This window comes from Hibiscus syriacus, unplaced genomic scaffold, assembly GCF_006381635.1.
Source record: "Hibiscus syriacus cultivar Baekdansim isolate YM2019G1 unplaced genomic scaffold, ASM638163v2 tig00110303_pilon, whole genome shotgun sequence".
NCBI lineage: Eukaryota > Viridiplantae > Streptophyta > Magnoliopsida > Malvales > Malvaceae > Hibiscus > Hibiscus syriacus.
The window spans coordinates 1,165,304-1,309,482 of record NW_024062672.1 but is presented as its reverse complement, the minus strand read 5'-3'; the positions used below and the strand labels follow the sequence as shown (position 1 = coordinate 1,309,482).

At 33.4% G+C, this 144,179-nt stretch overlaps 9 protein-coding genes, 1 non-coding gene and 1 pseudogene across 11 annotated transcripts in view; 5 read left to right on the top strand and 6 right to left on the bottom strand.

Moving 5' to 3' along the window:
* LOC120116819 (centromere protein V-like) overlaps nucleotides 1-824 on the bottom strand; it is a 1,639-nt gene extending 815 nt beyond the window's left edge. Inside the window, exon 1 of the mRNA XM_039137236.1 lies at nucleotides 697-824. The gene's annotated coding sequence lies outside the window, so the exon portion shown is untranslated. The remainder of the gene's footprint in view (nucleotides 1-696) is intronic.
* A 6,848-nt stretch (nucleotides 825-7,672) lies between these two features.
* On the bottom strand, nucleotides 7,673-9,737 carry LOC120116818 (probable signal peptidase complex subunit 2). Of its 2 annotated transcripts, XM_039137234.1 has the most exons (5): nucleotides 9,577-9,737; nucleotides 9,307-9,458; nucleotides 8,684-8,765; nucleotides 8,092-8,234; nucleotides 7,673-7,900 (listed from the first exon to the last, which is right to left on the bottom strand). In XM_039137234.1, the coding sequence occupies exons 1-5, from the start codon at nucleotides 9,676-9,678 to the stop codon at nucleotides 7,804-7,806; spliced, it is 576 nt and encodes a 191-aa protein (XP_038993165.1). In that variant the 5' UTR covers nucleotides 9,679-9,737; the 3' UTR covers nucleotides 7,673-7,803. The 2 variants fall into 2 exon arrangements, with proteins under 2 accessions (XP_038993165.1, XP_038993166.1); XM_039137235.1 differs by lacking the exon at nucleotides 8,684-8,765 and having other exon boundaries at nucleotides 9,312-9,458.
* A 10,421-nt stretch (nucleotides 9,738-20,158) lies between these two features.
* LOC120116869 lies at nucleotides 20,159-21,723 on the bottom strand. Its single transcript, XM_039137263.1, has 3 exons — nucleotides 21,718-21,723; nucleotides 20,556-20,648; nucleotides 20,159-20,506 (listed from the first exon to the last, which is right to left on the bottom strand). The coding sequence occupies exons 1-3, from the start codon at nucleotides 21,721-21,723 to the stop codon at nucleotides 20,159-20,161; spliced, it is 447 nt and encodes a 148-aa protein (XP_038993194.1).
* LOC120116868 (leucine-rich repeat extensin-like protein 1) lies at nucleotides 21,722-22,606 on the top strand. The gene has a single exon (XM_039137262.1). The coding sequence runs from the start codon at nucleotides 21,722-21,724 to the stop codon at nucleotides 22,604-22,606; it is 885 nt and encodes a 294-aa protein (XP_038993193.1).
* Nucleotides 22,607-25,352: 2,746 nt separating this feature from the next.
* Nucleotides 25,353-28,066, bottom strand: LOC120116763 (eukaryotic translation initiation factor 3 subunit F-like). Its single transcript, XM_039137178.1, has 6 exons — nucleotides 27,749-28,066; nucleotides 27,018-27,097; nucleotides 26,209-26,438; nucleotides 25,848-25,969; nucleotides 25,653-25,766; nucleotides 25,353-25,511 (listed from the first exon to the last, which is right to left on the bottom strand). The coding sequence occupies exons 1-6, from the start codon at nucleotides 27,971-27,973 to the stop codon at nucleotides 25,422-25,424; spliced, it is 861 nt and encodes a 286-aa protein (XP_038993109.1). The 5' UTR covers nucleotides 27,974-28,066; the 3' UTR covers nucleotides 25,353-25,421.
* An 8,091-nt stretch (nucleotides 28,067-36,157) lies between these two features.
* LOC120116762 (SEC12-like protein 1) lies at nucleotides 36,158-40,089 on the top strand. The gene is made up of 11 exons (XM_039137177.1): nucleotides 36,158-36,418; nucleotides 36,858-36,958; nucleotides 37,600-37,732; nucleotides 37,827-37,918; nucleotides 38,229-38,328; nucleotides 38,417-38,489; nucleotides 38,575-38,695; nucleotides 39,259-39,378; nucleotides 39,465-39,541; nucleotides 39,715-39,910; nucleotides 40,052-40,089. Exons 1-10 carry the CDS (start codon nucleotides 36,245-36,247, stop codon nucleotides 39,906-39,908), a joined length of 1,185 nt encoding a protein of 394 aa, XP_038993108.1. The 5' UTR covers nucleotides 36,158-36,244; the 3' UTR covers nucleotides 39,909-39,910; nucleotides 40,052-40,089.
* A 99-nt stretch (nucleotides 40,090-40,188) lies between these two features.
* Nucleotides 40,189-40,734, top strand: LOC120116867. Its single transcript, XM_039137261.1, has one exon. It carries the CDS (start codon nucleotides 40,189-40,191, stop codon nucleotides 40,732-40,734), a length of 546 nt encoding a protein of 181 aa, XP_038993192.1.
* Nucleotides 40,735-88,906: 48,172 nt separating this feature from the next.
* On the top strand, nucleotides 88,907-89,600 carry LOC120116823 (cyclin-dependent protein kinase inhibitor SMR1-like). Its single transcript, XM_039137239.1, has one exon. The coding sequence runs from the start codon at nucleotides 89,115-89,117 to the stop codon at nucleotides 89,436-89,438; it is 324 nt and encodes a 107-aa protein (XP_038993170.1). The 5' UTR covers nucleotides 88,907-89,114; the 3' UTR covers nucleotides 89,439-89,600.
* Nucleotides 89,601-92,701: 3,101 nt separating this feature from the next.
* LOC120116810 (non-symbiotic hemoglobin 2-like) lies at nucleotides 92,702-93,445 on the top strand. Its single transcript, XM_039137229.1, has 4 exons — nucleotides 92,702-92,831; nucleotides 92,904-93,018; nucleotides 93,101-93,217; nucleotides 93,281-93,445. The coding sequence occupies exons 1-4, from the start codon at nucleotides 92,737-92,739 to the stop codon at nucleotides 93,428-93,430; spliced, it is 477 nt and encodes a 158-aa protein (XP_038993160.1). The 5' UTR covers nucleotides 92,702-92,736; the 3' UTR covers nucleotides 93,431-93,445.
* Nucleotides 93,446-98,785: 5,340 nt separating this feature from the next.
* On the bottom strand, nucleotides 98,786-135,209 carry LOC120116866 (annotated as a pseudogene).
* On the bottom strand, nucleotides 129,305-129,395 carry TRNAY-GUA. Its single transcript is given in 2 exon segments — nucleotides 129,305-129,340; nucleotides 129,359-129,395. It is a non-coding gene; the product is annotated as a tRNA-Tyr (tRNA).
* Nucleotides 135,210-144,179: the final 8,970 nt, after the last annotated feature.

Sequence of the window (144,179 nt, the reverse complement as noted above, 5' to 3'; positions counted from 1 at the left end):
ATTTCTCAAGTGCTAAAAATGGGTAAAAACTAAAAACTATCATTTGGACAGCAAAGAAAGGAGAATTTTTTATTGCCAAGTGTTTAGCAGCATCCATATTCAAGATGGAATCCCCAAATTTCATTTGCCAATGTTAATCGCTCAAACATGATCCAAACAACTAAAACGCACAATTCAGAATCAAATTCAATGAAATTAGCTCTGACATTTTGGAACTTTGATACACTAATCTTCTTTATCTAATTCTAGGGCTGAGCTCGAATTCAATTTCCTCACTTAGATTTTCTAATATTAACTGCTCAAAGATGTTAAAACAAATGACCAAAAAACACAATTTCTAATAAAATCATTCCAGATTCAACGAACAGCTCTAAAATTTTGGGGATTTGAAACAGTTTATATTCATCATTAATGGCGGTCTATGGAAAACATAAATCCAATCAACTGAACAACTATTGGCTAGCTAAACTATGAGAAAAATTGAACATTTAATTAACCATAAAACCAACATAAGCATTAAGCAAAACCCCTGAATCTGAGACTTCAGGACGAATCATGAACAAAAAAAAAATCACATGCAAAACTCAGTTAGCTGATCTAATCTGAAGAACATATAACAAAAAAAGACAATACAGAATGATCAAACAATAGGTAATAACAACTTTAACCCAATACAGAGGAGGTGGAATCGAGTACTTTTTGCCGCGAGCAGATGCTGTGGTAGTGGATGAAGATAATAATTGATTGCTGCAGCAGAAATACTAAAAAATATTTGGATATAATTTTTAAAGAAAGGAGGAAAAAATATTTGTTCTCGCTCAAAAAAAAAGGGTTGGCTTGTTGCTTTAGTTTTATTTTACTACTTGTGATCTTTTTAAGTTTTTTTTAATACGACACGTGTTAAATATGCCTTCGTTAATAAAATCTTACTTTTCATCGGAAAAAAGGGCTGCCTTTATTATGTGCCTTTTGTTTAATTAATGGAATTGTCCATCCAACTTAATTGGTAAAACGTAAGTTTTTTTAATTTTGTGATCGTGGGATTTGAGTCTAATGGTGGATAATTTATAATTTTGACTGTCGGAGGTCTCTCACGAAAGTTATTTTCAATTTAGTGTTGGGGCAGCCTACTATCCTACTTCTCTCTTACCACATTACATATGAGAATATGATCAGTTAATTTTTTTTGGTTTCAACTAATGCGATGGCGGCTTTTGCTATTGAGTATATTAGGCTTCTCATCACTAAACGTTTATCATTTTCCTAGTTCAGTTATTCAGCTTAAATATTTTTCATTTTATCATTAAATTTTTTAATTATTTATGCTTTAATCATTGATTTTAAATTAAAAATATGATAATATGAGATACATTAATTGGTCAGTGATGCTCATATCGTCTTATTCAATGTGAATTCTAATTTTGATTTTTTCCTTAATATGTAAATACCTCTCTACTTAATAAAAAACATGGTAACATGAACTATTTAAGTTAATCGTATTATATGTCCTCAAATTATAACCCTCATTTCAAATTTATCTTTAGATTTTTGAATATTCCAATTTCATCATTCTTATTTTAAATTAATCCTTAAACTTTTTAATATTTTAATTTCATCCTTAAATTATAATCTTTTTTCTAAATTGGTCCTCAAACTTTTAAATATTCTAAATTCATCCCCAAACTCATCCAAATATATAATTAGTTTCAATCATAGCTTAACCTAATTTCCGTTTTTTGAAACATGTAATAGTATAACTTGGTCTAACAATTTATTAACAACGGATATGCTTAGTACATACTTATAGTTTTGGATGAAATTAGAATGTTCAAAAAGCTTGGAGACCAATTGAGAATGCAAGTCATAGTTTCGGGATGGAATTGAAATGTTCAAAGGTTTGAGGATTAATTTAGAATAATAGTCATAGTTTAGGGAACATTTAAAAGTTTAGAGATTAATTTAAAATAAGAGTTATACTTTGAGGACATGGGATGCAATTAACTTGATTTTTTTAATAAGAAAGACTTAATGACATAATCCAAAGAATTAGGTTCTAAAGGCCTTATAATAAGGCGGACCTAAAGCATCATGATCAAAATTTGGTTGAAGAGACTGCGTTGGCCTAATAAGGATTAATTTTGAATAATAATATTTTGATTCATATAAAAATAAGTAATTTAATTTAAAAAATATAAAAATATATTAAATATTTAATCATGTAGATGTCAAACTAAAGAATGATAATCTGATGTTCTCAATTTTTTTTCCTAATAACAATTTAGATTATTGTAAGTTAAATTAGATTAAACAAATAAGGCATAAGTGCCAACCTAAGGGAGTACCTTGGGTCCATAAGATCTTACCCTAGCTGAAGCGTAGGTGCCCACCTGAAGAGTGTGCCCTCAGGCCCATAAGGACTTACCCAATGCTCATAGTAGAGGTGTCACCCCAAGGAAGTAACTTAGGGTCCATAAGGTCTTACCACTAGGCCCATTAGGCCCAAAATCCCACCCAAGAGTCTAGAGTACCCCGAAGAAAAACATTTTCCAGACAATAACCAGTGGTAACAGGAAATCAGAGTTCATACATACTTATTTATTAGTAAAAACAGTAACCAGAGAACATGTGTTAAACAAGCATGATTTAAAATACAGTAAATCCAAAATCATACTTAAATCAGATAAGTCATACGATAGTCAAATCAGAGCAAACAATTCATTTTAAATCAAAGAAAATAATCATGTGCACGTGGTATTTTAAACAGATATTTAAAATAGTTATATGGCACACAAGGAACACACATCGAAAAAAGAAACAGTCTGAAATATCTACCGAGCACCCATTTCACTACGTTCTTCGACTATACGAGAACTTAAGGCATATCAGAACAGGGTTATAATCGGAGGAATAATCTAAACTGAATATTTAACAAGGTTACAAAACTATATAGGTAATCACGAGCTCGCGCTAACGAACAGATCGGGAGAAATCGGGACGAGCAAACGAATGATCAAGAGATCCATGAGTACCTTAAATATAGGACAACTCAGTTAAATTTGATACGCTGAAATAAATACTTAAATTACATATATGTGTTCGGGTTTAACGGCCAATTCAGAGGCTTTCAGGTTCGAATTTGGTAAAATATACTTCGGATTCGAACTTAGGACGTTGAAAAATATAAAATATAACTTTTTAGAAAATTTGACTTTTTGGTCAACGGTCAACAGGTAAGTCAAAGTCAACGGTTGGGGGTCAAGGTCAATGGGTCGGACCAGTTCAGGTTGACTTGGGTCAATTTGGGTTGACTGGGATCGGTTCAAACTAGTTTAGATCGGTTCGGTCCACTTGCCTTAAGGCAACCTTAAGGACTTACCCTAGGCCCAAAGGGCATAAGTGCCAACCTAAGGGAGCACCTTGGGTCCATAAGGTCTTACCCTAGCCAAAGCGTAGGTGCCCACCTGAGGGGTGTGCCCTCAGGCTCACAAGGACTTACCCAATGCACATAGCAGAGGTGTCACTCTAAGGGAGTAACTTAGGGTCTATAAGGTCTTACCACTAGGCCCATTGGGCCCAAGAGCCCACCTAAGGGTCATCTTAGGTCCATAAGGAATTACCAGCTAATCGGAGCTGAACCTATATAAGAAATTACTAGCTTGATCAGAATTGAACTTGTAGAGACCTCATACCAGATCCCAGAGTACCCCGAAGAAAAACATTTTTCAGACAGTAACCAGTGGGTAAAAATAGTAACTAGAGAACATACGTTAAGCAAGCATGATTTAAAATATAGTAAATCAGGAATCATACTTAAATCAGATAAGTTATACGGTAGTCAAATCAGAGCATACAATTCATTTCAAATCAAAGAAAATAAGCATGTGCACATGGTATTTCAAAAAGATATTTAAAACAGTTATATAGCACACAAGGAACACACATCACAAAAAGAAATAGTCTGAAATATCTATCGAGCACCAACTTCACTACGTTCTTCGACTGTACGAGAACCTAAGTCATATCAGAACAGGGTTATAATCGGAGGAATAATCTAAACTGAATATTTAACAAGGTTACAGAACTATACAGGTAATCACGGGCTCGCGCTAACGGAAAGATCGGGAGGAATAGGGACGAGCAGACGAATGGTTAGGAGATCCACGAGTACCTTAAATATACGACAACTCAGTTATATTTGATGCACTGAAATAAATACTTAAATTACATATGCATGCTTGGGTTTAACGACTAATTTAGAGTCTTTCATGTTCGAATTTGGCAAAACGGACTTCGGATTCTAAGTTAGGACGTCGAAAAACATAAAATATGACTTTTTAGAAAATCTGACTTTTTGGTCAAAGTCAACAATCAACAATCAACGGGAAAGTCAACGGTCAGATAAAAGTCAACGGTTGGGTCAAAGTCAGTGGATCAGACCGGTTCAAACCAGTTCGGGTCAGGTCGGTTCGGTCCACTTGGATCGTTTCTAGAAGGGTCATGGTTGTGGAGGACGAGCCTCACGCGCACGCGGCGGTACGTGACGGCAGCGACGGGGTCGGGGTGATGATAGCTCCACGATAAACCAAACATCAAATCCAAGCAACATCAATGCTCAAAACCAACTAAATCAATCGAAAAAAAATGAGTAAGGTTAAAACGCTTACCCACGTAGACGATAGGGAAAACGACGGCGACAGAGTGACCCAATGGTTGGGTTTTGAGCTGACGAGAATGGGGAGTTCAGCAGTGGAGGCGGTGAAGCAAGCCGATGAGCGAGACAACTAGATTCGAAGCAAAATCGACTTGTGACCTAGGTTTCTTCGACGATCTTCGAACGGTTCTCTACGGCTAACGATGACGAATAGACAGAGATGTTTTTGCTCGACATGCGACGACATCTTCACTGTAATGAGCGCTGACATGTACCGCCGACCAGAGGAGGGTGTATCGACATAGGAAAGGTGATGCACGGTGGGGGGTTTTGGGCACTTGGTTCACAAACCGGGGCTTTTTTTAACAAAATGGGTTAACACCTAATACATATATTATAAATTAAAAATTTATTATTTATTATAAAAAATAGTTTCCTAGCCAGGTTAGTAGGGGCATGACCGTCCATTCCTGGGGTCAGGGTTCAACACTCCTCAACCACCCATCTAAAAAAATGGGATAATTCAAGGTTAGGTCCTTGAACTTCCCAAAAATTTGAAATTAACCCAAAAAGTTTCAAATGTTTACTTAATGATCTTTATGTTAAAATTTTTACTTACTCTCTATTATTGTTTTTGAACTTAAATGTTTGAATTATTTTTTATATAATAAAAAGGGGGAGAAGTATATGTTTGAAAAAATCAATTTCAAGAATGAAAATAGGGAGCTTTAATATCTTTCCAACATATTACTCTTTTTCATTAAATGTTTTATTAAGGTGGAGTTTTGCCAAAACCATTTTTTCCAAATGTTTTGTTATATAAAAAGGGGAGATTATTGAACCTATTTTGATATAACAATTTTGAGGGCGAAAATGTTTTGGACTAAATTGAATTTATTCAAAGTTTTCAAAAATAATTCAAAGCTCATAAAATTTGAATTTGAACACAAAAATGATTTTCTGGAAAAGAAATATCAATATTGTACCACATGAACAATATCAATAATGTTCTTGTAGTACTGATAACCAAGGTAAGGGAAGTATTGATACTCTCATAACAGTATCGATATTTCCTATTTGTTTTAAATGTGTTCAGATTCTAGTAGACATTTTTGGTATCAATACCCAAAGGAGTATCGATACTATTTTGTATAGTAGTATCGATATTGTGATCTCAGTAACGATACTCCCATCCCAACGGTCGAAAAATGACTAGTTTTTATTAGTGTAGTGTCGATACTCCAAGCCTGAGTACCAATACTCTTTGGTTTGGACAGTTTTATTTTGCAGCAATTAAGTTCTCAACGGCTCTAAAACATCCCCAACGACTACAAACACATTCCATCATATAAAAACAAGTTGAGAATGCTTGAAGAAGTTTACAACACCTATCCAAGCAATCCATACCAAGAAAAAAACTCTTTCAATCTTATTTTTCCTTTTCTCTTGTACATAGAGTACTTTAGTGAGCTAAATTGTGTAAACACCTTCATTTAAGAATTTTTCTTGTTTACAATCTTTTATCATTGGTAAAAATGGATTTTGGTTCTATCTTAGCCATTTTAAAAGATAGGGAATTTGTAAAAGTTACTATTGAGCCTAAAAAAAGATAGAATACATTAGTGAATTTGTTAGAAATCCTTAGCGATGAGCTAAGGTACTGGATGTAGACTTTATTGAGGAAGTTGAACAACTATAAATCATTAAGCCAATTTGCCTATCCTTTCTCCTTTATTCCTAAAAAATTAAAATGGTTAATTCACCCCCTCTTGGCAATTCGGTTGATCGATAGAGCATCATAAATCTCAACACAAACCAACCGCAAAAACTTGAATTTGTAACTTTTTCATTTTCAACTTTGTGTTTGGGTGCAAATTATAATTTTACCCTTATTAATGCATGTGTTCCGCTCAATTATGTATTTATATTTTATTTTAATACTTTAATATTAACATCCTTAAAAAATAATTTATTACTTAATAATTTATTTTAATTATTTAAAAGTAAATAAAATTCATGGTTTATATATCAAAATATTAATAAAATATTTTATATCCACATGTTAAAAAATATTGATAATATATTTTTTTAATAAAATATTCTATTTATAAAAATATTATTAATAAGATATCTTAAAACATTTTTTATATTTTTATTATAGTCTAAGTGATATATTTTATATATCATATTATTAATAAGAGTAAAATATAATTTAAATTATATATTTTTATTTTACAACGTGATGTCTATAATGGACATTTTATCTTTTAAACTCATTTTTTAACTATAATCCCAAACAGTTAAATTTTAAACTACACTCCTAAACAACACTTTTAAAAGTTCTTTTCTATCACATTTTTAAAAGTCATTTTCCAAAAGTATGCAAATGCTCACTTGCATAGCGTTAATAAAATTGATGGTCAAATTTTGGATTTGAGACTGAGGAATGTGTTTATATAGAAGAAAACAATTTAAAATTTAATTACAAAGTTTGTTGATGGGAGAAAGGATTATAATGGCTTTTTTATGATTTATCTCTTTTAATTCAAATAAAGAATTGTAAATCACGGTTAATAAAGAAGAAATGAGTTGTAGAAGACGATAGGAGAGAGTCCAAGAGCTCATTTTCCCTAACTTTACAGAGTGATTTATAAACTTATCTTTAGTGTCAGTGTCATATCTAAAGTGGTGATGATTATTTATAAGTTGATAGAGTAAATAGATTTGGCTTGAAGTAGACTTAATTGATAGAACACATAGACCTGTCAACGGTTATATTAAGTAGGGTAATTAACTTAAGGATATAAAATTTTAAAAGATTGTAAAATTTCGAATACTCAAAGAATTCTAGAGATTTGACATTATAGGGGTGACTTATAAGGAAGGGACCATTCTAGATTTTTATCTATCAATGTGAAGTTTTAATAGGCCGTCAACATAACTCGTAGTGTAGTGGTTGAATTAATTCCAAGCGAACACCTTTTCTCCTTTAAGGACTAAGCATGTAAATCGCGGGCCTAATCTTTCAGGCAAAGTTACCAAAATATTGAAAAGAACAATAATTATAATGAAAATCTATATCAAACCCACAACAGTGCCAGAATTCACAGTTTTAACGAAGTGGCCTAGCAACGTAAACCATTCTGCTTCGATCACTTCTTTTTCTTCGGTTCTCCTAGATAATCATCAATTAGTGCTTCAACATCTTTCCAGAATAGGCCCTCCACCAGTACTCCATCCTTGGTGAACCTGCAATATCTCAACAGGTTATAAATGTCAAAAAGGATTGCATATTTTACTTGTCTTGAGTGCGCCAGAAACTGGCAGAGTTTTTGCATATATGGGTCCGACATTGATACTTGAAAAATATGAAAAGTCCGAGTAACATGGCTAAAAAACCCAGATGGTAAAGAGCAATGTAAAGGAGAAGGGAGAGATACCACTGGGTAACACTTTTAGAAAACTCTACTGGTTTGCCTGCAGATATTGACCTGGGATCTCCACTCTTTATATTAAGCGTATAAAGATCAGAGAATCTCGGTAACTTCGAAGAGACCACCAATCCGGTGCTGGTGACAGATCCCTGCAAACATGAAATCAGAGCTTAGATGTAGAAAATAACACATGCGAGGCTTTTACACCAGCACACTCAAAGGGCAATGATGGGTGTTTGTTTATGTTTAGTTTGTACAAGAAATACAAGTTATAACTACCTTGAGCAACGCTAAGAATCCATGTATCTATTGGATGCTAGTTATTATTACATTTTCTTATAAAGCATTGGCAGTACACCAAAAATTGGTAACATTGTGCAAATATAAAGATGAGGTATAAAAGCATCAGATCTGAGCTCATCATAGACGCAACGCAATCCTTTAATTTCATTTATGTAGCGAATACTTTACAACTTCCCATTATAATCTTGGACCCATAGTAGATGACAATGTTTCTCATCAAGTTGTAAACCCAAGAATACACCATCATGCCAGTAAGATATAAGAAAATGTTCAATTAGAAAGCAAAGGAACTTACAGCGGGAGGATAAGTCGATATAATTGCATTTTTTTCGTTTGTGTAGCTGATCAGCTGAAGTATTACATTGAAAACTATATACTTGCCAGTGTCAAGGATCAAACAAACATGAAAGTAACGTAAAAGATTACACACTATCAGGTTGCCAAGAAAAGCAAGATGAAATCTAAGAAACCAAAAGAATATATTTGGCGAACTAAGACTACGTCTAGTTGTTGCTTTACACCTGGAAACATGAAATAAAAAGTTCATTTGGTTAGAAAAGCTAATCTAGTTTCACATAACTAAATTAAAATTTATTTTTTAACAACAATATTTCTAGTTTCACTTTCATACGGATCAAATATGGATAGATATGCATTACGTTTACTCATTTCAGTAAGTAAATTTCTGTGTTACTATCTGCTTCTATTAAATAACAACATTAACTACCAAACACAACCTAAATTAGATTATATCTCCTTTATCATCACAAATCTTCAATTAAAAATTATTCCAATAAATTAAATTCAAATTTATCCTAAATATTCTTAAAAAATACTCTTTGTTGCCATTAAAATAAAAGAAAATAACAAGTTTTAGAATAAAAATCAATCATAAATCAGTGACAAGAAAAAGGATATAATACAATGCAACCGATGAGGAAATCACGGTTTCCAGGAAACTTCTTTTTGTAAAATTCAGCAAATAGAGCGATTACAATTATAACCGTTCCAATGAATAATCTGACATTGCTCATCCTCGCATCTTCCACATATCCACGGCTCGTAACAATCTATTCAGATTCCAAAATAAAAACAGGACTAAATATTCAAAATCGAGCAGTAAATTGTGAAAATTAATGGATCAAAGTGTTATTTTGATCGATTTTTCTTTTCTTTTTCTTTTTTTACCTCCGAGACCGATTCGTCGAGCATGTGTTTGAGGGAATTGTGATCGAAAAGATTGACCTTCTTTGCATTTTTGGTTCCCTCCTCCGCCTTCTTTCCCTGCATTTTGTGGAGATTTCAGTGGAAATGTTTTGGAACGGCGTTGCTGATAATTACAGAATGGAGGGAAGATGACGGTGTTGCTCCAAGTAAAGGTTTATAAGTGAAGTAAAGGTTTATAAGTGATCTTCTGCTAACATACAAAAACGTATACGTTTCATCACGTGATCACTAGCGTTTTTTTTATTTATGTATTTATTATGGATATTTAATTTATTAACGGTGTAAATTGAATTAAATGTATATTTTTTTACAAAGAATTAAATGTATATTCAAATCAAAATTTATATTTTCTAATATTCTCTACTTCTCATCGTTAGAGTTGTGACTTAATTTCTTCTTGAATCATGTCATGAAGCTATGGTGGTACAGAGCAGTATAATTTGTTTCATAATTTGATTCTTCTTTCGCTTTTATGTTGATTAAGAAAGCAAATTCAGTTAGAATAATATTTTTCTTATGTAAGTTTTTTTTTAGGTATGTAAATGAATAGAGTGTTCGATATATTGTTCGTGTACTACAGGGGCGGATGCACAAAGCCCCATAGGGGTCAAGTGCATCCCCATTATTTAGGGGGGAAAATAAAATTTAGTATAATATGTTAAAGAAAAATGGAAAACATAAAAAAAATTTGCACCCCCATTATTTTTAAGTAAAGAAAATTAAAATTTTGGACCCCCATTTATAAATTTCTGGATCCGCCACTGGTGTACTATCCTTATAACGTTCATTTGTGAAGCTAAATAAACGAGTATGAACAAAAAAAATTATGTTCATTTAATAAACGAACGAACACGAACAAAGGTGCATTCGGTTCGTTTATGTTCACGAATAAACTCATTTATGAGCTTGTTCATCAACTCATTTACTTATATTCATGAACAAGCTCGTTTACCTGGTTATTCTTTTCCTTTAGTGACCAAAAATCACATATAATATACGATTTTTAACCAACTTTTTCCGGATTTGCCAAAATGACCAACAAAATCGCAATGCGATCGCTAATTCGCAACGCGATCTCCATTATCGCAAATCAGTTTCAAGATTCGCAACGCGATTATGACTATCGCAATGTGATTTTCCAATTTCGCGTTGCGATTTTCCCAATTCGCAATGCGAATAAGTAAATCGCAACGCGAATTGGGAAAATCGCAATGCGATACTGACTATCGCAACGCGATAATACAAAATCGCAACGCGATACTGACTTTCGCAACGCGATACTTACTTTCGCAACGCGATACTGACTTTCGCAACGAGATAATACATAATCGCAATGCGATTTTCAAAGCGCCATTAGTATCGCAACGCGTATTTTATTTTCAAATTTCAAACACGAATATTAATATATTAGAACACTGAACCGTCCACAGTATATCCCGTAATCGTAACTCATAACCTAAAACCTAAAATCACAACTCAGTCCCATCTCCATCTCTCACTCTCTCACCCATCTCCGACGAAATCCGTCCCCATCTCCGGCGAAATCCGTCTATCTCCATCTCTCAGAGCCACCCTCACAATCAGAAATGGAAAATCAACCAAATCAACCACCGATGGTTAGTTTTTTTAATTATTTTCTTTTTGAAATTTTTTGCATTATTATTAGGTTTTTCATATTGAAATTGATGATAAGTTTACTGGTAATTTCAATAATAGATTAACCATTTCACTTAGATTGCTTATTAAATCAACCGAGAATCGCAACACGAAATGAAAATCGCAACGACAAAATCGCAACGCGATTTTAGTTTCGCGTTGCGATTCTCTCGTTGCGATAGTCATTTTCGTGTTGCGATTTTCATTTTCAGAAACTATTCTTCTTCTGCAAATTGAAACTTGAATGAATTGCATTACTTCAACCAAAAAAATAAAGACAAATACGAAATTCACAGTGTTGCAAATTTAAGTTTGAAGAATAAACTACTACTCTTTATGTTTATTATTGTTTTTGGTATATCTAACTTAGTATGTTTATTGTTTTTGTAGAACTTTTATTCGGCTCAATTGACCTTAAGAAATAAAGTCAGCCTTGCCAAAACAATTGCGTCGAAGCTTTCACCTGCACAAAGAAAAATGTTTGAGGATACTTGCTTCGGGCCATGGCTGAAAGTACAACATCCCGGTGGAGATGCGATGTTGACACACCTGTTTCTTCAAACCATGACTAGCGATCTACCAGATACTATACAACGTTGTGATGAAGAGATATGGTTTGATTTTCCACCGGCGTATATTTGTTTTGGGCGGGAGGAGTTTTGCTTAATCACCGGTCTACGCTTCGGACACGATGATGTAGGTCGGTACACTAGACACATTACCCGCCCATCATGGTTATCCCGGGTTTTTCCTGAGCTGGAGAGGCCGAATCTACATGTGGAAGACCTGATAAGATTATTGAATAAGAAAGATGGTTTTACTCGGATGGATGACGTCGATGTTGTCCGAGTATGCCTTCTAATACTTTTGCATGCCGGCTTTTTAGGCAGAGAGGCCAGACAACCTATTCCGAATGATCTAATCAAATTGGTAGAAGACCTAAATGCGTGGAACCTGTTTCCGTGGGGCTCGTATTTATGGAAAGCTACATGGAATAAGTTATCGTCTGCCTTGGATGATCAAAAAAGTTTGCATGGCGATGGTTCCAAATACACTTTGACAGGCTTTATTTGGGCCTTTAAGGTAAGAATTTTTATATAATGTTTCCAAAATTATAAGTAATTATTAACAATTACTAATGTTTGTTATTATATTGTTTGTAGATTTGGATATTTGAGGCCTTTCCCGCCATGAAGACATATGCAATAAAAACTTCAAATGATATTCCTAGGGCTATTTCCTGAAAGAGGAAACGAACCTTGCAATGGGAAGATTTACTACGGTATACGACAATAAATAATGTAAGTTAACATAAATACTACCATATGTTTATAAACAAGTTATTACTAGTACACGTTTAACTTTGTTTGAGCTTTTATATTGTTAGGAGGCCAACACTCCATTACAGAGGCTGACACCCACGGAAGCTGAGCTTGCCACTGATTGGTGGCAAGCTAGTAAGCGTTTTTTTGATGGCACGGATGATGAGCAGCCTCCACTTCGGGAGCCATCACCTCACCCAGAGCTATCACCTCACCCAGAGCCATCACCTGATCGACCCGACTATACACCTCCACAACGACAGTCATCACCTATTCTGTCACATCATCGAGCCTCTTCTCCACCATCACCGCAAGATAGGCGACCGTCAAAGATGCCACGACGTTTATCTCCCTGTTCTCCACCTCCAAGGGATGAGTTAGGGGAGTTACGTGATGAGGTCAATGTCTTGCGTGAGGAGGTCGGTACTTTACGCAAAGACGATGGTGCATGGCGTGTTGATGTGTCTACTTTACGCAGTGAGGTAGCCGCTCTACGTGAGATGGTAGCATCATTGTAGAATGAGGTTCATACTCTACGCAACGAGGTAAGTTTAAGATTTTTCATATTTAACTTGATGATAAATTTACTCGTAATTTCACTTAGATTAACCATTTCACTTAGATTGCTTAATAAATTCATTCGGTTGCTGCCAATACTGCTAAACTATTTTTGTTAGTATTTGTTTTTGGTTTTTTTTTGTCTTTTGGTTGAAGTAATGCAATCCATTCAAGTTTCAATTTGCAGAAGAAGAATAGTTTACTTTCGCAACACAAAAATGACTATCGCAACGCGGAAATGGCTATCGTAGTGCGAAATGAAAATCGCAACGACAAAATCGCAATGCGAAATGAAAATCGCAACGCGAAATGAAAATCGCAATGCGATTTGTGTTTCGCGTTGCGATTTTCATTTCGCATTGCGATTTTGTCGTTGCGATTTTCATTTCGCGTTGCGATAGCCATTTCCGCGTTGCGATAGTCATTTTCGTGTTGCGAAAGTAAGTTTCGTGTTGCGAAAGTAAACTATTCTTCTTCTGGAATGTTTATATATGTTATCCTTTTTAATGTTTATATAAGTGCTTACTTCTGGAATGTTATATGATGCATTTTGTGAACTATGATAGAATAATGACTTGGGTGAATACAATTCAAGTTTGAAACATATTTGTCTTTGTTTAATATCATGTCTGTTTATTTACTGATTTATGTATTAATTTTTTTTAGCGGCCCGATAAGGTGGATGCTTTATGTCAGGTTTTCCTTGCACGACGGAGTTCACGCATCAGACAGCGTGCACGTGCTATTACATCTCCGTTCACCCCAATGGTGCGAAGACTCCGCAAGAAGAAGCCCGACTCACCTGTCATCCCTCAAGAATCCCCTCCAATCGTTCAAGAGGCCCCTATCATCCCTCAAGAGTCCCCCCACCACCGTTCAAGAGGCTACTGTCATCGTTGAAGAGGTCCCTCCCACCATTCCAGAGCCCGATTCACATGGGGTAATATATCGAATTATTGAGAAACCCCAACCGTTGTCGGACATGATGGATGAGAGTTGGCTCTCATATGAGTTACCGGCTAGTACCCTTCCAGTATCTGAAGTGGAGAGGAGACAACTACCGGAAACAATTCTGGATAATACCCTTTGGGCTAAGACCGCAGTTGATTTTTATCTACATGAGCGGAGCCAAGGGTGTTACACTGACATAAGCAAACTTAACGATGAGATGTATTTGTTGCTTAATCAGTCTTGGTGGGGTGTGTTATTAGGGGTTGAAGACAGTGGCTATTTCGATGGGGAGGTAAGTCTTATATTTGTCTTATATATGATTTTGATTAATTTTTTTAAAAATTAATGTAATTCACTAATATATGTCTTTTTTTGTATAACAACATATCGATGCGTGGGTGTCACGTCTTCTAATAATAAGGAAGCTTAGGAAAAATAAAAAAAATTCGCGATATACAATAATGCCGGTGGCTTTTCACGCAGTTCACTTGAAGAATCAACGAGATGAATCATTTTCGTTGGGCAATGGACAAGCTAAACTTTATCCTGCATGGTAGGAGGTCGATAAGGTTAGTGTTTATTTTTTAAATTTTTTAAAGGTGTTCATAAATAAGTGCGCAAATAAATGAATTATTACTTATGATTGTATGTGTTTATCCCTGTTTTGGAACGTCGTCATTGGCTTCTCGTCCAACTTCAGCTCCCATCCCTGAAGATAATAGTATATGACAGCATGATAAATTACATATCACTGTCTGATTTGAGAGATATTATCAAGGGATGGATCTCTCATTTGGCTAAGTTCTTGGATGGGATTAATTATTGGACTCATTCTGGACACAAGAAGCCAAAGAAGTTCAATGTCACAGTTTTCAGAGACGAGACCGCGCCACAACAATCGCCGGGAGCCAGAGGGGATTGTGGTCCTCTCGTATGCATGTGCTTGGCGCGTTTGACAACGGGAAGCACAGAGTTTCTACCTCCCACCGATAGAGATAGAGCTGCAGTAGGCTTGTGGTTTCGGCATTATATGGCTAGAGTGATATATTCGAGACGCTGCCTACTTGCATCCGCGTTATGAAAGTATCCATTGTTAATTGGTAAGTCAAATGCAAGTTTTGTTAACATATATACTCTTTTTGGTTTGAAAATGTTTGGTTAAGTACCTAGAATTCAATAATTTGCTATTTGTAGGTTTTAGATGTGTAGGAAGTCTTGTTTGAGCAAATGTTTGGTTTCTGCAGGTTAATCCTTAAGTGAGCTGCGTGAAATGGATGTACGGGTGCGAAAGTTGATTCATTGATTCAATAATTGATGAAGAAATAAGAATTATTATTATTTTTAGATTGTTTAATTGATTTGTAAAAAATAATTTGTAAATGTTGATTTGTTTAATTGATGTGTACATAATTCTTATTTGTGCTTGTTTAATTGATTGAAATGTAATAGTTGATTTGTTGATTTTCAATCTGCATTATGTTGAAGGCAAAACAGACTATCGCAACACGAAACTGACTATCGCAACGAGAGAATCGCAATGCGAAATGAAAATCGCAACGAGAAAATCGCAATGCGATTTTCATTTCGCATTGCGATTTTCTCGTTGCGATAGCCATTTTCGCGTTGCGATAGCCATTTTCGCGTTGCGATAGTCATTTTCGCGTTGCGATTTCCCCGTTGTGATAGTCAAATGAATGTCTAATAAGTGATAACAACTGAACAGATCATAGCAATGTTCAAACTCAAGTTACTAATACATGCCTAACTGAAAATGTTAAACGTGCACACATAAAATACACATAATACAACGTTTGCATTTAAAAATCACCTAAGTTAACAGTCCCAAAAGGTGAAACCGGTTGTGATTGGGATTTTGAAGATGATTGCGATTTTGATTGCCTTTTGCTTGACACCATATGAGCTTTGGATTTTGATGAGGATCCATATTTTGGTAGAGGAAAAGATGATTATGATGGCACTGGTGAACCACATGTCAACCTTGTATGACCACTTTCCTTGCACCGACTACATGTCGATCTCTTCTTCTCTTCACCCTTAGACGGTATACGATCGTGACTTTTTGGTCGGCCATGTAGCCTTCTGTCCATGGCTGGTGGCAAAACTGTTTGTAAGTCATCTGGTATGTCCCACTCAGAAGGATGTGGAATATGGTAGACAATCTCGGCATAAGTCTGTCGATATACTTCTGTAGTGTAGCAATCCATAGCGTATGTGCTTGAATCATCTTGGTTTAGATGAAGAGCAACTTTTATAACATGGCCACACTGATAACCAGATGTTTGCCATTTCATACAACTACACGTCCTTGCATTTAGATCGACAAGCCCATTTAAGTTATTATCCAGTACTTCAAACAAAGTGTTTGAACATGGTTCAACTCTCCATGACGTTGACTTCACAACACGTTTCGTTATCTTTTTTTCAGTCCATGGTGTAACACGATGTTCCAATGTTCCTGTAAATTTAAATAAATAATACTTAGTAAAATATATGATAAGTTACGAATTCAAAGAAATAATACCTGCATGGTTTCTTTTCTTGTAGTACCACTGTTGAATAGAGGCTCGAAAAAACTCCATTAACATAGTAATGGGTAATTTTCGGGAATGACGACTTAGAGCGTTGATTGATTCTGCACTATTAGACGTCATGAAACCATATCTTGCTCCAAGTTGATGTACTCTTGACCATCTTTCAAACCCGACATCTTCTAGTGTTTGAGAACACTGAGGCAAAACACGTCTTAAACAGTTTATATGCTTATTGAAATCCACTTCCCGATAAGCTTTTACAGTCTTCCAGTATGTCCATTTGTGCTTTTTTATACCAGCATACCTTGATTTTAGATTTCTATACAAATGAACACCACAAAGTCCATAAAAAGCATCTGGGAAACACCTTCTAACAGCGTTGTCAATTGAGTTTGCCCTATCGGATATGATTGTCAGATTGCTAATAGGACCTATGCAATCCCTAAGATGCCCCATAAACCATGTCTATGAATCAGAGGTTTCAGATTTGCCAACCCCGTAAGCTATTGGCAATATCCCATTGTTAGCATCCATGGCTACTGCTAATAAGTTTACTCCAAGGTATCGACCTTTCAAATGTGCTCCGTCAACTGTAATAACTGGGCGCATGCAAGTAATAAACGAACGAATCTACAAAATAATACACACAAGAAATATAATCATTTAAATGTGAAATGCATGTAACTAACAAAAATGAGTCAACAGAATTATATTGATTTACTAACCGCAGCACCAATGGCGATAAACAGCAACTCAAAGCGTCCATCTCTATCTGTTTTGATATGAGTTACCGACCCAGGATTTTTCAGCTTTAAATTGTGACAATAAGCCGGCAGTTGGGCAAACGATGCTTCTGGCGACCCCCTCAACAATTCCAAGGCATAACATTTGGCTCTCCAAGCTTGAGAATATGATATACTAATCTTGAACCGAGCATTCATGTCAGTCATAATTTCATGTCCCTGATATACCCTGCCATTCAAAAACATTAACTCAGCCAGAAAACCACCCAACACCTTTTTGTTTGTCTGTCTATGGTGAGGAAAAACTTGGGTTCTTGAACATGTATGTTTATCAATAAAATTCCTAACTTGAAACATTTCGCAATCTTTTATCCTCTTTGCAATCATACGCCACGTACAGTTTTTGTCAATCATACACCTTGTTTCGAAATGATCTTTGCTTGATTTGTTAACTTTTAGTTTATAGCCATCTTCCACACATTTCGTATACAAAGCTATCTTCAAGTATTCCTTTGTATCAAAACAATCATCTTTCTTGGTACGAATAACTTTTGTGTAACAATCAACTGTTTTCTTTACCAACTCTTCTTCCGGTATCTGAAGTAATTCTGGCATATTCCAGTTATACTCCCGTGGCATTTTCTTTTCTTCGGGGACTTTTTCTTCTTCTTTTTCTTCTTCAGGATTATATGAATTACAGAATGGATGTTCAACATGTTCATTCACAGTCGTAACTTCCTCCTCATTATCATCAACAACATCTTCCTCAGCAACGGCTGTTTCATCATCAAAATTCGGGTATTGACCAATATCAAAATCATTACACACAGGGTCTGTTTCTTCTTCTGAAACATCATCAAAATCCGAGTATTGACTAATATCAAAGTCCAGGTATTGACCAAGATCAAATTTCGAATACTGACTAGTACTCACAATTTTTTCTGTTGGCTCATCATCGTCTAATTGGTCAATACGAAAACCGGAATTTGGTGCTGAAAGTTGATTGGGATTTAGATTAGAGAAAGGTTGTGGATTTTGAGAAAAACTTAGTTGATTACTACCCGCTACTGACCCAACAATACTACTTCTAGGTTCAACAACATACAATGTAACATCATCACTTGAAACACTAATGTAAGCAATGAATCATTCAACATCTTCATTATCGGTTAACAAATAAACTTTACCATTTCTCTGATAAGATAGCCTAAATCCACTTAGGGGCTCTAAATTCAATTTCTTTGAAACACATAACATTAGAGTTTCATAAGTTAACTTTTTTAATGACAGTTTTAGTTGAAGATTCATGGGTAAAGGCATATATTGTAAAACACCATGAACATTCTCCCATGACCCTCCAAAACACAAATCTATCCAAACATGATCAACATTAGATGATTTTATGGTTGTAAATTAATTTACTAAGCAAACGAGCTGCGAAACTAAGACCTGTTGCCGGATGGGGAAGGATGTAGGAACGGATATAGGAACGGATGTCGCCGGAGAGAGTGATAGATGGAGATGGAATGAGTTGCGATTTAGGGATTTAGGTTATGAGTTGTTGCTGCTGCGTAGATATATACCCAAAAAATTTGTGTTGCGAAACTAAAACCTGTTGCGAACTTTGAAAATCGCATTGCGATTCTGTATTATCTCGTTGCGATAGTCAGAATCTCGTTGCGAAAGTCAGAATCGCGTTGCGAAAGTCAGAATCACGTTGCGAAAGTCAGTATCGCGTTGCGAAAGTTAGTATCGCGTTGCGAAAGTCAGTATCGCGTTGCGATTTTGTATTATCGCGTTGCGATAGTCAGTATCGCATTGCGATTTTCCAAATTCGCGTTGCGATTTACTTATTCGCATTGCGAATTGGGAAAATCGCAACGTGAAATTGGAAAATCGCATTGCGATAGTCATAATCGCGTTGCGAATCTGGAAACTGATTTGCGATAATGGAGATCGCGTTGCGAATTAGCGATCGCATTGCGATTTTGTTGGTCATTTTGGCAAATTCGGAAAAAGTTGGTTAAAATCGTATATTATATGAGATTTTTGGTCACTGAGGTTATTTTCTCTTTTAAATATTGGTGAAGGTAGTGACTAAATTGAACACATGATAAAATTTAAATTTAAACTGTGAATTTTAAAGAGTTTAAGTACTAGTGGAGTAAATTTACCATTTTTCTTTGGCTCACTAATGAAATGATAAAACTAAAAATTAAAGATATAAAAAGACACTAAACGAATGTTAAACGAATACTAAATGAACACGTTCATGAACTCATGAACATTAAACGAACATATTTGTGAACAATAAATAAACGAACATGATTACCTTCAAAAATAAAAAAAAATGAACACGAACATGATACTAAAAATTTAAGGGAACACGAACCAACCATGAACATCTTCAAAAATGAACAAACAAACTCCAACATAATCTTGTTCATTCAAGCTTAGTTTATTTACACCCTTACTTTTGTTTCCTATCCCTATAAATATAAAGCGGAGAATAAGATTTTATGATAAGAGTTGTAACTGTTGTAACAAATCTTGTAATTCTTCAACTTTTCTTCTCCTTTATGCGTGATTTTTTATTTTTGAGTTTTTTTACGTAAAATTTTATTTATTTGTTTGTTTTTAATCATATTCGTTTGTCATTAATCGTTCTGATAATCATAATAATCATATAAATGTTTTAAATAAATTATATTCAATATAATATATTACTTTTTTTTTGCTAAAAATAGAACATTCAAATGAACTAGGTGTGGATTCCAAGACGTCCACGAGTCAAACCTACAAGCATATCAGTCACCAAATTCGTCTCCCTTCTTATAAACGTAATTCGAACCTCCCACTCTTGTTTAATGAGAGCTCCAATATGATGAACAAGGACAGTTCCTCGAGCAGCTATATTCAACGATGATAACATGTGAAATGTCAAAGTGTTATCAGTTCCTACAATCACCTTATGAAAGTCCAACCTCCATGCATGTTTTAGTGCCTCATGTATCGCCCAAAGCTCTACTGACAAAACAAAGCAATTTCCAAGACTCTTAACAAATCTAAATATCCACCTTCCTTGCTCGCATCGTAAAGCCCTTGGCCCCTGCAACAGTCGTCAAGTCTTGACAACGAACGGAATCAACTGCATTTACCTTGATCCATCCTTCCGATGACAGCTTCCATTTAGAGAGTTTCAATGATGAGTTCATAGTTGGTTGTATGATTTCACGAGAAACTATAGTTCCCTGCAGCAATCTCAAGCTTCGACTAATTATATCATCAAGTTTAAAATAATTTCCGTCAAAAATAAGAAACTTACGTTGTTTCCAAAAATTCCAACATATAATGGGAAATAAAATCATACGATTCTTGCACCATAAAGCTTCTTTGCTTCCGCAAGTTGTTCGGCAACCAATCCATCAATGGTACCGACAATACACAAATTCCAAGAGTTTATCCCTTTTAATCAGCCAAGATCGAACCTTTGGGCAATGTCGAAGTACATGATCAATGTCTTCTTCCCCCAAATTATAAATGTGGACGACCAACACACTCTTTATTAATTAATAAACTTACGCGCAAACTAGTCAAAGTCTAATGCGCGGAGGGATTTCGAGTTTGCAGATCAATTTCCAACAGGATTCTCGACCCCTAACTTCTACTATGATTTCGAAGTGAACACAACGTCAGACTAGGGTGTCGTTTCCAAGAGTTGCTTGTGACAGTTGCATGAAGCAATTTTTTCTTACAATATAAGATATCAATTTAATTAGAAAAGAACTAGAATATTTTTCTTTTCTTTTTTTATAAAAAAAAAGTATCATGTTTCGGACATTTAAACATTTTATTTATCATCTTTTATTTAATATTTTTTATAAATATAAATTTTTTTGTATTAGTATATAATAAAATTAAATTCTTAAAATTATGCCCCCACTGTCGTTTTGATTATGGAAAATGGATCAGATATGATATTGGGCTGTTGGGATCTTCAAAAAACACAAATTTTGGTTGCCCCACAGAGTTTATGCTTTCCGGGTCAGACCAATCCAAAAGAAAAGATATATAAAGCAATTGACTTTTGACCTTAATGAACCAATCATATTTCGCCAATTTAAAATCCCAGAGCCAGACACACACGTCACGGAGGCTAAAGCCGTCATTTCATTTTCCTTGCTTTTCTCCACCTCCCTTGCCAAGCAAATCATCTCCACTCAGTTCCCCACTCTCAAAGTTCTAAAAAAAGAAATTAAAGGAAAATCCCTTTTTATCCGGCGAATGTTAGCATATTATCAACCGCGAACTGTCGCAAACCTCCATGGCCGCTTCCTATCGACCGCCTCCAGCGTCAGCACTAGATCTCAATCTCACCGTTGTCTCCGCCAAGCATCTAAAAAACGTCAACTGGCGAAACGGCGATCTCAAACCCTACGCTGTCTTTTGGGTCGATCCAGACCGCCGTCTGTCTACCCGCTCGGATGATTCCGGATCAACCCAACCGGTATGGAACGAGCGGTTCACCCTTCCTCTTACCGTCTCTCTCCAAGACACCGTTTTAACCCTCGAGATTTTCCACTCCGAGCCATCGGAAACCCCGAAGCCGTTAGTCGGCACTCTCCGGCTCGAACTCAAAGAATTATCCAAACCGGATGACCGTTTGAAGATTCGGACCTTTTCTCTCCTCCGACCCTCGGGTCGTCCGCAAGGCAAGATTCGGGTGAAACTCGGGATCCGCGAACGTCCCCTTCCTCCACCGCCTGATTACCATTATGCCCCTTCCAGCTATTATTACACAAATACCCCTCCACCACCCCATCCGCCAAGATACCCTGCTTCGCCCTACGTGTCTCTTCCGCAAACGCCGCCGTACTCCTCCATCGCGGATGCTTATCCTCCTAATTTCTCCAGCCACTACTATCCATCTCCGCTGCCGCCTATGCCTCCGCGTCCTTTCTTGGAGCGATCTTACAGCTACGGCGGTCCATCAGCTCCGTTAGATTACTCTCCGAATGATTATAGACCTAGAGGAGTCTCTAGGCTCGGGACTGGATTAGCTGTTGGAGCGGCTGCGGCGTCTTTAGGTGGCCTGACGTTAGAAGGAGGAGTGAGATTCGAAGAAGAAAAGATTGGTCAAAGAGTGGAGCACGACGTGTCATCAAGGGGGAGGGATGATTATAGTGATTATCGTCATCCGGATTATTGATTGGTTTTGAATTGCGATGAATATGATAACGATGACGATGATTTATATAATATATATATATTATGTAAATAATCTGTGATCTTCTGATGATCGGTTTGTGTTTTTCATGTCTGGGTCGTTTAAAATGATCCGATAAGGAGTGGGTTAGGAATAACTCTTGATGTTTGTTATGTGCTAGTGTCTTCTGCTACGATAATAAATTGCTAGTTTTTCATTCAGTTTTTTCCCTTTCTGTTTTCACTGAATGCTTTCTTCTGTTTTGCTGAATGTGATGGAAGGTAATTGAACTTTGGATTAACACTGGTTTAAATCATTTTCAGCTAGGGTGGTTCGGAAATGCTTGCTTTATCTAACTTGTATGCCTTTGATGCTCTAAGATTACCGTAGAACGTGACTTTGATTTTGTGATTTTGATGCTCAAGATTACCGTAGAAATAGAATGCTTGCTTTATCTAATCCTAGTATACTGAATGCTTTGTGAAGGTTTTTTTCCCCTTTGGCTGCTATATATGGCCTATATATAACTTGCTGTGTGTGCTCTTCCAGATTCTATTGTTTGTTTATTAAAGCATTATTTATCCTTGTGTGTGCTGCGTAGAATTTGCAAGCCGAATCCAGAGTGTGCAAGCCCTTTTGCTCCAAGTATTTAACGCCTAGTAATGGTATTTGAGATTCCTTTTGCTGTTCAGCGATGTAGTGAAGAAGTTCTTGTAGTAGGGATGATAGTTATGTGTGGTGTCCTGCTGTCCTGTGGATCCTCCATGAAACTAAGTTTAGCATGCAGGAAGAGAAAAAAGGGTGAACTTTTTGTGTTTTATGATATACTATCTTGTTGAAGAAGATTACAGGTGTAAGTTTTGGGGGAAAATCATTCGGGATTAATTCCGGGATGTTAAGGATGGCACGATATTTCCATGCTTGTTAAAATCTTTGAATGATTGGTGGTCGCAGTATGGTGCCCTAGAGAAACGAGTTGTTGACTATTAGGGAGTGTTTAATGAGTTGAGCAGCTCGTGAGTTGTTCAAACTTGACTCGATCAAAACTCGATTAACGCATGACTCGAGCTTGACTTGAGACTTTAATGAGTTAAGTAATGTCTGATTCGACTCGATAAGTTTGCGAGCAGTTCGTTGATTTTTTTTTATATAAATTTTTAGAAGTTTGGTGAATGCAAGCAACAATGGATGAAGTGAAGAGATGTTGATTTTCTTATTTTTAGGGTTGATTATGTATCGTTGAATCTTTTTTTCTTTTTCGAAGAATTTTTTAATATGTTAGTTTGATGTATTTGTGGATTGTTATTTTAGTTTTAATATATTAGTTTAGTGTATTTGTGGATTGTTATTTTAGAGAGTAAATTTTGAAATTACTTCATTCATTGTTTTGATAATTTTTTTGTTTAAAATGTTTATAATAAGTTCTATATAGTATTATTAGATTTTACCTATAGTTAAAAAGATAAAATTTCTAGTGAATTTAACAATCAACGAGTTAAGTTGAGCAACAAGTTTTTTTATTGAGCATGAGTTGAGTAAAATTTAATAAGTTTAATGATCAATGAGTTGAGCAGTAAAAATTTTGAACGAGTACGAGTCAAGCACTTAACAACTTGATTGGCTTCTCGATGAGCACCTTTATTGACTATGTCATCCAAACTTGTTTGTCACCTTCAACTTATTGATAGTGTATGTATACATATAAACTACTACGAGACCTGTTATGCTTATCCCTTCTTTCCTTCCTTGCCAGGCTTATCTTTAATGCCTCTCTTTTCCTAATGCTTTACTTATCATAAACTTGGGATGTTAATAGCAGGAATGTTGATTTCTGGTTCCTACTGAAGACAGTACTAACAAAGGGTGTTTGGGGATGGTTTTCTTACCCCATATTTATGTTATAACTTATTCAAGTTTGATTCAAATAACATTTGAATTTATAACTATTGAATCGAGCATGAGGAACAATTTGAACCATTGATCAAATCAAAATTAAGCATCGGTTATTATGTCGGAAAATTCAAACCATTAACTAAATCAAATATGATTTGAACCCTTTTTTTTCCTTTAGAAATATATATTTTTACATCTTTTAATTGTTTCAAATGAGATTTTAATGTAATTGGATGATTATGTAAAAAAGTATATGCATGAAACACGTAGATCGCGCGAGTCCTTAAACTTCGGGGAGTGAATCCAACTTAACCTCGATCAATTCAATTATATTTAAAGTTAAACGTAATGTTTAGTTAGTACGAGGTTTAACAAATTTGTAAATTTCATGAAGAAATCATAATCCTTTGAAATTTTACAGGGAATTCCATCTCTTGAATTTAAGGAAAGAATAAGTTCTCAAGTTAATTGAAATGATTTTTTTCTCATAGAAAATCAACTAATATTCCATCATTTCGTACATATTCTTACACTTCTTTCAATGAAATGACGAAAGATTGAAAATGTTTGCACTCAGAATTTGACTCATCAAGCCAGTGGCCAAAAAAAAAAAAACCTTTGATTGAACCAGTTTCTGAAACGCTTCCATGCTTTCAGTTTTCAAATTGAACCCGTCTGATTGTCATATCATGTAATATATATATATATATATATATATACGGCAAGATTAAACAGAAAAGAAAAATTAATAATTCTGAAAGGAAAATAAATAAAAAAACATATTAAAGAGATTTCATTCAAGAGTAAATAGTTACTTCAAGAGTAAATAGTTACACGAGAAGAACTAAATATGCTGTGAAGAATTGTGGCAATCAACACAGTACAGTTAACCTACAAAAGGGGAATGTATCGGATCAGACCAAAATCAGAGGATCTGAGCAGCTGTGTTCAACTTTTCTGCAAGTGCAAGTTGTGTCCTAGTAATGCTCGACAAATATAATAACAGCAACTGATCCTGCACGACACAATCCTCGAGAGTTAGTTCCATAAATGATATCACCAAACGTTTCAATAATAGGATCCCAGCTAAAACCATAAAAGTTGGGAGATTTAACCAAGCCACAGTTGTTATGATATTTAGAAATTAATCATATACCTGAAGACTATCATTAACAAGCTTATCAAAAGCTGGAGGCGATAGTTTAGGTAAAGCTGCTACCGTATCTGATATAAATCTGCCGATGCTATTATCTGCTGCAACACGCCCTTCCTGAGAATGGAAATCAAAATTATTAAAGGCAGCAGTTGGGACTTGTGACCAAAATAAATATAATGGAGCTAACTTACGTACCACAACATCATCAACATATTTGTAGATATCATCTATTAAAGCCAAAAGTCTCTGCATTGTGACTTCCATTCCTTCCAAATCAGTTGGCAGTTTATCAACCGATGTTGTCTTCAGGATGTCAACTGATTTTACAACAAAGTTATTCAATTAAATTAAGTAACATCAAGGTTTCACATGCAGTCGAGGATAAAGAAAGAACAAAAACTCATGCAGGATATATCTGCAAAGTAACAAACAATAAACATTCCTATTCTTTGACATTTGTTTATGCACACAAACAGAGGTACAGAGAGCGTAGACAATTTCATAAATTCATAGCAGAAACAAGTTAGCATCGAAAGACAGTTCAAATGACACATACATCCAAGTAGCTCAGCCTCAACCATGCGTAGATTAAGAGGAATTTCTTGAAATTGAGAAGCAAGTTGTCTGTCTCCAAGAGCTAAATTGACAGAAACATAGGCCTTTATAGTACCCTCTCCATTCCTAAATCCTGTATCCACTGTCAGATGAACAGGGTTAGGAACTTCCCTAGAATAAAAATCATGGATCAACGCACTACGGCCTGTAACTCCAAGACCAGTAGAATACCTGGAAAAAGTTGGACAAATTAATGGCCTAGTTGGAATTATTAGAGATATATACAAACTCGCATTCGGTGGGCAATTGGCAATGAGGGAAAACATATTGAAGATACAGCAAAAATGCCCAGATAGGGCACTGGCGAAAAAATATTCAGTGTTGCCATCAATTTTTTATTCTCTTTATTCTCTCAACTAGAGAAAAATCTACCGTGTTTCTGGAAGATGGCCGGACAACATGGCGTCTTCTCGAAAGGCCCGGCCAACACGGCATCTTTCAATCTCAAGCAGTGTAGAAGACACCCTGTAATTCGGGCATCTTCCTTGGAGAGGCCCTGTGATTCTGGCGTCTTCTCCGGCGTATTGTAGAAAGGACCCTACTTGAGAAAATAATTTCCAGCAACCACTATTTCGGGAATCTTTTTCCACATCTTCAGTTGGTTGATTTTGCCTTGAAAAGATACTTTTAATACGAATGGTTTCATTTTTTCATGACACCTAAAACTACTTGGACATAAACAATTACCTCATTTATCTTTCCTTAGCAAAATAACAAAAATAGGTAGGACCGTAGGGGGTTGAGAATCACCATCCAACAATGACTTCTTTTGGGTTCACTTTTTGGTGGGAGACTAACAAATTATGATGGTATTCAATATCTAACGCAACCTGCAGCAATAAACAAAAAATATAAAATCAATTTAAAAAACCTAAAAAATATTTCATAAAATCGTGAATAGGAACAAAACATCAAAGCAGTGACTGTAAAATATTTCACCTACATCAGTCAAAATATTAAGACTAATTACTAATTCAATATTACAATTTGTGTTCTTATTTGGAATCTAGTATAATAATCAGCAATTACAAACAAAAATAAACAGAACAGATAATCTCCAACAACTCCAAAACAAAACAATGCAATATAAGTTATATTTATGAAATTATTTGAATAAAACGAAATAATTGTTTTATTGCAATATAAGTTATATTCATGAAATTATTTGAATGCAACCTAATTTATATTTTCGTGCAAAGTCCATCATCAATCTTTATACAGCCAACATTATAAAGTACTAAGAATTTGAAAAGGAAAAAACAAAAGAAAAGAAAAAACCAGCTCAATTCATTTAGAAAACCCTGATATGGGTACCATAAATCTATTTTTAATCAATTATTTCAACACATTGCTCTAAAAATTTTAGCTAATAAACAGAAAAGGAGTCCAAATTTAACTATAACCTAGACAGATCTCAATAAAAACAAACAAATCTGAAAAAAATTTAAAATACAGAATTTTTAACATAAAAAATAGGGCACCTGGTCGGCGGATTCAGTGTGAGGAACGGCATAGGAGTTACGTATATCGACGGTGCCATCAGAAAGGACGGAGCCAAGGAGCGTACCGATTACGCGCTCGGCTTGGTCGGGACGCCTGACGTAGCAGTCGCAGATGTTAAAGATGACGAGAGGGTGAACTTCCGCCGAAAAGTTCGCCGTCGACTGCGTGCTGAATTGCAAAACGGTACGATCGCCGTTCGCCATAATGTCTCGCCGATCTTATTGTTTTGGGTTCCAGAGAGAGCAGAAAGACGGGAGAGATAGTTTAGGGTTTTGGAGAAACGTATCTACTTTTTAGCTTTACTTTATAATAAATTTTGCAGATCGATGTTTGCCCAATTATCCACGTACTGGACGCAATTCCGGCCTGTTTTTATTGGGCTGCATATTATCCATTTATCCTTTCTTCTACTCAAGCGTACAAGTTTTTTGAAATATTACATATTAGTCACTAAATTTTAGGCGGTCTCTCGTTTGGATAACTAAACTTCAGTTATGTCATTAACTTTTTCGATTTTTTTTTATTTTAAATAATTGGATCCTTAAAAATAAAACTGCTAGATGACATGGCATTTTTATGCTAATGTGTGTAGATATATAAAACCAAAAAAAATGTATCTCTTTTTTCAATGCATTTTTATTTATATGTTTTTTTGTTATATTTCATCTTCTTCATTAAAGATTTTTTCCTCATTTTCAAACCCCATTGAAAATTACTATTCTCTGGCTATCGATACAACTATCATATACACCAATAAATTTATCTCATCATCTTTTATCGTTCTATTTATTTATATTTCTATAAAATTTTATTAAAATTCGATATAAAAATTTATTGTGAGGATTTGAGATTTTATCAATTTTAAGAAATTTATGATATTTGTATAAAAATTTGAACGAGAGGAGTACTATACGAGAAGATTGATAATATCTTGAAATTAATCTTATATGACGACCATTAGTGGAGTTTGAGCATTAAAGATCAACTTTTTAATGTATTTTTATTGATTTTAAGTGAAAATAAAAGAAAATCAATCTAAGAGAAAAAAAGAGAAGTATAAATATTTTGGAAATATTTTTTTATGAACAGTGATCAGTGGTCGAAGAATGATGATGGTTGAAATAGATTAGTTTTTTCTACGAAAATGAAGAAGATAACATCATGTCACAATGATATTAAAAGTTTAATGATAGAGTGATTAAAAAGCAATTCAAGAATTAAATACTATAATTAAATATTTTACAATGCAATAGCCAAATCAAAAAGATAATAAAAGTCTAATGACTAATGATGTAGTTTGTCTTTTAAAAATTAAAGACAAAATTGTAGTTAGAAGTGAAGTAGATATTAAGCATCGTTCTAGCAACTTTAAATCCAAAACTGCGCATAAAATTTTAAAAAATATTTTTTTCAAAGATAAGTAATTTTCATTCCAAATCCAAAAAGGATGCAACTACAGCTGCAACAATACACCAGACTGCAATAGTACAACAAAACCAAAAGCTCAAGCAATAAACAAAAAATAACAAAGCCTAAGCACAACGTCAAACCAAAACAAAACAACCACCCAAGGCCATTTACACTAATCCCCAATTCGCACAAAGTTACAGGTTCACCCTATCCTCCATATTGTTGTAGCATCCTTGCAGCCTAGAGCCCACAACATCTTTAATCTTTCCATATACCACTTTTGTAACACCCCAACTCGTATCCGACCCGGATCTGAGTCTGAGGTGTCACGTCAACTTTTAAACCTTTACTTGTTCAAAATAATGAAAAATTCCCGTTAAATAAAACTTCCTATTATTTCAAAATAAAAGTTTTCACACTTATCAGAGCATATACAATTCAAATTGTTTAATGACATGCCAACTACATCTAAAAGAATAAAATACATATTAAACATTTCTTTTCTGATCTGAACTTTGTAAGAAAGATGTTGACCTGTCTTGCTCTTCTCAGCTTCTATATTCACTTTCTGTAACCTGCGTGTGAAACACTCACATGCTAAGTCGATGACTTAGTGAGGCATAAAAAAACATATCTAATGAAATTCATATCCACTAATCATGCATGATTGTTTTATACTATTAAATCATACAACTCATATACTTTTTCCATATAACAATTACATACTTGTACACATACATATCATCATTTATATTTTTATCATACTCTTATACTATTATACTTCATATCTCTTATTTCTTGTTCATATGATTTATTACGTTCATATTCTATATCTTATAACAAATTCTGATATCATCATATAAGTCATTTATACTTATTCACATATACATCAACATATATTCATGTATATCATATAACAGATGCAATAACCCATATCACACATATATCATGTCATACAATTCATATCACACATCATATACATATATTACATACATTGTTTTCACAAATATCCATGTACACATGTGAGAACTATAAATATGTGAGTCTGTAGAAATTGTGCACTAATGATGTCACCACAACTCGTATAAATGCACCGAAGTGCCACGTAGAATTACACCATAATACCGCGTAGAAATGCACCAAAGTGCCATATAAGGTTGTCCCTAAGGACCACGAAGAAAATTCCTTAAGAATCATATACATATGCCAAGGATCAAGTATGTGTCTCAAAAGACCTCACACATCTTCCAAAGAATACATATATGTCCCGAAGGACTGCGTAGACCCTCGACTCTTGGCATGCCAACTATACCTCTAGCTCTCATGTCACATAACATGGGCATTAATATTTATGTTAGCATACATTCACATATACACATAGTCACATAGTTCTTTTACATAGCTCATTTTCATATAAGTCACATATCACATATACATATAAATACATGGTTCACTTACGCGTAGAACATTTTCATATGATTCACATATCACAGAGCTTATCACGTGTAATTGTATTCTTTTTCATATAATCACATAGTCATATAATAATTCATATGACATGCTTTCTCTTTCACATATCTCATGTCATGTATCATATCTTGTGATCATGTAATCATGTTACTTATAATCACATAACTTCTACTCATAGGGTTCAACATCATTAAACTTAGTTCACTTTCCATATTATCATACATTTATATAATATTATATGTCCTATCATTAACCTATAAACTTACTTATATACTCATATATACTCTTTAATATAATTGTATAGTAATTCTCTATAATTGTATCATATACTGAGTTTACCTAAGTCTTCCTTTATAAAGTTTATACTACAAGTTCAAATAGTCTCATTCTATCCTATACATAGTTTCTACTTATCTTATCTCACTTCTCCTTTCACTCACATAATTCATCTATATACTAGTTTTATCTATTTATTTAGTTTAATTTCCATGACTTCTATAATACTTTTTCATAAAGTTTTGTAATTCTCCACTTTATAACTCATAAACCGTAGTTTCCTTTAAGTACATAATTATTCCCTATATAACTTATGTATCATTACTTATGTTTATGCTCTCAAATTTATACTATCCTCATAGAGTCTCTTAATCTTTCTCGTGTAATCACTTATACCATATAATATGACTTATACTTAGTTATCTTATATTCACATATAAATATATATCAATGATTCATTAACTTGTAGCTTATGTCACGTGTTCATTTTATTCTTTATGTCTTTATCATATAACTTATTTCATGTTCTTCCATTATTACATAATAATGTTTTACACAAATCATATAGCATATACAAAGCATATCAATATCTTTAATCATGCATACATACAATTAATGTAATACATATAATCACCTATAGCACATATAATCATAACAAACACATAATCATGTTCATGACTTCATGCATATTACTTTAGGAAATAGACTCATTGCAAGTCTCATTTCCATTAAACACTACAGATCACTAGTATGCACTCACCTTGGCCTCACTAAGTTCCGATCCCCTTTTTATGATTTCATTTCTTTCGATCGAATCTTAACTTGATAATCGTTCCGGAACTTGTTCATATTCAATATCTACATAATCATACGTTGATACATATCAGTATCCCATTGATATACTCTAATCTATCATTTCTTAGACCAAAAGAAATGTCTATTTCTATTTCCCCTTGAAGTGCATCGATACATTTTACACTGTATCGATGCATCCCTTAACATGTGCATCGATGCACTACCCCGTGCATCGATACATTACCCCGTGCATCGATACACAAATTACATTCGATATTTCCATTTTGAGGGGTGTATCGATGCACTCCCTATGCACCAATGCACTCATTGCATTCGATGTTCATTTATTTGAGAGTGCATCGGTACACATTAAATGTGCATCGATGCACATAACCCAGAAATTCCAGTTAGAGCACGAAATTCACTTTCTTTTTAGCTCAACTCTTCATATTTCATCCCCTTTTATATTCTTAACTCACATACACATATTCAAACTCATTTCTATTCATTAATCACCTCTTTAACATCAAAATCGTATTTTCCATATGTAATTCAAGAATTACACTAAATTTTCATCATGTTTCAAATTCAATTCTATTGCTTCTAACTTCTTAATTAGACCCTTGATAAGTCAAATTCATCCTTAGAATTTCAAAAACCTTTCTATAATAAAAGTTCATTTATAAACTCTTAATATAAATTCCTTTCTAATTCTCTCTTCTTGGTGTTTTAAACTTATATAAGCTTTCCTTAAGCTTATATAACCCCCAAAGACTCAAATCAACTTAAAAATTCAAGAAATCAACAGCTAAATCAAACTTACCTTTGCTCTTGGCTTCCACGTGAAGAAGAAGAAAGGAGAAGAAGAGAACTCTGGAGAAATCTCTCCCTTTCCACGTGGTTCCCTTTTCTTATAAAGGAAAAATAAAAATCTTACTTGTCAATTAGCCATTTTACCCTTTAATTCATTCCATAATTACTAAATAACCTTCATCATATATTCCAATAAATCATTGAATTATTCAATTATCCTAATTTAATTACCAATTTCTGAAATTTTTCAATCTAGTCACTAACCCGATATTGAGGATGTTACAACTTTTGAGGGCCTCTCAACTCCCCTAAAAAAAATTCAATTACACTCTTCCCATATACAATACAATAAGTTTGTCTAAGAAATCTTCAAGATGCATACAAATAGAGAATGACCTTTCAAGTTACAAATCACCCAGTTCAAGCTCTCATCCCAACCCCTCAGCCTACAAGGTTGAATTACAACATTCCACACACGAAAAGAACAAGGGCAAATACCAAAAATATGATCCATATATTCCTCATCCAAGCCACACATTGCACAGTCTCTGTCCACCATAATGCCCATATGAGTAAGCTTATCTTTCGCAGGCATCCTATAAAAAATGACCATCTAGGACACAATTGAAAATTTATGTACATGCCAGGCAAACCAGATTTTCTTCTGTCAATTAATTTTCTCCTTCTTGTCCCTTATACTCTCCCAAATCCACCTGCAACTCATCTTCATCCAGTCCACTCTTCCAGCAAACAAAACCACAGTCTCCCCTCTTAATTTGATCAGCTTCTTCAAAACTGATCTGTGGCTCGATTTACAATCAGCAGACCAATAATCTTGGCCTTTCAAAGCATAATCCTTAATCCAAGCCATCCATAGAGAGCCCTCGTCCGCAAGGATATTTTTAATGAGTATCAAATCGTATGATTTATTCAAGCAAGATAAATCATTTAATCTCAGGCCCTCATTAGACTTCAATCTGTAAATCTGCCCCTAGCTAACCCTTGCTCCCTTAGCAGGAGTATCACTTCCTTTCCTAAAGAACCTCGTGCACAATTGTTCAATTCTTCTGATCATAGCTTTAGGAAGAACCTACTGTCTGCACCAATAGTTGGAAATGTTAAACATCACAGCTTTGATAAGCTGCAACCTCCCACCATAACTCAACTTCTTATGAGACCAGACTGCAAGCTTACCCCTAACTTTCTCCAACAGAGGCATACAATCTTTTTATGTGAGCTTCCTAGTCACTAAAGGTATACCAAGGTACCTAACATGAAGTTTACCCTCATTGAACCTAGTAGCATTTTTAATATTGCTTAGGACCTCATAATCTATACCACACATAACGATTTCAATTTTATCAACATTCAACTTCAATCTAGATATCCTATAGAACACCTTCAAGAGATTCTTCACTCTCACCACTGAATCCACTAAGCCCTTGCAAAAGATGATCAAGTCTCCAACAAAACATAAATGGGTTAAAGAGATTCTCTTGCACTTGGGATGATATTTAAATATCCACTTCTTAGTAGCAGTATCCAACAACCTAGATAACACATTCATCACAATGATAAACAAATAGGGTGACAGTGGGTCCCCTTACCTCATACCTCTCTTCCTACTAAAATACCCCACTAAGTTTCCATTAAACACCACTGAGAACCTTTAAGCTTTAACATAAGCCTCTATCCATATTCTAAACCCATCAGGCAATCTCAAAGCAGCCAAAACATTACTCAAAAACTCTTCATTCACTAAGTCAAAGGCCTCTTGCAAATCAACCTTGATGGCACGCCTAGGGGAAAAGTTCTTCTTTGAGTAGCCCTTCACCAACTCCTGAGCTAACAAAGTATTGTCCACAATACTCATTCATTTGATAAAGGCTGACTAACTTGAGGAAATCATCCCTGGGAAATACCTAGCCAGTCTCTTCACCAGGAACTTTGTTGTTGTCTTTATAAAAGATTGAACAATAAGAAATAGGCCTAAAATCCCTACAAGCATTGGGGGATTTGGGAACTAGGAAAATAGCAGTTGCATTGAAAGCATGCATGAGGTCAGTCCCAGTAAGAATTGTCTAACAGCAGTAAAAAATCACAACCAACTACCTCCCAATAATATTTAAAAAACCAAGCAATATACCCATCTGGCTCATGACTCTTTTCATTGCCCTATTTAAAGAGGGTTTTCTTAATCTCCTTATCAATAACCTCTCTCATCAACTCTCCTTCAACATCAGAATCCAACTTGAATCAAAAAGGTATGCAATTTTCTCAACCTGAAACACCTTAACATCAGCTGACATATTATCAAAATCCTCCAGCCTATTTTTATCTTTATCATATAACATCCTAATTGTATTCTTCTTCTTCTTTCCCATAACAGTGGAATGAAAGAACCTAGTACTATTATCCCCTCCTTAAGCCAGTGAACCTTGTCTTTTTGCTTATGAAAGGAAGCCTCAGCAGCCTCTAATTCCCTAAGCTCAACCTAAAGCAACTTCTCCTCCTCAATATTCCTATCTACATGAGTAAGATTATAAAGTTGCAGCTACTCTAACTGCACTCTCTTATTAGACAATCTACCAGAAATATCATCAAAGTGATTCCTATTAAGTTCTTTCAACTTGACCTTCAACTTTTTCAATTTACCAAAAAGCCTCTCTATGGAATCACCCCTCATCTCCTCATGCCAAGAGCCTCTAACAATCTCCATAAACTCAACATGAGAGGTCCAACGGTTGAAGAACTTAAAAAGCTTAGGCCTATTAGCCCGATTCACCCTGTGAGTCTATACAACCCTAAAATAATGATCTGAGACTCTTTGAGCAAAAAATTCAACAAAAGACTCAGGATTAGCAACCAACCATTGAGCATTAACCATAAACCTATCAAGCTTCCTAGCTAAGAATGTCTCCTCATGCTTATTAGACCAAGTGTAAAGAGGACCAAAGTAAGGATGATCCATGGGCTCAACCTCGGCCAGACACTCCTTAAACTCAACCATATCAACAGATTCGTAAGGGCTAACTTCCTTTAGGTCTAAGCTTTCCTCAGCACAAGTGAAGATTTTGAAATCTCCACCTACCAACCATGGAGAGTCCCCAACATACTCTTTTAAATCCCTTATTTACCTCTAAAGACTATTCCTAACCACCCTAATATTACTTCCATAAACTGCAGTGATGACCACTATGCAACTCCCGTTATCCCCACTAATAGACATGGATAAATCATCTTCCTACACCACCCTAAAACTAAGATCCTTTATGCAAAAGAGTCATATTCTCCCATTATCAACAACATTATGATTAAAACAACAACTCCAATCCATAACAAACTTAGAAATACACCCATTTATATTCACTCTCCTAATTCTAGATTTCATAAGACAAACCACATCAACCTTTATCATAACCATTTTTATTTGAATATATTTAATAGTGATATTAACTAAATTAAAATTGGATTTAAAAAAAAACATTGTTCACCGTTTCCGCGGAATCATATTGGATGATGCGAATATCCAAAACCGGAGTTGACTTTGTTTTTCCCCAAAAGAAACCAGACACGCTTTGTTAACATTGTAATTCCTCTATTTTAATAAGACTCCTTGTTTCATTATAATTCCTCTAGTTTCATAAAGAAGAAGAAGAAGAAGATCTCATTGTTGAATTAATTCTTAGCTTTTTCTTCTCTTTTCACCAATGGAAGGAGAAGCCGGTGGGTCCGTCACGTGCGGGTCATGGATTCGGCGGCCCGAAAATCTCAATTTGGTCGTGTTGGGTCGGACAACGACCTGTCATTCTTCTTCTTCTTCTTCAGCTATTGAGATTTTCTCTTTTGATCCCAAGGCCACGTCTCTCTCTTCATCTCCATTGGTAAGCTTGTTTTTCGTTATAACAGATTCTCTGGGTTTGTACAAAAAACTAAAGTTTCTTCTTTTAAATTATGAATTGGGGTTTCCGCTTTTGGTTTTGGTACATGGTAAAGTAGGGTTTTAGGGTTTTTCATTGGTTTTTTTATTAGCTAAAGAAACAATTTTATGGTTTCTTCTTCTTGTTTTGTTCATTAAATCTACTTGAATGTCTTGATTGTTGTATAATTTTATTTTACTTGAGTAAGCCTATACTTTTATTGCACCAAAAATAAGTGCTTGGCCTTTAATTTTATCCCTTGAACCTAAATTATTTTAGTATAATAAAACAGGCTTACTTAAGAAAAGAGGAACACTACAGGGAGATATTATTTTTTCTATAACTACAACATAGATTATTCATTTTGGACTTGATCTCTATATATTTATATTTGTTATATCAGGCTAGGCACGACCTCGAGGAAAATGCTGGTGATCCAATAACCATTGCTGTGCACCCAAGTGGAGATTGTTTTGTTTGCTCTACCTCTAATGGAGGCTGCAAGTAAGTTCTCTCTCTCTCTCTTATTTTTTTATCTGTTTAATTCAATAGATTGGAATCTTTTGAATAATCCATTTTGTTTTTATATTGATTATTATTGAATGCTTCTAATGACATTAGGGTGTCACTGTTGTTGAGTTTTAAGAAATTTGTTTAATCTGTTTATGATATTGGAACCAAATCTGAGGTTGACAAGTTGTGTGATTTGCAATATCATTACAGGAATTTTCTGATTAAATCTATGACATCTTGTATGTTTCGAGTAACTTCTGCTTTGCATTTCTTTACTTTGATTTTAGTAGTTTAAGTAAGAGCATGGAGAGACATGAGTGAGCTTGGAATTTTTCGATCTTGAGGATAGTCAAGATGTGGCTTGCAAAAGGTTTCTTTTTTGCTTTGGAGCAGTTTGGATTAGAAAAGTGTGATGTTTTCTCTGTTTTAACTTGAGAGTGTCATTTAGAAGAGGGGTTGAATAATTGCTCTTCTTCTAGTGGTGGCTATCGTCTATTTATTTATATAGTTATACATGATTTCATACATTGTGACCTGAGAAGCAATGAGCTAACATTTACTTAGCTTAGCCACTATCCTATAATTCTCGGGCATAATGTTCTTATAGAATGGGGCATCTCTTATATACGCAGGTTGTTTGAGTTGCATGGTCAAGAAACACATTTACAGCTGTCCACCAAAGAGTTACCTCCTCTCCTAGATGCTGGTCCTCAAAAATGCCTTGCTTTCAGTGTTGATGGTTCTAGATTTGCCACTGGTGGGGTGGTAAGCAGTTCTCTGGAATTTAATCAAGATTTTGTCAGTTTTTATTTTTTATTTTTTGTGTCCATTTTGGTAACTCTTATCTTATGTACAATAGGATGGACATCTTAGAATCTTGGAATGGCCAACCCTACGCATCATTGTAGATGAAGTAAGAGCTCATAAATCCTTTCGGGACATGGATTTTAGGTAGGAATTGAGCCTATTTGTATGTAATTGTGCAGAAAGTCTTTTTTTTGGCCTTTTATTATTATTTTTATTCAAAGTTATATCTTACCCCCTTTTAAAAATGCAAATAATTGTATGCAATCTAGAAATGTTATTGACAAGATGGGCTGTTATAAGACTTCTTTGCTTATCAATTATCTTATAATCATTAAAAAATGGACTGAATATCTTTATGTGCATCTACGGTATTGGGTATAAACATGAATTATATCGTATCTTTTTTTTCCAACCTTACTTTGGTATTTGATCTGATTTGTTTGTCACATTCTAGCCTTGATTCGGAGTTCTTAGCTTCAACATCAACTGATGGTTCTGCAAGAATATGGAAGACAGAAGATGGTGTTCCTTTAATGACTTTAACTCGCAACTCGGTACCATTTCTTTAACCAATCAGTTTCATTGAATGCTGCAAGTTTTAGTCTTTCTGACTTCTTTTTTTTTGGTATGCTTCATCTGTAGGATGAAAAGATCGAATTATGCCGGTTTTCCAAGGATGGCACAAAACCATTTTTGTTTTGCACTGTTCAAAGAGGTATGCATGTTCCAGTTTTGTAGTAAACAATTTATCTTCTGTTATTATTTCATTTTTATGAAACTTTTATGCTTTCTTATGACAGGAATTAAAGCACTTACTGCAGTTTATGACATAAGCACCTGGAATAAAATTGGGCATAAAAGATTACTCGGAAAACCTGCTTCTGTAATGTCTGTTAGCCTGGATGGAAAATATCTTGCTCTGTAAGCATTCAGATTTGCCTTTCGAATATGGTTCATGTTTGAGATCATTTAATGCACATCTTTTCTTCTGGTTTGGTTTAATTTGATTTATTTTCAAATCTATTCCCAATTCATGTTTTTGTCGCTGTAGAATTCTGTGCTGGAAACAGCTTTGTGTATTTAAGAGCTCTATTTCTATGGTTATATTTATAGCTGAAAGTGTGTGGTGTGTATGTGTGGGTGTACACCTACATATGTGTGTCGATGCTCAATATACAGGTTATCCATGTTAACTTGTCAAGGTTCACATAAAGAGAACCGAGTAGGTTCTTCATTGTTCTTAAAGTACTTGTGTTTGACATGGGTACGGAGATATACCCCTTTAAGGATCCTCCAAGTACACGAGAAAACTTAGAACATACCTGACACCGACATCCGAGTCTGAGTATCATAAGCCTGGATGTATGCACATTCCAAGCACTGGTTTATTATGTTTGGGAAAGTTTTGTAGAATTAATTACATTTATAATACTCGTCAACGTATATGTTGTTTTAATGAATACTCTCAACTGTCTTTATCCTAGTGGAAGCAAAGATGGAGACATTTGTGTAGTTGAAGTAAAGAAAATGGAGATCAGCCATTGGAGCAAGAGGCTTCACCTGGGTACACCCATTACATCGCTAGAGTTCTGTCCTAATCGAAAGTAAGTTTAAGGGAAACAAGTACTAGTTTGGCAGATGGTTCCCCGGAATTTTATAACCCGGGTTTGATTTCCCATTGTTGTTGCAGTTGTAGGGTTGTTCTTACAACTTCTAATCAGTGGGGAGCAATGGTGACAAAACTAAACGTTCCTGCAGACTGGAAAGGTATTCCTCTCTTCCTTTCCCTCTCAAACTATGATACTCCAACTCGGGTGCATATATCATATGATGGTACTGAAAAGAAACATGAAAAGTCGAAGTAACATAATCCCGGAATAAACGTGAACAATATAAATGAATACGAGGATGACAATCTTATTTTTGTCTTTCGTGTGCAGAGTGGCAGATCTATTTACTGCTTTTAGGACTATTTTTAGCATCAGCGGTTGTGTTCTACATATTCTTCGAGAAATCCGATTCGTTTTGGAACTTCCCGATAACCAGAGAGCAGCAAACAAGAGGAAATATGGAGTCGTTTTTAGGGGATGCACAGTCAGATGATCCAAATGTGTTCGGGCCTCTTGATATGTAAGCATTTGAAAAATAGTACAACAAATAAGGTGAACTGTATATATATTAAACTGGTCGTGTAAGAGTGCCAAATAACTAGCTTGTTTCCATTATATTTGTTTTCTTTCAATCAAATGTTCCATTAAAATTAACTTTGTTTGAAACAGCTAGACGGTTTCTTTATTTAAAGTTTCCAATTGCTAGATTAATCTTCTCAAAATATCATTATCGTGTTAATTAAATCTTTTAGTTAAATGTTAGTTTCAACAGTATGTGGAGTATATTTAAATACTTGAATGTTGATGGTGGTGTTTCACCCTCCACTGGAATTGCTTCCAACTGACACTCCCACGAGGCTAATTCAATGGTCGCCTCCAACTTTGCATGACTTTTGCTTGAATGTTGATGGCGGTGTTTCACCCTCCACTGGAATTGCTTACATCGCTTATCTTCTTCGGGATAATAGAGGTAACTGGGTTATGGGGTTTAAAAAAACTGTTGGCTTTGTTCAACCTCTTTGTGCCGAGCTCTGGGCGCTCCACACAAGTCTTCAATTTGCTTTGCAGATTCAATCTAACGGCATGGAGGCTCTTAAACTCATTCAAGTCCCCCTTGCGTCTTCAAGCTCGATTCCCCTTGTTCGTTCTATCAGCAATATGATAGGAAAGCATTGGTTGATCAGCTTTAATTGGGTGCTGCGGGATGCTAACAAACCTACTGATATGCTTGCTAAACTTGCTGACCACTCTCAGATTGCTATTGCTGTTCTTCATATCGCTCCTACTGTCATGCTTCCTTTGTTGAAAAGAGGTATCCTTGGACCTCCATATCTCAAGTCTAAACATTAGTTAGATTGTTTTCTCTTTTACCATTAAAAAAATACTTGAATTATTCTATTTTGGGTAAACTACAACTGAATTTTACTCTCTTTTTTATTTTACTTGTTGTATTTTTAATTTACTCACTATTTTATAGATTGATTTTTTTGTCACTCCGTCTGATATAGTCGTATTTTAATCAAAACGATGTCGTTTTAACCTAAATTTTATTTTTTTAAGAATTCAAAATAACATTTTGATGTAAGTTGTCATGTTATAATGTCGTTTAATTATTTAATGATAAATATTTTTCCTGTGTTTGATAGTTGTAATTGATTTTACGGAAAACATTTTTTTGTGTTTGATAGTTGTAATTAATTTTCCTAATATAATTAATTTTTATAGTTCCTTTGTATTTTATGTAATATATTTTTCATCCGATTTCCGTAAAACATTTTCTTAACTTTTCAAAAGTATAAGCACTAAAAAAATATTATTTTATTTATTTAATATTAGTTTAACATTTTTATATCATTTTAATAGAAATAATAATTATTAAAATATTCAATACTCATATAATATAATTTTAATAATATTATATTTTTAATATTATATTAATATATACTCATATATTTTATAATAATATATGATATTATATTTTTAGTTTAGTAATATATAATAAATTATTAATATAATTAATATTATCTACTATTTTTAAAAATATAATATTATTAAATTATTAATAATGAGTAATATTAATTTATATATTTAATATTAACATAATAATTTAGTATTATGTTAATAAAATACTAATAATTAAAATTAAGCGTGTTCAAACATTTGGTTCAGCCACTATCAAATTGAATTATCATTAATTGAATTAACCAAACTTTTTTTCTTTAATCTTTAATCAAATCGATCTTTTCAAATACTAATTGAACCGAACTTTATTCATTTTCTTTAAATCAATTTCTATAAAATTAATCATAGTGAATCAAATAATTAGTGAAAATGGTTTACACAATATCATCGAAACACCGTAAAATAGTTTCTGAAAACTGTTTTTCAGAAAACGTAAAACAGTTTTAGGTAATTCATTTTACGTAAAATAATTTTCAGGTAATCTATTTTACAAAAATTATTTTCTAAAAAACCAATTATAGTCTATCAAACAGACCCTTAAAGTAATTCTTATTGGTGGGTGTCGATCCAACAAAAAATAATAGGGTAAATTAAAAATTTCATCACTGAACTTAATAAATTAGGGTTTTTTGTCATTGAACTTTACTCTCTCTCCTATTTTGTTCACTTCGTCATTAAATAGTTAACGGTATTAAAAACGATACCCTTTTAAAAAAACAAAAATTTCACCAAAATGATGTTTTGCATCTATATAAGAGCTCTTTTTAACGTCGTGAATTATTTAACGGCCAAGTGACAAAAAAACCCCCAATGTATTAAGTTCAATGAGGAAATTGAAAAGATTTAAAGTACAATGAGTGAAATAGGAGAGAGTAAGATTTAGATATCAATATAATAATTTACCCAAAATAATATTATATAGATAGCAGTGAGTAGTGTTGTATTCACAATGATTAAGAATAATTGTGTTTTATAAGCACAAGCCAAATTACTTCAGCGATTAAAGGAATTATTATTATTTCTAAAAGTTTCGAGTTCGATCACTAGTAATTATAGTAGGGGTGTGATTGAGTGTTCATTATCAAATAATTAAAAGTATTTATAACATATATTACATTGTAATTAATTTAATAAAAATATTTTATAAGCAATCAGAGTTAACATGATTGCGGGGTTTTAGATTTGAAAACGAAATTGAAATTGAAATTGCAAAAGAAAGATTGTAAGTAGAGCATTAGAAATTTAATATGATGAGAGTTTAGCTAAAAGTGATATTTTCCGTTTTAATTTTTATTTTTTCTTTAAACAATAATTATCTAGAAAAGATAAAAAGAAAATTTACTCCTAATGACTAATTCATAACCTAAAAAAATAAGGAGGTGTTAACTAAGAAATTTTAACTATAAATTCTAAAGATTGTTGATCTCTTATTTTTTTTGAATTTGATCATTAATGTAAAGATATTTTTAATATTTTATGATAAATTAACTATAATTATTGACAAAACTTCAAACAACTAATTTATTTTCACCTTTATAATAATGAAAAATGTTCGTTGAAGCAAAACATAAACGTAAAGTAAAATATCTAAAATCCGATTTTCTTGATAGCATTAACATCGAGAGAGACTCAAGTCAAGTCAATAAAAAGACACAAGTTGGGTTCATCCAAACAGGACAATGTATACACATAACATTAGAATTATCAAACAATTATGAATTCAACAATTCTAATAGAAAAGATTAATATTTCAAGTACTGAAATAGTAGTCATACGTTCAAGAAACTTGAATTTCGTAATTGAACACATAATATATGAATACTAAAGAATAAAAAAATTGGAGAGTAGTTGGATTGGATCTAATAAGTTTATAGATTTGATACACATAACAAAGGTTATATATAAATGTCTTATAAGACCTTGTAGGATTAGAACACGAATCAATATGAGAGGAAACTAAAATATACTTGTTTAGGTTTCCTAGTATTTTTTTTATAATATCATGTGTTTATAAGGTAGTATCTATTCAATTTTTTTTTATAATATTAGGGGTGTTCAAAACAGGTATCCATATCTTCAGCTACTTGGAATCTTTCGGGTACCAAAATGTCATCTCGTGTCCCAACCCATTACACTCGTAAAACCCTGGTACCCGTATTTTCAGGTCACGTGTACTCAGTTCATAATTTTTTTTAATTTTTTAAAATAATATTATTTTTAAAAAAAACTATATAAAAGTTCTAAATTTTAAAATTTAGAAGTCTATAATATATAATTCACACTGTCATGATGACTTTTTCCGCTCGGCGAGGATTTGAGAGTTGTGTGTTTGACGGAAATTAATAATGTTTTGAAAATGTTAGTCATCATCAACCTTTAGGATTAGGCAGGCTAAAACCCAAGAAATCGTCCTTTTAAATAATTTTAATAATAAAAAATTAAAAAAGACGTGAGTGGTTTGCGTTTTAAGAGATTTTGGGTCCGAGAGTCAATTACGCTCGGGGAAGGATTAGCACCCAACATCGCCCGAAATCGGTACCGTCAATTGTACTATTGTCCCTATTATTAGAAATTTAGGAATGTGAATTTATAATTCCTTAATCCTCAAAATATTTTTAAAAGATTTTTAGAGAAAATATTATTATTATTTAATTTTAATTAAGGAAGAAAGCAACTCTCTAGTTGTGTTTAGAGAATTATTTCTTATGTTTTAATATTAGAGAGCCTAATCTTAAGGTCTTCAATCTAATCTAATTAATTTAATCTAATGATCTAATTAATAAAGTTCTAAACCTAAAGTTTAATTCTAAACTTAAATTAAAATTAATAACTAAATTAAAAAAATCTAAAATCTAAAGGACCTAAAAGTCAAGTTCTTAAGAGTGACTATATCTAAATGTCTAAAAGTTTAAGGGTTTCATTAGCTAATTTTAATTAGTAACTAATCTAAAAGAAATTAAAATCTAAAGTATCTGTTTAAAGATTTAATTGATGACTAAAAATAAAGAATTTAAAAATTATCAGCCATATATAATAATTAAACACGTTTAATAAAAATTACAACAAATGGAATTCAAAACAGAACTGAATTGCATTAATTGAAAATTTAGAGAAACAATCAATATACATGTAGTGACCAAATTGAAATAAAAAAATAAGATCCAAAGATACAAATACGTTATTCTTTGATGACCCGTGTATTAATTATTCCAAAAAACCCACCAAACACTAAAACCCTAGTGTTTTACGTGTGACCTTCATTCACCCTATTTGTAACATGCCTCCTCCATCTCCTGTCTCCGACTATGATGGCCACGCGCTGATATTGTGAGGGTAGAGATGCTTCTAGAATTTTATTCTCAATCCTTAAATCAAATCTCAATCGACGGTCTAGATGTGCTCTTATCTCATGCCATAGATTGCTGACGTGGCCATATCGATGGTCTCCTAAAATATAGCACCTTCATTAAATGCCTTGTTTGTATTCAAAATTCAGAGTCTTAAAATTTTCATTCCATTCCAACATGAGTGGCGGTAGCAAACTTACATAGGGGTGAGTAAAATTCTACTCGAAAAATTCATTTTTTTGTTTTATCTTCTCAGACTCATCATGTTGCCTCATCACATAACCCATTGAATTCTCAAATACTGACAATTAGAGAATCAATGGTGTACTCGAAACTGGCGCCACTAGGATTGGAGCATTTGACAAATATTTCTTGATTACTTCTAAAATTTCTTAGCACTCATGATTCCAAAACCCATGATTATTCTTCTGAAGCAACTTGAAAACTGGATTGTACTTATTAGTCAATTGAGATATAAATCGAGAAATATAGTTTAACCTTCCTAAGAAATCTCACTTTTTTTTAGTACGAGGAGACGGGAGATTTTGAATTGCTTTTATTTTATTTGGGTCGATTTCAATCCCCTTTTTACTGACCACGAAGCCTAAAAACTTGTATGACGTTACTCCAAAAGTACATTTTGTAGGGTTGAGCCTCAATTGATAATTTCTCAACCTCTGAAATAATTTCCTCAAATTTTGAATTTGTTCTTCTTCTGTTTGAGATTTAACGATCATATCATCCACGTACACCTCAATATTTTGGTCATCATATCGTGGAAAAGGGTCACAATAGCCCTCCGATATTGCACCGGCATTTTTGAGCTCAAATGGCATTACCTTGTAACAAAACGTTCCCCACATGGTAACGAATGTTGTTTTCTCCATATCTTCTGGATTTATCTTGATTTGATTGTACCCCAAGAAACCATCCATGAATGAGAATCATGAATGTCCCGCAGTATTGTCCACCAACGTATCAATATGCGACAAAAGAAAATTATATTTGGGACTCACTTTTTTCAGATCTCTATAATCCATACACATGTGCACTTTCCCATCTTTCTTCGATACATGGACTATATTAGCTACCCACATGGGATATTTGGCTACCTGGAGGAATTCAACGTCAATTTGTTTTCTCACTTCTTCCTTAAACTTCTATAACATATTTTGCCTCGTTCTTCTAAGTTTTTGCTGAACTGGCTTGCACTCGGGCTTTATCGGACGTCGATGCATCACCATATTTGTATTCAACCCTGGCATATCTTGATAAGACCAGGCGAATATGTCCCTAAATTTTTGTAGCAACTCTATCGAATCTTGTTTCATTTTTTATGACATAGTAGTGCCAATCTTTACTTCTCTATTATCTTCATCAGTCCCTAAATTAGCAGTCTCAATTTCTTCTTTATGAGACATGATTTATTATCTTTATTTTCCACCAGTCTTACTAATTCGGTAGGTGCTTCACATTCTACCTCATTTTCACACTAGTTAATCTCTTCTAAACATAAAAGCCGTGTTGAGTTAATCGATCGATGGAATCGGCCAAGAGGGGGTGAATTGACAATTAAAATTTTGGTGGAAGCTTTTGCAGAAAATTGAAAAGATTTTCACAGCGATTTAGAGTGGTTCGACTTTATCAACCAAAGTTTACGTCCACTACCTTAACAATCCACACTAAGGATTTTCCAAAAAATTCACTAATTTGTTCTTTCTTTTGAGGCCAAAGAGATAACCTTACAACACCCTCAAGAATATACCCCAATTCTTAAGAACACTATTTTCTCAAAGAGAAGATTACAAATTTGCAACCTTACAAGAAAAACCTCCACAAGGCAAATATGTTTGCACAATTCTAGAACAAAGAAAGAACACTCAAGAATAAATACAATTGAGCACAATAAGTGTTCTTGAAAGCAAAATGAATATTGAATGAAAATAGGCTTGAAATGCTCAAACTTGAGGTTTGATGCTTTCTCTTTGATTCTCTCTTGATTCTAGTTGCTTGATGTTTCTTGTTCTTGATCAGTGGCTTCTAAGCTTGTTTAAATACATCTTGAATCACTTCTAAACGTTGGGGATGATTAGTGGAGTCAATATAGCCGTTTAAGTGTGAAAACAATTAATAAATTCAGTTAGGAGCGTCAATGCATCGATGCATACCCATGGTGCATCGGTGCATCAGTGTAAAATTCAAATATTTTGACCGTTGGACCCTTAATGCATCGGTGCACTAAGAGTGCATCGATGCATCAAGTGCATTCGATGTTTCAAAATAGCCAGAGTGCATCGATGCATGGCTGGTGCATCGATGCATCAAATGCATTCGATGTTTCAAAATAATTCATGGTGCATCGATGCATGGATTGGTGCATCGGTGCATCACTCTGAAAAATTAATTTTAGGCTTGATTTTGGTTCAAAATACTTTGTAAAAATTTGTTTAAAAATAGTTTAAGTATAAAACACGATTTTACACATTTAGTAAGGTTTGAAATTGATCTTAAAAGACTTGGAGTAATAATTTGATATTCGATTAATTGAATCGAATATACTTTAGAAAATCATTTGTAAAATCTTAAAATTCATTTAACTTAATTTGTTATATAGAAATATCAAAATGTTTTCAACAATCTCCCCCTTTTTGATATAACAAAACTCTTGAGTAATTTTAAGATTTTCTTTGAAAAATAAGTTTTGAAATCAATTTTGAAATTACTCCAAATTACTCCCCCTTACTATAACATTTATCCCTTTTTAAAAACTTTTAACACTTAACACTTCTCCCCCTTTTTGTTAAATCAAAAAGACTAAAAAACTTAAGGCTTTGAAAAACATAGCCAATTGATTAAACATTAGAATTGAATAACGCTTAAGCTGCTAAGATCAAAGATCAAAAGAGAGGTTAGCCATTAGTGTTCATAATCAATATTCATAATAAAATGTGAAATGGTAAATTGGTCATATTTCAACTAAAAAATAAATGATGCATATATTGAAACAAACCAAAATATATATGAAATAAAAGTTTAAATATCCATCAAACAAACATCCAACAATCAAAGAAAGACAATCCAAAATGTTTTAACAATTTAAATTCTAGTTTAAACCCAAAAACAATCAAGATAAGTCTATTCATCCATCGAAGGATCGGGAGGAGGTGGAGGGTAACGAGCTCTCATCTCAAGCGTGAGTGCATCCAAACGATCATTCATGTCTTGTTGTCGAGCTCCCAAGGTAGAGAGCTGAGACTCAATGAATGTGAAACGCGAATCCATGGACGCATACCGTAAATCAAATGTCTCCAAAAACGAACGAAAATATGGAGGCATTTGATCTTCTTGTGGAGCTGGTTCTGGTGCAGGCTCGTCATCAGGTACGTGATCATCGATGTATTGCATAAGTTGTTGAAATTCAGGATCATCGTCAGAAGCCAGAGCCGGAGGAGGAGGAAGAACACGAGAGGAGCTAGGAGCAGCTCGTGAGGAACTAGCTCCCAGAGTTTGTTTTCCAGGTCTAAAAACCCATTGACCGGTTACCTCGTCTTGTTTCCAATCCGCTTTCTTCAAGGATGTAAGATTGATTTGATTTTGGAGTGGGATAGGATTGTCGAGAGAGACTTCTAGACCAAGTTTGATAAAGACATCCATAAATCAATGTTTCAACATGTTTTGAAGGAACAATGTTTACGATGTCCACTAGTTGACTGAAAATAATGTGGGGCATATTTATTTTGATTTTGTTTTTAATACAATACATCCACCATAAATCCCTAGCACGAAGTGTGGAGTACCTACCTCCGGATGGTCTAAACCACTAAGAGATCATCAAATGGAGAAAATGATCATGATGAGATCGTAGGGTACTAACACTGGAGTTTAGAACATAGGGATATTCCACATTTTCATTCTCATTATATACACCACTATCATCTAACACAAATCGGAAAGCTATAGTCTCGGGGTCAATATTAATATATTGGCCTAAAAGATAGGATCTAATGGCTATAGTTCTACATTGAGTTTCATTTTGAATACACACCGCATTGGAATAGAAAATGCGGACCAATTGTTGATAGACGATAGGTTTAAGCTAAAATAATTTATCAAACTTCCAAGCTTTAAGAGTCGAAAGGTATTCGAAGTCAATGTCAACCTTGGTTTGAAGCGAAGAAATACGCTCTTCGCGAATTCTATAAGTTTGGAAAGAATTTCTGTACCTAGAGTACAATTCGTCTATACGATGCTCAGTCATGTTAAAAAAAGATCCTAATAGAGTTGAAGGTGGAAGAGGAACGAGATTAGGAGGTTGGTTTAAACGAGAACGACTTGATGAAGTCCTAGGGCGTTTGGGATTAGACATTGTTTAGGAATCGAAAAACGGAATATAACTTGCAAATTGAAACACATGTATGCACAATAATTAATCCCAAAACTCAATTGAGTCCTCAATAATTCAAGGTTCTCTAAACTGAATCCTAATAGGAAAGGTTTTGAAAAATATAAAATAATATTTGTAAAATCATAATATGTATAGTTTTTATAAAAACAATATCATTAAATAAAAAAATTTATTTCAGATTTTTGATTTTTTTATTATTTCAAAAATTTACAAATTTATTTAAAATTTATGAGTTTTTGATGAAATTAGTTGTAAAAACTAGTTTGTAATCATCAAACTATCAATGCCCGATATAATGTTCATCCTAGAACTAATTAAAACTAGTCCTAAGATCAAAAATCAATAAAATAGGGTTTTTGAAATATTACCTTGAAAATTTTGGATTTGAGAGGAATTGATGTTGTTTTGCACGATTTGATGATAAATGCAGGATTGGGAGTTGAAAAACTCGAGGATTCCAACAATATTTTGTTGATTTTAAGCAAAAGGAGATTTTAGAGAGAGAAAGAGGTGAACGTCGTGAGTGTTTTAGAGTTAGGTTTTGAGAAGATTAAGAAAAATAGGGGTTTTATCTAAAAACCCGACATATGCATCGATGCATAACCCCGTGCATCGATGCACATTCAAGACGTGCATCGGTGCATCATCATGATGAATCGATGCACATTCAAAGGGATGCATCGATGCACTGTTAAGTGTATCGATGCATGAAGCACAAAAATGTCAAAAATCCGTTTTAAACACTTAAAATGCTAAATTAATTAGCTCTAGTGGTATTGGCAACTCATATATTGAAAATTAATCATGTTCAATCAATCAAATTAATCTTTAAACAATATTTGAACATAAAATTAATTTTCACCAAATAACATAAACTCCCCCTAACTAATAGCAAAGAATGCAATAACAAATTACCATTATAAGCATTTTTTATTTATTCTTAAAAGTGCTAAAATTATTTTAAATACTAAGTGAAGATAGATCAGTTAAACCTAATTCTCTCCTAAGTGTCCAAAATCTTTCCTTGTCTAAAGGTTTTGTAAAGATATCCGGTAATTGATGCAAAGTATCAATAAATTCTAGAACTACATCTTCCTTAGTGACATGGTCTCTAATGAAGTGATGTCTTATTTCAATGTGCTTAGTTCTAGAGTGTTGGATGGGATTTTTAGTGAGACAAATAGCACTAGTATTGTCACACTTGATAGGAATGGTACCTACTTCAATTCCATAATCAAAAAGTTGTTGTTTCATCCATAAAACTTGTGTGCAACAAATAACGACTGAAATGTATTCCGCTTCAGTGGTAGATAATGCAACACAATTTTGTTTCTTTGAAAACCAAGAAATCAACATATTTCCAAGGAATTGGTAAGTACCAAAGGTGCTTTTCCTATCTAATTTGCATCCTCCATAATCCGCATCAGAAAAGGCATGCAAGCTAAAGCTAGAATCTCTAGGATACCAAAGTCCTAAACTAGGAGTGTCCTTAAGGTATCTAAAGATTCTCTTAACAGCTAGTAAATGTGATTCATTAGGACATGATTGAAATCTAGCACATAAGCAAACACTAAACATAATGTCCGGTCTACTTGTAGTTAGATAAAGCAAAGAGCCAATCATTGACCTATATAATTTAACATCTACACATTTACCTACTTCATCTAAGTCAAGCTTTGTTGAAGAGCTCATTGGAGTGTCATGAGGTTCGCCATTTTCCAGTCCAAACTTCTTGAGCATATCTTTGACGTACTTAGCTTGATTGATGAAGATACCATCTTTTCTTTGCTTGATTTGGAGTCCCAAGAAAAATTAGAGCTCCCCCATCATGCTCATCTCAAACTCACTTTGCATTAGCATAGAAAATTCTTGGCAAAGAACATCATTAGTAGAACCAAATATTATATCATCAACATAAATTTGAACTACTAATAAATCTTTACCTTTATGCTTTAAAAGCAATGTAGTGTCAACCTTCCCTTTTGAAAAACCTTTTCAATTAAAAAGTTTGACAATCTTTCATACCAAGCTCTAGGAGCTTGTTTTAAACCATAAAGTGATTTTGTCAATTTAAGAACATGATCCGGAAATTTTGAATCTTAAAAAGCTGGAGGTTGTTCCACATACACTTCTTCTTTTATAAAACCATTTAAAAATGCACTTTTAACATCCATTTGATATAATTTAAATTCATGAAAACATGCAAATGCTAATAACATTCTAATTGCTTCTATCCTAGCTACGGGAGCGTATGTTTCATCATAGTCTATGCCCTCTTCTTGAGTATACCCTTGAGCAACAAGTCTAGCCTTGTTTCTCACTATATTACCACTCTCATCAAGCTTATTCCTAAATACCCATCTAGTACCTACAGTAGATTTATTACTAGGCCTTTCAACTAATGTCCATACTTTACTTCTCTCAAATTGATTTAATTCTTCTTGCATAGTCATAATCCAATTTTCATCATTTAATGCTTCTTTAATATTCTTAAGCTCTATGCATGAAATAAATGCAACAAAATTAAAATATTTCTAAGAGAAGATCGAGTTGTTACCCCTTTTGATGGATGACCTATAATCTCACCATTCTTGACATAGTTGTACTCTCTTGGATAAGATACTTCCCTTTCTTCAATGGTTGGATTCTCAAGAGGATCATGAGTTTCCTCATCTTTCGTTTCTTCCTTTGATGATGATTCTCCAACGTCGTATCTAACGTCATTTATATTTATAATACCTACATCATCATTCACACAAGAATCCTTCCTCGAAAGGGGATTATCATCGAAAACAACATGTATAGACTCTTCTACAACTAAAGTTCTTTTATTAAATACTCGATAAGCTTTAGAATTTATGGAATAACCCAGAAAAATTCATTCATCACTTTTAGCATCAAATTTGCCAAGGTTTTCTTTACCGTTGTTCAAAACAAAACATTTACATCCAAAAGGATGAAAATAGCTAATGTTAGGCTTTTTATTTTTGAAAATTTCATATGGAGTTTTTTTTTTAAAATTGGCCTAATCATTACTCGATTTATAACATAACAAGCGGTATTTGTGGCTTCTGTCCAAAAATATTTTGGCAAATTATTTTCACAAAGCATGGTTCTAGCCATTTCTTCTAAAGTTCGATTTTTCCTCTCAACAACTCCATTTTGTTGAGGGGTTCTAGGTGCTGAAAAATTATGGCTGATACCATTAGAATTACAAAACTCAATAAATCCAAGATTTTCAAATTCAGTGCCATGATCACTCCTAACACTAGTTATAGAGTAACCTCTTTCATTTTGGATTATTTTTGAAAATGTGATGAAATGTTCTAATGCTTCATCTTTAGTACTTAAAAATAGAACCAAGTATATCTAGAATAATCATCTACCAAGACAAATGCATATTGTTTTCCACCCAAGCTAGTAGTTCTAGTTGGCCCAAAAAGATCTATATGGATCAATTGTAATACTCTACTAGTTGATACATCATTAATGGATTTAAAAGAAACTCGCTTTTGTTTTCCTTTAGCACAAGCATCACAGATTTTATCATTATCAAATTTTAGTTTAGGCAGCCCTCGAACCAATTCTCCTTGAACTAACCGTTGCAAAACACTCATGCTAGCATGTCCTAGTCTCCTATGCCATAACCAACTATCATGCTCATCCTTAGCAACTAGGCAAAAATTAGTCATATTAATAGAATCTAAATGCACCATGTATATGTTTCCTATTCTATGACCAACAAGCATAACCCGATTAGATGCAATGTCAATGACTTTACAACCATTAATATCAAACATGACATTGAATCCCTTATCACAAAATTGACTAATACTCAATAGATTATGCTTTAATCCATTCACATATAAAACATTCTTAATTTGTATGGAAGAGGTATTACCAATAGTACCAATACCTTCAATGTGACCTTTTGAATCATCACCAAAAGTCACTTCTCCTCTATTTTTGGCGTTAAGCTCAATAAACCGGCTTTTGTCTCCGGTCATGTGTCTTGAGCATCCACTATCAAGGTACCATGAATTTGGATTTGTTTCCCGTGCCTTGTATCAATGCTCCTTTTCCTACAAACATAGATTAATTTCTAATTTTTTGGTACCCAAATTCTTTTGGGTCCATATTCATTAGTTTCCAAAATCCTAGTCCCCTTAGGTATCCATTTGTGTAGGATATCTTTATCTTTAGTAGTAATGAGCTCTTTAGGAACCCATATACTTCTAATGATTTTTCCATTAGAGGTTCTTTGGGGACCTCTATGATTGTAGTTTTTAAATTTTTTTCTAACAAAGTTGAATTTTGAATTTTCTCCATTTTCAAAACGTTTTGTTCCAACTTTATCAAAAGAAGCTTTAAGATCATCAATTTTCTTTTGATGATCATCATTGACCTTTGAAAGTAAATTTTGTAAATCCAAAATTTTCTTTTCAAACTCTTCTAGTTTGATTTGCAAATATTTGATTTTACTTTCAAGATCGTTGTTGGTTTTGGATATGAGTTTATTTTCATTTTTCAATTTTGAAACATCATTTTTATATTTTAAAAACAATTTATCATAATCCAAAGCCAACCCATTATATTCCTCTAATAACTCATCATAGGATAAATCATCAAAATCAGATGAGTTAGATATTACCTTAGAATCTTCCCCAAATGCCATCAAGCACAAGTTTGCTACTTCTTGTTCCTCTTCATCGGAACCTTCTTCATCGCTCCATGTAGCCACATGAGCCTTGTGCTTATTCTTTGATTGACCCTTTCTCTTCAATTGTGGGTAATCATATTTGACATGCCCCGGTTTTTTGCATTCATAGAAAATGATCGAGTCCTTTTCTTTTGGTTCAATTTTTAGGCCTTCACTTCGTTTGAATTTTCTTCCTTGGTAAGGTCTCATCATTTTTCTGAATCGTTTGGCAAACAATGCCATTTCCTCATCATCGTTATCTTCATTAGGATCACTCTCATCTTTTGTGGATTTGAGAGCAACTCCAATATTTTTCTTCTTCTCCTTCTCCTTTGGTGTCTCGTCAATCTTATCAAGGTCCACCTCATCTTCAAGCATCATTTCATGAGTGAGGAGGGAACCGATTAGTTCTTCAAGAGTTAAAGACGTTAGGTCCTTAGACTCGATGATTGCCGTATTCTTTGATTGCAATGATTTTGGAAGGGAGTAAACTATCTTCCTCATAAGCTTTTCATTTGAAATGATCTCTCCATATGATTTGAGACCATTGACAATCGTTGAGAATCTATCCATCATAGCTTTGATATCTTCATTTGGTTTCATCCTGAAATTTTCATAGTTATGCGTTAGAATACTAATTTTAGATTTCTTTACCTCATCGGTACCTTCATGAGTGACTTGAAGTTTGTCCCATATTTCTTTGGCGGTTGTACAAGATGAAACTCTTCCGTATTCATCTGGTCCAAGAGCACAAAATATGATATGGATGGCTTTGGAGTTGAGCTGGAACATTTTTGTCTCTCCTTCACTCCACAATCTTGGATGAGTGAGAGGCTAGATGTATCCTTCTTCTACGACATTCCATGCTCCCATGTCACTTGCTTGAATGAAGTACATCATACTATTTTTCCAATAGGCATAGTTAGCCCCATTGAAGAAAGGAGACTTGTTGACGGGCATCGAATCAAGACCGGAGTAGAAGTTTGAAGCGGAGGCCATTGATGACTTTGATTATCGATATAACTCTTCCCGAATCGACCCAAGAGGTGATTAAACCTTCAAATAAGTTAGGCTCTGATACCGATTATTGAGTTAATCGATCGATGGAATCGACCAAGAGAGGGGTGAATTGGCAATTAAAATTTTGGTGGAAGCTTTTGCAGAAAATTGAAAAGATTTACACAACGATTTAGAGTGATTCGACTTTATTAACCAAAGTCTACGTCCACTACCTTAGCTATCCACACTAAGGATTTTCCAACAAATTCACTAATTTGTTCTTTCTTTTGAGGCTAAAGAGATAACCTTACAATACCCTCAAGAATATACCCCAATTCTTGAGAACACTCTTTTCTCAAAGAGAATATTACAAATTTGCAAACTTACAAGAAAAATCTCACAAGGCAAATATGTTTGCACAATTCTAGAACAAAGAAAGAACACTCAAGAATAAATATAATTGAGCACAATAAGTGTCCTTGAAAGAAAAATGAATATTGAATGAAAAATAGGCTTGAAATGCTCAAACTTGAGGTTTGATGCTTTCTCTTTGATTCTCTCTTGATTCTAGTTGCTTGATGTTTCTTGTTCTTGATCAGTGGCTTCTAAGCTTGTTTAAATACAAATTGAATCACTTCTGAACATTGGGGATGATTAGTGGAGTCAATATAGTCGTTTAAGTGTGAAAACAATTAATAAATTCAGTTGGGAGCATCAGTGCATCGATGCATACCCATGGTGCATCGATGCATCAGTGTAAAATTCAAATATTTTGACCGTTGGACCCTTCGTGCATCGGTGCACTAAGAGTGCATCGATGCATCAAGTGCATTCAATGTTTCAAAATATCCAGAGTGCATCGATGAATGGCTGGTGCATCGATGCATCAAATGCATTCGATGTTTCAAAATATTTTATGGTGCATCGATGCATGGATTGGTGCATCGGTGCATCACTCTGAAAAATTAATTTTAGGCTTGATTTTGGTTCAAAATACTTTGTGAAAATTTGTTTAAAAATAGTTTAAGTATAAAACACAATTAGTAAGGTTTGAAATTGATCTTAAAAGACTTGGAGTAATAATTTGATATTCGATTAATTGAATCGAATATACTTTAGAAAATCATTTGTAAAATCTTAAAATTCATTTAACTTAATTTGTTATATCGAAATATCAAAATGTTTTCAACAAGCCGCTTTAGATCAATCTTAAGATTAGCTTCAAAAAAATTAGTTCTATTAATATTGGGACAGATGGAAGGAAATATGGAACAAATATATACTTTGGAAGAGAAACGAAACAAGCAAAATAAATAAAATGAAATGATTGAAAATACAAGAAAAAACTAATTTCCATTTGAGAAATTGAATGAAAACATCTTTTATTAGAAAAGAAATGAGTGAAATCAACATAGTTTCCCATACAAAATACCCCTTAATGCTAATATGCACAAGCACAAAGGTTAGTTTCGAACATTACTCTGGGTTAATCCTAGAAACTACAGAGAGGTCTTATGCAGTCTAGTTGTTGAGCTTCTCGCCTGGGAAACATGGGAGAATTCCATCTAGAAATCTTCCAGGCTTGATATTTTCTCCAATCATGTTGATAAACAACCCTTCGATGGACTCTTCAAACATTTCTTGATCTTTCAAATGTTCCCCCTCCCGAATTGTACTAACCAGTTGCTTTTCAGTATCATACATTCCTCCAGAGACGAAAATATATTTTTTGTCAGGGTAAAATATGTGCTCCCAAGGAATATCTTCTCCTCTCAGTCGAGCTATTTTTGCATATGATTTTCTTTTCATTTCCTTTAGACGTTGCTGAAAAATTAGGTTTAAATCCAAGCCCGAAATAGTCAATCTTCATGACAATAGATTTGGGACGCAAAATTCCTTATAGGTTCTTTCAAAAAAAAAAATCTGTAACACCCCAACCCATATCCGACTCGAATACGAGTTTGAGATGTCACATTGACTTTAAAAACCTTTATTATTGCAAAATAACAAAACATTTGAACTTATATTAAGAAATTACGATAATATATTGTTGAATCATGTTTGTTATAACCTATTTAAGAAAATATACATTTTATGAACAGTAAAATATGGTATGAATAGTGAACAATACCGTATGAACAGTAATAAACAGTACTATGAACAATACCGTAAACAATACCGTATGTTAAAATTTTTCCAGATTGCTTAAGGGGAACTGATTCACCTGCTACAGTACTACTATAGTACTGCTATAGTACTTTCGTAAAAATACGTATAAATTCATAAAAAAATCTAAGTTTTTATCTGTATAAAATTTCCATTTACATATATACATTTGAAACATTACAAAACTTAATCATATGATTTTACTAACCATTTAGAATATATCATATTCAAAACTTTATTTATATGCCAACCACTATAATTATTACAAAATGCATACTATTAATTTCTTTTCTGATCTGATCTTTGGAAAGAAGGAACCGACCTGTCTTGCATAACTTTTATCAATCTTTCTCTTCTTAAAACCTACGCGTGAAACAATCACACGCTAAGTCGATGACTTAGTGAGGCATAAAAACATGTAATAAAAACCATAAAACATTTTATATATCAAAATGCATACATGCACATATACCATCATATTTCTATTCATATATCAAATCCACACATGCATATATGATTATCTTCTTCCTTATCATTATCCTATTATTATCATTAATACCTTTTATTATATCATCATATACTTATCATTTATACCTATCATATATCATTTCATAAAGAAATACACTTAACATCATATAATTCATGTAATACAATTCATATAACTAAAAACATATATCCTTTCATATAACCAATACATGAATCCTGTAATTTATTCCATATAACAAATAACATATAATAACATATACCTATTTTCATGTACTCATGCACATATAAGAATTTCATCAACTATATAACATTTTAGGAGTCACTTCTTACCATAGAAACTCCGCCACTGGCTCATCGCAAGCCAATGTATGTTCAATAACATACGTACAATTAAATTGCACTCACCTTAGCCTTGCTTTGATTCGATCATAATTCTTTGATTGTTCCGGAACTCGTTTAGGCTCTATATCTACATAAATATAATTTTCAAAACAATTATCAGAAGCCTAAACCTTAAACTTGATGTTAATAACTTAAGCTAGTTTATTGAACCAAAATTCCATTTTTCCATTAGGGGGAATCGATACCCCCAGAGGGTATCTGTTCCTTTTGCACAATCTGGAATTTTCCTTCAAGCCCATAAATCATTGTTCATTGCACGAAAATTCACTATTTCCACTTCAATTCTTCATGTTTCATCCACTTTTCTATTCTTAACCTAAATATACATACTTAAACTAATTTATATCTATTTAAACCATCTTTATCTTCCATATCTCATTATGATTCTTAAAATTAAGAATCATACCAAATTTTCAACATGTTCTAATTTCAATTCTATCACTTCATATCTCTTAATTAAGCTGATGACAAGTCAAATTTAACTTCAAATTCAACTTATCAACTCTATTTCAAGATTTCACTCAAAAACTCTAAATCTTTAATCTTCTCTAACTCCTTTATCTTTTGATTTTAAGATAACTTAAGCTTTCCTTAAGCGTAGTTATCATCTAATGATCAAAACCCAACCTTTAATTCAACAAATAATTAACAAAATAGAAATCTCACATTTTCCTAGCTTCCACGGTTGGAGAAGAAGAAGATGAAATGTTTTCATCTTACTCTCCCCAATTTTTATCTCCTATTAAAGGAGAAAAATATATTTCCTTGTCAATTGACCATTTTGTTCTTTAATTCTTTGGATAATTACCAACAACTTTCAGGAAATATTCCCAAATAAATCATTAAATTATTTAACTATTCTGCTTCAATCACCAAAATTTGAAATTTTACAATTTAATCATTAACCCGTAATTTGGGATGTTACATTTTCAATCTTTGCTCTCCTGCCCAGAGTCTCGTGTACAGACATCTTTACGCAATTAAGCAATCGAGGACAAGGAAAATTGGCCCCTTCAGTGATGAATGTCACATTCATAAATTTCAAGGCCCTTAATGAACATTCTAAAGCATTATCGTTTGTCTCAATATAAGGTACGTTAGTGGTTACTAAAGAGACAATGTCTTGCTCAGCTCCAATACTGATAACTTCCCATCAATGACAAATTTTAATCTTTGATGTAACAATGAAGGAACTGCCTAGCGGAATAAATCCAAGGTCTGCTTAACAAATAATTATATGTCGAATTTATATCCATCACGACAAACTTCACATTATATATTGCAGGCCCAATCATAATGAAACATCAATCTTCTCTGAGTTCCATCAAAGGCCCGAATGACATTTTGATAAGCCTTTATATGAGAATCATCTATTGATATTCTCTGCAAAGTTGCCAGAGGCATAACGTTAATTGTCGTTCCGTTATCAATCAATACTCCAAGTAAAACATGCCTATTACAGTAGTAGTAATATGTAAAGCCTTCACGGATCCCATTCCTCATTCCAAAATCTCATCATCAGTAAAAGTGATGTAATTATCTGCAGTGATGTGCCCCACTATACGATCAAGCTTGTTCACAGATATATCATTTGGCACAAAAGTTTGATTGAGCATTTTTAATAAAGCGTCTTGGTGCACCTTTGAATTCATTATCAAGTCTAATATGGAGTTTTTTTTTCTTGTTGTTTGTGAAATTGCTCGACGATAGTGTACTCACTATGTTTTAGAAATTTTAAGAACTATTGAGCTTGTGCCTCAGTCACTGGTTCATTAATCTTTGGAGGAAGTTCTTCCTCAAAAATCTTTTGAGGTAGTGGTGCCTTGGGCCTACTTTTTAGCCTCCTTCGACGTTTCGGGGGGAGAATAATATATTTAGGAGTTACTGTAGGAGTATTGCTTATTACTTTAGGAGTTACTAAGACTGGACTCACTGTCTTTGTCCTCACATTGATCAACACAGGTTTCCTTATTCTATACTCGGATGTACATACATCTATTTATTTCATCTTCTCAACCTTCTCAAATATCTCAATCTCCTTGTTATACATCATTAAGTGGATCAAACTTCTAAACTCAGGAAAAAGTTGAATCTCATACCCTGCCTCCTAGTGGAACTCATAAAAAATTCATTTTCAATGTGATTACACATTAAACCCTGATTGATCAACCCAACCTCTGTCAACTTATTGAAAACCCAACTCAATGGGGATTTAATTTCATACACACATTTTTTCAGTCTCTTACCATTCTCCTCATGGATGGCATTCTCTCCTCGACCCCTATGATTTGGCAATGGGTTTTTACCATATCTAGGGTAGAGTTGAATTCTATCATCTTCATATCGATCAAATTCTACACAATCTTCTTGAAGGAAAAATAATTTTTGATCGAATGCCCCATAACATCAGTGTGGTACTTGCAACGAGAGTTCGCATCATACCATTAGGGATAAGGTGGCTGAAGTGGTTTGATATGATAAAGGAGCACCAAGTCTGCCTTTAGAAGCGTGACGTAAATCTCAGAATATGGTGTTGGTATCAGTGTGAATGTCACTCTTTCGAATTCTCTTATTTTTCCTCAATACTCATTCTTATTAGAATTGAACTATATTATAGTAACCATTGGTTGATTAATCATCACATTCTTAACATAACCCGTATTGTAAGTACTCGTAGTGTTCACTTCATTCTCTTTCTTTTTGAATTTTCTTTTCTCACCCTCGTCTATTTTGCCACTTTTGATGACGACCTCTATTAATTCTCTAAAAATTACCATGTTAGCAAAACTTTTGGAAGCACTCCCTAACATACGATCCAAGAATGGGCCTTTTAGAGTGTGAAGGAATATAATTATAGTTTCCTTATCAATCAAAGGTGGTTGGACTTGGGCAGCCATATCACTCCACCTATGGGCCTACTGGCGAAAAGTCTTGTTAGGCTTCTTTTTCATGTTCATTAGAGCCACTTGATCAAGAATCATATCGTTAACATGTTTTTATTACTCGAGAAACACTCTGGATAAATCTTTCCACGATATAATGTTGATACGACTCAGCTAAGTGTATCATCTGGCTGCAGAATCAGTGATACTATCTTGGAAACAGTAGATAAGCAACTTTTCATCCTTTAGAAACCCAACAATTTTCTTATAATACATGGTCAGATGAGAAAGTGGACAACTAGTACAATCATACTTTTCAAACTCAAGGGCCTTAAACTTATAGGGCAAAATCAAATCTGTCACAAGACTCAATTCTCGAGCATACATGCCATTTACTTCAGTCGATTCTATTGCCTTCACTTTTTCCTCCAGTTTCTTGTAAAACTCCTCGTATTGCTTGGCTAACTAAATCTTGGCCTTATCAACTTCATTTAGCATGTTAAAATCAGGAATTTCATATTCATTGAATTCAGAGCTTTCATTCAATTGAGCAGGATGTTTTGCAGATACTCTAGCAGGATTTATTTGAATTCCCCCACCGTTTAACACTTTTTCGAGTTATTCCTTCATATGAGATGAAGACATTCTGTGCTCAGCCATGTTCGATGCCCTTTCGGGTTGTGTGCTGGGGCAACATGATGAGTCTGGGAAGATAAGACACCATAATTCTCCTCATACTAAAAAATAATCATTCACTATGAAATAAATAAAATCATAATAAAATATCAATTCAAAATATTATTTGAAAACCTTTTTTATTTCAAATCAATAAAGGTTGACTCATCGCAAGTTTTCCTCGTATTATTTTAATAAAAAGTTAGTTGTACTCACTTGTTGCCTCACTATGTTTTATTACTACGATCACTTCACTCTCGGGCTTTATCTTCTTTTTTCTCTTTGAGCTTATTTTGATTGCGATCTACACGTCAATCGATTTTCCGACATATATAATTTCAAACATATATTAGTACCAAAGTTTTCCATACTTCAAAAAATATATATTTTCACATAATTGATTTTTAAAAAATCGGGAAAAAGCATATAAATTTAGCAATTTTGATGAGTTAGAAAAAATGTATAAGAGAATTAAAATCATACCTAATGTCCTCATGACAGTTGAATTTATATTCACAATCAAAGCCATCTAAAGACTTTGATAACCAATTAAAACTCTTTCAATGTATGTCTTCTACACTAGCATGGATTCATGCTTGTCAAATTCCATCATAAAAGATTTTAAACATTTTTTATAAAATAATATATGAAAATTATATTGATTTCTCTAAAAATCGTATAATCATACCAATAAAAATTTTATATTCATCAAATTTCCTTTAATTTATTCCAAATTTATTGTATATAAATTATATATTACGGTGAGTTGACACCTTAAACATATATATATATATATATTATTTTTTTTTTTAAAAGAAAAATCTCTAAGTTTCATCGATTATATTTTAAAACTTTTTTTTTTCAAAAGAATTGAGGCCTTGTTTGAAGAATCGAATTGAAGATTAATAGATGAATATTTTTTTAATTACAAATTCTTAGACAAATATTTTTAGCAATATCAAAAAGAGAAAAGACAATTCAAAATTTATTATTTTAATAGTTTTTGTAATAATATTACATTTTGCCATACGTATACATCGGCATATTGACTGCTAATTATACATTATTTTATACGATTTTTACCATTTTTTTTATAAATTCAACGCCATCAACTTATCAAGTGACTTTAATGGTAAAAGAGAATATTATTTTTTATAAAACACTTAGATTCAAGCAATTGTATATTCGATATATACATACATTTTTTATAAATTAAGAAAATCCTAAAGACATTGTATTATAATCATTTCTTACCATATACGTTTTCAACCATATTTTCCACATCCCTGCATATATCTTTTTCCTTTTTCTACTCTCCCATAATTTATTTATTATTTTTATATTCTAATTAAAAACAAAGATTACAAAAGAAGGAACCTTAAAGCCAGGCTTCTTGTGAAATCTTCTTATCCGATATCTGATATAATACTGTATTGTGGAAGAAAGAAAAAGCTTATTATATAAAACAACCACCTTTGACACAAGGAATAAAGCTGGAAGATTTGGAACATTGTTGTCTGGTTTTATCATTGACTTTCGCATCATATTCATTAGGGTTCCACGTAAAATATTTTCCCCAGAAGTCTGGGTACGTAAAACAGATTTATTGCACAAATTACAAAAACAAACATAAATTATTAAAAAGAGGAGTTGGTAAGCAGCTTTAAAAGCGGGTTATGATTGGATTAATCAAGGGTTTAATTCGCCTTTTTAGAAAGACAAAAAGCAAAGGAATTTAAGTGATGAAAAACATGCAGATGAGAGAGAGAGGGGGAAGAAACAGACAGATTTTCACGTGGAAAGATTCATTATCTTTGGTGAAAATGAGTTGGTATTTGGTGAAACCAAATCCTATTAATGTTCCCATTAAAATAGTGAACGGAAGAGATCTGGTTGATCTAAAATGGTATCCTATGCTAAACACATAGACAAGAGAGAGAGTGGGAAAATGGTGAAAATTAAGGGCAAATTATCACTACTTGTTTTAGATCTATCTGTTTCCTATGTTCTCTTTTACGGATGATTAAGAGTTTTAAAGGAGTAAGGTGGATTAATCAATACTGTTACTGTTATCATTTCTTTCAAGGGTTTAGATTTCCACCTTTCAAATTTGCAGAAAGCCAGCCTGCAAAATTAAATCGGAACGTCAATATATATCTTCTTTTATAATAATTCAAGCAAGAAGAAGCTCGCTATATATACCTAAATCAATTTTGTTTAAACCCATGGTAAAAGGGAGTATTGTTATTCTTAGAAATCTCATAATCGAATAATTGTATTTGTAGGATATATATTTCTAACGACTAAAAAAGATTTTAAACGAATATTATCTTATAATTATTTCAGACTATTAAAAAATTATAATTTATGTACCTTTCTCATAATTTATAATAAATCTTTAGTTGATATTATTTTTAAGTTTCATCCCTATATAATTTATACTTAGTCTTCTTATAAAGAAAATGAAATTTTAGGATTTTAGAGATAATATTTAAGTGGCCCCAATAATAAAAAGGAGAATTGTTCTTTCTATAGATTTTTGGATTCAAGTAGCTATATTTGCATATATGTGTGCCTTATTGCGACACCCCCAACCCGTACCCAACCCGGATATGAATATGAGGTGTCACATTGACTTTTCAAAACATTTACTCTTACAAAATTGTTGAAAATTTAAATTTTCATTAAAATAAAAGTGAAATAATTTACATAGATATAATAAAAAATATTTACAAAATCAATCAGAGATATGTGATTGAAACTTTCATTGCATGCCAACATAATTCATATAACAAAATGACATACTGTTTGAATCACTTCTGATTTGATCTTTTGTAAAAGATATGTTTCCTTGATAGATCTTAACTCTGATCTTCCTGCTTCTTGGTACCTACGTGTGAAACACTCACACGCTAAGTCACGGACTTAATGAGGCATATAATACAATAATGCAATACTTATGTCATGAACATGCAATCCAATCATTTCAACATGTAATAACAATCATCATATAACTACTCAACAATAACATATATGATCATGCATTTAATAAATAATAACATGTCATCTTATAAGAAGGTTAATTCTTTTTATATCTTTTATGTGCCCATGTATATTACTGAGAACTTAAGGTATGTGAGTGCATTGAGGTTGTGCACAAATGATGTCACCACAGCTCGTATAAATTTGCACTGAGTGCCATATAAAATTGTCCTGAAGGACCTCGTAGAATTGTTTCGAAGGACCACATATATGTCCTGAATGACCTTGTAGAACCCTCGACTCTTGACATGCCAATTATACCCACAACTATCATATCACATAACATGAGATTTAACATTTATATGTTTCATATAGCTTATAACTACTTATATTATATCATATAGCTTATGTTTTGTTCTCTTATGTTCACATAGATCACATAACATATGTATCATACCATATAAACATATATCACTTATGCATGTACTCATAATAATCATTACATCAACATGCTTATAACTATATACTCATGAAATCAACATAGGAAATAGACTTATCGCAAGTCTTATTTCCATAAAAAACTATTTATAATATAGTATGCACTCACCTTAGCCTCACTTAGTCCAATCAATTCCTATAACTCATTTTCTCGCGATCGATCGATCTTAACTCTTCGATTGTTCCAGAACTTGCTTATGTTCGATATCTACACAATTATACATTTGATATGAATATCATAATTCTAAGCATTATAATTCGATCTTTAATAATATAAGCCAAAAGAAGCACTTAGTTCACATTTTTACTTTGAGTAGTATCGCTACTCAAGGTACAGTACCGATACTTCCTTTATTGTGGTATCGATATTGTGCTTTGGTATTGATACCCTTTCCTGGTTCAGGAATTCCGTTCCAAAAATGATATCGGTACTTGCATAATGGTATCAGTACTATTGATATAGATACTACCCCTTCGGTATCGATACCCCTTGAATAAATTATCGACTTTTAGCTTATGGTGTCGATACTGTTCATACAGTATCAATACCCTTACCCCAAATATCATCCATTTCTCTTTGAAGTATCAATACTGGATGAAAAGTAATGATACCCCTTACCCAGAATTCACTCATTTAACCCAACAATTTACCAATATCTACTTAAACCTTCCATTTTGAACTCCTTTCATGCCATTAAACTTGACACACATACTCAAATCATCTTATATCCATATAACACCTCATCCTCTTCAAAATCTCATCATATATCTTGACACCAAGAATCTTACTAAATTTCCAACATGTTCTAATTCATTTTTAACACTTTATACTTCTTATTCTAACTGATGATAAGTCAAAATTAATCTCAAAACTCATTTACTGACTCATTTCCACAATTTCACTTAACAACCTCTTATATTAAATCCTCCATAACTTCCTCATCTTTTAGTTTTAAGAGAACTTAAGTTTTCTTTAAGCTTAAGTATTACCTAAAGAACCTAAACCAAGCTTAATTTCAATAAATAAACAACTGATATGAAACTCACTTTGTGAAATGAGGAAGAATGGTAAAGAGTTCTCTAGAATTCTTTGTTTTTCCCTCCCACAAGCTCCACGTGGTTATAAAATAACCATAATCAATTTTTAATTCACTTACTTGTCAAATGATTATTTTACCCTTCCATTCATCCTTCTTTGCAATTCAGCACTACACAAAGATATTTTACTTAAGTCCCTAAACTTTTCAATTTATCTAATTTGGTCACTAAATTCTAAAATTTTACAATTTGGTCACTAACTCGGTGTTTGGGATATTACAAATCTTTCCCCTTAAGAAAATTTGTCCACGAACTTTCACTACACAAAGAGATGGGTGTACTGATTACGCATATCCTCTTCATGTTCCCACGTTGACTCCTCTACTTTGTGATTCCTCCATAACACCTTGACCGACGGAATCATTTTATTTCTTAATTGCTTCACTTCTTGTGCCAAAATTTGCACTTGTTCCTCCTCATAGGTCAGATCAGTTTGAACTTCTATTTTTTCTGGTGTAACGATATGAGAGGGATCATATATATATCTCCGAAGTATGGAAACAAGAAAAACAATATGAATCTCTTCCATTTCCGGTGCCAAGGCTAACTGATACGCTACTGGTCTCACTCTTTTAATAATCTCATATGGTCTAATAAACCGAAGACTAACTTTTCCTTTTCGTCCAAACCTTAACACCTTCTTCCAATGAGACACTTTTATGAATACTTTATCTCCAACTTGAAATTCAATCTATTTTCTCTTAAGATCAGCATACGACTTCTGTCTATTGGATGCCACTTTGAGATTATTCTGAATTACTTGAATTTTCTCCTCTACTTCCTTGATCAATTCTGGACCAAGAACTTCCCAATCTTTAAGTTTGTACCAATTCAAGGGAGTACGACACTTTCTCCCATATAAAGCCTCATAGGGAGTCATCTTGATACTTGATTGGTAGCTATTGTTGTAAGCAAATTCAGCAAGTGGAAAATACTTCTCCCAAGATCCTTTGAACTCTATTACACAAGATCATAACATGTATTCTAGAATTTGGATAGTCTGCTCGGACTGTCCATCCGTTTGAGGGTGAAAGGTTGTGCTAAAGTTTAGTCGAGTTCCCAACGCTCCATGTAAAGATTTCCAAAATCTCGATGTGAATCGAGGATCTTATTCAGAAAATAACGAAATAGGCACGCCATACAATCGAATAATCTCTCTAATGTACAACTCAACATTCTTTTCCATAGAGAAATCAGATCGAACCGGAATGAAATGTGCTGACTTGGTTAATCGATCAACTATTATCCAAATCTAATATCTTTTATTTAGAGTCATCTGAAACCCTGTTACAAAATCCATTGTCACATTCTCCTACTTCCACTGAGGAATGGAGAGTGGTTGCAACAATCCTAAAGGAACTTGATGCTCGACTTTGACTTGTTGGCATGTCAAACATTTAGACACAAATTATGTTATTAGGGGTGTAAACGAGTCGAGTCGAGCTCGAGTATTGATGAGTTCGACTCGACTCAAAAACTTTGAAATGGAGCTTGACTTGACTCGAAAACTCGCGAGCTTAAAATTTTCAAGCTCGACTCGAACTCGAAATCCTGAACTGAAGCTCGTGAGCAGCTCGAAAAGGCTCGAAATGAAAAACAAATCTTAAACTTAACTCGATTGAAGCCTCAAACTCAAACTCGAACATGAACCTTAAATACATGAAATCTTACAGTATTTTAAAAAAATCAATACATAAATATTAATATTATTAATAATTTATTTTTTAAAAAAATAAAATCTTAATATATTATATTTTCGAGCTGTTCACGAGCTTTTCGAGTCGAATATTGAGTAGCTCATTTCGGCTCGTTAAGTACTCGAGCTCGAGTATAATCCATTCGATTTGAGTATTTATTGAGCCTTGATTGAGTTGATCTCAAATATCTCGTGATTTGTCTCGTTTCATTTACAGCCCTATATGTGATACTTCTTTTCATTCCCGACCACCAATACCAACTCTTGAGATCCATATACATCTTGTTTCCACCAGGGTGCATTGTCAACGGACTACAGTGAACTTCTGTCAACAAATCATTCTTCAATTCCTCATCATCTGGAATTACTAGTCTCCCTCGATAATATAAATTCCCATCAGGTTTAATCTCAAAATCTTTATTTTCTTCATTCTTTACTTGCTCCAATATCTTCAAACACTTTTCATCTTTGTTTTGCAATTCTTTGATTCGATCTAATCATCTTAGTCGAAGCTTCAGTTCTGCAGCCAAATCTAACCCATCTTCTCTACCTCAAATTTAATTCTTTCTGAGTCATTAGATATTTTAAGCTCTTATAATACGTATAGAGATAACAACGTTTCCCATATAAATAGTGATGCCAAATCTTGAGAGCGAACACTACTGCAGCCAATTCCAAATCATGTGTCAGATAGTTCTTCTCATGTGGTTTCAATTGTCTAGAGGCATAAGCTACCACTCTCCCTTCTTGTATCAATATACATCCCAAGCCATTATGGGATGCATCACTGTAAACCACATAGTTCTTACCAGATTTGGGTTAGACCAACACTGGAGCTTCTGTCAAAATTCTCTTTAATGCTTCAAAACTCTTTTGACACTCAAGAGTCCAAGAAAACGTTACATTTTTCCTCATCAACTTGGTTAAAGGCAAAGTTATCACCGAAAAGTTCTTAACGAACCTTCGATAATAACCTACAAGCTCTAGAAATCTCTGAACTTCAGACACATTCTTTGGAACTTCCCATTTTACAATAGCTTTTATCTTTTGAGGATCAACCCGAATTCCCTCTGCAGAAATCACAAGTTCTAGAAATGTCACTTTATTTAACAAAACTTTCACTTAGACAGTTTGGCATATAATTTCTTATCATGTAGAGTTTGCAAAACTATCCTCAGATGTGCACTATGCTCTTTATTAGACTTCGAATACACCAATATGTCATCAATGAAAACAACTACAAACTGGTCCAGATAAGGTTAAAACATTCTATTCATAAGATTCATAAAAGTAGTAGGTGTATTTGTTACCCCCAAACGGCATAACAATGAACTCATAGTGACCATATATCATTCTAAAAGCTGTTTTCAGAATATCTTTCTCCTGAATCTTCAACTGATGATATCAAGACCGCAAATCAATCTTAGAGAAAACTGAAGCCCTTATCAACTGATCAAACAAATCATCGATTCTAGGGAGAGGATACTTGTTCTTTATAATCTATTCAGAGACGCATTGAACCATCATTCTTCTTTACAAATAATATCGGAGCTCCCCAATGTGACAGACTTGGTCTGATAAATCTTTTGTCCAATAATTCTTGTAACTGAAACTTTAATTCACTCAACTCTTTTGGTGTCATTCGGTAATGTGCCATTGCAATCGGTGCTATTCCAGGCATTACTTCAATTTGAAATTCCACTTCTCTATCTAGAGGTAATCCTGGCAACTCCGCAGGAAATACATCGAGGAACTCTCTTACTATGGGGATCTCTTCAATCACTTTCTCCTTGGCTCTGGTATCTATCACATTAGCAATAAAAACTTGACATCCTTGTAACAATAACTTCTTTGCTGGCATTATTGATATTACGTTTGCTAACGGATCTTATCTTTCACTAATCACAATCACTTCTACTCCATCAGAACTAATCAGACTTACTCTTTTCAATCTACAATCAACATTGGCATGATAATGATATAACCAGTTCATTCCCAATATCACTTCAAATTCCTCAAATGGTAATTACATCATATTAGCAGTTAATTCAATTCCCTAAATCCTTATGGGACACCCTCGATACACTCGATTTACCCGAGCATTGTGCCCTAATGGGTTTGTCACTATCACATCACTACTGGTTGCTTCTAGTTGAATTCTCAACTCTCTCACCAATTTACTACTAACGTATGAATAAGTGGAACCCGGATCAATCAGTACTAACATACATTTATCATACAATTGGAAAGTACATGCAATTATCTCCAGATCATCATGTTTTTCGCTCGTCTTTATGTTAAATACTCGAGCAGTTGAGCGTACTTCCTGTTGAGTAAAGGACTCAGATCGATTCATTCCTCTACCTTTACCTCATCCTCTCTGGGATGTTGAAACAGATCGCTCTGACTATGCAGGCTCTCCAGCCATCATTAGACAATCCCGAATAAAATGTCTGGTGTCCCCGTAACGAAAACAAGCTCCGGAGATTATTCGATATACTCCGGTATGGCTTTTTCCACAAAGCTAGCACTATCTGACTTGACCTTGATTAGATCTCCCAATTTCAAACCCTACAGATTGAGTCTGTCTGGCTCTCATCTGATTTGATCCACTAGCAGATAATTCAACTGAATCAAACCTCGCCTGAGATCGAAAACCAGAATCTATGCCCCTATTTGATGGTTCAGAACTCGAGGAAGCACCTGTTCTCTTGGACATTTGAGCTTTTTGTTCTCCAAACCTCTCATTCATAGCTGTCTCTAGATCTTTAGCATGATTAACCACTTCCTAGAATGATGATAGATTCAATACAATGAATATTTCTTTCAATCTCAGACGTAAGCCCTCAACAAACCATTCGCATGCATCCTTCTCAGTCGGAACAAGTTCAGCAGCAAAACGAGTTAACTTATTAAACTTACACTCGTATTCATAGACAATGTGATTCAACTGCTTCAGACTCAAAAACTCTTACTTCATCTACTTTACAAACTGTTTTCCAATATACTTGTGTTTGAATTCTTCAAAAAACAAGGATCATGTCACTTGGTCACTTATCATTCTCATGGCGACATTCGTCCACCATATTCTAGCTTGCCCACGGAGCAATGAGACCACTCCATCCAGCTTCTCCATCTCAGAACAGTGGAGTCCATCTAGCATTTTCTTTGCATCATTCAACCAGAGGTCCGCCGCAATAGGACATTCCTCTACTTCACCTTTAAATTCAAGAGCTCCTAATCCTTTCAACTCCTTCGCAATATTCATTCTATGAGTTGAGGGAGCATGAGGTTGGAAACGCGTCAGGATAGCGTCCAACGTCCTGAAGAATACATCTTGATCTTGTACAGACACTCCCGAAGGTGTATGTTCTTCACCTTGCCTGGCCAGGGCAGGTGAATTACTACTTCCTTCTAGTCTATCATCTCCCACTTCACTTCGGGAGCTCTCGTGTTTAAAAATCTAATAAGAGATAACCATATAACTCTATTAGCAAAATAACATAGTCATTACTCTATCATATTAGAAGTTCTCACTATTTTATTGGCATGTATACTTTTAAAGAACTCTGGAATTCGGTTTATGTCTAGAATCGGCTAAACCATAGCTCTGATACCATTAAATGTAACACCTACAACCTGTACCCGACCCGGATACAAATCTGAGGTATCACATTGACTTTTTAAAATGTTTACTTTTACAAAATTGTTGAAATTTTAAACTTTCATTAAAATAAAAGTGAAATAATTTACATAGATATAATAAAAAAATATTTACAAAATCGATCAGAGCATATGTGATTGAAATTTTCATTACATGCCAACATAATTCATATAACAAAATGGCATACTGTTTGAATCACTTATGATCTGATCTTCTGTAAAAGATATGTTGCCTTGATAGATCCTAACTGTGATCTTCCTGCTTCTTGGTATCTACGTGTGAAACACTCACACGCTAAGTAACAGGCATAGTGAGGCATATAGTAGAATAATGCAATACTTAAGTCATGAACATGCAATCCAATCATTTCAACATGTAATCACAATCATCATATAACTACTCAACAATAACATATATGATCATGCATTTAATAAATAATAACATGTTATATTATAAGAAGGTTAATTCTTTTTATATGTTTTATGTGCCCTTGTACATTACTGAGAACTTAAGGTATGTGAGTGCATTGAGGTTGTGCACAAATGTTGTCACCACAACTCGTATAAATTTGCACTGAGTGCCATATAAAATTGTCTTGAAAGACCTCGTAGAATTATCCCGAAGGACCACATATATGTCCCGAAGGACATCGTAGAACCCTTGATATGCCAATTATACTCAATACTCTCATATCACATAACATGGGCTTTAATATTTATATATTTCATATGTTCCCATAGTCAACCAAATCATCATATATACATATACTCATATAACTCATATCATTTATCATGTAATCACATAGGTTTTGTCTCATATCATATATCATATGGGCATATAACTACTTATATTATATCATATAGCTTGTTTTTTGTTCTCTTATGTTCACATAGATCATGTAACATATATATCATACCATATAAACATATATCACTTATTCATGTACTCATAATATCATGATATCAACATGCTTATAACTATATACTCATGAAATCAACATAGGAAATAGACTTATCACAAGTCTTATTTCCATAAAATACTATATATAATATAGTATGCACTCACCTTAGCCTCACTTAGTCCAATCAACTCCTATAAGTCGTTTTCTCTCGATCGATCGATCGATCTTAACTCTTTGACTTTTCCGAAACTTACTTATATTCGATATCTACACAATTATACATTTGATATGATTATCAGAATTCTAAGCATTATAATTTGATCCTTAATAATCTAAGCTAAAAGAAGCACTTAGTTCACATTTTTACTTTGAGTAGTATCGGTACCCAAGGTATAGTACCAATACTTCCTTTACTGTGGTATCGATAATGTGCTTTGGTATCGATACCCTTTCTCGGTTCTGGAATTCCCTTCTAAAAATGGTATCGGTACTTGCATAATGGTATCGATACTATTGGTATCAATATTATCCCTTCGATATCGATACCCCTTGAATAAATTATCAACTTTTAGCTTATGGTATCGATATTGTTCAAACAGTATCGATACCCTTACCCCAAATATCATTCATTTCTCTTTGAAGTATCTGTACTGGATGAACAATACCGATACCCCTTACCCATAATTCACTCTTTTAACCCGAATATTTACCAATACCTACTTAAACTTTCCAATTTGAACTCCTTTCATGCCATTAAACTTGACTACACTTGCTCAAATCATCTTATATCCATATAACACATCATCCTCTTCAAAATCTCATTATATATCTTGAGACCAAGAATCTTACTAAATTTCCAACATGTTCTAATTCATTTCTAACACTTTATACTTCTTATTCTAACTGATGACAAGTTAAATTTAATCTCAAAACTCATTTACTAACTCTTTTCCATAATTTCACTTAACAACCTCTTATATTAAATCCTCCATAACTTCCTTATCTTTTAGGTTTAAGAGAACTTAAGTTTTCCTTAAGCTTAAGTATTACCTAAAGAACCTAAACCAAGCTTAATTTCAATAAATAAACAACTTGTAACACCCCAACCCGTACCCGACCCGGATACGAGTCCGAGGTGTCACATTGACTTTTCAAAACGTTTACTTGTATAAAATAGTGAGTAATTTAAAACTTTTATACATATAACTTGCTCAAAAGATTTCTAGAACTATTCAGAGCTTAAATGTTTTTGCAAAACCAATCAGAGTATATACAATTCAAAATATTAATTACATGCCAACTATTTTCAATATATAAAATACATCTAATTCAAGACATCTTTTCTGATCTTCGGTAAGAAGTAACTGACCGGTCTTGCTCCTCTTCACTTTTCTTCTAGCTTTCCGAAACCTACGTGTGAAACACTCACACGCTAAGTCGATGACTTAGTGAGGCATAAAGAAAACACATCTAATGGAATTCATACCCACTAATCATGCATGACTGTTTTATGCTATCAAATTATACAACTCATTTACATATATATCAACATATATTCATGTATATTATGTAACAGATACCATAACCCTTATCACACACATATATCATATCATGCAATTCATATCACACATCATATACATATATCACATACATTGTTCTCATATCACCAACCTGTTTATCCTTACTAATTCCCTTGTCATTACTTCAATTCCGTCATATGAGCATATAATGAATATAAATATATTTATATATATTTTAATATGCCACAATACGTTACTAATTTCTATAATCATATAATACATAAACGCATAGCATCTCATATCACCATGACATATATGCACTTCTACCATGTCAAGAGAAATACACATATCATTATATCAAATTATGTTCTCTTTTCAAAGCCCATGTACACATGTGAGAACTATAGATATGTGAGTCTATAGAGGTTGTGTACTATGCTGTCACCACAGCTCGTATAATTGCACCGAAGTGCCACGTAGAATTGCACCGAAGTGCCACGTAGAATTGCACCAGAGTGCCGCGTAGAATTGCACCGTAGTGCCATATAATAATGTCTATAAGGACCACATATCATTCCTTAAGAATCATATACATATACTAGGGATCAAGTATGTGTCTCACCAGACTTCACACATGTTCCAAAGAATACATATATGTCCCGAAGGACCACATATCATTCCTTAAGAATCATATACATATGCCAAGGATCAAGACACATAACATGGGCATTTTCTTTTATACTTATCATTTCACATAACACATAGTTCAATTACTCATAGAACATTTTCATATGAGTCACATTTACATGTCACATAGCTTATATACTTTCTCACGTAGTTACATAGATCCATATCATATAACATATATCCCAAAGTGCATATAATCACATATATCATATCATATAGCTTAGATCATTTCTCAGATATTCATATAAACATACATATCATATCTTGTTCACATATGATCATATATGCTTCATAGAACACATAGAAACACCTAGAACACTTTCATATAGCTTATATCAATTTTCAGAGTCCTTTCATATTACCTGATGACATATATCATATAGATATATAATAACTGATATCATATTATCTACCTTATGCTCCATTTCTTTGTATTCCCTTAGATTATAAATTATGTCGTATTTCTAAACATATATCATTTAATAGTATTTTTATTTAGGTACTAATTTAATCTCTTTACTTAATTCAATTTCATATATTCATTATAATCTTTTCATATTGCTCCATTATACTAATTCTCATAATAAATCATACCACTATGTACTTGTCCAACTCATGTTTCCATTATGCATATATTGTTACCCATGTTTACCTAGTTCATATCACTTCTCATAAACTCACTTTCATCATATTTTCCTATTATTATATATTTTATCTCATAACCATGTATTCACATAGTCCTATATTTCATTATCATATTACTTATATTTGTTCTCCTATGACTCTTTATAAACATATATTTCTATTTCCCTACATCTATTTCTATTTCCCTACATCTCTCGACTTATCTTCTATATTCCTATAATTTCATAACCTATTTTATATTCTCTTAATAACACTTAATCGTGTTTTTACATAAACCACATGGCACATACAAAACATATCAATTCAGATAATCAAACATACATACACTCATATTCAACTCATGCCTTTAATCATGAATTCATATGTAACACTTCAGGAAATAGACTCATCGCAAGTCTTATTCCCATCACACACCATATACTATTGAATATGCACTCTTCTGGTCTCATTAGTCAATCTCGATCTCTAATCTTTCCCCTGATCGATCTTACTTGCCAAATGTTCCAGAATTGCCTTATGCTCAGAATCTACATAAATGTACATTTTAAGGCAATTATTAGATACCTACACCTTGTAATTGGATACTAGCAACTTAAACGAACTTATTAAACCCATATTCACAATTTTCCTTTAGGGGGAATCGGTTCCCTCCTGTGGGGGAATCGGTTCCCCTATGAGATTCTAGAATTTCTGGTTCATTTGAGGGGGGTATCGATTCCCCATTGAATGGGTACCGATTCCCTTGAATGGGTACCGATTCCCCTTGCCCAGAAATCATATTCTCAGCACGAAATTTACTTCATTTCATCTTAAACACTTCATATTTCAACCTCTTCTATATACTAAACTCAAACACACATACTTAAGCCCATTTGTACTCATTTAATCCATCTTAATTCTCAAAATCCTCTCCTCTTAATGAAATTCAAGAATTCTACTCAAATTTCAACATGTTCTAAATTCCTTTCTATCACTCCAAATCTCTTAATTCAACTATTGACAAGTCAAATTCAACTTAAAATTCAACTTATTAACTTTATTTCAAGATTTCATTCAAAAACTCAAAATCTTTAATCTCTCCTAATTCCACCATCCTTTGTTTTTAAGATGATTTAAGCTTTCCTTAAGCTTAATTATCATCCAATAATCATAACCAAACCTTTAGTTGAACAAATAATCAACAAATGAAGAAACTTACCTTTGCTTATGGCTTCACGGTGGAAAAGAAGAGAATGAAGAAGAGAAGTCTGGAACTCTCTCATATTTCCCACGTTTATAATACTCAAAAAGGGAAGATAAAAATCTTTCCCATGAAAAGACCATTTTTCCCCTTTAGTTCATCCATCTTTGTTATTTAATCCAATATTAAAATTCTTTACTTAAATCCCAAGCTTTTAAATTTCATTTCTAAATTGAATACGAAACTTTCAAAATTTGCAATTTAGTCACTGACCATGATTTGGGATGTTACACAACTGATATGAAACTCACTTTGTCAAATGTGGTTCACGGTTGAAGGAGGAAGAGAGATAGAGAGTTCTTCGGAATTCTTTGTTTTTTCCTCCCACAAGCTCCGCGTGGTTATAAAATAACCACAATCAATTTTTAATTCACTTACTAGTCAAATGATCATTTTACCCTTCCATTCATCCTTCTTTGCAATTCAGCCCTACACAAAGATATTCTACTTAAGTCCCTAAACTTTTCAATTTATCTAATTTGGTCACTAAATTCTAAAATTTTACAATTTGGTCACTAACCCGGTGTTTGGGATGTTACACTTATCAATAATTAAGAAAAATCTAAACATATATTATCATATAATCTACATATTTTATTTAAAAGATAAAAGAAATGATGAGTTTATCACGCTCGACGACCACCGATGAGCACCATTAACAATGAACACCATTAATTTAATTTATAAAATTTAAAATTCTAAAGTACTCAATGTATAATTATAAATTAGTTAAAAATTTAAATGTAGATTATTTAAAATAAGGAGTAAAATATTCTAATGACCACCTAACGATTGTCCATTTTCATTTTGACTACCATTTTTGAAATTTTGTCAATCAGGTCACTCAACTATTTAAATGCATTCAATTAACCCACTTGCCGTTAATATTTAACGGAGAATCTGATATGACAGTTAAAATATTTGGTATAATTACACAATTGATCAATGTTACTTATATATTCTAACAATTTTGTCCGATTTTTAATAAATTAAAATAAACTTAACTCTCAAATCAAATGGTGCCATGTGTCTGCCAAGTGTAATGACATGTGTTACCATCCAATTAGATGATTCAATTTATTTTAAAATATTTTTAATTTAATATATTTTCTCACCAATCAGATGGTAATTGGTTCAACCATATAGAACCTGAGTCCTCAAAAAATAGTAATAATTTCTTTACCACAGAGACTACTTAGTTTGTACTGAAAGTTAAATATTCATTTAGAAGTGAAGTGGTTTATTGTTTCGAAACTTTATCATTGGACATCCTCAGAATGAATATTATCATATCGAATGAATTCAATGATAAACTTAGACTAATATTCCAACTTTTCTTCTTGGTTGTGAATATCTAAATTGGACAAACCGTCAAGTGGACATTATTGCTTCATAACAAAACATTTAGAATTAAACTAAGTTGATCAGAATGTGTATTGTCTATATATCATTCATATAAAAGATTATCTTATTGAGAAGAATCACCAATCTAAGATAGAAAAAAAGTATCTATTTTCTATAATAATTTAATGATTTAAGAGTATTATTACTTATCTTTGTGACATAAAATATGTTTAAAACTCTATTACTTTTTTTTAGTAATAGACTTAAATTTAAATTATTCATAATTTTTAGAATAAGTTATTAAAAAAATTCATGGTTTATTTTAATTAAAAATAAATTAAAATAAATTTAATCATCCAATCGAATGGTGACACATGTCATTACACTTGGCAGACACATGGCACCATTTGATTTGAAGGTTAAGTTTATTTTAATTTATTAAAATTAGGACCAAATTGATAGAATATATAAGCATCAGTGACCAAATGTGTAATTATATCAAATATTTTAATTGTCACATCAGCTTCTCCGTTAAATATTAATGGAGTGTGGCTTAATTGAATGCATTTAAATAGTTAAGTGACATGATTGATAAAATTTAAAAAAATGATGGTCAAAATGAAAAGGAATAATAGTTAGGTACTCACTGGTATAATTTATTCTTTATTTCAAATAAATTACCATTAATTTTTTAACTAATTTATAATTATATATTGAACACTTTAGAATTTATACGTTGAACACTTTAAAATTTTAAATTTTTATAAATTAAACTAATAATATTCATCGTTAATGATATATTCGTCTAATTGATGCTAGAATTTTCCTAAAAGGAAATAATGTAAGATTAAAAAGAAGAAGAAGAAGAAAGTTGGAGAGTGTGATTTACACGATCCGTGACAGGGCGTGGGTGAGACAGAATATTTACAACCTTTTGTCTTGGACGTAAGTTTTACGTTCCTCAGGTTAGAATTGGAATCCCCTAAAGCAAAACAAAGTATATTAATACAAGAATAATTACAAAACTAACAAATTTTTTTTATAAATTTAACCAAATGACTTCGGTGGTTAATATATTATTGTTATCTTTTGAGATCTCGAGTTTAAACACGACGTCTGCATGAATGTATAAACTTTCAATTATCAAATGATACGAACATATACTATTTTATACTCACCCCGAACAAATAAAAAAAATAATGAATAATTTTATAAATATAGAACATGTTTATGTCTAACCCATAAAATTTTGGTGAAAAACATAATTTATTCATCCAAAACTTTTCTTATAGAAATAAATTGAAACTTGATTAGGTTTTTAATTATTTTTCTTTAGAAAAATCAGAACGCTAACATAAAATAGGTTTTTAATTACTGAGGTCTGATTCTATTTTCTTTTTGAAAAGAGAAAATCGCCTCAGTGACCAAAAATACCTTATAATATACGATTTTAACCAATTTTTTTTGGATTTGCCAAAATGACCAACAAAATCGCAACGCGAAATAAAAATCGCAACGCGATCCCCAGAATCGCAAATCAGTTTCCAAAATCGCAACGCGATTCTTGAAAATCGCAATGCGATAGTACAAATTCGCATTGCGATTTTCAAGAATCGCAACGCGAATATGAAAATCGCAACGCGAACACATAAATCGCAACGCGTATCCGTAAACCGCAACGTGTATCCGTAAATAGCAACGCGTATCCGTAAATCGCAATGCGTATCCGTATATCGCAACGCGTATCCGTAAATCGCAACGATAATCCGTAAATCGCAACGAGAATCTGTAAATCGCAACGATAATCCGTAAATCGCAACGAGAATCTGTAAATCACAACACTGAAATTTTGGGTATATAACTACGCAACAGCAGCAAATCATAAACTAAATCCCTAAATCGCAATTCATTCCATCTCCATCTATCACTCTCTCCGGCGACATCCGTTCCTATATCCAACGACATCCTTCCCAATCCGGCAACAGGTTTTAGTTTCGCAGCTCGTCTGTTTAGTAAATTAATTTACAACCATGAAATCATCTAATGTTGATCATGTTTGGATAGATTTGTGTTTTGGAGGGTCATGGGATAATGTTCATGGTGTTTTACAATATATGCCTTTACCCATGAATCTTCAACTAAAATTGTCTTTACAAAAGTTAACTTATGAAACTCTAATGCTACGTGTTTCAAATAAATTGAATTTAGAGCCCCTAAGTGGATTTAGGCTATCTTATCAGAGAAATGGTAAAGTTTATTTGTTAACCGACAATGAAGATGTTGAACGATTCATTGCTTACATTAGTGTTTCACAAGATGATGTTACATTGTATGTTGTTGAACCTAGAAGTAGTATTGTTGGGTCAGTAGCGGGTAGTAATCAACTAAGTTTTTCTCAAAACCCACAACCTTTCTCTAATCCAAATCCCAATCAACTTTCAGCACCAAATTCCGGTTTTCGTATTGACCAGTTAGACGATGATGAGCCAACAGAAAAAATTGTGAGTACTAGTCAGTATTCGAAATTTGGTCTTGGTCAATATCCGGACTTTGATATTGGTCAATACACGGATTTTGATGATGTTTCAGAAGAAGAAACAGACCCTGCGTGTAATGATTTTGATATTGGTCAATACCCGAATTTTGATGATGAAACAGCCGTTGCCGAAGAATGTATTGTTGATGATAATGAGGAGGAAGTTACGACTGTGAATGAACATGTTGAACATCCATTCTGTAATTCATATAATCCTGAAGAAGAAAAAGAAGAAGAAAAAGTCCCCGAAGAAAAGAAAATGCCACGGGCGTATAACTGGAATATGCCAGAATTACTTCAGATACCGGAAGAAGAGTTGGTAAAGAAAGCAGTTGATTGTTACACAAAAGTTATTCGTATCAAGAAAGATGATTGTTTTGATACAAAGGAAGACTTGAAGATAGCTTTGTATACGAAATGTGTGGAAGATGGCTATCAACTAAAAGTTAACAAATCAAGCAAAGATCGTTTCGAAACAAGGTGTATGATTGAAAAAAACTGTACGTGGCGTATGATTGCAAAGAGAATAAAAGATTGCGAAATGTTTCAAGTTAGGACTTTTATTGATAAACATACATGTTCAAGAACCCAAGTTTTTTCTCACAATAGACAGGCAAACAAAAAGGTGTTGGGTGGTTTTCTGGCTGAGTTAATGTTTTTGAATGGCAGGGTATATCGGGGACATGAAATTATGACTGACATGAATGCTCGGTTCAAGATTAGTATATCATATTCTCAAGCTTGGAGAGCCAAATGTTATGCCTTGGAAATGTTGAGGGGGTCGCCAGAAGCATCGTTTGCCCAACTGCCAGCTTATTGTCACAATTTAAAGCTGAAAAATCCTGGGTCGGTAACTCATATCAAAACAGATAGAGATGGACACTTTGAGTTGCTGTTTATCGCCATTGGTGCTACGGTTAGTAAATCAATATAATTTTGTTGACTCATTTTTGTTAGTTACAGGCATTTCACATTTAAATGATTATATTTCTTGTGTATATTATTTTGTAGATTCGTTCGTTTATTACTTGCATGCGCCCAGTTATTATAGTTGACGGAGCACATTTGAAAGGTCGATACCTTGGAGTAAACTTATTAGCAGTAGCCATGGATGCTAACAATGGGATATTGCCAATAGCTTACGGGGTTGGTAAATCTGAAACCTCTGATTCATGGACATGGTTTATGGGGCATCTTAGGGATTGCATAGGTCCTATTAGCAATCTGACAATCATATCCGATAGGGCAAACTCAATTGACAACGTTGTTAGAAGGTGTTTCCCAGATGCTTTTCATGGACTTTGTGGTGTTCATTTGTATAGAAATCTAAAATCAAGGTCTGCTGGTATAAAAAAGCACAAATGGACATACTGGAAGGCTGTAAAAGCTTATCGGGAAGTGGATTTCAATAAGCATATAAATTGTTTAAGACGTGTTTTGCCTCAGTGTGCTCAAACACTAGAAGATGTCGGGTTTGAAAGATGGTCAAGAGTACATCAACTTGGAGCAAGATATGGTTTCATGACGTCTAATAGTGCAGAATCAATCAACGCTCTAAGTCGTCATTCCCGGAAATTACCCATTACTATGTTAATGGAGTTTTTTCGAGCCTCTATTCAACAGTGGTACTACAAGAAAAGAAACCATGCAGGTATTATTTCTTTGAATTCGTAACTTATCATATTTATATATTTTACTAAGTATTGTTTATTTAAATTTACAGGAACATTGTAACATCGTGTTACACCATGGACTGAAAAAAAGATAACGAAACGTGTTGTGAAGTCAACGTCATGGAGAGTTGAACCATGTTCAAACACTTTGTTTCAAGTACTGGATAATAACTTAAATGGGCTAGTCGATCTAAATGCAAAGACGTGTAGTTGTATGAAATGGCAAACATCTGGTTATCCGTGTGGCCATGTTATAAAAGTTGCTCTTCATTTAAACCAAGATGATTCAAGCGCATACGCTATGGATTGCTACACTACAGAAGTTTATCGACAGACTTATGCCGAGATTGTCTACCCTATTCCACATCCTTCTGAGTGGGACATACCAGATGACTTACAAACAGTTTTGCCACCAGCCATGGACAGAAGGCTACCTGGCCGACCAAAAAGTCACGATCGTATACCGTCTAAGGGTGAAGAGAAGAAGAGATCGACATGTAGTCGGTGCAAGGAAAGTGGTCATACAAGGTTGACATGTGGATCACCAGTGCCATCAAAATCATCTTTTCCTCTACCAAAATATGGATCCTCATCAAAATCCAAAGCTCATATGGTGTCAAGCAAAAGGCAATCATCTTTAAAATCCCAATCACAATTGGCTTCACCTTTTGGGACTGTTAACTTAGGTGATTTTTAAATGCAAACGTTGTATTATGTGGATTTTATGTGTGAACTTTTAACATTTTCAGTTGAATTAATGACTCAGGCCAACCATTTTGACTTAACCAACTCTTGTTATTCAGTTGTTATCACTTATTAGGCATGCATTTGACTATCGCAACACGGAAATTACAATCGCAACGAGAGAATCGCAATGCGAAATGAAAATCCCAACATGAAAATCGCAATGCGGAAATGAAAATCGCAATGCGAAATGAAAATCGCAATGCGAAATGAAAATCACAACGAGAGAATCGCAATGCGGAAATGAAAATCGCAAAGCGAAATGAAAATCGCAACGAGAGAATCGCAATGCGAAATGAAAATCGCAATGCGAAATGAAAATCGCAACAAGAGAATCGCAATGCGGAAATGAAAATCGCAATGCGAAATGAAAATCGCATTGCGATTCTCTCGTTGCGATTTTCATTTCCGAATTGCGATTTTCATTTCCGCATTGCGATTCTCTCGTTGCGATTTTCATTTCGCATTGCGATTTTCATTTCGCATTGCGATAGTCATTTTTGCCTTCAACATAATGCAGATTGAAATCAACAAAATCAACCATTACATTTCAATCAATTAAACAAGAACAAATAAGAATTATGTTCGCATCAATTACACAAATCAACTTTTACAAATCATCTTTTACAAATCAATTAAACAATCAAAAAATAAGCAATAATTCTTATTTCCAATCATCTACTATTGAATCAACTTTTACAAATCAATTAAACAATCAAAAAACAATCAATTAAACTATTGAATCAACTTTTGCAGCCATACATCATTTTCACGCAGTTCACTTCTGAGATTAACCTGCAGAAACCAAACATTTGCTCAAACAACACTTTCTACACATCTAAAACCTACAAACAACAAATTATTGAATTCTAGGTACTTAACCAAACATTTTCAAACCAAAAGTCTATAAACTTACCAATTGTTTATGGACATTTTTATAACGCGGATGCAGGTAGACAGCGTCTCGTATATATCGATTTAGCCATATAATGCCGAAACCACAAGCCTACTGCAGCTCTATCTCTATCGGTGGGAGGTAGATACTTGGTGCTTCCCGTCGTCAAACGCTCCAACGCCAAGCATACGAGAGGACCACAATCTCCTCTGGCTCCTCCCGTTTGTTGTGGCGCGGTCTCGTCTCTAATAACTGTAATATTGAGCTTCTTTGGCTTCTTGTTTCCAGAACGAGTCCAATAATTGATCACATCCAAGAATTTAGCCAAATGAGAGCTCCATCCCTTAATAATATCTCTTAAATCAGCCAATGATATGTAATTTATCATGCTGTCATACACTATTGTCTTAAGGGATGGGAGCTGAAGCTCGACGAGAATCCAATGTTTACGTTCCAAAACAGGGATAAACACCTGCAATCATAAGTAATAATTCATTCATTTGCGCACTTATTTCATAAAACCTTTAAACTCAATCTAAAATAAATACTAACCTTATCGACCTCCCACCATGCAGGATAAAGTCTAGCTTGTCCATTGCCCAAATCAAATGATTCATCTCGTGCATTCTTCAAGTGAACGGTGTTAAAAGACGTCGGCATAATTGTATATCGTATATTTTTATTTTTCTTAAGTTTTCTTATTATTAGAAGACGTGTCACCCACGCATCGATATGTTGTTTTACAAAAAAAGACATATATTAGTGACTTACATAAATTTTAAAAAAAATTAATCAAATTGAAATATAAGAAAAATATAAGACTTACCCCCCCCATCGAAATAGCCATTGTCTTCGACCCCTAATAATACGCCCCACCAAGACCGATCAAGCAACAAATAGATATCATCGGTGAGCTTGCATATGTCAGTGAAACACCCCTGGCTCCGCTCATGTAGATAAAAATCAACTGCGGTCTTAGCCCAAAGGGTGTTATCCAGAATTGTGTCCGGTAGTTGTTTCCTCTCCTCTTCAGATACCGGTATGGTACTGGCCGGTAACTCATACGAGAGCCAACTTGAATCCATCATGTCCGGCACGTCAGAGGGTTTCTCAAGAAGCCTACATATGACGCCATGTGAATCGGGCTCTTGAATGGTGGGAGGGACCTCTTCAATGATGACAGTGGCCTCTTGAACGGTGGGAGGGGACTCTCGAGGAATGATAGGGGGGCCTATTCAACGATAGGAGTGGACTCTTGAGGGATGACAGGCGAGTCGGGCTTCTTCTTGCGGTGTCTTCGCACTATTGGGGTGTACGGAGACTTAATAGCACGTGCACGCTGTCTGATGCGTGAACTCCGTCGTGCAAGCATAACCCGACGTAAAGCATCCACTCTATCGGGCCGCTAAATAATTAAATACAAAAATCAGTAAATAAACAAACATGATATTTAAACAGTGAAAACAAAGACAAATATGTTTCAAACTTGCATTGTATTCACCCAAGTCATTATTCTATCATAGTTCACAAAATGCATCAGATAACAAAGAAAAATATGTTTCAAACTAATACCCTGAAGTTAATATTTGTCTTTGTTTTGTCTATTGGTTGAAGTAATGCAATCCATTCAAGTTTCAATTTGCAGAAGAAGAAATAGTTTACTTTCGCAACACGAAACTTAAAATCGCAACGCGAAATGAGAATCGCAACGAGAAACCAAAATCGCAACGCGAAACCAAAATCGCAACGCGAAATGAAAATCGCAATGACAGAATCGCAATGCGAAATGAAAATCGCAACGAGAGAATCGCAACGCGAAATGAAAATCGCAATGCGATTTTGGTTTCGCGTTGCGATTTTCATTTCGCGTTGCGATTCTCTCGTTGCGATTTTAAGTTTCGTGTTGCGAAAGTAAACTATTTCTTCTTCTGCAAATTGAAACTTGAATGGATTGCATTACTTCAACCAATAGACAAAACAAAGACAAATACTGACTTCAGGGTATTAGTTTAGCAGAATTGGCAGCAACCGAACAAATTTACTTTCAACCAAAAGACAAAACAAAGACAAATACTATTTCACAGTGTTAAAGAATACACAGTTTAGCAGAATTGGCAGCAACCGAACAAATTTACTTTCAACCAAAAGACAAAACAAAGACAAATACTATTTCACAGTGTTAAAGAATACACAGTTTAGCATAATTGGCAGCAACCGAACAAATTTACTTTCAACCAAAAGACAAAACAAAGACAAATACTATTTCACAGTGTTAAAGAATACACAGTTTAGCAGAATTGGCAGCAACCGAACAAATTTACTTTCAACCAAAAGACAAAACAAAGACAAATACTATTTCACAGTGTTAAAGAATACACAGTTTAGCAGAATTGGCAGCAACCGAATAAATTTACTAAGCAATCTAAGTGAAATGGCTAATCTAAGTGAAATTACGAGTAAATTTATCATTAAGTTAAATATGGAAAATCTTAAACTTACCTCGTTGCGTAGAGTATGAACCTCATTCTGCAACGATACTATCATCTCACGTAGAGCGGCAACCTCACCACGTAAAGTTGACACCTCCACATGCCATGCACCATCGTTATCGCGTAGAGTACTGATCTCCTCACGCAAGGCATTGACCTCATCACGTAACTCATCCCGTGGAGGTGGAGAACAAGGAGATAAATGTCGTGGCCTCTTTACCGGTCGCCTATCATGAGGTGATGGTGGAGAAGAGGCTCGATGATGTGACGGGATAGGTGATGGCTCTCGTTCTAGAGGTGTATAGTCGGGTCGATCGGGTGATGGCTCTGGGTGAGGTGATGGCTCTCGAATTGGAGGAAGTGGATGCTGCTCATCATCCGTGCCATCAAAAAAACTCTGACTAGCTTGCCACCAATCAGTGGCAAGCTCTTCCTCCGTGGGTGTCAGTCTTTGTAATGGAATGTTGGCCTCCTAACAATATAAAAACTCAAACAAAGTTAAACGTCTACTATTAATAACTTGTTTATATATTATATGAAAGTATTTGTGTTAACTTACATTATTTATTGTCGCATATGGTATTAAGTCTTCTCAATCCAACAGATTTTTCCTCTTCCAGGAAATAGCCCTGGGAATATCATTTGACGTTTTTATTGCATATGTACGCATGCTGGGGAAAGCCTCGAATATCCAAATCTACAAACAAATAATAACAAAATTAGTAATTGTTAAATAATTAATTATAATTTTAGAAACATTATATAGAAATTCTTACCTTAAAGGCCCAAACAAAGCCTGACAAAGTGTATTTCGACCCATCGCCACGCAAACTTTTGCGGTCATCAAAGGCAGTAGACAACTTAGTCCAGGTAGCTTTCCATATATACGAACCCCACGGAAACAGATTCCATGCATTCAGGTCCTCTACCAATATTATTAGCTCCCGAGGAATAGGTTGTCTGGCCTCTCTGCCTAAAAAGCCGGCATACACAAGTAGTAGAAGGCATACTCGGACAACATCGACGTCATCCATCCGAGTGAAACCAGCTTTCTTATTAAACAATTTCTTCAGGTCGTCGACGTGTAGGTTCGGCTTCTCCATTGACTCATCCGGAAAAACCCGGGATAACCATGATGGGCGGGCGATATGACGAGTGTACCGGCCTACATCATCGTGTCCGAATCGTAGACCAGTGATTAAGCAGAACTCCTTCCGCCCAAAACAAGTATACGCTGGTGGAAAATGAAACCATATCTCTTCCTCACCACGTTGTATACTGTCGGGTAGATTTGATGTCATGGTCTGAAGCCACAAATGGGTCAAATTAGCATCTCCACCCGGATGCTGTACTCTCAGCCATGGCCCGAAGCAGGTTTCCTCAAACAATTGTCTTTGTGCAGGTGAAAGCTTCGAAGCAATTGTAGTGGCTAGGCTAACTTTATTCCTTAATGTCAATGAAGCCGAAAAAAATTTCTACAAAAACAATAAACATACCAAGTTAGATATACCAAAAACTACACTGTGAAGATATACCAAAAACAATAAACATAAAAAGTAGTAGTTTATTCTTGAAACTAAAATTTGCAACACTGTTTTGTCTTTTGGTTGAAATGAAAATCGCAACGAGAGAATGACTGTCGCAACGAGAGAAATGAAAATCGCAACGAGAGAATCGCAACGCGAAATGAAAATCGCAACGAGAGAATCGCAACGCGAAATGAAAATCGCAATGCGATTTTGGTTTCGCGTTGCGATTCTCTCGTTGCGATTTTCATTTCGCGTTGCGATTCTCTCGTTGCGATTTTCATTTTTCTCGTTGCAGATAGTCATTTTCACGTTGCGATTTTTATTTATCTCGTTGCGACTCTTCTGCAAATTGAAACTTGAATGGATTGCATTACTTCAACCAAAAGACAGAACAAAGACAAAGACAAATACTAACTTGAAAATCGCAACGAGAGAATAGCAACGCGAAATGAAAATCACAACGAGAGAATCGTAACGCGAAATGAAATCTAAGTGAAATGGTTAATCTATTATTGAAATGACCAGTAAACTTATCATCAGTTTCAATATGAAAAACCTACAATAATGCAAAAATTTCAAAATAAAAACAATTAAAAAAACTAACCCTCGGAGGTTGATTTTCCATTTCTGAATATTGTGAGGGATTTCTGACCGTGAATGGTTGTGAGGGATTTCGCCGGAGATGGGGACGGAAATCTTCGGAGATGGGGACGGATTTCGCCGTAGAGAGTGAGAGATGGAGATGGGACTGAGTTGTGATTTTAGGTTTTAGGTTATGAGTTGCGATTACGGGATTTTGTCTTAATATTCGTTTTTGTAATTTGAAAATAAAATACGCGTAGCGATTATAATGGCGCTTTAAAAATCGCGTTGCGATTTACGGATACGCGTTGCGATTTTACGTATTGTCGTTGCGATTTACGGATACGCGTTGCGATATACGGATACGCATTGCGATTTACGGATACGCGTTGCGATTTACAGATACACGTTGCGATTTACGGATACGCGTTGCGATTTATGTGTTCGCGTTGCGATTTTCATATTCGCGTTGCGATTCTGGAACATCGCAATGCGAATTTGTACTATCGCATTGCGATTGTCAAGAATCGCGTTGCGATTTTGGAAACTGATTTGCGATTCTGGGGATCGCGTTGCGATTTTTATTTCGCGTTGCGATTTTGTTGGTCATTTTGGCAAATCCAAAAAAAGTTGGTTAAAATCGTATATTATAAGGCATTTTTGGTCACTGAGGCGATTTTCTCTTTTGAAAATATATAAGAGAAAGGAAATCTTCCTCTCGACTCCATAGCTACACAAGCAAAAAGCTAAAAGAGAGAGAGATGTAAAAAAAGGCTAAGAAAGCAACCCACCCAAGCCAGCTTCAACAATATGAAAATCCATTTGATACTGAAAATAAATAAATAAAAAGGTCTTTAGATAATCATATAAAACGATCCCACCCTCGTTCTTCCTCACCCTTTCTCTTACCTTCCATTACAAGTCTTCTTCTTCTTCTTCTTCTCCCTTTCTGTTTTTTTTTCCTTTTATTTAATCTAAACAATAATGTCTGAAGATCTTGGATCACTCCAAGATTTGGCGAAAACAAATTTAACCAAACTAAACATTCAATCTTCCAATCAAGAAATCAAGAATAATCAAGGCGAAAGTAGCAGCGAGTGTTCGACGCCGACCTCGGAGGAAAACAAGATCCCGGCAGTTTTCTCATGCCCGGGAGCGCCAAGAAAACCTAGGAAAACACTTGTTTCTTGTAAGCGGAAGCTGTCTGAATTCCACTTCTTCGAGACCCTCAACAGGGATGAAGTCGATGCGTTTTTCGAAGCTGGTTTTCATGATTCCATCTCTAAAAGAAGGTGCTCACGTACATGAAATTATTATATATATGCTTATTTCTGGGTTTTTACATGTAATTTTATTTATTTGTTTGTTTTATGTATGTATGAGTTGAAATTACACGCAAATCTCAACCACTGGAATTCAAACCGAATTACATAAAGTCTTGTAATAATCAGACAGTTTTTGTTTGGTTTTTGGATCCGATCTATACACATGCTAAATCCTTTTCATTTATATTGTTTTCCTTTCCAATTTAAATAAATTTACGGATATATATATATATATTATTTGCTTCTTCTTTTTTGAAATTAAGGGATTATAATTTTTTTCTTCGTCATAAATATTGTAAGAGCATAGTGAATCTAGGTTTTAAAAAAAATTAAATTATGGTTGATGATGGATAAAATAAGCATTTTCTTATAAATTTATTATTATCATTTTATTAGCTGTTTGGTCAAAAATGCCTTGATTTGTAAGGATGGATAACTTTTAAAGTAATTTAGGTGGCTTTGGGATCTGCCATAACTTAATAGATTTGAAGTTTTCGGAGATGATTTTTTCTCGAGAAAGTGATGGAAAGCGGGAATGGTGCAACGTGCTTCGGGCATATGCAGTTGTTTTGTCTCTTTTGGTAAGAAATCATTGATTTCGTGTGTGTTTTTAATGGAGAGAGATATATATATATATATATATATATATATATATAATAAGGATAATTTATACTAATTCTTTTATATTTTTTAAAATTTAGGGTAAACTACACATTTAGTAACCAAATCATTACTTTTACTTTGTTTCGTATCCAAACTTTTTATACACTGAAATATATACACTAAAATAAAAAATATAAAAAATATATACACCATGTTGTCTACTTTAGACCAAGGAGTGGTATTGGCTTAATTGTTAGATACATGTTTAGTTTCCTAAGTGACCAAGGTTTGAATCTTTTTTGCCCTAATTTGCTTTCCTTTGTTTTCTTTCAACTAGAGGGTGACACGTGTCACTCTTTGATTGGTAAAAATAAATATATTAAATTAAAATAAAGTCAATCCTCCAACCGAATGGTGGCATAACATGTGGTATAATTTGATTTGATGATTAAATTTATTTTAATTTATTAAAAGCATGACTAAATTGAGAGAATATATAAATAATAGGGATCAAATGTGTGATTATATCAAAATATTTAACTATTGCTAACAGCAGTTAACTAGGTGTGACCGTATCTTAATTAAATAAAAGCAAAAGTGACCATATCTTATGTTTTTTGAAACCAATGACCAAAAGTATATAAAACACAAACATAAGTGATCATCCGTGTAGTTAACTCATAAATTAAAGGTTAAAATGGATGAGGTTTAGAGGCCACTTCCCCTCCATTGTCTCTGTTTGTATTAATTAAAATTTTATAATTATTAAATGTTGTGTGAATAATATAGATACATGGCTTAATAGGTGCATGTTTCTGGGCACTTATTTTTTAATCAAAGATCATTTAAATTAATGTTGTTTATACAATCGAGGGATATAGAACAAATGCAACCTGATTTCTACCATGTGTGAAATTGATTTAATATGCGCTGATTTATTTGGATTAACCCGTTAATTAAAGATATTGTCAAAATTTTTATTTATTATTATTTATTATTATTTTCTCGATAATAAAATAAAAAATTTATTATTCCTTTAAACGTAAATATCAGTAAAACCCTAAATTTTGAAGCTGTGTGATAAATTATATTTTGTATTTGTCATTGAACTGACGTGTAAGTAAGCTTGAACAAAATTCAAAGTATACATCACCGATAATTGGTTAGTCTTTACATAAATAAATGTGTATATGGATGAATAACGTCACCTGCCAAACAAGGATGCGAAAAGGAAGAGCAAGCAGGTCTTATTGAAGAGAAAAAAAACCTAGTCTCCAATTACGTTATATGGGATAAAATTCTTTGAATTTTAAAAAAAAAGAAATTTTATTAACGTATCACGTGTCATCATTTTATTGATTAAATTATTATTTAACAATCGAAACTCTGGAGTTCTTATATAATTATATTATATTTCTTTTGAATATTTTTTAACAAAATATATTTTGATATGTAATTAATCATCGGCTTATTAAAATTCTGTAGTTCTTAATTTTTTTTTAAAGTTCTATATTTTTTAAAATGTTACAATTTCTTGATCTAGCTACTATCAATTCCATTATCGACTAATTCTATTATAAAAAGATAAAATTTACTCATTTTGTTGACCTCTAAATAATTAACATCATTTTAAATTTGATATTAACATTAAAGAGATTATAATTTGACATATAAAGTTAAAGAGAAATTTTTCTCTAACTCTAAGATCATTGTTCATCAATCTCATTATTTTTTACATCTACAAAACCATCATATATATTTGACTTATAAAATAGAAACAATTGAATTATTGAACTCATAAAGTGACTTTAATGGTTCAAAGTTTATTATTTTTTTTAGAGGTCATGAGTTCAAATAATTATATTTGTTAGCGTGTATAATTAATAAATATTTTTAAAAAATATTACTTTGTAATCATTTTAAATAAATGAATTATTTATAAGCGTTACAATTACAACAACTTATCAGGAATATCCTTGCGGGAGAGGGATCATTGTGGGTAGCTTGAATCTAAAGCTACGTTATTAAAGATGCCGACTTTATGCTAGTGGAAGATATAACAAATTCTAGCTGGTGTATCAGGAGCTTTAATCTATTTCATATGGGAGAAAAGAAACAGAAGATTGTACGGAAGAAGCAAAAGAAGTGAAAAAGAAATTCTAATTTCCATTCAGGAGATTATAGGTATTTAATTAAGATTAAGGAATATAAATAGATTAGATAGTATCAATAATTACCTTTATAATCGTTGGGGTGTTGAACATCCTTTTTGTTGTAAGTAGTTATTCTTTATCACTCTGATGAGATATTTTATATAGCATAACTCTGCATCTTGATTAATAAAATTAAAATTATCAAAAAAAACTTTTCTTCTCTAAATTTATTATAAAAATTAAATTTAAGGAAGGAAATCTTGAAAGTTGGAACAAAATCATGAATGCACGTCTAAGATACCCAAAGAAAGACAAATGAAGCTTAGCTGTATTGAATTCATATTATTATAATATGAGTAAATGACAGTTACAACTTTTTGTTCTTTCGGGGGGATAAATAATGTTTTTTCCTTGCATGAAATAAAGAGAAAGGAAGATACCCTATTTAAAACAAAAAATCTCTATATAAGGAGAGAGAGAGGTCCACCACACCACTCCCTGCTTATCTTAGAGAGACAGAGAGAGATGGGTTTCACAGAGAAGCAAGAAGCTTTGGTGAAGGAATCATGGGAGGTTCTGAAGCAAGACATCCCTCGTTTCAGCTTGCTGTTCTTTTCTCTGTAAGATAAATCTTCTTCTTCTTCTTCTTCTTCTTTATGTGAATATTGTTTTTAAAATTTGATGGAATTTAGGATATTGGAGATAGCACCAGCTGCAAAGAACATGTTCAGTTTTCTGAGAGACACGGAGGAGATTCCCCAGAATAATCCAAAGCTCAAAGCTCATGCTGTCAAGGTTTTAAAGATGGTCAGTCCCTTCTTTTGTTATTCATCTTAATATTGCATTTAACATAAATAATAATTATATTTGTTTGGTGTAAAAAAAAAAGACATGTGAGTCAGCCATTCAACTGAGGGAGAAAGGCGAGCTGGTTGTGACTGATACAACTCTCAAGTATCTGGGCGCCGTTCATGTCAAGAGTGGCGTCATTGACCCCCATTTTGAGGTATTATTTATTTATTCATTCATTTTTTATCCCATGAAGCAATTTTAAATCAGTATGATGCAGGTGGTGAAAGAAGCACTTTTAAGGACAGTTAACGAAGCAATGGGAGAAGAGAAATGGAGTGAAGACATGAAGGGTGCATGGGGCGAAGCTTATAATCAGTTGGCTTCAGCCATCAAGGCTGAGATGAACAACAACAACATTGCTGCTTAATTTCAATGTTAATTCCATCAAATCAAATGCTGATGTCAATATCATCATCATGAATAAAACTTATTACCATATCCCAAAAATTGTTGTCATTTTTATTTACTAATGAATGAATAATGATGCCACATGTTATTCCAATTATACAAAAGCAGTGTTCCACAGGCAACAACTTCACACCCTTTCAATTGCAATGGAGCTCCTTTTAACTCACATTGGCTTCTCTTTACTCTTACACCTTTTACTTCATCTCTTTACACTATCGAGTATGTTGCGGAAGACGGCTATCGGATAGAGCAAAATCGCAACTGATAATTTGAGAAAATAAAAATGAAGATAAAAGAGACACAAAATTTACGTGGAAAACCCCTAAAAATTTAGGGTAAAAACCACGGGCAACGGTAAAAGAATTTCACTATGAGAAAATAGGAATTACAACCTCTCTCGATCTACCAAGGAGAAAACAATGATAATTCTCTCTAGATAAAAAAGAGAAAACAACTCTCAAGAAACTCTCTAAATTCTCTCTAGTATTGGAAGAAAGCTAGAATGCTTTGGGATGGTTTTGAAACTAAATGAGTTAGGGTATTTATAGTTGAAACTTAAGGACTAATCTTATAAATACCCTAAAGTTTAGTGACTAAAGTTTATAATTTACCCATTTAATTTTCAAACATTATTGCACCTAATTTTGACATTGTTGCACCTAATTTTGACATTGCAATATTAGGTGCCTAACTTGAACCAATTTTCCAAGCTTTGACATTTCAACAATCTCCCACTTGAAGATTTGATTGGAACAATCATATCTTCACACCATTCTTTCTACCTTGTACCATCATGTTGCTTACGTCTCTGACAGGCCACAAGAGGATCGACACCAGGTAAATTTATCAGCGTTGATCGCCTTCGTCATGAAATCTGCTATGTTGTCTTTGGTATGGATCTTCTGTATATCTACCGTTCCTTCTTCCACCTTTTCACGAATGAAATGGTACTGAACTCGTATGTGCTTAGTCCTTGAATGAAATGATGGATTCCTTGCTAGATGCAAGGCGCTTTGACTGTCACAAAACAGAGAGACATACTCTTGATTGTGCCCAAGCTCCTCCAATAGCATCTTCAACCAAATTGCTTCTTTACTGGCTTGTGTAGCTGCTACATATTCTGCCTCTGTTGTGGACGTAGCCACAACTGACTGCAATTTTGAAACCCAGCTTACAGCTCCACCAGTAACTTTGAACACATATCCTGTAGTAGATTTGCTTTTATCCAAATCCCCTGCATAGTCAGAATCATACCCATTAATTAGTAAGTTTGATCCTCCGTAACATAATGCAACATTTGAGGTCCCTTTGATGTATCTTAGGATCCTCTTTACTGTATTCCAATGCTCTTTGCCTGGATTCGCCATGTACTGACTAACCACTCCCACTGCTTGTGCAATGTCTGGTCTTGTGCATATCATAGCGAACATCAAACTTCTCACTGCTGATGCATACGGTACTCGAGACATCTTCATCCTATCTTCTTCACTGCTAGGACTCATACTGGAGGATAATTTGAAGTTAATAGGAAGAGTGGTAGAAATTGGCTTACAATCTTGCATGTTGAATCGTGACAAGATCTTCTTCAAGTAATTCTTTTGTGAAAGCCAAATGTTCCTATTACTTCTATCTCGGTGAATTTGCATCCCTAGAATCTTGTTTGCTGATCCCAAGTCCTTCATTTCAAATTCCCTAGCCAGTTGTGCCTTCAATTCTTCAATATGATCTTTGTTGGGTCCTGCAACCAACATGTCATCCACATACAACAGCAAAATAACAAAATCGTTATCACCAGACCTCTTGAAATAAGCACAAGGGTCTGCATTAAGTCTATTGTATCCAAGGCACATAATGAAAGAATCAAATCTCTTATACCAACACCTCGGTGCCTGCTTTAGACCGTACAGAGATTTGTTCAACTTGCAAACCAAGTTCTTCTTTTCTTTTTCTTCAAAACCTTCAGGCTGGAGCATATAAATTTCTTCTTCAAGATTTCCATGAAGAAAAGCTGTTTTAACATCTAGCTGCTCTAGATGTAAGTTCAATGTAGCACACATTGCCAAAACTACACGAACTGTTGTCAGTCGAACCACATGAGAAAATATTTCATTGAAATCAATACCTTCTTTTTGAGCATATCCTTTGACCACCAGTCTTGCACGATATCTCTCAACTTGATCGTCACCATTTCGCTTGATTTTGAAAACCCATTTGTTACCAATTGGCTTCATTCCTTGTGGTAGTGGCACAAGGTCTCATGTATTATTTTTATGAAGGGCTTCGATTTCTTCTTGCATCGCCATCATCCACAGTGAAGCATCTGGCTGTTTATTGCCTCCTGGTATGTTGATGGCTCACCGTCCTCTGTTAAAAGGCAGTATGCAATATTACCTTCTATAACATAATCTGAGTGCCAATTGGGACATCTTCTCACACGATCTGATTGACGAGTTGTTGGAGCTTCAGAATTCTCTGGTTCTTATTCATCATGTGCTGGTTCTGCTTCAGAAGAATCTCCTTCTTAAAACTCTTTTTCCACATGTATCTGAGTAGTCTATGACTTTTCAGCGCTATCATCGTCTTCTTTTCTTTGTAGTTTATCTTCTACAAAGATAACATCTCTACTAATGTTCACTTTGCAGGCATTGGGATCCCACAAGCGATACCCCTTTACTCCATCAGCATACCCCAAGAATTTGCATTTCCTGGATTTTGGATCCAACTTTGAAATTTATTGGGAGTTGTACATCACGTACACTATACTTCCAAATATATGGAGGTTTGAATAATCAACTGGTTTACCAGTCCACATCTCCATTGGTGTCTTCAGCTCTATTGCAGTTGATGGAGCTCGATTCACCAAATAACAGGCGGTATTGACTGCTTCTGCCCAGAATGATTTTTCTAGGCCTGCGTCCCTCAACATTGCTCTTGTTCTTTCTAACAAGGTTCTGTTCATCCGCTCTGCCACTCCATTTTGTTGAAGAGTGTTCGCCACTGTGAACTGTCTTTTGATGCCTTCTTTCTTGCAAAAGTCATCAAATTCTTCGCTTGTGTATTCTCCTCCATTATCTGTTCTGAAACACTTGATCTTATTTCCATAATCAAGTTCCACCCGCGCTTTGAAGTTTTTGAAAGTTGAAAACACGTCTGACTTCTTCTTAATAGGGTGCACCCAACATCTCCTGGAGTAGTCATCAATAAATGAGACAAAGTATTTTGCTCCACCTAGGGACGTTACTGGTGCTTGCCACACGTCAGAATGAACCAATTCTAGAACATTTTTGCCTCTAGAATTTGATGTGTTGAATTTCAACCGGTGCTGCTTACTTGTTATGCAATGCTCACACAAAGAAAGTGATACCTTTGTTAAGCCTGGAAGTAGCTTTTGCTCCACAAGGACTTTCATTCCTTGTTCTGACATGTGTCCAAGTTTCTGATGCCATAGCATTGCAGAATTTGAACTACATGAGGCAACAGAGGCTTCTGCTTCTAGCAAAGTCTCTCCCTTCAGCATGTACAAGTTTGCTGCTATCTTTTCGCCTTTTAGCACCACAAGCGCTCCACGGAACACCTTCATGATTCTTTTCCGTGTTTCAATCTTGCTAGCATTATTATCCAACAATCCGTAGGATAATAAATTTTTCTTCAGACCTTTCACGTGCCGCACATCTCGAACAACTTTAATTGTTCCATCATACATCTTCAATTTGATGGTTCCCACGCCAACAATCTCTAAGGCATGATCATTGCAACTATACACAGATCCTCCTGAGACAGGTTCATAATGATAGAACCATTCTCTTCTTGAGGTCATGTGATATGTTGCTCCCGAATCAATGAGTCATATATCTGTAAATCGTTTTCTTCCTTCCACGGTGGTTGACGCTTCACAACATAGAGCATCTCCATCATCTGAAGTGTTTGCGGTATTGCCTTGTGGATTGGAGTTTTTATTTAGACTCCAACAATCCTTCTTCAAGTGACCCTTCTTTCCACAATTGTAACACTTTAAATTCTTCTTGCTTCTCGACTTCGATCTACCATGTTTGTGACTGCTGCTTTGGCCACGTTCTGTTGATCTCCCTCTCATCGTTGTCATCGTTGTCAACGCTTCTGCTTGTTGCAGATTTACTTGTCTGTTTTCCTTGTTCTTGCGCCGATTTTCTTCTTGTAGAACAGCAGCTGCAACGTCATCGAAGACTAGACTGGTGACATTACTGTTTGTCAAGTTGATGATGAGTTGATCATATGAATCCGGTAGACTTTGAAGTAGAAGTTCAGTACGTCCTTGTTCTCCTATTTTACAGCTTAAGGATGTAAGCTGAGAAAATAAAGTGTTCAGTGTATTTAAGTGCTCCGTCACTGATGTAGATTCTGGCATACGGAGAGTGTACAATTTTCTCTTAAGGAAAATTTTATTGTGCAACGATGTGGCCTCGTACAGTTTGGTGAGATGATCCCATATCTTCTTAGCTGTATTCTTCTCCTCGATACTTGACAATACTTCATCTGCTAATGCTAGATGAAAGTTTGCCATATCATTTCCGTCCATTTCGATCCATTTGTTGTCGTCTGTGAAATCTACTGGTCTTTCGCTGATAGCTGCTAGACAACCGTCTTTCCTCAGGATGGCCTTCATCTTCAATTTCCACAATGAGAAATTTCTCCCATTAATTTTTTCAATATCAAATTTTGTTGCCATAGCTTCTTTTACGGATAGCTCCTACTATTTCACTATCGTGAATAGTTCTCTGGAACCTTCAAAGAATGTGTAATACCTTCTTACTTTCTTATGTTGGAGGATCCACCTTTTGGTGGCAACCACAAAGACAATAAGCAGATATTACACACTCAAATCTAGCTCTGATACCAATTGTTGCGGAAGACGGCTATCGGATAGAGCAAAATCGCAACTGATAATTTGAGAAAATAAAAATGAAGATAAAAGAGACACAAAATTTACATGGAAAACCCCTAAAAATTTAGGGTAAAAACCACGGGCAACGGTAGAAGAATTTCACTATGAGAAAATAGGAATTACAACCTCTCTCGATCTACCAAGGAGAAAACAATGATAATTCTCTCTAGATAAAAATGAGAAAATAACTCTAAAAAAACTCTCTAAATTCTCTCTAGTATTGGAAGAAAGCTAGAATGCTTTGGGATGGTTTTGAAACTAAATGAGCTATGGTATTTATAGTTGAAACTTAAGGACTAATCTTATAAATACCCTAAAGTTTAGTGACTAAAGTTTATAATTTACCCATTTAATTTTCAAACATTATTGCACCTAATTTTGACATTGTTGCACCTAATTTTGACATTGCAATATTAGGTACCTAACTTGAATCAATTTTCCAAGCTTTGACATTTCAACAGAGTATGCTCGGATTACCTCCACGATGGGTGCTCTGCATTATGGGAATTTTCCTCCCCCACGAACCAACTCGTTCGCGCATTTCGAACAAGTGCACATGTGTCCGCATCTGCAACCATTATGGTATAGAGATCAGCATCGAAGGGGTTGCGCATATACCGGTGTTAGCCAATCTCATTTTGCACGAAAAAGACAGTGAAAGTTATGAAGGTGAAAACCTGTACAAAAGTGAATCGATATGGCTATCGCAACACACACAGCAAGTCCCTTTCCTTACATGACCCCATTGGGATCCGTACTCCGATGTTTCTGCACTCGAAACTGTAGTAAAAGTCGGTCCTAAATAATGGTTTTAAGGAGGGGAAAAAAGTTGGGAGGATTTACAAACCTTTTTCACCAGCTGATCTATTCAGCGCTGCAGAGACTTCCTGCCTGACGGATCGCTGCAGCTCGAGCTGCCTATCCATGCAGGCTTCCAGCATCCTCTGCATGTGGCTCATGCCTTGCTGGAGCCTAGTCATATCGGCTCTAATATCATTAACCATCTCCCATTCCTGCGCAAAATAAGCAACCTTATAAATAACATAAAAGCACACAGTTACAGAATGTACCATCTACGAAATCGAGAGTAAGATATATGGGCCTATGTCCCGATAATATTAGGCAACTATTGAACAAGCCAAGACTGACAACCTATAATCGAGACTAAGATATATGGTTTCCATGAATAATTTTAATTATAATTTGGTATGAAACTCATGATCATGATTCCTACTCCCCACCTCTAATACATTAATTATTGATTCCGAGAGAAAACTTGACACCTATCACAACCTCTATAACAGAATCGAGTGGAAATGACTAGATGGTATACAGTTGCACGAATAAGAGAGATGGCTCACCGTTTCTGGTCTATGCATGCTGTGCCGATACCAACTGGTGCAATGTAAGTCTCGATGCCATAGTGTGGTTGTGGTGGTGGCACCGGAGGAGAAGGTAACACCCGTGACGGTCTGTTAATCGTATCATTCCGATCATTATTTATTTCATCTCTCTGCTTCTCTGATCTTGCTCTGGTGATGCTGGAATTGGCAAGTTTCTATGTAAATCCCAATCGATGGGAGAACGGCCTTGTCTTTCAACATAAGAATGAATTAATCGGTCTAGACTTTCCCGGAATCCACTTCGAAGAAGAATAGAGACACTTCTACAAATTAAATATATATCAACCATCAAAGAAGTTATAATATTTTTACTTTTTAGCATAAAAAATACCTAGTGATCAAATACCTTCTCAGAAGTTCTCTAAGCTCCATACTATACACATTATCATCTTCAGGTGGATGAAATCTATTGAACCTTCTAATTGGGATTGCACGACCAGAAGGCCCTTCTGACCAATTATCAACCGCTTCCCGTGAGCCATCATCATGCCAAACCCTTTGGCCTCCCTGTTCATGACTTTCTTCTCCATTTACATTCCCAGGATTTTCTTCGTTATACTCGCTAACCGAGCCTTCTTGCCAATTTGTATCCAGTTCTTCTGCATTGCCTTCTCTCCATTCATTGAACTGAGCATATGTTGGCTGTGGCCAACTTGCTTGCTCACCATTGGTTGTTGGTTCCTGCCAATTCCCACCTCGGTTAGAATTTCCTTGCCAACTTTTGCTCTCAACAGCTATGTTGTTGCTAAGCATATCTCCCGTTTGAGACCATGTGACATCACTTTCCGAACTCCTGGATTGTGTATGCTCATTTTCATCACTTTGAGCATCCTGAAAAGCGTTTGATTGGGGAAATTCGTTTCTGGAATCATCAATTACATTGCTGGACGTGGTTTCTGAATTGCCGCTTGCTTGACCGCAAACAATGGTTTCTAATCTGTTGCGAAACCCTTCCCTAAATGAGAAAAAGAATTAGCTGTTAAGCAAATCAACGGAAACTATGAGAGCTTCATGCTTGAGGGAGCTGAAAGCAGCATTACAAGGAATTGTTCAAGCCATCACCAAAATATTTTGTATAACTGTAAAACTCTTAAAAAGAAAAATCTTAATCTGAGCAAGAATGACAACAATCACAACATTTCATACCTCAAGACAGATACGGTGTGTCGTCTTAATTGAATTAATTCACTCGCTGCCATTGAAGGTGGTCTCTACTCTTCAACGGGTCTTTCATTTCGTAAGAATCTACCTCTGAGTAGTGACTGCAGATTTAAACGTATTGCTAATTAATTATGGCCACATATGAAAATAAAAAGGTCATCACAGAGAAGAAATTTCATTGAGCAAAACCAAAAAATATATTAACATCCGGATACGTGATTACAAACTAGTCAAGGTGTGACGATTACAAGATAATTTCGACATCAACATACTTTTTTTACTACAAAATAAAACATATATATCAAGTTTTGTTCTTCTACAACGGAAAAAGAAGAAGCACATATCAATTTTCAATTTCCCACCTAGCAAGAATATTTCTGCATCTTAATTCCAATCGAGCAGTGACAAGGAAGGAAAGCATTGTGGAAACTGGAGTAGAACATATTTATGAAGAATTAGAAAGAGGATAAATAAGTAGAGTTATCCATATGCACATTAAATCAGCCTAGAACATCATCGAGGGTCACAGTCATCCAACATCGACAAAACTATAGATAATGTCCAGCAAAGTGCTCAGTCAATAAAATAGGCCTGTTTCCCCCAGTAAAATGGCTTGACTTACTGTAGAACACCCTTAATACTACCTGTCGTAACCGGTTTTCGTCCGGGCACGAAATATTATACTTGGCGGGAAAATTGATGTGAATAAATGGTTTTGAAAATAATTTGGGAGTCGCCATCGGCCTTTTGGGTCAGGTAGGTCGAATACCTAAAAATTATTTTTTAAAAGAGTTTTAAGAAAACATCAATTAAAAAATGAACTGATCTGCGTTTATAACAAAAAATTCGTTCTTTTTAATAATAAAAAGGATTCGTGGTCAGTTACGTTTAGGGAAGGATTAGCACCCCTACAACGCCCAAAATTAGTACTTTTTAATTATAAATTGTCTCTATTATTAAGAATTTAAAATTTTAAAATATATTTAATTTATAATCCTATTTTTTCAAAATTATAAAAATATTTATTTAAAAATATCGGAAAAGGACTTCTAGGTGTCTTAAGACAGTTCTTTTCTTTGATATTAATAAATATTAAATAATATTTTTTATAATATTTAATTTTAAAATACCAGAATAGGACATCCAGTTGTATTAAGACTGCCCTTTTCTTCGATATTGAAAAATAAATATTAAAACAATTTATTAAAAAATATATATAAATTATTATTTATTATATATATTTATGACTATATAACAATAATAAAAGTATTTAAATATATAAACAGATAAAACAATAAAAATACAATTAGAACGATATATTTAAAAGCAGTAAAATAAATTTAAAATTAGTGACTAAATTATAGTAAAATTAAAATTAAAAACCTAATTCATAATTAATCAAAATTATAGGGATTAAACATACTATTTTTTTTATTTTATTAATTTAATGACTAAAATAAAACTATATAAAATTCGGATATTAGAATAAAATAAATTAAAACATACTATTCAGATTAAAATATTAATTATTAAAATTATAGGACTAAATCTATTATTTATCCTAAATATATATTATTTTAATAAAAAGGACTAAAATAAATAAAACTAAAATTTAGAGATCAAATTAAAAGGTTTATAGATTTGATTTAGTGACTAAATTATAAGAGTTACAAGTTGAAATGGCTTCGGACAGGGTTTACCCTTTATGAAATGATAGAAATACCCTCCCAAAACGACGTCGTTTGGGAGAGGGTATTAATACCCGAAACCGGCTGGCCCGTAGGGCCAGCCTCTCATTTCTTCCTTTCTGTTCTCTCTCTAACAGAGAGAGACAAATTTCTCTCTGGCTTCTCTCTAGCTGAGGGAAGCCGGTCGTCGGCCGGCAGTCGTCTACCGCCGCATTTTACGCCGCCGACCACCGCATCCGGTGGCCGGAAAATTTTTTTTTTACACCTAAACGTAGATCGGACCATCCTATTGATGGTTCCGATGACCGTTTCCTTTAAAACAATACCTATCAGAGCAAATCTACAAAATACCTTCGATTTTCGAAGGTTTCCGATGATGTATGAGGGCTTCGGTAAGTATTTCTCCGTCTTTTCCTTGCTTATTTTTGGGTTTTGTGTTTGCTGTTTTTGTATCTTTGCTCTCGGGTTTTCTTTGTTTTTGCTGGTTATTGGTTGATGTCTCTCCGTTCTTCCTCTCTTTTTTTCTTTGCAGGTTGGGTGATGGCTTTATAGCCATCACCGGTGTTCGTTTCGGACCGGTCCGAAGGGTAAAGTTCAGTGAGTCACCGGACCGTAGGTGGTGACTCACCCCATGGTTGGAACGTGGACGGCGTTCCTTGCTTCCTCTGGATGTTTATGTTGAAGCGTGGCAGCAGTTGATGGACGGGTCAGAGAGGCGGCCGGCGTCGTGGCCCTAGGGTATCATAACCCTAGGGTTTCCTGCTGGAACCATCTGGACCGTTGGATCTTGCCAGATCCAACGGTAGCAGGCTGAGGCGGCTGGGGAAGAGGGAAACCCTAATCTGGTTTAGGGTTTCCATTAGGCTTCTGGATTTGGGCCACCATTTGTAATTGGGCCTGGTTTGGGCTTGTAATATTAAATAATATATATTAATAATAATAATAATAATAATATAAATAACATTAAAATGAAAAAAATGAATATCTTCAGCTACCCCTCTTTGCTTATTCTTAATAAGAATAGAGCAAAGACGAAAAGATAATAAGTTTTTTTCATTTGACTTCACTTGATTAATATAGAGATGTTTAATAAATTCTTCTCTTTCTTCAGATGAGTTCTTCTTATTACGAACTTTCCGCTGGGGATGATGTTGACCTATTTCCTTCTGTGATAGAGTCATCCAAAAGGTTGAATAAGCTCTTCTCATTATGAACTTCTTCTTTCTTCTTCAGATGAGTTCTTCTTATTATGAACTTTCTCTGGAAAGGTTGATGCTGATCTATCTCCTTTTGTGATAAAAAGTTGAATAAATTCTTCTCCAGATGACGAGTTCTTCTCATTATTAACTCTAACTGGTAATACTGATCATGAATTCAAGCCAAAAGTTGAACAAGTTCTTCTCATTATGAACTTCTTCTTCTTTCTTCAGATGAGTTCTTCTTATTATGAACTCGAACTGGAAATGTTGATTCACCGAGTGATGAATTTAAGCAAAAAGTTGAACAATTTCTTCTTCTTCAGATGATGAGTTCTTCTCATTATGAACTCTACCTGGCAATGTTGATCCATCAAACGATGAATTCAAACTAAAGGTTGAACAAATTCTTCTCATTATGAACTTCTTCTTCCTTCTTCAGATGAGTTCTTCTCATTATGAACTTTCTCTGGAAAAGTTGATCCATCAAGTGATGAATTCAAACAAAAGGTTGAACAAATTCTTCTCATTATGAACTTCTTCTTCCTTCTTCAGATGAGTTCTTCTCATTATGAACTTTCTCTGGAAAAGTTGATCCATCAAGTGATGAATTCGAGCAAAAGGTTGAACAAATTCTTCTCATTATGAACTTCTTCTTCCTTATTCAGATGAGTTCTTCTCATTATGAACTCGAACTGGAAATGTTGATCCACCGAACGATGGATTTTAATCTTTGCTAAAATCTTTGAAATTCCTGTCAAAATTCAACATGGATAAAATGAATGAAAATGCACCTATTTTTGCAAATGCCTAAATATGATGCATGAATGTTAAGTTATTTGATTTCAGATTGGTGAACTGAGTATTTCTTCAGTTGTGTAGAAATCAAATAAATCTTTCTTCTACAAATCAGATAATCTATCATCTTTGACAAATGTAGATGTAGATATAATGTCACAAAAACTCTTGAGAATAAAACTCAATATTATAGGCTCTTGAAAAGCTTGCATTCATGTAACATGTTGATTCTGATAACAACTCATATGATTATGAAGTGACCTTTTCAGATGATTTCACAGATATCGATAGTTCTTTTAATATCGAGAAATCTTGAATTCTGATTCTGATGAGGAGAATAAACTGTTATACTTGACAAAAATGGAATCCTCAGAGGTTAAAGCTTCAATAACCTTGGAGAAATGTGGTCCAGATTTATCAATTGCAGAATTGACAAATTTTATATGTACTGCTCAAATGGCTAAGGTTATTGATACATTTCTTCTGGTAAAAGATGGGAAGCCATTATGCGATGATCCCCATTACAAGAAAAGGCGAAATTTGGGCTATGATTTTTGGGAAAGGAATAAACAGAAGAAGCTTAAAAAGAAGCTTCTTAATGAAGACGATCATGCAGTTCATCTTTTAATTCCAATGATTGGTTCTGTAGTTCCTACCAAACCAGATCAGATAACTCAAAGAACACTTCCAGAAGATGCTATTGAGTCTCCTTATTTCTACTATGAGCAAACTCATCTTTCAAATCCAATGATTGGTTCTGTGGTTTCATACCAAACCAAATTAGATAACTCAAAGAAAACTTCCAGGAGATGCTATTGAGTCTCCTTATCTCTACTATGAGCAAATTCATCTTTCAAATCCAATGATTGGTTCTGTGGTTTCATACCAAACCAAATCAGATAACTCAAAGAACACTTCCAGGAGATGCTATTGAGTCTATTCCTCTTCCAAATTCAATGATTGATTTTACCAAATCAGATCAGATAACTCAAAGAACACTTCCAGAAGATGCTATGAGCACATTATTCTTCCAAATTCAATGATTGGTTTTACCAAACCAGATCAGATAACTCAAAGAACACTTCTAGAAGATGCTATGAGCACATTATTCTTCCAAATTCAATGATTGGTTTTACCAAACCAGATCAGATAACTCAAAGAACACTTCCAGAAGATGCTATTGAGTCTATTATTCTTCCAAATTCAATGATTGGTTTTACCAAACCAGATCAGATAACTCAAAGAACACTTCCAGAAGATGCTATTGAGTCTATTATTCTTCCAAATTCAATGATTGGTTTTACCAAACCAGATCAGATAACTCAAATTCACTTCCAGAAGATGCTATGAGCACATTATTCTTCCAAATTCAATGATTGGTTTTACCAAACCAGATCAGATAACTCAAAGAACACTTCCAGAAGATGCTATTGAGTCTATTATTCTTCCAAATTCAATGATTGGTTTTACCAAACCATATCAGATAACTCAAAAAACACTTCCAGAAGATACTATGAGCACATGGCATTTGTTCCAGTTAATGTTTGGACTTGGATATCACAGTACTTATTCGATGTAGAGCCAGACTTTGTAGATTCGAAACATTTTCATGCTGCTACACTAAAAAAAGGCTATATTCATAATTCTGCCAATTAAGAACATATTTTTTCTTATTCTGCTTCCTCTATGTGCTGATGCTTTTCCATTGATGAAGAAATGATGGCCTTCCTGGCATCCAAGAACAAAGTTGAACTGTTTATAAACATGTACATGAAGTACCAAATTGACAGAAAGGATTTGTAAGGCTCTTGAAGCTTATGACAAAGAGCCACTTTCGAGTGTCCAGAAGTATGTTCTTGATGAGTGCTGAAAATGGAATCTAGTATGGGTTGGAAAGAATAAAGTTGCTCCACTTGAACCTGATGAGGTGGAAATGCTTATAGGTTTCCTTAAAAACCCTACACGAGGATCTGTATAGAGACATGTTTCCCAGTGATATCAATGTCCTGTTTCTTTTTTTGCTGGAATCAGTGCTGCAAAGGTCTCCTTCCATTGTCTTAGCATATCTTTGAAAACAAATGTGCAACAACTGAATGATGATCAGTTGGAGCAATTGATGAGTAGATTTAATGGACTCGACCTTGTTGTCAATGGCATCCAGCATAACAACCTTATTGTTCATTCTTGTAGATGGTGATGATTTACTTACTTTGTATTCCTTGCTTTTAAAAGGTATTAACATAAAGTGATATTCAGAAATCTTTAACTTATTTCAAAATTATGTTAATTCAATAAAAGAATAAATTGAATTTTCGAAAATAAATTGAATCTCAAATAAATTGAACTTGAAATAGCTAGAATTGTATTCAAAGTTATGGCAAGCATAAAAATGATAAAAATTCAAATGTCTCAACAAATTATTAGCATAAGTATTTCTAAATTAATCAAGTTGACACAATTTAGAGAAATGATGTAAGCTTTTGTCTGGAAGATCTCAAACGTTGTCAAAATTCTCGTAGATGTGAAGTTTCTCCCAAACTGTCAAAATCTTAAGAGGGTTCAATTGCCAGATGCCTAATATCAACCTGCATTTGAGCTGCCTTTTCAGGTTTTCAACTCAAATCCTTTCTTTGGTTACAAGATGCCCTTTGCGGGTTTTCACCTTGACTCCTCTTTTTCTTTTTCTTTTTTTTTCTTTTTTTTTCAAGCATAATATTTCTTGACAGAATCCGAGTTTATTGGATTTCTCAGAATTTTTCCATCCATTTCTGCCAAGATCAATGCTCCTCCGGAAAAGGCCTTTTTTATAACGTATGGCCCTTCCCAATTAGGCATCCATTTCCCACGGAAATCTTTATGTATAGGCAAGATCTTTTTTAGTACTATATCACCCTCTTGGAATTCTCTTAGATGTACTTTCTTGTCATGAGACTTCATCATCCGTTTTTGATACATCTGTCCATGACAAATAGCTTTCAATCTTTTCTTCTCAACCAGGTTCAATTGATCAACTCTAGCTTGGATCCATTCAGATTCATCCAATTTTTTTTCTCTCAATATTCGAAGCGATGGAATCTCAACTTCAATTGGTAAGACTGCCTCCATCCCGTAGACTAAAGAAAACGGTATTGCCCCAGTAGATGTTCGAACAGTAGTTCGGTATGCATATAAAGCAAAAGGTAACTTCTCGTGCCAATCTTTGTAAGTTCCAGTGGTCTTTGTAATGATTCTCTTGATGTTCTTATTTGCTGCTTCAACTGCCCCATTCATCTTTGGACGATATGCCACTGAGTTTGCATGTTTGATCTTAAACTGTGAACAAAGTTCGGTCATCATTTTATTGTTCAGGTTCAGAGCATTATCTGTAATGATCCTTTCTGGTAGGCCATACCGGCAAACTATCTCTTTCTTTATGAATTTGCAGACTGTGGATCTCTTAATATTGGTATATGAAGCAGCTTCAACCCATTTGGTAAAATAATCAATTGCCACAAGGATGAAGCAATGTCCATTTGATGCTTTTGGTGTGATTGCTCCAATGACATCTATTCCCCACATAGAAAATGGCCAGGGTGCTGTCATTACATGTAAAGGAGATGGGGGTACATGAATCTTGTCTGCATATATCTGGCATTTATGACATTTTCTTGCATAATCAATGCAATCAGTGTGCATGGTAGCCCAATAGTATCCATATCTCATTATTTTTATGGCCATGGAAAGATCATTTGCATGTGTTCCACATATTCCACTGTGTACTTCTTCAATGATGCTTCGAGCTTCGTTGGTATTTAAACATCTCAATAGCATTTGATCATTGCTTCTTCTATACATAATCTCTCCATCAAGAAAATATCCAGCAACCATTCTTCTCAAGGTTCTTTTATCAATTTCCGATGCATTTGGTGGATAACTTTGATTTTTGATATATTGCAGGATATCATGATACCATGGTTTACCATCTACCTCTTCTTCCATACTATAACAATGTGCAGGAATTTCATATACTTGCATTTTGATTGGCATCATATCAACTTTCTTAGTTGCTTGAAACATAGCAGCTAATGTAGCCAAAGCATCTGCCATTTGATTTTCTTCTCGAGGGAGATAATTGAAGGTGACTCTCTCAAATTCTTTCACTAATTCGAGGGTAAAATTTCGGTATTCCAACAATTTGGGATCTTTTGTTTCCCATTCTCCTCGTAATTGATACACCACTAAAGATGAATCTCCATATATTTTGAGACATTTGATTTTTCTTTATATAGTTGCTTTCAATCCCATGGCACAAGCTTCGTATTCCGCCATGCTATTGGTGCAAAAGAACTCCAGTCTACTTGTAAAGGGATAATAAACATTTTCTGGAGAAATTAACACTGCCCCGATTCCTCGTCCCAAAGCATTGGATGCTCCGTCAAAGTAAAGCTTCCAAGATGCAGATGCATCATTTGTCCTGACTTCTTCATTCATGGATATGCACAACAAATCTTCATCGGGAAAATTGAAACTCAAAGGCTGATAATCATTTGATACACGACTGGCCAGAAAATCAGCTATGACACTTCCTTTTATCGCTTTTTGGTTGACATATACAATATCAAATTCAGATAATAACATTTTCCATCTAGCCATTCTGCCTGTCAAAGCTGGTGATTCCATTAAGAATTTTAAAGGATCAAGTTTGGATATCAACCAAGTAGTATGGTATAACATATATTGTCTGAGTCTTCGAGTAGCCCACACCAAGGCACAACATAATTTTTGTATTGGTGGATATCAAATTTCACAATCAGTAAATTTCTTGCTCAGATAATAAATAGCTTTTTCTTTCCTTCCAGATTCATCATGCTGTCCTAGTACACATCCCATCGAATTTTCGAAGATCGTCAAGTAGAGAATTAACGGTTTATCAGGCATTGGTGATACTAAAATGGGGGCATTGGATAAATATTTCTTAATAATATCCAAAGTTTCTTGACATTCTTCATTCCAGACTTCAGGATTATTCTTTCGAAGTAATTTAAACACTGGATCACATTTGTCAGTTAATTGAGAAATGAACCGAGATATATAATTTAATCTTCCCAAAAAGCCTCGAACTTCTTTTTTTGTATTGGGTGGTGGAAGATCTTGAATTACTTTTACTTTATCTAGATCAATCTCGATTCCTTTTTTGCTGACCACAAATCCCAAAAGTTTTCCAGAAGTTACCCCGAAAGTGCATTTAGCGGGGTTAAGCTTTAATTGATACTTCCTCAATCTTTGGAAAAGCTTTCTCAGATTTTGAATATGTTCTTCTTCAGTTCGGGATTTGGCAATCATGTCATCTACATATACTTCAATCTCTTTGTGCATCATGTCATGAAACAAAGTTACCATGGCTCTTTGATACGTTGCCCCTGCATTTTTCAATCCAAATGGCATCACTTTATAACAGAATGTGCCCCACATGTTTACAAATGTTGTTTTTTCCATGTCTTCAGGATTCATTTTTATCTGATTATATCCTGAAAAGCCATCCATAAATGAAAACCATTCGTGCCCTGCAGTATTGTCCACCAATGTGTCTATGTGGGGTAATGGAAAGCTATCTTTCGGACTAGCTTTGTTGAGATCTCTGTAATCCACACACATTCGAACTTTCCCATTTTTCTTTGGTATGAGAACAATGTTGGCTACCCATTCTGGGTATTTAGATGCCTGTAGGAAACCTGCATTGATCTGTTTCATCACTTCTTCTTTGATTTGCAACAACATTTCTGGTCTCATTCGCCTGAGCTTTTGTTGGACCGGTTTATATTCTGGATTGATTGGAAGCTTGTGCATCACTATATCTATGTTTAAACCAGGCATATCTTGATAAGACCAGGCAAAGATATCTTTGAACTCTTGAAGGAGATTTGTCAATTCTTGTTTTATCTGGACTGTCAGAGTAGTACCAATTTTCACCTCTTTCATTTCTTCATCTGTTCCCAAATTCACAGTCTCAATCTTTTCTTTATGGGGTAGAATTTGTTTGTCTTCTTTTTCTACCAATCTTAATAGTTCAGTAGGAACATCACATTCCAGTTCATCCTCACACCCATTGATTTCTTCCAGACATATAGGTTGCTCTAAATTTATCTCTTGATTAAATTTAGGAATAAACCTGCTATTAACATGGTGACACCTGCAAATTTAAGTCGGACATATTTCCGAAAGAATATAGTAAATTTATGAAATAAATAAATGTATAAATATAAGAAAATGTAAAGAATGATTGCCATCTAAAAATTTTAAAGAAAATTTCTTATATTTAACATAATTTCCTTTACAAGATAACAAAAAGTTTTCATATTTTTGAGCTAAACATAAAGATTAGTTCTGAATATTACTCTGCGTTAATATTAAAAACTATAGGAAGATCTTCAGTGGTCCAATTGTTGAGTGTTTCTCCAGGAAAACATGGGCAAATCCTATCCAAGTATTTGCCAGTCTTGTTGTCATTCATGATCATGTTGATAAATAATCCATTCATAGCTTCTTCAACTATGTTTTGATCTTTCGTCAACTTTTCTTTTTTAAAGACTTCAACAAGTTGCTGTTCTACATTAATTGTTCCCCCTGATCTGAATGTGGTCTTCAACTGTGGGAAAAACATGCGTTCCCAAAGGATTTCTTTCCCTTTCAAACCTTGCCTTTCTGTCTTCACATCTTCTTTTCATCTCTTTGTTCTTTTACTGAAAATTGGGCTTAAATCCAAGCCCAAAACGATCTTTCTTCATCTGTATATTTATAGGAACCGAAATCCCTTGAAGATTCTTTCCTAACCCTTTCCCAGCTTTAGCTCCGATGCCTAAAGTTTGTCGTACCGTCATCTTGGTGCAATCAGATAATTTGGGATATGGAATTTTGCTTCTTTCTGCAATAAAGGTTGCATTGACAAATTCAAGAGCTCGGAAAGAGCATTCAAGTGCATCATCATTGGTTTCAATATATGGAACATCGCTTGTTACAGACGCAATGATTTCTTCTTCAGCTCCGACGCATATTTAGTTGTCCATCAACAACAAATTTCAATTTCTGATGTAATGAAGAAGGAACGGCTCCTGCTGAATGAATCCATGGCCTCCCTAATAAACAATTATATGTAGGGTGGATGTCCATCACCACAAAGTCAATATTGTACACGACTGGACCAATTAACAACGGTATTTCCATTTTCCCAAGTACCTCTTTTTGAGTACCATCAAAGGCTTGTACTACATTCTGATAGCTCTTCATGTGTGATTTATCCACAGGCATTCTTTGAAGTGTGACTAGAGGCATCAAGTTGAGAGCGGATCCATTGTCAATCAATACTCCTGGCAACACATGACCATGACAATGTGTCGTGATATTCAAAGCTTTTACTGACCCCATTCCGCCTTCCGGTATTTCATCATCCGTGAACGTTATGTAATTGTCAGCGGCTATATGTCCCACAATTCTGTCAAGTTTATTGAGGGATATATCTTCAGGGATAAATGTTTGATTGAGAATTTTCATCAAAGCATTTCTATATGCTTCTGAATTCATCAATAGATCAAGAATAGAAATTCTCGCTTGTTGTTTGTGTAGTTGTTCAACCACACTATACTCACTATGTTTTAGGAATTTCAAAAATTCTTGAGCTTGTTTTTCTGTCACATGCTCATTGAATGCTGGAGGGGATTCATCATCAAATACCTTCTGAGGTATTGCCATGGCTTTTCCTTTTGCTTTCACTTGTTCTGAAGCATTGGATGTTTCGGGAGAGTAACATCTCCCACTTCTTGTAAAGAACCCGACTTCGCTCACTGCTTCAGACGTCGATGTTGTATCCAAACTCTGTATTTTCTCTTCTGTTTTTTCTAGAGAAACAGATCCTCCTACCATTGAAACATTGTAGTATAATTCCAAGGTACCCTGCGGGTATCTTTGTATGGAAATGGTAGAGGAGTGGTGATAACTACTTTCGGCTTTATTGGTGCAGGAATCACCGTAGATGATTTCACATTAATGATCACAGGATCATTTATTCTTTGATTAGGTTTAGAATCCTCTGATGAGCAAACATCATCTTCTTTTTTCCATGGTTTTTCTTCAAAGAATTCTATTTCTCTGTTGTTCATCAATTTTTGCACCAAGTCCCTAAACTCAGGACATAGTTGAATTTTATGCCCTTTCTCCTGATGATATTCACAATAATTCTTGCCTTCATTCTGCTTTGGCCTGAATTGTTGTGGAATTATACCGGCTAAAGAGAGTTGTTGGAATACCCAAACAAAAGGAGATTTAATTTCAGAAATGTCAGTTTTTGCTTTCTTTCTGTTCTCTTCCTGAATTGCATTCACATTTTTATCTCCATGATTTGGCAATGGATGATTTGATGCAGATGGTGTATTGAATTCCAACTTTCCAGTGTTGATCAAATTTTGAACCACCCTTTTGAATGCCAAACAGTTTTCAATAGAATGACCTGTAATTCCTTCATGGTAAACACAATGTGCCTTTGTATCATACCAAGGAGGAAATAGTGGTTGCATGGGAACCAAAGGATAGGGCCGTATGACATCTGCTTTTAATAGCGAATCATAGATCTCCGCATATGGTACTGGTAAAGGTGTAAAAGACAACCTTTCATTTTCCTTTCGAGATCCTCTGGACTCTGCTCGATTAGTGTTTGTTTCCTCTTTCTTAACCCTTGGCTGGGTTATTGTAACACTTTTCGATGAATCCTTGTTGTAAGAATTTGCATTGTTGACTTCATTCTCTTTTTTTCGGTACATAGGTCTTTTGGAACTAGACCCCTCATTTGATTCAATTTTGCCACTTTTCAAGACATTTTCAATGAGTTCTCCAGAAATGACCAAATCTGCAAAATTTCTGGTCGCATTCCCCATTAGATGATTTAAATAAGGAGCTTTCAATGTATGGACAAATATTACTGTGGCCTCTTTTTCTGACAAAGGTGGTTGAACTTGGGCTGTCGTGTCACGCCATCTCTGGGCATACTGTCTGAATGTTTCATTATTCTTTTTCTCCAAATTTTGGAGAGTCCATCTATCAGGGACCATGTCTGTTACGTGGCGGTACTGCTCTAAGAATACTTTAGCCAAATCTTTCCAGGATCTAATGTTGGCTTTGGTCAATTGAGTATACCATTTTAAAGCCGGTCCTGTCAAACTATCCTGAAAGCAGTGAATTAACAATTTCTCGTCCTTCACATATCCTGCCATTCTTCGACAAAACATAGTAATGTGGGATGAAGGGCATGTAGTACCGTCATATTTATCAAATTCAGGAGCTTTGAACTTGATGGGGAGGATTAAGTCTGGAACCAAACTCAACTCACTAGCGTCAAAACCATAGAATGATTCAGTTATTTCCACGATTTTCATTCGTTCTTCTAAGCTCTTGATCTGTCTGGTCAATTCTTCATTTACTTTTTGTTTCTCATTCAGCTCATTCAAATCTGGGATTAGATGCTCAGCATTAAAATCCCCTATTTTCACATCTGATATAAGTGGATTTTTGCTTGAAGATGCAGGCTCTTCTTGTCGATTTTCCTGTGGTTTGGCTTCTTGAAATGCTGATGTACGAGCATTGATTTGTATAGGTGTAGTACCAGAGTGATAAATTGGTTCTGGTGGAAAACCTAGAGAATACATAGGTTCTTGGTCGAAAGATACAGGATTTTCATGCATTTTTCCAATGATAGCCTGCCTTTTAAACATGTCTTCTATTTTCTGCATCATGTTGTCTTGTGAATTTGCAATACTGTCTTCAATTTTCTCCAGCTTCATTCTCATTTCTGCTTGTTCTTTATTATGATGTTCCTCAATACGTTGTATTTTATCCTCCATAATTCTCTTAGTAGCTTGTCTAGTACCGTAGTGATGTTGTATTTCTCTTTTGGCCAGAATAACTGCGATTGAAAAATCTTTTAATATTATTTTTTCAGATTTTAATTCATAATTTTATCTTAATAATAAAAATTATACATAAAGAAAATCATGAAATGAATAATGAATGTATGCAAAATGCATGTATGGAAAAAGGTATTGATCCCAAAAAGTTAACTATCATAGAACAACTTTCATCGGCATACAAAAGTTTCTTTATAATAGTTCATAACTACAGATAAGGCGTAGCTTTCCTATTAAGCTCTATAATTTCTTTCATTAACCATGACACCTTCTTTCCGAACTTAGAAACTGGATCAACATGATGCTCAATTATTTTGGCTTCAACAGCTAGTTCCCCAATATATCTAGCAACTTCGCTCATTTGTACCATGGCCTCGAACACCATATTACTTCTTTCTTCACTTCTTTCAACATAGAAATCAGTTGACTTTTGCCATTGTTCATTTGTTCCTTCAAGAGTTTGCTCTAATTCAGTGATTCTGACTTGACAATTGTGCAGAATTTTTTCAAGATCTCTAATGCGTCTTCGCAGTGAAACACTTTCCTCATTACTTTCTTTGAGATCATTAGGTCCTAGACAAACCTTTTCTTGAAATAATGATTCTTCAAGTTACAAAATGTAAGCGTTAAACTCTGAGTTTTTGTTTCTAGACTGATCCAGATCTTCTTCAAGTTTTGTTCGTGCTTCCTGCGTTCTTTGATTAATCTTCTGGATTTGAACATTCTTGTTTCTGCATCTTTGCATCCAATTGCTAGCCACTTCTTGCTCTACCTCAATTTTGGTGTTGAAATCCTTTCTTTCCAACTCCCATTTTTCTTTTTCAACATTGAATTCTTCAATCTTTTGGCCCCTGACTTCAAGTTCAGCAATCAGCTGGTTCATTTCAGATTCAAATCCCTGGAACATGATATTTTTCTCACCTTCAAATTTATCAAAGATGTCATTCTTCATTTCTTCTAAATCTTTGGCTCGATCCCTTTCTCTTTGCATTTCATTCATGATCTCGCGGTGTTCAGCCTTGTGTTTTATAATTCGCTCTCTTCTATCGACCTCAAAATCTTCCATTTTTTGCTTTCCTTTCTCAAGGCTCTTGAGTAGACGGTTATTCTTTCCTTTCAAATCTTCAACTCGACTTTTCTCGATATTCAATTCTCTGGTCATCTGTACCGTTGATTGGTTTAGTCCTGATGCTTTCCGGGATTTATATAACTCTTGGTAATTTTTCTTCAATGCTCTAAATTCACCATCAATTTTTTCTTTGTTTTCTCTCAACATTGCACATTGTGATGAATGAAAGTCAATATCAACACCCAACATAGCTTTATCTCGTCTCATTTGCTCTAATTCTCTTGACCAGCCTTCTTTTTCTGCTTCAAACTCAGCTCTCATGATTTCAATCTCTAATGTAACCACCTTAATGCGATCTTCCATAGAGATATCCTCATTTTGATCTGGTAGAGGAATATTTTCATTTTTCCTGACATATCTCCATTCTTCATAATCAGGAGTTAACATTTCTTTTGCTGCTTTAGCTTGGATACAAAAAGTTGTTTTCCAAGCTGTAACGGCTTCCATGATATTTCTTTTATAATTTTTGCTGTGGAATACGAACTCAGATGACTGTAATCCAGCAGTGACAGGTACAAATTGACAACCTTCATACTGTCTTACGACCAGAAGTGGTGCATATCCAATTCCTCCCCATAATCCGAGCAGCATTATCCAATTGTAATCACCACATTTGTAAAAGAATTCCCTTTGGATTTGCCACGGGGCTCGCCAAACAACATCATTACTTTGCAGATTTCGAAAGGCATTAATCCATATATCTTTCTTAATTTCTTTCGGCCATTCTTGCTCCAGAAATTCTTTTAATGGTGAATAATCTATATTAAAGCGTCGGTATGAAACCTTTTCTGTCCTCCAGAAATGACTATGGATCCAAACATATAACAACTGAGTACACCCTGAGAATCGTCCACCTCCTAGCTTTCTACAAGCATTTAACGATCTGAAGGTCTCTGCTAGGATTGCAGAAGCAGGATTAATCTTTTTCGGTAGCTGTTCAAACAAATCTACCACTGCAGCTTCAACATATCCCAATACTTTTGGGAAGATGACCATACCGTACATACCCAGAGCAAATAGATCGAATCGTACTTTAGTATCTGGATGACTCTGAATAAGTTCTTTAATGTGGGTCCAAGCAATGCCTTCGCTTTCGCCTTTTTGTTTTGTACGGGATGCCACCCATTCTTCTCGTACCCCGGTAATCTTTGCTAATTTAACTCGAAAGGGTTGAGTTTTAATTGACTTTGAATAGATTCGATTCTCCAAAGCACCTTCGATATGTAACAAAGTTGTGTATTCTTCAATAGTAGGGACCAAGTCCTCTTTATTGAGAGTGAAGCAATTGTAACCTGGATTCCAGAATTGAATTAGGGCTCTGAGTAATTCATCATCAACTTTGACATAGAGCAAATATGGGATGTCTCCGTAAGTCTGATAAAACTGCAATTTTTTGTTTGAATCCCAACTTTCCCAAATACTTCGCAAATCTTGCCTATCATTTCTTTTTAGCGAAACTGGAGCATAACTGGCCAAGTCAAATACATAATCATCATGCAGACTGTCTCCTTCTTGTCTTTGTAAGTCCTCAGCCCACTGTCTTACTTCTGAGTTTAGAATTATTTGATTTGAACACTTTTTATCCATGGATGAAGGCTTTCCAATGAGACAATTAACACAAGGATCGATGCCTTTTTATCCTGTATGATGCTATGCAAACAGAAAAAATAAAGAACACACAAAAAGAAATGAATTAGTTTACATAATAAAGAAATTTATTAATAACATTTACCTAAATATTTTTATTTAAACATGCTTTTTCTAAATTTAAATAATTTAAATATACATGTAATTTAATCAGTAAAGAAAATAAATAAATTAACAGGAAAGTTAGAATTCATTTCTCCTGTGTGTACACCTATTTTGGGCATGACTTTAGATCGGAGGAGTTTCTAGGGTTTTTTATATGCAGGGTTTCAGATCTAAGAATAAAGGTACCCGAATTGTCTTTGTCAGTGCCCCCTTGGGTTACTAACCCTCAATCCTAGTCCATTACAGACCTAAACGGACCGAGTTCAATTCGAGGGGATACATTTATCTATGACTAACACGGAGAATAAATTCTCACGAAGACATAGAGCATATGAACCCCGAAAGTTACTTGCTAGGTCTGACACGGAGAATAAATTCTCACGAAGACGTCGCTTTCACTCCCACTTAAAAGGGACAAACTCAATTATAGAGCTTTATGTTATGCAATGCAAGTGTTGTGTGTGAGGAGAAATGTTCAAACCTCTGACAGAAAAAATAAATAATGAAATAAAATACTTGCAAATAAAAATGAAATATTAATAAGAAAATATATACATACTATGAAAATAATAAATATATAAAAAAAATTTGAAAAGGAAAAAATCATAAATTAAATATATAAATTTTAATTTATAATTAATAGAGACAATTTGTAATTGATTTTAAAAGTTTGACCGGTCCCCAGCGGAGTCGCCAAGCTGTCGTAACCGGTTTTCGTCCGGGCACGAAATATTATACTTGGCGGGAAAATTGATGTGAATAAATGGTTTTGAAAATAATTTGGGAGTCGCCATCGGCCTTTTGGGTCAGGTAGGTCGAATACCTAAAAATTATTTTTTAAAAGAGTTTTAAGAAAACATCAATTAAAAAATGAACTGATCTGCGTTTATAACCAAAAATTCGTTCTTTTTAATAATAAAAAGGATTCGTGGTCAGTTACGTTTAGGGAAGGATTAGCACCCCTACAACGCCCAAAATTGGTACTTTTTAATTATAAATTGTCTCTATTATTAAGAATTTAAAATTTTAAAATATATTTAATTTATAATCCTATTTTTTCAAAATTATAAAAATATTTATTTAAAAATATCGGAAAATGACTTCTAGGTGCCTTAAGACAGTTCTTTTCTTTGATATTAATAAATATTAAATAATATTTTTATAATATTTAATTTTAAAATACCAGAATAGGACATCCAGTTGTATTAAGACTGCTCTTTTCTTCGATATTGAAAAATAAATATTAAAACAATTTATTAAAAATATATATAAATTATTATTTATTATATATATTTATGACTATATAACAATAATAAAAGTATTTAAATATATAAACAGATAAAACAATAAAAATACAATTAGAACGATATATTTAAAAGCAGTAAAATAAATTTAAAATTAGTGACTAAATTATAGTAAAATTAAAATTAAAAACCTAATTCATAATTAATCAAAATTATAGGGATTAAACATACTATTTTTTTTATTTTATTAATTTAATGACTAAAATAAAACTATATAAAATTCGGATATTAGAATAAAATAAATTAAAACATACTATTCAGATTAAAATATTAATTATTAAAATTATAGGACTAAATCTGTTATTTATCCTAAATATATATTATTTTAATAAAAAGGACTAAAATAAATAAAACTAAAATTTAGAGATCAAATTAAAAGGTTTATAGATTTGATTTAGTGACTAAATTATAAGAGTTACAAGTTGAAATGGCTTCGGACAGGGTTTACCCTTTATGAAATGACAGAAATACCCTCCCCAAAACGACGTCGTTTGGGAGAGGGTATTAATACCCGAAACCGGCTGGCCCGTAGGGTCAGCCTCTCATTTCTTCCTTTCTGTTCTTTCTCTAACAGAGAGAGACAAATTTCTCTCTGGCTTCTCTCTAGCTGAGGGAAGCCGGTCGTCGGCCGACAGTCGTCTACCGCCGCATTTTACGCTGCCGGCCACCGCATCAGGTGGCCGGAAAATTTTTTTTTACACCTAAACGTAGATCGGACCATCCTATTGATGGTTCCGATGATCGTTTCCTTTAAAACAATACCTATCAGAGCAAATCTACAAAAATACCTTCGGTTTTCGAAGGTTTCCGATGATGTATGAGGGCTTCGGTAAGTATTTCTCCGTCTTTTCCTTGCTTATTTTTGGGTTTTGTGTTTGCTGGTTGTTGGTTGCTATTTTTGTATCTTTGCTCTCGGGTTTTCTTTGTTTTTGCTGGTTATTGGTTGTTGTCTCTCCGTTCTTCCTCTTTTTTTTTTCTTTGCAGGTTGGGTGATAGCTTTATAGCCATCACCGGTGTTCGTTTCGGACCGGTCCGAAGGGTAAAGTTCAGTGAGTCACCGGACCGTAGGTGGTGACTCACCCCATGGTTGGAACGTGGACGGAGTTCCTTGCTTCCTCTGGATGTTTCTGTTGAAGCGTGGCAGCAGTTGATGGACGGGTCAGAGAGGCGGCCGGCGTCGTGGCCCTAGGGTATCATAACCCTAGGGTTTCCTGCTGGAACCATCTGGACCGTTGGATCTTGTCAGATCCAACGGTAGCAGACTGAGGCGGCTGGGGAAGAGGGAAACCCTAATCTGGTTTAGGGTTTCCATTGGGCTTCTGGATTTGGGCCACCATTTGTAATTGGGCCTGGTTTGGGCTTGTAATATTAAATAATATATAATAATAATAATAATAATTATTATTATTATTATAATTATAATAATAATAATTATAATAATAATAATAATATAAATAACATTAAAATGAAAAAAAATGAATATCTTCACTACCTTATCATCGAAACAGGTTAATCCCACATGAAACTACAATACTAGTTGGATTCAAAACCTTGTTAAAATGATGGAATTACCATCCATGCATGTAGAGAACAATTTATAATCCATATATTACAGCCAAATATATGAAATAAATTAATCAAGGGAATGCATACGAGCATGTGACAAAATTAGTGCAACACCAAATAGCACTAAAATCTGCCAGGTTTACTTACGCTCAACTTAGACTCCAGCATATTTCAGATATTTTCAGCCAATTAGCAAAGTTAAAACTAACATATATAATGAATAGCTGAATATAATTCACTAGAGGTAATGAAAATGGAGCCAACAGACCTGAATGCGGTTTCGATGAGCAAAATCAGAAACGGCTCGGTGCTCTAATAGAGACTGAAGTTCCCTGTGTCTGTCTCTCTCAATCCTCATAAGCAAGTCAATAACAGCTTGTTGTCCACGCAACCTCAGCAAGTCCCTCCGAATATGCTCTGGTTGGCTTTCATCATGGTCAGAAACTGAACCTCCACGAGGTTGATCAACTTGCACACCAATTGTAGCAGCCGCCTGATGATCTTCCCTTCGTCCCCCACGAAATCCTCGCTGCTGACTTGTCATTTGCACCCACTCCCGGACAATTCTAACTCTCTCACGCTCCGTTTCACCAAGTCATTCAGATCTGAACTGCCAACACGGGATAACGAATGATCATTAATACCACTTTCCATCCATCCACGAACATTCTGCCTCACCCTTTCCCTCTCAACTTCACCAAGATCAGGAGACTGCTCCCTAGTAGACCCGTCATTATCCCCACCATCATTCAGCGACACACCCTGCTCATTCGACCACGTTCCATACTCGTTCTCGCTCTCACTGACATCGACAACACTACAATGATTCTCACTCCCACGACTCTCGAACAAAGTCGTGTTAGACATTGTCATATCGCCATCAACATTCGTCTGCTGCCTCAACCTTTCTCTCAGCCTCTCTCGCGCCCTATTCAATGTATGCTCACCGATTTACCTGTGAAAAAGAGACGTGCCGATTTACCTGTGAATGACACGTACTACTGATTTTTGGCCTTTTTTAGAAAATTATATTTAGGGAAAAAACTCGGTCACCCACTCACCCTCACTCACTCACCCTTCTTTTTTCATGCTTATGACACCACCACTCTACATTTTTTTCTAAAGTAATTATAAATCATTAATATTTTCCAAGAATAATAATTGTAAAAGAAATTACTTGATTGATTTAAGCAAGATAAATATTTTAAATTTCTGTATTGATTTATTCATGAATAGTAAATAAAAACATAATTATTAATAATTTAATAAACAACCCAAGTCCTAATTGCTGAGATTGAGCCGTATTTTTTTTATAATGTGTGATAATAAATTACCTCAAAATTTAGATAAAAAGATGCTAATAATAAAGTAATAAACTATTTATTCTTATTTATATTGTTATTTTTTATATTTTTAAAAATATATAAAATAGATATTTTATTTACTTAAAAACATTTCTTTGACAATAATACATAACAATTAAATTTAAGATAAAATATATAAATAGTCGTTACATTATGTTAGAATGGTTTTTTATTATTGAAGTTTTAAAAATTATAAAATGGTCATTGAACTTACTAAACTATTATAAAATGGTCCTACTGTGTTATAAAATAATGATAAATTTTGATAAGAATAAAGATAATATTATAATAGCTCAATATGTTTAATTACAACTTTGTAATAATTTGATAAATCTTAATGATAATTTTATAATTGTTTGACACTTTTCAATGGTCATTTTGTAATTTTTAAAACTTCAAATATTTTACTATAGTTTTTGAAGACATACATCTAAATTCACAAACACATGTAGACTACACGTTGCTCGAACACGAGTCACCTAAGAAGAACAAAATTTCTTTTACCAATAAGATCATTCAAATGACTCTTCATTATACTTTAATGACCATTTATATATTATATCTTATATTTTAAATCAATTAATCTAAAATCATTTATTTTTTTTCTAAATTAATACACATGGTCTATCACCTTTTTCGATAAAATCTAAATTTAATCCTAATTCTACTTGTAGGGAAGAGAAAGAGAGGACTCTAAAGGAAAAAGAAAAAGAAAAATATTATTAATAAATCCAAAACTCATTATTTAAAAAATACGAGAAAACAAAAATAAACAGATAAATTTAGATCAACCTGCCAAATATAATTACTCTACTCCACCACTTTTCATGTCAAACATATGTAAAGAATAATATACAACTTAGGTGCCAACATAAATCGAACTCCCTCTACAGTTACTCTACTCAATCGTTCAATTACCCTGTTGTAGTCATTAGTGCTCGAACTCGTGACCTCTAAAAATAACAATGATTCTTTTAGTCACTTAGGTAAGTTAATTCGTACAATTGAATTCCAACCATAGTATAAAAGGAAAGGTACCTTTGTATTTTATAGGGTCACTATCTTTAATATAAAATAAGCAAGGATTATTCCTCTAATAAAATAAGCTATAGACTACTTCACCCTTTAGTTTTGAGATAAACAAATTGATTCTTTTATTTAAATTAATTTAGTAAAATAATAAAAAAATACAATTTTAGAATTAATTTGTCATACTTATTGCATGAAACTTATACCCTAATTGGATAAATATCTCTATTCTAGATTATTTTCTATTTTTGTAAGAAAATTTTTTCAAAATAAGAAAATATGTTATTTCATATTTGATAGTACAGATTAAATTAATGATTATGCTTAAGGAATTCCCTACATTAATCGGATTAGCAATATCTTTAATTTTGTTAGGACTTGGAAATGTCAGTTTCTAATGCAAATTTGGACTGTTTGACCAAATAATGAATTGTCATGATCATGGTTACTATGAAACCTAACTTATAGGTCATACAATTCAATTAAGTAATGATTTACTCAACTAAATACATTGCAATCATGATTTACTCAATTACTATTTTAAGTTATATTAGAAATTTAGGAAACATAAAATTATAAATTTTATAGAGCGTAAAATTAAAACATCAATAAAAATATATATAAAATATATCTGAATTAAAATATTTAACAATAATATTTAAAAACATTATGATAATGTATGATGGAGCTAAGTAATTGGAGAACAATATTCCATGACACTTTGCTTCCCCTTCAGGCCAATAAAGAATGAAAATTTGTAATAATTGATAATTTAAGATTAAGTTATATATTAATTGATTAATTAAAACAAAATACTAATCACTGCCTTTTAACATTGATTAAGTGCTCTAAAAAATAATATTGGTGGAGTGATATTGAAAAACATTATAATTAATTCTATGAAGAAGTAACAAATATAATCACAATTGTAATTAAAAAATATATATATTCGAACAATTTCAAGGGTTTGTTTGTTTCTATGTAATTGATTTTTCAAAAAAATGTTTTCCTCATTTTCTAGTGTTTGATTGACGGAAAATAAATTACCAATATAATTCATTTTACTTGTCAATAAAATTTCCTTTGCAATTTTTAGGAAATAATTTATGGTATGATTTTCTGTAAATCATTATATGAATTTTTCACTTCAAAACATAAATACTTGAAATATTATTATTTTATATATTTAATGCATTATTTTGGCATCATTTTAATAAAAATATTAATTATTAAATTATATTTATTGAAAATTTAAATAATATAATATAATATTTTTTTAATGTTATAGTAATATATTTAATTATATTTTTATAATATATAATATTTTTTCTTTTCTTTTGATAATATATAATAAATTTTTAATAAAATTAATATTATTTATTAGTTTCATAAAAAAAATATTATTTACTTATAGAATATATAAAATAATATATTTTTTAATAACTTTTAGAATATAATATAATATCCTTATTTTAATATTATCATTTTTAATATTTTTAACAATATTTATATTTTAATAAGTAATCAATATAAGTAATAATATATTAACTTTATTTTTAATAAATAATTAATATAGTTTAAAATATTTGTATTTCAATAAAATATAACAAATCTTTATACTTTTATTTATAAAATTATAGACATAATATTTTAATATTAATATGACATAAATAATATTAAATATTTATTCTGATATTTTTAAAAAATATAATATTTTTAATAAATAATATTATTTATTATGTTCAATATTTATAGTAAATAATTTTTAAAAAAATATTTATCAACAAATAAAAAATAATTTACACAACATAATCTAAACACCGTAAAATAATTTTTAAAAAATATTTTACATAAAATATAATTCATTTTACAAAAATCAATTTTTAAAATTTATTTTCCGTGAAATAAATTATCCGTAATTTTATATTTGTCAATGAAAATAACTCGCAAATACATAACATCTTATGAATAATACATCCACCTCGGGTTTCGGTGAGATTAATATTGACATAATCAAGGGATCTATAGAGTTTTAATTTCGATTTACTTATTCTCACATAGATTTTTATAGAACGATAACATTTTGGTGTTGTCTTTTATTTTTTATTTTTAAATAATCTTAAGGTGATTACAATGTAGTATTTATTTATAATTTTTTAGTTAATAGCAACACACATACATTCGTATATTCAACTATTTGAACTTATGATCTCTAGAGAGAACAATACTAATTTTAACCACATAGGTCATTTGATAAGTTCTAGATATAAGTTCAGCGGCAGAGCTCTCTTGGGGACCAAAGGGATCCGACCCCTGTAAAAAAGTATATTCGATAGATTTTGATCAAGTAATATTTTAGTTCATGTAAAAATAGGCATTCAAATTAAAAAATATATAAGATTTTATTAAATATTTTATTAAGTATAGGCCGAAATAAAGAATGATAATTCAATGTTCTCAATTTTTTGTCTAATAATAATTTAGGTGATCATAAGTTTAAATATCTAAAAAAATTATATTTTTTCTTAAAAAATAAATATTTCTACCCCTACCAATATTTAATCATAGTTTCATCCATGTATAAGTTAGATCAATGGTTTTTTATTCTCTAATTCCATGACATAATCATAAATGTTGTCCTCTCAATTTTAAGACTTCACCTTAACTAATTCGGACCAACCCGCGTCGTATATATATATATAAAACATACGTCGTGTTTTATTTTTATTTTACTGTTTTCCAGCTAATATGTGTCTGAGCTCTTTTTTCTTCTAACACCAAACGGGCTTTATTTTTTTAAAAAGAACTACATTAAGTACGGAGTAACATTTACTTTTATATAATTTGCCTAAGCTTTTAGTATTAAAATCATTAATTAAAGAGTTTAAAAATTGATAGGTGCTTTAAGTTTTAGGATAACTTTGATTGATACTAGAGTTCATGAGCACCCATAAAATTTATGTCAAGAACATGACAATGGACCCACTTATTGAAGGGCATCTTCAATTTGCCTTCTTATTCCTTTTTACAACTGAAAATAAAAGAACAAAATTGTAAAATAAATAAGACGATTGCATACTTATAAGTTACTAACAACTCTAAAAGAGAAAACTCTAGCCCAATGCTAAATACATTAATTAAAAGAAAAATTTTAAAATAATAAAAAGATTCTAAATTACCCTAAATACATTTTGAAAAATATAAAGATAATTTAATCACAAATATTTAATAAAATTATTTGAAATTCGTAATAAATTAAAATTCTCGTATTGGTCTCGTATCCAATTTTCTGCATGCGTAGTCTTCGCAAAGATAAGCATATCTTGAGTTTCCAACGTCCGATTGAGGCATTTCACAAAGCGTTGAAAAGCTAACTAAAAGTCTATCATATTTTAAGAAGGCATCATGCCTTTGGAAATGCACGAATCTCACTTTAAATTTTGTCTCAAGCCGATTGATATTTCATGCTTCAAAATCAGCTTCAACAAAAATGTTTGAGTCTTGAAAAAAAAGTAGGCCGAACAAAAATCAGGTATTACAGGCGAAAACATATTTTCAATAAAAATATATAGAAAAAATTTAAAATATATAATAATTCTAAAATTTCAGGGGTGACTGTTTCAACCAATCCCCTCGATCCATTCATGATGTTAGGGGTGACTTTATAAAAAACTTAGGGGAGAAAACATATCAACAATCGAAAATATAAAAATATCTAAATTATATGAGAATTTAAAATCTCTAAAAAAAGATGGTATCGTTAAGTAGCCAATCCCTTCAGCTCATCCTTATTGATAGATGATAATGAATACTCCTTAAAAGTCTAATACTATTTAATATTTTAAATTTTAAATTTCATAAACAAGGTTAAAAGATCATCATATGTATCCTTTATTTATCTTTAAAATCAACAATATAATTTATTTATTAAAATTAAAAAAATATTATAAAAAAATGTTATCTACAAGGCCCATCCTATGAAATAGAGCTACATGCCAATGGTTTTTGGTTTTTGTAGCTTTATCTAGTGATTGTTACCTTTATCATGATAAAATGAAATATTGAACTATATTTTATTTCCTTTTGCACCGTTATTGTATTAACTAAATAGATGATTGTTATCATTAAAAGTCACATGTTCGAACATTAATAATCATAGGATATTTGAGTGTTTGTTAGTAAATGGTTAACAATCTTTAAAACATATATTATTACTTATAATCATCCGAGATTAATAAAAGAAATCTTACCTTACTTTGTAGGTCTTATTCCAATTCTATGGTTAATATTTGTGATTCTCTATTCTGTATAAATTTTAAATTTAGTGTATAATTTTGATTTGATTTAAAGGACTATTTTATCTATTATATTTAATTATATTAATTATTATCATTTATGTGGATAGGATTCACCTATAGATTTATATAAATCGTGCTAGTTAGTGAATATAGATGGATGATGATTAAATTTGTCTTGGATGGTAATAAATGAAACGGTAAATTATATAAATCATCACTCAATTTTCTTGCCACTCGTACTATGGTCAATAAATTTTAATTGCTTTTAGTTTTATCATTAAACTTTTCAAATTGCTCATAGTTTGATCATTCTACCGTTAAATAATTAACAACATTATGACATGACAGATGTATGGATAAGAATTTAATCCGGATATGGCGGATTCTGACCCAACCCAACCCAGGGTAATATTATAATTTTCTTCTGTAAATTTAGGGTTAATTGTTATAATACCCTCTCTATATATATTTTATTAGATCTTTATTTTACCAAACAATTTTTTTTCTTCATATTTATGTTGGATCGAATCAAATGCTAATTTTTACCTTAAAAATTAGGTTGAATCAAATTCGAGTAGAGAGGATTTGCTTCTCGAGTTGGATTCAAGTGAAGGGGATATGATTCTCAGGCTTTGTTGGCCAAAACTAGACTCAACCCGACTTGTTGACATTCCTAGCCATACAACACCAAAACATATTGTTTTATAACAATAAATTTATACCAAAATAATTTTGTTTTGAATCCATACAAATGACAATGTTTTCTCTCTTTTTTCTTGATTTCCCTCTTATATTCTTTTTCCTTTTTTTCCTATGCCAAGATTTCGATCACTAATCATCATGACCATTCATCCCATTGGTCTCCCATTGTTGTTTTAGGCACCAAAATAAATCTCTCACTCTCTTCTTTGTCTTTGTAGGTTAGCTCCTCAAAATGAACTAAAATGTTGGTGAGGGTGAACGACTATGTGTTTAGAGTAGTCAATGGTGTTGATGATGGTTCAACGGTGATGAAAAAATGTGGTATGATACAAGATATGACCGAAAATATCTATAGTTTCGGGTGTTGAGGAAAATGTCGATGAATTAAATTTTTCTTAATATTCGAGTGAAATGAAGATTAGATTCAGACTCAAGAGAAGTGATCTAAAATTTTTAAGTTTAATGGTCGTCCCTGCAGTGGTCATGATATGAGTTGGTGCTTGTGTGGCTAAAAGTTAATGAGAAAAGTCAAATCAACATAGAGTTAGGAGATAGCGATTGAGTGGTTAGAAAATTCAATATCTAAAATTGAGTGACAAAAGTAAGAAGTTTTAATGTTTAGTGAGCAAGACATAAAGGGAAAGTTAAGTGATGATTTGTACAGTCTATCCTAGATGAAAAAGTAGATAAGGATTCATTAATTTAGGGTTTAGGTTATCAAACTATGTTCCAATCCAACTAGAAATTTAGGGCTCTGTTTTTTTTTTTCAAAAGAAAACGTAGGCCCGATAATCAGACCCCAAAACTCAAGTTGGGTACCTGGCAGGCTCTAACCAGATCAAAGGGTGTCTTGCCCTTGCCCTTTGCTTGAGCTATATTTTGGGCGACTGACAGTAAACTTCGACAAATCCTTAATAGTTGTGATCACGTTGGGCTCAAATTTTATTTGAAGTTAAATTAGATCGCATTTCATTAGAAGAAAACTATCTGATATCTATTTTCTTTGCTGATAAAATTCGAAACTGATAATAATTTATTTACCAATTTTAAACATAAATAAATTTTAAAATGAATTCGTGTCCATCTTAAATTTACTGGAGATCTGTCACTGTTGTGACCTACTCCTCTCTTCTCAATAACCATTACATTTTCCCGTGTCACAACTAGAATGGTATGTAGGATGTATGCTTGTGTACAGTGACGGATACATTTCTTAGTAAGGGTGAACATTGAAATCTAAATTTTTTTCATTATTTATTTATTTTATTAATTGTGTATCTAAAATTTTATTTGTGTCAACCTAAACATATATCACTTCCCCGCTTCCCTTACGGTAAGCATTTTCATTTTCGTTGTTTTGCACTTCAACCCACACCAAGGGATGCTCGTGAAAACCGCATTTAATCTGTTCCACCACCTCCATCTCCATCTGGAAACAATTCATGTTAATCAAAGAACCAAAACAAAGCGAGAAACAAAGAACTTATTATTAATTAAAAAAAATATTCTAATACTGCTGATGATTGACAAACTGAAAATGAGAAAACAAAATTTATAAACATAGGTGAAAAGAATGTAAAAGTAAAACGAGAATCCGACCTGCCGGATTCGAACCAGCGACCTAAGGATAGCTTTGAAGAAAACCCACTACAGTCCTCCGCTCTGCCAACTGAGCTAAGGTCGGTTTGATTTCTTCTGACTTTAAAAAAATTATTTATAAAATATTTGATAACAAGCTTAAGAAAAGTGTTTGATCTTTTAGCCATCCTCAATAGTTTTTCCCTCTTAGATATTATTCCAAATTCAGCAATACTCTTTTTTAATTGAATAATTTCCAATGAAACTCGTCTAACAACTTTCGGTAAACATGCATGTGATAAATTTTTATTTTTAAAAACCCACACTTTAACATTACTATTGATAGATTATGAATTTAAAGTCATTTGAAAACTTTAAGAGTTCAACATCACCAGAAAATATGAACTTTTTTAATTATTTATTTATTTATTTTATAAATTGTATTTATCTTAAATTTCATTTGTATCTATCCCATACAAAAATTTTATGTACGTGTACCCACCTCAAATAAAATTCTAAATCCACCTCTTGATGATATGTTGATTCCGACTAACGACAATTAAATGGAGTTGGATGCTACAGTAAGTGAAGCTCCAAAGGATTATGGTCCCCTCTCATCATTTAAATACATGGTCGTGGGCAATGATTAGGGATATTTTGAAGTGGATCATAAAATTTAGAATCGTTGGAAGTCTACAATGTTAAAGTTGATGGAGATTGAGAATGATTTCCTTTTGGACATATTCAATTGACTGTAAAAGATTCAATTATTTTTTGAGTCTAAATAATTATTTAAATATATTTATTTGATCTGTCGATTATACTTTACAAACGAAACATGTTCAAAATTATTGAAGATTTTTTTTTAATAGTCTGAAATAATTAGAAGATAATATTTATTTAAAATTTTTTATTATTGATAATACATATATTTTATTAACACAATTAATCAAATATATAACCTAATAAAACTTATTAACTTAATCTTATAGATTGATTATCAAAACGATTAGTTGCAAGACTAAAAGCTCAAATAATTTATATGCAACATATTTATTTCTACATTATAAAAATAAATTTTAAGTTTAATATCCATAATTTTTATATTTATAAACTATAAAGTATTTAAATATTATAATTTGAATTAATTTTTTCCTAATAAGATCCCTAGTCAAATTTGTTATTTGCGCATGTAAATTAAGAACAAAACTTTAAATGATAAATATAAAAATAAGTATCTAAATTATACCTTAAAATATAATTTGGTATTTAAATAATTTTTCATTGAAAATACACGTCTAAAGTTATCTATGTTGCACTTTTAGATATCTATCATTATTTTATTTAAATTTTTAATAATAAAAATATTATGTTTTCAAAAATAAAAAATCAAACCGCCTTCTCCTCGTCGTCCCTCTCCCTCCAGTCACCTCACCTCCGACGACGATCAGTCACCCTCGATTGAGTTTTATTTGGAGCATGATGAGAAACACAACGATGACGGTCATGTAACACACAGATATGTGTAGCCACCAAAATCACCAGAAAACATAAATGAAAAACATAAAAATCTTGTGACCCGTCACGACATTTTTCACGATGATTGGCGTAGTTTTACGATGGATGCGGGATTGGATTTTGGTCGCGATGGCGAGACAATTTTGATGATATTAACGGTGAAGAACACGGACAAATGGTGGAAGATCGACGACAAAAGTGTAAAATTTGGGAGTTTTATATTTTTAATTATAATATTGATTTTTTAAATAAAATAATTTTTAAAATTTTAAACTCGTGACATGTGTCAGATAACGACTAAATTTAGCAGTGGTTACGGTCCAGACACATAAAAATGTAACGTTGGAAACGTTAGACACCTATTTTTAGCGGATAATTTTTTAGGCACCAAATTACATTTCGAGGTATAATTTAGGCACTTATTTTTGTATTAAGCGAACTTTCAATGATTTTAAAATATTTTTTGCATAATAAATTGATTTTTGGGTAAACTCCATGTTTAGTACTTAAACTATAAGTTTTGATCTGTTTCAGTATATAAACTTTAAATTTTTTCAAAATCATTCCTAACATTTATTTTTGTTTTGTTTTAGTACCCGTTAAAAACCTAACATTAAGTTTTGAAAAAATTGAAAGTTTAGGTATTAAAATGGACCAAAGCTAATAGTTTAGTTATTAAACGAGTTAAATTTTTAATGATGAGGTACTAAAATGAAACTAAAATTAAATATTAGATATGATTTTAAAAAAATTAAAAGTTTATATATTAAAATGAACAAAAACTGATAATATAGATTTTAAATGTATAATCCTTAACTTTTATATATAAAAAGTTTTATTTGAAAAATTAAAGTAAAGAAAACAATAATATCTGTCCTTTTGTAAGACATTTGTTTAATAATATCAATTTTTATTTAAAATATTTAAACCAGTATTAATTATTATGCATAATTGAATAGAGTAATCGAACAAAATCCAAATATTCGATTTAATTTAAAATATTATTAGAAATAAAATATAAAATAAAAATAGATAAAAGGCAAAAGTTTCATTTTTATGTAGTAAACTCATTTTATTATTTTTCTTTTATCATATTTTCGCATCAATTTAGCTTTTAAAATTGATAAATTGTATCAATGTTTAAAATATGGGTAAATTATATCATTGACCACTAAATTATATAGCCTTTTTATTTTTGCCATTGATCTTTCAATTTTGCCAATCAGGCCATTAAGTTATTTAATTGTTCTCAATTCAACTACTTGTTAAATATTTAACAGAATGGTTGATGTGACAGTTAACAAAATTGATATAATTACATATTTGGTCTTTTATACTTATACATTTTATCAATTTGGTCATACTTTTAATTTAATATAATAAATTTAATCCACTAATAAGATGATGACAAATGTCACCATCAGGTTAAATGATTTCTTATAATTTAAATTTATTTAATTCAATTATTTATCTTCCAATCAGATAGTGACATATGTCACCATCTGGTTAAAAGAAAATCAATTTAGCATTCGAAGTTACTCAATTATATCAATGCTTAAAATATGAGTAAACTATACCATTGACCACTGAATTATTTAACTCTTTTACTTTTACCATCGATCTTTCAATTTTATCAATCAGACCACTAACTTATTTATTGTTCTCAATTCAACCATTTGTCATTAATATTTCACTGAAGTGTTGATGTGATAATTAATAAAATTGGTATAATTACATATTTGGCCTTTGATACTTATATATTCTATCAATTTGGTACTATTTTTAATTTAATATAATAAATTTAATCCTCTAATAAGATTAACATCATACTAAATAAATTTTTAAATTTAAATTTATTTAATTATTTATCTTCTAATCAAATAATGACATGTGTAACACCTAAGAGACAAAACTTGTACGTTTAGCCACTGAGCCAAACTCGACACCTTAATTTTTAGTGTTTCTTCTTTACAGAATCTGAAAGTGCCTTCGTTGATTTCTATAGGCTTTTTGACCAAAACATCACCCTATTAAAAAATACTACCTATCAAACACCCTTTCCTAACTATTTCTCGATTTAACACATTTTTTTAGGAGAGAGAATGAGGCGCAAGGCAGGAGATACACCTTAGTCGAGGGTAGGGAAGGCGCACCACATAAAACGTGCATTCCATGAGTTTTATGAATGATGCGTCTTAGGGAATGCGCCTCCATTGAATGATGGATCATAGGGAACGTGCTTCTCATGCCAGATGGTTTTAGGTTTAGGGTTTTATGTTAAAGTAATTTTAGGGTTTTGTAATTGGTCTTAGGTGTTTTTAGTGGTTTAGGGTGTTATATTTGTATGGTTTAGGTTTTTTAAAGAAGTGTAGGGTTAAAATTGATTGTATGTTAGAATGTTTGTGTTTTTAAAGTAAGTTTAGGGTTAAAGTTGATTGTATGTTAGATGTAAGAAATAAACGTTAAACATTTAATTGGAATATATATATACACACACAAAAGGGTCATCTTGCAAAAATAAACAAGCTGAAATCACATTAATTGAAACTACAAAAAATGAAATAACATCACTTTATCGAAAGTGCAAGAACTAATGCGAGGTTCGACAAATCCCATAACATCATGATTATTTTCTCTAATATCTTCACGAGTAGTTCGAAGAAATATCAATGTTTAAAATATGAGTAAACTATACCATTGACCACTGAATTATTTAACTCTTTTACTTTTACCATCAATCTTTCAATTTTATCAATCAGACCACTAAATTATTTATTGTTCTCAATTCAACCATTTGTCATTAATATTTCACAGAAGTGTTGATGTGATAATTAATAAAATTGGTATAATTACATATTTAGCCTTTGATATTTATACATTCTATCAATTTGGTACTATTTTTAATTTAATATAATAAATTTAATCCTCTAATAAGATTAACATCATACTAAATAAATTTTTTAATTTAAATTTATTTAATTATTTATCTTCTAATTAAATAATGACACGTGTAACACCTAAGAGACAAAACTTGTATGTTTAGCCACTGAGCCAAACTCGACACCTTAATTTTTAGTGTTTATTCTTTACAGAATCTGAAAGTGCCTTCGTTGATTTCTGTAGGCTTTCTGACCAAAACATCACCCCTAATAAAAAATACTACCTATCAAACACCCTTGCCTAACTATTTCTCGATTTAATACATTTTTTAGGAGAGAGAATGAGGCGCAAGGCAGGAGACACACCTTAGTTGAGGGTAGGGAAGGCGCGGCACATAAAACGCGCATTCCATTAGTTTTATGAATGGTGCGACTTAGGGAACACGCCTCCATTGAATGATGGATCGTAGGGAATGTGCTTCTCATGTAAGATGGTTTTAGGTTTAGGGTTTTAAGTTAAAACAATTTTAGGGTTTTGTAATTGGTTTTAGGTGTTTTTAGTGGTTTAGCTTGTTATATTTGTATGGTTTAGGTTTTTTAAAGAAGTGTAGGATTAAAATTGATTGTATGTTAGAATGTTTGTGTTTTTAAAGTAAGTTTAGGGTTAAAGTTGATTGTATGTTAGATTATAAGAAATAAATGTTAAACATTTAATTGGAATATATATATATATATATATATACACTCACACGAAAGGATCATCTTGCAAAATAAACAAACTGAAATCACATTAATTGAAATTACAAAAAATGAAATAAGATCACTTTATCGGAAGTGCAAGAACTAATGCGAGGTTCGACGAATCCCATAACATCAGGATTATTTTCTCTAATATCTTCACGAGTAGTTCGAAGAAATGCACAATGTCCGCATCCTTGAGCTTCCGCATAAAAATCTTGATCTTCATGATAACATTAAGGAGGTGGGAAGGTAGGTCGATAAAAGTCACTCTTGCATGGCTGAAAGGTCATTGTTGGAAATGAAGCCTGTGATAGATTCATTCGATATAGGTGGATGGGAGCTGTCCGAAAGGATAACCGTTTGGTGGTTAGCATAACCAAGAATAACCATCGGTTTACCAAGAACAGTCTTGGAAGAAGAGGGTCGTTCACGTAAATCTTACACGGAAACTTTATTAGTTGACAATTGCGGAATTAGATGCTTGGATCCAAGAGTACCAAGTTTTTAATTCCCAAGGTCATTGTTGGAGACTTTTTCTGAGGTGGGGTTACTTTACCACTAGTTTTTTGCTTGTCCAATTTGGACCCTGAAATTATTGATGCAGTTTTAGAATTTATAATAAGAGCAGATTCTGGGGCATTCACAGCTGGAGAAACTTCATTATGGAAAGAAATAGAATTTGTGATAGGCACGTTTTGCAGTTCATCATGATCCAAGGTTTCAAAGACAGGATTTGAATGCGGAGAAATCAAATCATTTCCATTCAATTGGCTAGAATCCATTTATTGGGGCCTTGAATTGCTTTTTCTTCGTTCGACAATCATCCAAGATCCGAAGGGTTCTTTCGGAGCCTGGGGCAACGGTGGTTGAGGTGTAGAGTTCGTGTGTGGTTCATCATGATCATGGAGTTTCGGACATATCTTTTAGGTGACCATAGAGGCCACAGTAGAAGTAAATAGTAGGTTAAGAATCATACTCAATAATCTGAACTCAACCGGAAATTTTCATTTAAATCATTTTTATCGGACAAAAGGCTATACTGTTTAATTCTATGTTTAATTTTTTTTCAGGTAAACTTAGAACGAAATGGCTTGGACCTTTGACGGTAACTCACGTTTTCCCTCATGTTGTGATAGAAGTCGAAGATAGCTCGGGGGCACGGTTTAAAGTCAATGGCCAAAGATTTAAACCATTTTATGAGAACATGTCGATTGGGTTAATTGAAGAAATTAATTTGGAGGAGCCAAAAATCTAAATCAGGTCGTTGAGCTCAACGACACTAAACAAAGCGCTTTATGAGAGACGACTTATTTTTAATTTCGTTCATTTAATTTAATTCGGTTTTACGTTGTATTCTTTGATTTCGTTAAACATTTTATTTACATTAATTTTGTTTTAATTTTAAAGTAACATGGTGAATGTATTCAGATTTAAACGGAGTCTAAGCGGTGTTTTTGATCAAAATTTGTAATTTTCGGACCTCCCAATCGGCACCAGTAGCGCATAAATTTCCCCCAGCAGTAGAGTGCACCATTTCATTAAACGGTAGACGCTAGCAAAACCCAAGGCGCGGCGCACATTAGCATATCCAAATTTAAATTCTCCTCAACCCAGCCGTCTACACCCTTGACTCTTGCCTCCCAAATTCAAACATGCCTCCTTATCCCAACAATTACTCAACCGGCCACTCCCCTTTCATTCTTTAAATTTCCTTGGGCCTCACACGTCATTAATCTCTCCCCATTATCCAATTTAATTCAAAACCCTTTTCTTATTATAATTGCCTCATGTAACATAATCCTAAACTATTTCCTTAGCCACCCGACCAATCTTCTATTCCTTTGTTTATTTCTTCAACCATCGGCCGTACCTCTCCACCATCACCTCCTGCCATTTCACTAACGCTGCCGCCCTCTATTCCTCTTCTATTCCTGATGTCGTTTCATTTCGTCTATGTGGTCATCGCTTTAACATTTCTATTTCTGAATTTATTATTGTTATGGGATTCATGACGAATGTCACGAGTCTAGATTATCTAACGGCTTTAACTAAGATGCCATAGAAATTTGACGCGAATTCTGTCTATTCTTTGCTCACCAGTTTTAGTGATTAGTCCTTCGATCCTCGCTCGACCAAGGCAATTCACCTTCATGACTCGACATTACATTACATCTACCGGTTTTTAGCTTACAACTACTTAGGCCGAAATGATTCTTCCATCGTTTTGAGTAACACTGAACTTTTCTTTCTTTGGTGTATGTTCATTGGTCGAAAGGTAAATTTGGGCTTTTTGGTTCGCCCGTGCATTCAAGATCGTTATTTGATCCAATCGCACACTTATCCTTGGTCCCTACATTACTAATATTGTCGCTCGTGTTGCTAATTTCGATATTATGGACTTTACTTATGCATTTTGTATAGATGGCCTAGATGAATGTTGCTTGGATTCGATGGGTTTGCTGGCCGGAACTGTTATCGTGCCTTACTTTGTTCTACCGGGAGTGATGAAGCCACGCACCGAACGTGTTTTCACCCAATGACGTGTGCCACCACCACCACCTTAACACTGGTGCCCAGATGTGCAAGGGCAAATGTACAGTGTCAATGATGGCCTCCACTCCATCGAGGAGAACATCACAAGATATTGGGGCAATACGACTTAAGTGAGGGCATAGAGATTTCATCAAATTTCATCTTACTTGTCTTGTGATTTGTTTGATTGTATGCGTTGGTTGACTTGGAGGTAACTTGATTTAAATTCTTCGTTTTCGTTGATTGTTTTTAGTATGTTGTGCTTGCTTAAGTTCATGTGATTATTTTGAATACAGATATTCATGACAGTGTAATTGCATGAGTAGTGATCAAGTTGACTCCATTGTGACCATCCTTGATTTTATTGATTGAAATTTTGCCTAACTCAATACTTGTACACACTTTGGTGAGATTTTGAGCCTTGATAACCATGTTCTTTAATTTTTATGCTATTGTTCTTGTTTGATTGTGTCAAACTAAACGTTGAAGATCTAGAACTTGTAGTACGATGCATGTTGAGATTACGAAGGAATTTAATGCTTTAAAGTGATTTGGGCACTTAGGATTCACCCCCAATTTTTACCCAAAAGGCCTATCGTTTTTCCTTCACCATAATTTTAAATCCAAAACTTTACATTTATCCCTCTCTTCCACACAAAAAAAAGAAAGAAAGAAAAATGAAACTTCGGGAAAAAAGGAATTGTTTTCAAAAAATCGGAAAAAAATATAAAGGAAAAATTGAAAAAAAGAAGAAAAATTTGAATAAAAAAGGAAAAAATTATTGTTTGATGATATGTTGTTTATTGCTTTTGTTTACTTTGTTTGCGGACCTGATTTATATGTTTGGAAAACTCTTTGTCTTAATTCTTAACCTCATTTCTAACCTACTATCCCACCTTTACCTAAGCCACATTATAACCCTTTTCAAGACCCAATGGTTTTTGCATCTTATTCTAATTAAGTAGTGGAGATTTGATTGTATTACAAGCTTATGGAAATTCATGTTTGGTTCCGACTTTGAGTGTTCTTGCACCCGAAACACATTAAGTGGATTAAGTGAACATTTGTGAGGAATTGAGTTAGGTTGAATTTAGATTGATGAATGATTAGAAGTTTCGATTTTTGTTTGACTTTATCCTACTTATGCTATTTCAATTGATAGATGTATTGATTCGAGTAATTATTGTGAACTTGGCTTGCATAATTTACTTTGGTATGAGACGAGGCGGAGGAAGGTAAATTAATTTTTGACCAATTTGATTAAAGCATAATTGAGGACAAGCATGAGCCAAGTGAGAGGGAATTTGATGAACATTTTAAATCGTCACTTTTTACTTGTTATTTTTCCCATTTTATGAATTTATTATTGTTGATTTGAGTTGTCTTTCGCTTATTTTCGTGCAGTGATTTGTTTTTCCAAAATTGGCATAAAAAAGGACGCATTCTTCATTTTTTTTCTCTTATCATAGCTGGAGACATGGGCACGACGCTAGGCATGATGCGGGTCTAACGTGGCAATTTATAGAAGGTCCATTCAACACAAGGAAGATTCTGGAAACAACCCAATCGGCATGATCTGAAGAGATATTTTAGGGAATTTAGTTTTTAAGTTTGAATTTAAAACATTTGATTTATCTTTAAAATTTAGGATTATTTTCATTTTAAATTTCTTGTTATTTTCAGGATTTAGAAGCTTATTAATACCCTCCTTAGAGTATGTCTTAGGTGTGTTGGATTCTATCTTTGTTTTTTTTATTTTCTATTTTATAAAACAAGTTTCCTTTTCTTTATTTTGTTCTCTTACTTTAAGTTTTATTCATTTTTTACAAACAAAAATATGATAAATATGATTTATATCATGCTTAGCTAATTTTCTAATTAGCCAAGAGCTAGCGATGACTCAATTTCAAATGTGAGAATTGATAAACACTTAAGAACCCTTACATTCTCGATTTTCTGTTTAATTAGTTTGGCAATCTACCTTACTTTCAAAATCAAAACACTTTCATTTCAAAAAGTCGACGTTGGTCTGGATGTTGTTATGATTTATAGTTGGGATGAAAGATCAACTCGTGGCATATTCGACTTCCTGTGAACATACTTTGCGGTGGTCCACTAAGGAAAATCAAGATCAGATTCAATTCTCATCGAGACAACATAATCTGAGTTGGGCTTTTCTAAAACTTAATCTGATTTGTTCTAACGACAATAGTTGTGGTTAGTCCATTCAAGAATCGACTTTCGAATAGTGACTTGGGAAGATCGATTACCAAAGAGAAAGGGAAGTTATAATGGGTTGGACCTTGTAGACTATAACCGACATGAATCCCGGAGTAAAATCCATTTCGTTGGTCAAACGAAATTGAAGCAAAGCTAGCTCGAGGCTATTCTCTTATTATCAATTTTTAAATCTTTATTTACCACTTTAATTTCCTTCACTTCAATTTTATATCTTTATTTACTACTTTTATTTATTTACTGTCATCTCTTATTCGCCAACCCTTGTTTATTTTCTTTTGTTACAGCTGTATGGCTTGAAATCAACAAGTTCTACATTAGGAATTTCTATGTCCCTACAGATCGACCCTTTTCTTCACTATATTATTCTTATTTCTATTTATTTTATTTTTAAAAGAGGAATTTATTTGACGAGTAAAACGACCCTTGTTAAATTATTGACTCGGATTTGGTTTTTGGGTCGGCTTATGGATATTACAGGGAAATTTGATCTCCGTCATCTGTCTTGAGTTAAGCGCTTTACCTATTTGTGTATAATTGCATGTATATTGCCTACACCAATTTGTGCATACGTGAATCAGTTTATGTTGGAAAATAGGGTGAATTATATTGATGAATTTAATATTTATATTAAATTCAGAGTCCTTTTAAATATTGTAAATTAAATAATATTTATTTAATTTGAATAATAATTTAAGTGTATATTTGTTTAATATTTTAAATTTAAAAGATATTATTATCTGTTTAAATTTAAATATTAAAAGATATTTTGTTGGAGTAAATCTCTCAGGGTTAATATTTTAAATTTAAAATATATTATTATATGTTTAAATTTAGATATTAAAAGAGATTTAGATGGAGTAAAACTCCCTCGAAATTCCCCTATAAATACTGAGCAAACCACTCAAAATTCAAGAAGTTTTCTTCTCTTGAAAATATTTTCTCTCCTTCTTAGAAAATATTCTTCTCTCTTAATTTTTTTGGTGATAGTCGAAGGCAAGGAAAGTTATTGATCTCTACTGTTGTGCTATTGTAGTTGATCATCAAGTTGTTGTATCCTGGGAGATAGACTACCAAAAGATCTCGAACACTAAGGAGTGGCCTAAAATCTGTCTTAAGTAAACTGTGTAGCGATAGGTCTCAACTAATTCTGATCACAAGATCAAATATAAAAAGTATTTTATTTCCTTTTGATTCTATTTTATTTATAAATAATTTGATTATTTCGTTTACTTTTTCTCAGGTTTCATTATTGTCTCAGATTGTTACTCTCGGATAACAATCTTAGGACATATTTTTCCTCATATTCTACCTTTCTTGATCCGAGATAAATCAAAATTCTGGGAAAAATGAGATAGAAAAACAAATTTGTTTCGGGATTTATCCTGTCGTCTTAACGGGTTTACTAGAATCTCAAGTAGACAAATCTGTGTAACAAAAATTGTCTTAAAAGTAACTAATGTTACTGATTTTATTTCAGAATATTGATTTTGTCCAATAACAAAGTCTAAAATAAAAAAGAATTAATTTTTTTTATTGGAATCTTTTATTTTGTATTTGTAATCAATTGAGATTTTAATTCTGTCATATAACAGAATTATAAGATTTCTATTAATAGAAATCATGGGAAATAACAACTATGTTACTTGTTTGTTTCAGAATTTTAGTTCATGATTAAATTATGTTGATTGAATAAATCAAAAAAATTAATTTTGGTTTTTTTTGTTCGTGTTAAACGGAATAATAGGTAATCTCAGTTATTCACCTAATTCATGATTTGGAACGTTGGTTCCAACTCAAACTTTGAATTTAAATTCAACAATGTTGATGGTTATAAGCCACAACAAGAAGCTTGTACAATTCTAAAGATAGAATTTCAAGATGTGATAACATAAGATGTGATTTTATTTGGTCATGGTGAATTTGACCAAATGTGAGATGATCCTCCTATTATTAGAGAGGATGAGGTAAATATTTTACCATATTAAAATGCGTAAACATTAATCATGGCCTTCTAATATAAAATATTAAATAAGGCATGAATAAAGAATATTATTTGATATTTATAATTATTATAGGTTATTATAATAATTATGGCTAGTGTTTGGAAACACTTTACTATTAATTTATTTTGAGAAATTTTATAGATACAAACAGATTCAGAGTTTAATTAAAGGCTCTTGAATAATACTGGGTTGTCAAAGTTAAAGGATTAGTTTCTTTTATTTATGTTGTTAATTAGAATGTGGTTGCCTTGATATATATGTTTCGAAAGATATAACACTGGAAAAAAAGAAATAAATTGTTGAATTTATTTCATCTTAGAATCTTGTGTTGATTCTAACTTTGAAAAGGAAATAAATTGTTGAATTTATTTTCCTATGAAACTTATATGATTCTGTTTGGTAAAAGGAAATAAAACATCAAATTTATTTTCTTGGAAATCTAGATCGATTTAGTCTTGTAGAAGAAAATAAATTGTTAAATTTATTTTCATAGAATCTTGTATGATTCTATTTTGTAAAAGAAATTAATTCGTTGGATTTATTTCTTGAGAATCAAGTATGATTCTATATTGTAAAAAAAGAAATAAATTGTTCACTTTATTTCTTGAATGTCTCGAATCAAAGCTTGAAAAACATAGTTTTGTAAGATATAATCACATTTTCAAAGCCTTATATGATGCACGTTATGAAGTGTACAATGTTTAAAATGGCTAAAGAATTACGGATGACATCAGACCATAAATACGAAATGGAAGAAGCTGACACTTAGGAAATTTTAGTGGTCAAGTTCTTAAAATTCGTAATAATGGCATAGACGATGAAAAATAAATGTTTGATTACCTCCATTGATGATAGAAAAAGTGTTTCTATGTATATTTCTTAAGAGAAAATATGAAGCTATAGAGAAATTTATACTCTTTAAGCAGGAAGTTGAAAACCAACTTAATAAATAGATTAAGATGATAAGAAGTGATAGTGATGGTGAATATGTTAAACCATTGTGCACAACATGATATTATTCATGAAGTGAAATCACTATACTTTCCTAAAATAAATGGAGTAGCAAAGTAGAAGAATTGAACAATGAACGCAATGATAAGAAGTTATGGGTTATCACAGAACATGTGGGGGGAAGCTTTTTTTTTAGCTAATTACCTTTTAAATAAGTTACCCCGAAAGGAAAAAGACAAGACACCATACGAATTATGGAAAGGTCAGAAATTTTCCTACAAACATTTGAAAATGTAGGGGTTTCTTTCCAAGGTAATGGCCACATTACCAAAGCAAATGAAAATAAGTCCCAAAATTGTGGTTTGTATTTCTATAGGCTATGCAGAACATAACAATGCATATTGATTTCTTGTGATGAATCAAATAATCCTGAGATTTACAAGAATGCGATAATGGAATCAAAGAATGCATCATTCTTTGAAAATATATTTTTCCTTATAAATCTAAGGAGGTTGATCAAAGTTCAATAAAGCGAACCTTAAAGACTAATAATGAGGATAATCTAGATGATCAACAAGAGGTTGAAACCGAGATATACCAAGGAGTAAATGGGCAAGGGTTGGGAAATCCTTTGGGCCAGACTTCTTAACCTTTATATTAGAGGTTGAACCTCAAACGTATAGTGAAGCTATATTATCCTATGAAGGCACATTATAGAAATAAGCCATTAAGAGCTGAAAAGATTCCATCATGCAGAACCATATGTGGGAATTAGTGGATCTTCCTCTACGTATTAAACCACTAAATTCGAAATAGATTTTCAAATGAAAAACGAAAGAATATTGAACAATTGATAAATACAAGGCTAGATTGGTAATAAAAGGATACCGACAAAAGGAATGTCTTGACTACTTTAATACATACTCTCATATATCAAGAATAACATCTAAAAGAATCATACTCGCAATTACCACTTTGCGAAATCTAGAAGTACATCAAATGGATGTTAAAACATCTTTCCTGAATGAGGACCTTGACGAAGAAATTTACATGGAACAACTTGAGGGTCATGTAGTTCTAGGTTAAAAAATGAAAGTTTGTAGGTTGGTGAAGTCTTTGTATGGACTTAAACAAGCACCAAAATAATGAAATGAGATGTTCGATAGTGTCATGATGACAAATGACTTGAAGATAAATGAGTGTGACAAATTTGTATATGTCAAAACTACAAACATAGGATATGTGATTCTATGCTTATATGTTGACGACATACTCATTGTTGGGAGTAACAATAAAATGTTAAAACGTACCAAAGACATGTTAAATTTGATATTTGACATGAAAGATATGGGATTAGTCGATACGATTCTAGGCATCGAAATTAAAATGTCATCTGAAGGTCTTATTCTAACACAGTGACACTATGTGGACAAAATCCTTGAGAAATTTAACAAGGATGATTCTGGTATAGTTATAACTCCAATAGACTCATGTGTATATTTTTCTAAAAATCAAGGTGAAAATGTTCACTAGGTGGAATATGCAAGGGTCATAGGTAACTTAATGTATCTCATGAGCAATACGAGATCATACATCGTTTTTATTGTGAGCAGTCTAAGCAAATTCATGAGCAATCCAGGTGAAAATCAATGGAAATAGGATAAAAAGGGATACTGAGATATCTTAGATATACTCAGTGTTATGGGTTGCATTATTCCAAATATCCTATGGTCTTAGACGAATAATCTGATGCTAGTTGGATATCTGATATTCAGGATACCAAAGGCATAAGTAGATATATATTCACTTTAGAAGGAGGATTTGTGTCTTGGAAATCCTCAAGACAAACGTTTATAACTAGATCCACAATGGAATATGAGTTTGTAGCTCTAGATAAGTCTAGGGAATAAGCAGAATGACTTCAAAAATTTGTTGAGGATATTCCAGAATGGCTGAAACTTGTGCCCACAGTATGTATATACTGTGACAACCAATCAACAATTGCTAGAGCACATAATTTTATTT

Bases quoted from the DNA above. Each gene is read 5' to 3' on its own strand.
- LOC120116818 (XM_039137234.1), bottom strand. From the start codon at position 9,678: ATGCAGGGAAAGAAGGCGGAGGAGGGAACCAAAAATGCAAAGAAGGTC. The intron at 8,766-9,306 runs ATATCCTTTTTC...TGACACTGGCAA, and splicing joins CTCATCGGTTGCATTGTATT to GTATATAGTTTTCAATGTAA. The intron at 8,235-8,683 runs GTAAGTTCCTTT...TCATGTTTGCAG, and splicing joins TATCGACTTATCCTCCCGCT to GGATCTGTCACCAGCACCGG.
- LOC120116763 (XM_039137178.1), bottom strand. From the start codon at position 27,973: ATGGCGAACGGCGATCGTACCGTTTTGCAATTCAGCACGCAGTCGACG. The intron at 25,970-26,208 runs GTATGTGTCATT...TTGTAAAATCAG, and splicing joins TGAGGCTGAGCTACTTGGAT to TTGACATCCTGAAGACAACA. The intron at 25,512-25,652 runs GTATATGATTAA...TGTGTCGTGCAG, and splicing joins TTGTTAATGATAGTCTTCAG to GATCAGTTGCTGTTATTATA.
- LOC120116762 (XM_039137177.1), top strand. From the start codon at position 36,245: ATGGAAGGAGAAGCCGGTGGGTCCGTCACGTGCGGGTCATGGATTCGG. The intron at 37,919-38,228 runs GTAGGAATTGAG...GTCACATTCTAG, and splicing joins TTTCGGGACATGGATTTTAG to CCTTGATTCGGAGTTCTTAG. The intron at 38,696-39,258 runs GTAAGCATTCAG...TCTTTATCCTAG, and splicing joins GATGGAAAATATCTTGCTCT to TGGAAGCAAAGATGGAGACA.
- LOC120116810 (XM_039137229.1), top strand. From the start codon at position 92,737: ATGGGTTTCACAGAGAAGCAAGAAGCTTTGGTGAAGGAATCATGGGAG. The intron at 92,832-92,903 runs GTAAGATAAATC...GATGGAATTTAG, and splicing joins AGCTTGCTGTTCTTTTCTCT to GATATTGGAGATAGCACCAG. The intron at 93,019-93,100 runs GTCAGTCCCTTC...TAAAAAAAAAAG, and splicing joins CTGTCAAGGTTTTAAAGATG to ACATGTGAGTCAGCCATTCA.
- LOC120116868 (XM_039137262.1), top strand. From the start codon at position 21,722: ATGGCCGCTTCCTATCGACCGCCTCCAGCGTCAGCACTAGATCTCAAT.
- LOC120116867 (XM_039137261.1), top strand. From the start codon at position 40,189: ATGGTGGTGTTTCACCCTCCACTGGAATTGCTTCCAACTGACACTCCC.
- LOC120116823 (XM_039137239.1), top strand. From the start codon at position 89,115: ATGTCTGAAGATCTTGGATCACTCCAAGATTTGGCGAAAACAAATTTA.
- LOC120116869 (XM_039137263.1), bottom strand. The intron at 20,507-20,555 runs GTAAATGCAGTT...CGACTGTTGCAG, and splicing joins CATCGGAAGGATGGATCAAG to GGGCCAAGGGCTTTACGATG.